Genomic DNA, 124,809 nt, shown 5'->3' on the forward strand with positions numbered 1-124,809 from the left:
ACCCAGTTAAACTAAACCAGCTCCTGCCTGGGTGCAAAGGAAAAGAGTCCCCTCTCCCGGCCATGGGAAACCCAGGCTTTGCTGGGGCTCAAGGTCAACCCTAATGGCCTTGTAGGCTGGACTGATGGTCTTTGTCTTTCTAAGGAGAGCTCATGTCATGGATTCTATCTGGTCCAAGCAGTGAGACACTGAAACAAACACACAAAAGAGATGCCAAACCAGATAACATTCCAAATGAAAAAGTTTGTTTTAATTAAATACAAACAAGGAAAAAAAAAAAGGCACCATGGCCCATTCAAGTATTTTGCATAGATGTACAAATATTGTAAACAATTAATAGGTGGATAAGAGAGAAGAGGATCTGTTTTTCCATTAAGCATCTCCCAAATAAAAAGAAAATTCACATTGCCCTGGATCCCTAACGCATACATACACACAGTGGGTGGTGCGAGGGGATGTTCAGAGGGTGGCTTTGGGGGAGTTGGGCTTGGATTCTGCAGAACTTCTCCTTAGCAGGCTTCCCTAGGGATGGGACCCCTTTCCAGTTGGCATTCCCTTGGCTTGTGTGGGTGCCCTGCAGAGCTGTTATACACATATTTAACACAATTACTGGCTTTGAAACTTGTCCCCAATTTTTAAAATGCAAGTCTTCCATACCCTTTGTCAACTAAGAAGAAATTAGGTCATACCTAAGGGGAGGCTTTATTAAAAAGGATTATTGAAGGATGAGGAGGAGTTACTGCAATCGGGGAGGGGGAAATTGCAATGCAAAGAATACTCAGACTTTGAGATCTGCAAGAAGCTTAGAGTTGGGGCAGGAAAGGGCTTTTCTCTTACAGGTAGAAGTCAACATGGAGGAAAGGAACCTACAGCAAGCAGGTAGTGCCACTTGACTAATGTCCCACAGAGCCAGGGAGCCAGGGGGCTGTCTTCCTGAGGTTTGCATTCAGAGATGGCTCCAAGGCCCCCGAGAAAACCATTCCCAGGTTTCAAAACTGTCAGGAGCCTAGTTTAACTTCTAAAAAGATTTACATCCTTCTCTATCTGAACAAACAGCATGCCGTTGATGGACAGACCAAACTGGAGTGAAGCCTCCCTCCTCCCCACCAGACCCTGGACCTTCACCTACCCTCAGCCCAAGCCAGACACAGGCTGTTTGTAACAGTCCTTCCCCAAAAAGACGGGGACAGAGACTCCCATGAACACTATTCTTTCTAGCCATGTCCACTCCTTCTAATAAAAGAAAAGGCCTTCTCTGCCAGGGCCAGGGGATGCTTGTGGATTTGGAGTCAGTTGGTCCGAGCATCCTCCCTGTGGCCATGGTACCCTCCTCTCCGTATGGCAAAGTTCTCATCTCCTGTGATAATCCTTTGGAATAAAGCCCACCTTCCCTAAATCCAGAGGTGTTTGTACTTGAACCCTCCCAGCAGCGCTCTAGGCAGAGGAGTGACCAAGGCACTCTTCTCCCTGGAAGCCTCTCTGACCTGCTGGAAAATGACTCCCAGCTCCCTGAACGGAACCAGGAGTGAAATGGCAAGTAGAACGGGCTGCCCCAAAGTTTCCATCAAATTAAAAAGATTCCACCATCTTCCAGTTCACAGTATAATTTTATGGGATGGAGATGGTATTAAGAAGAAAACCCAAAAGAAAACAAAAGGAAAGGGAACAAAAACCAGGGCTCTTTCCACTATGGTCCCAGTAGTGGATTTGGGGTTCAGAAGGCTCATGCCATCATCTTGGCCACCACATGGTCACTTCAGAGTGGCCTACCTCCTGATGTGAGGGAGAAGGGCTGCATCAGCCACAGGAGCATCCAGGCGACACTGGGTTGGTTGGTTCATTTGCAAGGGATGCGGGGGTCACCTTTTCTGGGACCCAGTCTGGAGGCACAGGGCATTGGGTGCAGCATGCTTAAATGGAAGGCTGTGTCCTATCTGAATCTGGCAGTAAGAAGGTGAGGAATGGAGATGGGGGAAGTAGGACCCGAGTATCGTAGCCACCCTGAGGGAAGAGAAATGCATTTTCCTGAGATCTTTCTAAACCCACCCCATGTTTGTCCCCAGGTGTGCATTCCACATCCCCTACCTGTCTACAAACCCAAGAACATTAGTTCAGCACCTACTATCTGCAGAGAACTATGAGGAGGCTCTTGGATGGTGAATAGGGAATCAAAGGATCAGCCCCCTCTTTGCACTGAGGTCTTCAAGAGCAAGAAGGTGGGAGGTCCCTGGAAAACCCTCAAAGGAGTGAACATTAGGCCAGCTCCCCTCTGGGGAGCTGCTCAGCACCTTTCTGGGGGTAGGAGACAGTCTCTAAGAGATCACCCCCAGCTATGCTATAAAAATTGTCCGACTAGCAGAGCACCCCACAGACTTCCTCCTGAGCTCCAGACAGAATGAGGTCCTTGGAGTCCAGTCCCTCATCTGCTCAGAGCAGTGACCAGAGGAGAGAACGAAGGAAGTAGACATCAAAAGCCTGGTTGGAGGGAGGAGACGCTGCCCCAGCTCAGACTGTTTCACTGCAGTGATTGACAGCTGCCTTCTCCAAGGATCTCTGATGCTCCTCCTTCACTACTGCCATAGCCATCCCTGGGGGACCTCACCTAGATGTAGGTGAGGGAGTACAGAGGAAGAAGCACGACCTGTTGAGGTCACAAACACAAGGAAAAATGAAGCTAGGCCCCCATGGCTATACCCCAAGTCCACTTGGGTCAACACTCTTGAGATCCAGTGCAGAAAATCCAGTGGCCACCCCATGAGGCAGGACCCTGACTCGTAAGTCACAAGCACCTGATTGCTAGAAAAGTCAGGACTGCTGGGGCTCCACTCACCAAAGCACCACGTGATAGAGTGGGTCTGAGGGGGAGGAGAAGGTAGAAGCGTGGAATGCAGAAGAGAACCTAAGGGCAACCAAGAATTACCAAGAGTCCAGTGGCAACCTTTGGCATCATGGCTCAGAGGAGGCCCAGGTCTGGTGCTCCCCCTGCTGTCTACATTGCCTACAAATAGTACCTGTCTGAGTCAGTGTGACCCGTGTGAATAAAGGGACTCAGGCTTGGGAGATAGGGGGAAGGGGACTTGACTTGTCACATGCAGCCATATAGCCAGGGGCTGTCGTTTTGACCAAGCCCTGGGCTGGTTGGACCCTTTCTCAATTCCTAACAGCTAAAAGAGACGGGTGAGGGCCCAGCCTCTGTTCAGCTTGGGATCTCCAAGGGAGACAGAGCAATGAAAAGCTCTCACACGTACCCTCCATCACAGGCCCTGAATGGATGACTTCTCCAAGCTAAGCTCCGGGCAGAGGGGCTGAGCAGGACTTGCCCCAGCTAGCTCACCAGCTCAGAGGGCCTTGCCCACCTCCATCAGCACCTCTGAACGGGGAGGACAGAGGGCAAAGCTGACATTCGCCCTCCGCTGCGCTCTCCCCTCCCTACCCAGGGTTGTATATTGCACAAAACAACATTTAGAAGCCATTCGATAGTAGTCCTCTGGGCCTCTGAAGAAGCTGAGGAGGCATGAGTCAAGAAGGAGAATTTCCGAGATGTGGTGGTTCCAGGAGGAGGCCAGGAGCTGCTCAGAGGTGTCTAGACATGCTTCTTCCAGATCCCGTGGTCCTGGAAACTGTGGTGTCCAGAGTCCCCAGGAAAGCAAGAACCCTCTAGGTGGGTCTAGATTTTGGAGCTGGTCATCCCAAAAGCTCTCTGTGATCGGTATTCAGGAAACTGGAAGGAACAAAAAGGCAGGGAGAAAGAAATCAGCTTGATGTCCACTGGGGGGATTCATGAGGAGCTGTGCTCTTGCATTTTACAGATGGAAGGGCAGATACATCATCCGTTAAGAAAAAGGCTTCCAGCAGAAATCGTGGACCATCAGCCTGTGCAGAGGTGTGGGGGGGGCTCCCCTGGCAAGCTGGGGAGTCCACTTCCTCACCTCGGCCCTTTCACACTCCCAGGACTGGCAAGCTGAGAACATCAGCCCCAGAGAAGAGGTAAGGAGAAAGGCTAGGATACCCGGCCTACTGCCACAGCTGCTTATTACTGCCCTTTTATAGATGAGCAAAGGGGCACTCCAGAAAGGGACTTGTTCAGGACTACCCAGCAGGTCTAGTGTAGATGCAGGTAGAAGCTACCACAGTTCAGGCACCAAACTGCTACCTTTCACATGAAACCAAAATCCCCATCACTGATTTCAGGGACAGTCAAGCAGTCTCCAAAAAATGCTAAGCTTTTGTTCCTGGTTTTTGCTTTGGAAGTTCCATTCAGACAAAAAGCATGCACTGGTTTGTTTTCTCAGCCACACAGGTGACCTCTGGGACTCTCGTGGACTCACCTTTGAGGCAGGAACTATCAGAGGCTGGGACTGTTGAGGGCCAGCAACAGAGGGCCTAAGTTCTGAGGCACCATTTGGCCTGGGGAGGGTCTTGCGGCCTGGCACAGGGTTTGCAGGGAGCGCCTTCTGGGGTGGCCGAGGCCTGGAGAAATCCTGGAGAGAAAGAAGTCAAGCTTCCAGATGGTGCCTCGTATACAGGAAGCACTCAACACAAATTAGATTAATGAGTACACTAAATTTCTTAAAATCAATATGCATTTCTCTACACTAGTTAAGTTTCTTGAAACAGGAATGTATTTCTTATGTAGATGGGAAAAAAAGTTTAGAGGGGCAAAGAATGAACAGCCCCAAAGTTGGTAGGGTTTAAGAGAAGCCAGTTCCTTCCCTGAGAAGGTCACTCATGGGTAGAAAAATGGGCTAAAGGCAAGCATGCAGAGAGGCCAGGAAGAATGCTGAGGGCCAGCGTGTTCTCTAAGAAACTGTAAGAGAACTGAGAGCAGAAACAAACTCAGACAGCAGGAAAAGTCATGTTCTCCCACTCCCAATGTGATCACCCTTCCCAAACTGCAGTAGCTGCTGGAGGCCAGGAGAGACCTTCTAGGGAAAGTGATGCGGGTGCAGACGTTGCCTGCAGTTGAGGAAATGCAAAATGAGCCACTAGGGGGTTGCTATCTGGGCCTTATCAGAATGTCAGCACCAGGCCTTGCAGAGCAGTGACCTGCCTCAGGCCACATCTGATAGGACCCAGCTCAGCTCTGCCATGGGCCTCAGAGCACTGTTTCCTGGAAGCCAAAGCAGCCCCAGGCTCAGGGTCCCCTTCCTTAAGGGGCGGCATCTCCATCAGTCAGGCTGCACAAGGCAGACACTGGGTGTCATCCCAGGCCAACGCCCATCTGCAGGTGATCCTCAAGTCCTGTTTACTCTTTTTCTCAGTCACTCATCCTCCCCACGCTTCCATTCCTAGCTCAGTGCAAGCTCCCACCATCTTTCTGAGGACAGTGTTTAAACCTGCTGACTAGTATGCTCATTTGCCATCACAGTGACCTTTTTGTTTTCTAAAACTATTTTTTTTAAATTTTTTTTTAGTTGTCAATGGACCTTTATTTAATTAATTTATTCGTATGTGGTGCTGAGAGTTGAACCCTGTGCTCCACACATGCTAGGCGAGCACTCTACCACTGCACCACTACCCCAGCCCCTAAAAAACATTTATTTAACTGAAGTGTGATACATACATCAGGGCCATCTGCCATCAGAGTTTCCCTACTAGTGGGTCCTGGACCAAGAAGGCCCTTTCCTCCCCTGCCTCACAGTCTAGCTACCTCCTTCTCTTCTTTCATACCAGAGCTCAAATCAAATGTCACCTCCCAAGGAGGCCTTTCTTTTTTTGGTACTGGAAATTGAGCCCAACGGCGCTTAACCACTGAGCCACATCCCTAGCCCTTTTTTGTATCTTATTAGAGACAGGGTCTCACTGAGTTACTTAGGGCCTCAAGTTGCTGAGGCTGGCTTTGAACTTGCGATCCTCCTGCCTCAACCTCCAGAGCCACTGGGGTTACAGGTATATGCCACCATGTCTAGCCCAGGGTGGCCCTTCTGAGCACTCTGTACCCCTTCTTCACAGAACTGACCACTGTCACAGCTACATGCATCCCAGAGCCTCTTCCCCAGCCGAATGGTAACTGCTTGCTCATTATGGCTGGTACCAGGCAGAAGCACGTGGGTGGGAAGCACAGAAGAGGTCCTGAATGCTTAGTCCCCACCTCTCCAGAGGGCCCACATCACCCAGCTAGGAGGGTGGACCTCAGGTCTGGCCTGAGACTAGACAGGATAAGTGCCTTAGGGCTGGGAGGTGGGAATCTCACTTAGCTGGGGGACACTTGGGTTTAAGTCCTCCACCCACAGACCCTGTGATCTTGGGCAAGTCCCTCGACCCTGTGAGACTTAGCAACCCAGAGACAAGAGGGTAGAAATAACTCACTTCTTGGAAAGGCTCTGAAGGGGGAGGTGGCTGGCTCCATTTCATCCCTGCAACTTCCCCTCAGAGCAGCTGCCCGCACTGCCTTCCCTTGAGAACCCCCATCTGAACCCCAGGTCCTGGAGGAGCCATGCTTGGGATCTGGATGTTGCGACACCTGTCACTGCCTCCCTCTCCCCTTCGCCCTGTCTCTACAGGGTTGCTTTTTCTCTCTTGCTCCTTTCTCTTTCCACTGCGTGTTGAATTGTGTACACTCCCTCAAAAAAAAAAAAAAAAATTCAAATGTTGAATTCCTAACTCCCAGTACCTCAGAATGTGACCATATTTGGAGCTGAGGTCTTTAAAGAGGTGATTAAATTAAAATGAGGCCGTTAGGGTGGGCTCTCATCCAACCTGGTGTTCTTGTAAGAAGAAATACAGATACAGAGATACCAGGGAGGCAGAGGAAAGGCCACATGTGGACATTGTGAGTGGGCAGCTGCCTGCAGGGCAAGGAGAGAGGCCTCAGGAGAAGACAACCCTGCCAGAACCTTCATCTTAGGCTTCCAGCCTCTGGAACTGGGAGAAAATAAACGTCCACGGTTCTATCCACGCATTCGGTGGTATTTTGTTATGGCAGCCCTAGCAGCTGAATACACTCCCCCTTCTTGTGCCATGAACAAGGCATTGGGGTACACAGACTCTCCAACAAGGGGGTGATAGTGACAGATACAATTTGGAGGGACAATACTATGAAGAGAGTCCAGCTCAGACCTGGGGGTCAGGGGAAGCCACAGGGAGGAGTGGCATATAAGACCACATCAAAAGGGCCAAAGGGAGCTGGCCAGACAGAGGGCAGAAGAGAGGATCAGGCAGAGCAGCATTTGCAGCTATGTAGACAGGAGGCGAGCACCGGGGACCAATAGGAGTTAATTTTGGGTGGAAGGTAGGTAGTGGTTGGTCATAAATGAGAGGCTGTCTAGGGACCATATTTCCCCATGCTCAAACTGTTCTAATCCTCTCTGAGCCCCCTGGATTCACCAGATGGCTGGAAGGGCTGTCAATTCCAAGTCCATCTTCCCAGATCTGACATTGCAAATGCAGGTGGCCTTTTAAGGGTGATGCACCCTACCACCACCACTGACCAGAACTACTGAGAATCCACTTACCTGGGAAATAATGCAATTTGGTGCAGGGGGTATAGGCCGGCTTGGGGGAGGCCTCCTGGTTGATTCTTTTCTCTCTACTTGAAACGCAGTCCCTGGGGAGTTTCTGGTAGCCCTGTTCAGATGTATTGGCAATGGTACAGGTGGGGATCCACCATGCAGATAGTCTGGAGGGGGCCGGGGAGGAGGCTGGGAGGGCTTTCTCAGGGTTTCAGGGGTGTTGGTCACCTGTAGGCACAAGACAAGGATCATCTGAGACAAGGATTTAAAAACTCAGGGGGTGTCCTGTGTGGGCATCTCATGGAGATGACCAGAGCCCAGGGATAGACAGATATGCTGACCTGTTACAACCCCTGGGATCCTAGAAGTCAGATCTTAAAGCCATTGATGGACACCAAAACCAATTGTTATGTCTCTCAAGTCATTAAGATGGCTTTTATTACCAGTCCCTTGGGCCTACAGAGACCCTTGGGAAAATCTAACAGGATCCTGAGGAATAAAAGAGAAATAGCAAAACAACACCTCCAAGCCCTTACCTTTCGCTTTCCCTGGGGTGTCTGCAACTTGAAAGTTGGGTTGGCATGACCAGATCCATTGTTTTGAGACACCCTGAAGGGACAACTGGAAACAAGGAATAGAGGAAGAGAAGAGGGGATGTTGAGCAAGGAGCAGAGGCCGAGTCCCTCTGACCCAAGCACGGCCAACCCACTGCTAAATCTTCCTTAGTGTACTCCGGAGGAAGTGGGACTGGTCCACTCTTAAATTCCGTCTCCCTAGGTAAGGACATTTGGCATGGTCAATGGAGAGCTGCTAAGCAACGAAAGTTGGCCTGACACAAAACAGAGCTTTCTAAGCACCTTATCTTCACCTTCTGTAGATCTTTCCTCCCTACAGAGATACAAGAATTGTCAACCAATTCCCCTCAGGCATGGGTTCAGAAAGACCAGGGATTAAAAATTCCCTTCAGGACAAGTGTAATTTAATAGGGGACTCAGAACTTACATTACGATATCCTAAGGGTGGCATCACATTACAAAAAAATTAGTCTACATTGGGCTGATGTCTAGCCACCTCTGTAATGACTGGGCTTGGGCAAGTCATTTCTTCTCTGTTGCCACAATTTCCTGCTCTTTAAAATGGGGGGCAAATCAATTAGATAAAGGATGGCAAATGATTTTATCTCATATTCCAACTTTAGTTGTTTAGGGGCATTCTGCAGAGGATTTGGAAGTGATGACCAGGCTCAGTAGAGACTATTACAATGAGATCATCTTAGTAAATGTCTGGCATGGTCACAGAGCATGACACAAAGGAGACAGAGACGACGGCACAAATTCTACATTCATCTTCCCTGAATCAGACCCACCACCACCACCCTTCCAACGCATATTGCTTACAGAGAACTTTGTGATCCAGAAGGGAACCCCAAGTCATTGATGGCACCCTGTCCTACCTGAACTGCTGCCTCAGCTTGGAAGGGAGGGCCGAGGGCTTGAGCTGGCCCAGCTTATTGTTCTGTTTGCAGCAATAGTACATCAGCGTGAGGACCGCCAGCACGAAGAGGGCTGAAAACACTCCCGCTATCACAGGACCAACACCTTCCAGAAAGAGAGCTCAAGTGAGAGACTGAGGAGCTGGTTGAGCTCCAGCAAAACAATATATTCCTGATTCTTCTTCAGACTTGCTTTGCATTTAATTTGCATTGCTTATTTTAGCTTATAAATTATGATGAAAATCACATATTATGTACTAATGGGACACCACTAATATTAGCTTAAACAGCTAGTTAACTTGCTTCAAGGGGACCTTATAATATAAATCTGCCACGGGCACTTTGGTTTAATTGAAGATAGTCTGTTTTAAGGCAAGCAGATCAAGCCCTATTATCATGTGTCACTAGTTTCTGGACTGAATCGTGATTTTCCTGGATGCCAGGCAACCAACGCAAAATACTGACAGACTCCTACCCTTCATCCACGATTTCACCAAAACTGACTCAATCTTCTCATGAATTATAAATTTAAATGCACAAAGTACCTTTACACCAATGAAACACTGCTTTTATCAGTTTTATATATTGAAGCTTCTTCCTTGAAAGATTTTATTCTTGAAAACAGTAACTTGCTACTATTAAAGGAAAAGGTTCAGAAACCACAGGGCTAGAGTATCTGAGATTTCCTACTAAAAAAACTATAAGTGTTCCGAGTGTTCGGTTTTCCCACTTTAACCTTTGTTTATGCAAAGAAGTCTAAACTACCAGAATGTACCCCACAGTAATGTTTACTTTTAAGTACCCAAAATAGGACTAGTCAACACCCTGTCCCACCAAAAAAGGATGTGACTATTCAATGACCTATAGTCTCTCTTTATCTCTCGTTCCACTAAAGCAGGATCACCTCCTCAGTAAAAGGACAGACAGAGACTGAGCCCAGTCCCCAAACCAGTTGCTGGTCTCAGATCCCTCCCCGCCACCACCCCTTTTATCTTGGTTCCCTCATCTACAAAATCAGGAGTATGCATCAGTCTCAGTGCAGATACTCTGCAACATGCTACCTGTCCCCATGGTGCCATCCCTCTCACAGCAGGCAGGGGACTCACTCTCGGTGGGCATGGGCCCACTGTCGATGCTGCCTCCTTGGCCCGGAGTGTTGCAGAAGGGTGGTGCCCAGCCCCGGAAGCAGTGGCAGTTCTGATTGTTGTTGCAGACCTGGGGTGAGGGAAAGGTAGGGGTGTTAGCTTCCAGAGAGCCCCAGCCTCCTACAAGGCCTGTCCTCCCAAAACCAGCCCAGAGGAACACGCACCCCATGACCATTGCACTTCTTCCCACAGCCTTCGGTTTCAAAGAAGGAGGTGTTCCTGCACTGTCCTTCGAAGCAGATCTGCAGGGAGGAGGAAGCACAGTTGTCAGCACAGCAGACACTGGTCAGGAATTAGGAGATGGGATGTGGGTTTTGCACTTAGAACATACAGGAACCTGAAAAGGCAGCCCACTTCAGGTTACCACTGTGGGAAATGGAAAGAGCTTAAAAAGCCAAAGATAGAACAGGAATTAACAAAATTTTGCTATGACCTTTGTGATTAGGGAGGAAAACACATATTATATTGTTAAAATCCTAATTTAACAATTATAATGAAATATTTATTCCATATTACTACTATATTGATATATATGGGTTTAAAAAAATTTTTTTGTACTTTTAAGTGGAAAGAATGCCTTTATTTATCTATCAATAGGTGCTAGTTTTAATATTATGTTTAACAATAACAATTCTGACAGTAGCCTTCTCTGTGCTAGGAACTATACCCTGAGCTTCAAAGTTCTTTATGAATTCTTCATCCATCTGAGGTAGTTGACATGATTTCCCCAAGGATTCCCTAACTTAGACCATTTTTAATTCACATGATAACTAATGATATAGACAAAATCAATAATAGCTGGTCCACCTAAGTGTGTTAGAAACATTCTCACTTAATCCCTAGACTACAAGTGACAGTCTATTGCTATTGCTATATAAGTTTTCTTTCTTTCTTTTTTAGCTGGAGTTGGACACAATATTTTGTTTTCATTTATTTATTCGTTTTTATGTGGTGCTAAGGATTGAACCCAGTGCTTCACGCATGCGAGGCAGGTGTTCTACCACTGAGCTACAACCCCAGCCCTTTGTAAGCTTTTAGAAGCCACTGAGAATGAGAAGCTGGGGAGGCCTCTCCTTTCAGAGCTCACCCTTCTCAACCTCTCCTCTCTGCAGCCTGGGTCCTGAGTGGGACTGGGGAGAAGGACTCACGTGATTGTAGCCACACTTGGTCCCGGTCATCACCAGGCCTGGGTCCAGCATGTCACCCTCTTCTTCGGGACCTCTGTAGACATGGGTGCCCCGGCACCGGATCTGCCTTCCATTCATGATGATGGTGGTGTCGATGGGGACTGCGTTGGACTCCAGGGGCCGGGCCTCAGAGCTCTGACACTGGATCTTCCCACACTTGGCATCCCTGAGCCCCAGAGAGAGGGAGGAAAGGAGATGGAATCAGGCTGGGAAAGAGCGAGGGTATGGCAGAGCTTCAGTCTTTCTTGGCCAAGAGAGCAGGCTTGGGTGGGGTGGGGCAAAGACACAGGCGGTGAGGGTGCTTTAAGGGAGCCACCAGGGGAGACCCTGTATAGACCCAGATCAAGGCAAGGGAGCAGGCTCTTTGTCTCTGAGCAGATCTCGGCCAGAGAAGATGCCTTGGAAAGTCCTAACTTCAAGGACAGCTGCCTGACCTAAGCAATCTGTTCCCTTATGTTCTTTAGGTCACCATCCACCTTGTGCTCCAGCCAGAAGCCTGGGGACATTTCTGCCTCCTCCTTCTTCCCTGCTCTTGGATTCAAGCAGATTTCCAGCCCTGCCAATCCTCCCTCCTACATATCCACCCTAGCACACATCACTATCCTTTCTTCCCTGTACTGTAGGAAACTGATTTCCCTGCCTCCAGTCTCACCTCATAGGAGTTTAACCTCTCATTGCTTTCAGGCCAAAGTCTGAACTTTTCATGACCTACTTCCTGCTTAACAGCACGAGCTCATTTCTCATCATCCCCTCTTTTTTGCACCTCTAAATTAAGTATACCTAACTACTGTTAGTTCTTCCAACTGTCAGTTTTTTTTTCCAACCATCTCTCTGCCTAGAACACCCTTCTACACACCAGCACCATCCCTGACCCTGCTGGTTTAGATAATTGCATCATAACTGTGCCTAGGTATAAGTTCTTTGGGAAACCACACCAGGCCACTAAGTCGGGTTGGGTGTCTCTCTCTCCACATTCTCAGAAACACGCTGTATTGCTAATTAAAAGCTTTACACACTCAGCACAGTATCTTGTACATGGTAAACCTTCAATAGATAATGGTTGGATGCATGGATGGGTAGACGGATGGATGGAGAGGTGGATGGATCCAGGTGGTTGGATGGATGAATGGATAGGTGGGTAGGTAGATGAATGGATGAACAGGTGAGTGGATGAACAAATGGATAGGTAGATGGATAAATGGATGGATGGATGGGTACTGGGTAGATGGGTGAATGGATCCAAGTGGTTGGATGAATGGATGGATAGGTGGATGGAGATGGATGGATGGATAGGTACATAGGTAGATGAATGGGTAGATAGGTGAGTGCATGGTCAGTTGGAATGAATGAATGACAATGAGCACTCAAATAAGGGCATAAGTGCATTCAGTACAAATGATCTCAGAAAGCCAATTCCCTCCCCCTATTGTAAAAAAGCTCAAAAGGAAGCCTGATCAGTTTTCCATCAAGCTTTGCCAACCCTCCCTCTGATTCCAAAGGGCTGATTGGTATATTATTGAAAAGCAGGCCAAGAATAGAGACTTTAGCTGACTTGGGTAGAGGCCCAGCTCTAGGACCAGTGCCCTGCTGAGCTGGGAAGGAGAAAGGCAGACAGAGCAGGATTTACTCTGTCATTCTTCTTCTCATGGGGTCTATACTACTCATCACCTCATGTTGCACTTCTTGTGTTCGCCGTTCATGTCCTTCCCACAGTTTCCAAAGGTGTCTCCTGCCACATTCACCTTCTCAAAGCACAGGTCAGGGGCAGGCCGGGCTCCTGGGTGTGCAAGAAACAACTTTTGTCAATACACTAGCCTGCCAGAAGCCTCCAGGGCAAAGCTAGCCTTTGGCAAAATCAAGAGGTTAAGAATGTTTTTTTGGGGGGAGGAAAAACTCAGTCTCTTCCTGTTCTCTTATCAGGCTATTTCATTCCCATTTCTCATCAAGATCAATTCATAGAAAATGTCTGATATCCATTTTTCATGCCCCACTGAGGATTTATATCTCTGGGGGGTTTGCATGCTAGGATTATCTCTAATGAAGAAGAATCGCCATATTTTAGGATTTAAAAAAAATGATAATGCATATAATAAAGTATAAACATATGGCATGGCTTTGGAATTTTTCCTCAGCCATTCAATCTCTATTCCCCTTTATCCTGGAAAGGCAATAATTATTAACAGTTTATTTTCAGAGAGAATTTTATCTCTCTCTTGTGTGTCTCCCAGGTTACAATTCTATGTGTACCTTCTAGAGAAAATCTATCTAATAAAGAACGGAAGTTTATTGTATCCAATGTTCTGTGTCTGGCATTTTTAGTTAATTTTTTTTTTTGTGGGGGATAATTTTATTCACCATGCAGAGCAGCCTTCTTTCTATTTCTTTAGCTGTATAGCTTTCCAGAATTAGTTTAATGGGTTCCTCCTAAAGGACATAGAGGTTATAATGCTGTGACTAACAATAGCACTATAAAAACATCTTTGTAAATTTATCTTCACATAGTAAGCAAGTACAAGTGTAGGTCCTAGGCTGTTTCCCAGCAGTGGAACTGGTGGACCCAATAAGTGCATTTAAAATTTTGATATCTCTGAATTACTTTCCATAGGGATTGTACCTATCTCTTACTTTCACATCCTCCACAACACTATATATGATCACTCTTGTTATATTATTATTTTATCATCAATACTCTTAAACTAAGTTTCAGTCTTTAAAATCTGATACATGAGCAATTCCATCTGGTTATAATTTGTTTTCCTTTAATATGACTGAGGTTAAACAACTTTCCGTAGCTTAGGGGCCATTTTCCTTTGCTCTTCTGTCTCTATCATCTGTTCATTTGTCTTTTGGATTCTTGTCATCTGTTTGTCCCATCTGAGAACTAAAAGCACCTAGGGTCTGGGAAGAATGCTGTCCATTCATCTTCCCTGAACATCCACCCAGAGTCCAGGCCGTGAAAGAGGTGGTATCCAGGGGTGTTCTGAAGCCAAGATGGTAAGCCGCCCGAGGGACTGGAGGGGAGGCTGGCTCTGAAGTTCTGGGGGGATGGAGGCTGTGTTCCCCGGAAAAACCCTTACCAGGACCCCACAGCTGCTGACACTGCTCCTGGTAGGTGAGGCACATGCCATTGTAGCAGTAGGCCTGGCCGCCCTCGCAGGGGGTGCCGTCCATCTGGTAGAAGTTGGTGGGGCAGTGGGGAGACTTGCCCGTGCAGTACTCTGGGAGGTCACACTGCCGCGCCTGCTCACGGCACAGCGTGCCAGGAGCCACGAGCTGAATTTGAATGAGATGGAGGAAAAACAGTCATTTTCTTGCTTGCCCTTAACCCCATTAGCCAAGGGATTGTGAGCATCACTCTTGCAGAACAGAATGTTCCAGCCACCAGGGTTATATCATAGCAGTTTTTACCCCATGAGCCTTCTAATGCAATCAGTGACTCCAGAGTTTTCAAGGTGCTAACTCACTTCCTCTTTGCAGCCGTCTTAAGTAGAAATAGGTCAGAAATAACATTTATGCAACATTTTAGGGCTTACTATGTGATTTAGTAACAACAACAAACTTCATGCAGCTCCCACTCAAGTTGCCCAGTGCCAATATTAGTGCATTTAGTTTTCCTGATAGTCCTATGTAATATAATTATCCCTGTTTTACAGATGATAAAACCTGAGGTTTAAAGGTAAAGTAATTATCCAGAGTCTCACAGTTAGTCATGGCAGAGGATCCAGGCCTACTAACACATTCAAATATACACACACAACATTCATACAGTACCTCTGGATTTATAAAGCATTCCAGCAATAATGCATTCCCAGAACTGAGCCAGGTACTGGGCTAAGTATGTTATATACACTTATGCTACCCATGAGCTATGTGCTTCTATTTACCCCACACTGCAGATCAAATAACCTGATTAGTAATAACACACGTCAGGAAAATAGTAAAACCTGAGCTTCCACTTAAGTAGTTATTTATTAATTTTTTTTGGTTCTGGGAATAAAATTCAGGGGTGCTTAAACACTGAACCACATCCCTAGCCCTTTTTATTTTCTATTTTGAGACAAGGCCTCACTAAGTTGCTTAGGGCCTTGCTAAGCTGTTGAGGCTAGCCTCAAACTTGTGATCTTCCTGACTCAGCCTCCTTACTTGCTGGGATTACAGGCATGCACTCATCATGCCTGGTCCTATTTGAGTCTTAACAGCCGCCCCCCCTCCCCCCCCCGTGATCCATGTTATTAATACTGATAAAGAACCTACACTCAGTTAATAAGTCCCCCAAAGTCACACATCCCAGGCTTGAAGTCAAGGTCTCAGACACCAGGAATGCTTTGTGAGTCTCAGACTGAAATCCTGGCACTAAATGAAATGATCACACTCCATGCTTATTCTTAGGCTTGGGTCCAAGGACTTGACCCAGCACAGCCTCCCTGGGGTACACAAAGTCATACCAGAAGGTCTGCAAATTCCCCCTGAGCGAGGCAAGAAAACTCAGGACTGAGGACAAAGCCCTCCTTTGGTCCTGGGTGACTACACACCAACCACAAGGTCCTCCCAAGAGAGAAAGCAGTCGGGCCCTTCTGCAGGCCATGCTCAGGCCAAGTTACTTGCTGAGAGACAGGGGCCCCAGCTGCAGTGGTGAGCAGGGGCAGTGTGTGGAGGAGAAGCTGCAGGGCGCACATATCTCTACCAACCTGGAACAGGTTGGAAGCAAAGAGGAGCCATTCTGAAGCCAGTTTGCCGGGCCCAAATCCCAGCTCCTAAACGATCCCATCACTCCCCCAGGATGGCAGCTGAAGCCTGGCCACACCTGCCTCTCACACCCTAGCACAGCAGTCACCTGTCAGGTCAGGTCCCCAGGGAACAGGTCCACTTACCTTGCACTGGTGGCAGCAGGAGCCATGAGCACACTCGGCCCCTTCTCTCAGGGTGCAGTTGGAGGCATTGCAGCAGGGGTTGTTACATTCCTGAGGAGGCAATGAGTGGGCGTGAGTCTCTGGACAGTCGGGCAGGCATCAAGAATGAGAGTCCTCCGGGCAGGCGGCAAGAATGAGAGCCCTGCAGGGGAAGGGCTTTTGCCACCTCCCCAGCCCCAGCCCTGCCCCATGTGCCCCTGCAGCCCCTGCTCCCTAGAATTCCTTACCAGAACATCACTCAACAGCTTTATCATCAAGGTCATGAGCACGTATCACAGACCGTACACGTATGCACAATCCCCAGGGGCACCACGGAGACGCACAATATTTTGAGTGTGACAGTTTTCCCAGGCATTTCCCAATACATATGTGTATGTGATTATAGTTATTTTATAAAATCATCGTATTCACACTGCTTTTAATACAACTCCCTCCTTTCTGAAGGGTCTGGCTCATCTCTGAGATGATGGTAGTGGGGGAGATATCATCTTTAACTTCTGAACGTTACATGCTCATATTTAACAACAACAAAAAAATAGCCCACCACAGAGGAAGTTATAAAATCAGATTTTTCCACGTACACAGACCCTCACTTTCACTTCTATCATATACTGTTACTCATGTATTCTTCCCCAATTATTATGCATTAACTGACATATTTTCATCCTTCAAAAAATAGAGATGAAACAACTCAGTTCTGCTTTTTTGCAGAACAACATGCTTCTGTTAAAAACTACAGAGCTGGGCTGCACGCCCCCCGCCCTCACTTTGAAGATGAGAAGTAAAGAAGGAGCATTCTGCCCCTTCTTCCTCTTAGCAGCCCTTCCCAGCCTTGCCGGCACTTCCTACATCCACTTTTAATCATCCCTTCTCCAGGCTAAACAGCATGAGCTTGTTATTTTAAGCAGCCTCCTAAGGCTCATGTTCAAGTTCATAGACCCAGCTGTGCGGCCTCCAGAATAAATTCAGTGCAGCTGGAGGGCCAAGGAGGCCACTGGGGAAGAGAGAGACAACATGCCCCAGGGTTGCGGTTTCTGGTTTGACCAGATGCTCACAAAGGCAACGCCACCCTGATCTTGGACACAAATAGTTCAACCAGAGAGAGGCTGCAGAAGCAGTGCACCTGGAAGGCTTCTGCCCACACCTGACACACAGTGGGGGTCTTTGATGGTCACGTGTAGGAAAGGCCTATGAAGAAGTAATTCTTTACTGCATTCTCTTTGGATCTGGAGCTTTGAAGCCAAGGCAAATTCTTCCCTCCTTCTAGCACCGTCTTACCTCTTCCTCCCCACAGTCGCACTCTTCCCCATCTTCCAGGTACCCATTCCCACACCTCCGGCCTCCATACAGTGTCTTCGTGTCTGGCAGGTTGGAAAGACACATCCCACCGCCTGATTGCAGATACCTGTCCAGCTCCCTCCTATTGCATCCATTGAACACTCGGGGGAAGGGGTGCCTGGTGGACGACAAGGCTGGAATTGGCTGGGGGTCTGCTACCCATGAGGCTGACTCCACCTGGCCGCAGACCCCCTAGTTCCTCACACATACATTTTGCCCACTTAGAACTTTCAGACACACTGACTTCAAAATCTTTCATGGTTAATCATGAAATACTAACCATGTCATAATGTTTAATTTTTCTTACTCTGTATGGAAAACATATTTGAGAATTATTACAGCAGTATCTGCCTTTGTATGAGGGAGTTGCAATAAGCAAAGGGTTATGCACACCTTACAACAAGGCCTCCAGAACAAGATATCACCCAACCCAAAATTTTACTGAGGCTGATATCCGATGGGTATTCTCTGTGATGGAGGAACAGTCAAAAAAGGTCAAGATCATAGGTTAATTTTTTTTTTCACAAGCTAGTAATATGTATGCAGAGCACACTTTGTACTAAACTATCCAACTCACAAACTTGTGCTCTTTATCTTATAAGAGCATGAAAGTTCTTGGGTCCTCTGATTAGGAAAAAGAAATGAAAGTACAGCAGTTCTCCCTCATCCGCAATTTTGTTTTTCACGGTTTCAGTTACCTAAAGCCAACTGTGATCTGAAAATATTAAATGGAAAATTCCAGAAATAAATAATTTATAAGTTTTAAATAAATTTTATTATAGTTACATAATTATATAGTTAATTATTGTTATAATTATACTACTTTATTATTAGTTATTGTTTTTAATCTCTTTCTGTACCTACTTTAGAAATTAAACTTTAGCATAGGGCTAGATATGCAGGAAAACAACACAGGATACATGAGGTTCTCTATGATATGTGATTCCAGGCGTCTGGAATGTCTTAGAATGTGTCCCCTGCAGACAAGGCAAAGCTACTGTGCCACAATTTAGATCTAAAAAGGGAGGGTTACCTGCTTCCAATTCTCTTAGCCAATTAAAGGTGAAATACAGAAGGGTTTCCTTCAGTGATAAGGTATGCTATAATGAACGTTAATAATTGTTAAACTATCAAAATTAGTAAATTGGGTAAAAACAAATTGAAGTAATAATGAATATCAACAGATCAGGTAAAAACAAATTGGAGTAGTAATGAATAGAACTCTCACACATTTGTCTACAGATACTCCTTTGATATTGGAAGAGAAAGGGGTGAATTTCCCCTTGAGCACATGGGCTCTGAGCATGATCTGTGGAGTTGTATCCTCCATTCAATATCATCCATTCCGTGTCACAGCTGAGAAGGGAAGAACAAACACTGGATACCAGAGCTCCCAGAAAGCAGCATTTCATCCTGGAGACACTGAAACACCATTCTCTAAGAAGCACAGCAGACTAATGGTTTATGGCGAGGAACACAGGGTCCACCATGATGCCTTCCATTGAGACACTTTGGTCCTGGAAGAACCCAACCAGATAACTCCATATCCAGACAACTTGAAGAGAAGTCCTCTTTCAAAGGTTCTGGTTTAGAAAATCCCTCCCAACTTCAAGGAGATATAGCTGCTTTGTCTTTTTTCCTTGTGGAAAACAACCTGCAAATTCCCTGAAGAGTCACTGTAGGGTATGTGGATGGTCCCCTTCCTTCTGCTTGTTCTGGAAGCTACATCAGAGCTTTGAAGCAAAGTCTGGGATGTAAATAGCACTAATTGAACTCTTTGGAATGGAAGGACCAATGGCTAAGGCTGTGATCACAGTGGGTCCTCAGACTGGATAAACAACATGTGTGGTCAGGTCAGCTTTGCAGCTGAAGACCCTAAGACAGAAATTAAGTATATCTATGGTTCCACCAACACCGGAATTCCTACTAGGAATCTAGTACTTCTTCTAAACACTTGCCTTCTTGGTCCTCTTCCAATTTCTTTGTGGTAAAAACCACATTCTCTGCTAAGGCCCTACTAGAGGTTTAACAGAGGCACTCTGGGACCAGCTGGGAGGAAAATTTAGGTCACCCTGGATGTGCATGCCTCACCCTCCTCCCCATCCTCATCCTTCCTGTTGACTCACCCAGTGGCGGCTGCCATGATGCACCCACCATCAGCTGCACTGGCTGAACAGCAATCTGCAGAATCGTGGCTCATACCAAAATTGTGGCCCATCTCGTGGGCCATGGTGGCAGCCACACCAATGGCATTTTCAGAGTGGTCCTGTTCAGGGAGAGAGTTTAGGTCAAGGTCAAGGGGACAGCTCCTCCTCACCCTATCTCTATCTTTTCCTTGTCAAAGCCTTGCGACTCCCTATGGATTCCCCAACATCTGAGCAAAAGGCTCTCTATACCTGCTTTCAACAGCAAGTCTAGAGCCTGTTATTATTAGAAAATCAAATGCTTAAAAGTTTCTGTTTCCTGAGTTCTTGAAGGTTGCAGACCATGTCTGACCATTGGTGAATTCCCAGACCAATATTCCCAGTGTTTTCTGAATAAATGAAAGATAAAGATTTCCTCCATTTTTTCCTCTTAACCTATGTACCTCTTCAGGATGCAGGGCAATTGACAGGGAAACCCCACCTTAGACCAATCATAGGGTACACTTGACTCAGTGTCTTCTCCAAGCACCCCATGAGACAGACACATCCCAGACACAGCCCCTGGTGCAGCATGTGCCACTACTTAAAGCTCAAAAGCAAAAGCTACAGAAATAGGAAGAAAACAAGCAGAGCTGTCACAGTGATTGGCACCTATAGCCTCAGCTACTCAGGAGCCTCAGGCAGGAGAATGGCTTGAGCCCAGGAGTTAGAGGCCAGCCTGGGTGACATAATGAGCCCCATCTCAAAACAAACAAAAAAAACGAACAGCAAAACAGAAGCAGCAAAATGATTTATTAAACACATATGTTTGTTGTCTAATTTCATTTAATTTCCATTCTTACCCAAATATTATAAGCCACAAAGTTATCTTTATTTTTACAACTGAGGGCACCTGTTAAGTCATCCAAAGTCACATGGATGCTCTTTGAAACTAATCCCTTTGGACTGCAGATCCTGGATTTTTAACCTTTATGTCAATAAATAAATACAGGATGGGTGGAGGGATGGACAAACAGATGGATAGCAGCCCTCCTGATATCTACTCGCAGGTTAGAAATGAGTAGTCAAAACACTCTCCTAAAGTCAGAGAGAATTTCAACAGAAGTTTCCTAACTGTGATTTTGAGATGGGCTCTTGAATAAAAAAAAAAAAAAAAAAAACTAACTATCTTCCTACTATCCTCCAGCCCCTGATGATGAACTCATGCAATCTCTCAGGCCTCTCCTGCGCTTGAAAATAAAAAATAAACTACAATAAATGAAAATTCACCCCTGAGTACCTCCACCTGTGAGAATTAAATGACTTCATTTTAAACAACTGCCCTTCTTGATGTGAAAGCTTTTCACTTTTGCAACCGTAAATATCAGATTATTTTTTAAAAGATGACTTCCTGTCTTGGGAGAAAGTTTTATTAAATTCTGTGGCACCAACGTATTGACTGAGACTTACCATGTTGACCCCTCCCGATTGGTATACGGAGCACATGGCCATGAGGGGGGCCAGACCAATGGTGGTACCGTGGAAGGACATGCCCCTGTAGGAAGGAAAGAGAGGTGACTCAGGTGGGTGCTGGAAGGGCTGCTCCTATGTGTGCAGGAGTGGGTGACATTCCCAGCTCATTCCCAAGGGGAGGGGCTCTGGTGTCCTGGCCATCTGGGCAACTTTAGGTCACCCCACCTCTCACTTCCTCTCACCTCCAGAGAAACAGATTGAATGAAAGGTCACTTTCCCCACAATGTGCCCATAGTCAATTCCCAGGAAGGAAACAGGCAGGGCCCATAGAGCTCCATCCCATTCCCGCTGCACAGGAAAAGGTCACAGGGAGGAGCGGATGGGAAGGTGGCGCAGGGTCTGATGCTGAAGTGAATCATGCCCGCTTCCACCAGCTGCCAGGGGCCCAGGGCTTGCCCCTGCTCTCTGGCACATGCCTTATGGGGTCGAGGGGTGGGGAGATTGGGTGCCACTTCATTCTCACAGGTTCTGGGGCCAAGGAAACAGCTGTGTCCCATCAGGAACCTGCAAAACACAGCTGGGTGCAAGGATGAGCTGTTTCTGCCTTTGTTTTGCAATTATGATCCTAATCTGCCCACAGCCATCCCGGTTTGCCCCAGTTTAATACCTCCCTCTCTTAGCTGTATATATCCAGGGTCGGCAAGAAGGAATAAAAGAAATACCAGTGTTTTTGTGCATGCCACAAAAATGTAGTCTATTTGAAATCTCTATGGAAATGCATTATGGTACTTATCTCAACGTTTGTCTTCTTATCTAGACCTTGGAATCTCTGAGAATGAGACTATCTGGTTTATTTTGGGACTGCTAGAGCTGAGCACAGAACAAACGTTTGCTGAATTCAAGGCAGACTTATACTCAGAGAGACAATATGCAAAGGAATATGCAAAAGAGATGCAATCTATATGAAGGAAGCCCTACTTGGTATTTTATAAACTTGGACATGGCTCTGAGGAAGTCCAACTGGAGACCTAGATTTAAAGTCTTCCCCAAAATAGTACTGTGCTTCCAAAGCTCAGGCAAAAGTTTTGGTAACCAAAGACTCTTCCTAGATGTATGTTCTGTTGTAAGTCACCTCCCGTAGCCCAGGTCTTTTAGACTATTACTTTCCTTTTCTTTCTTTTTTTTTTTTTTTTTTTTTAAAAAAAAGGTAAACCAAGGTTTAAATGATTATTGATTCAGAGCTACATCTAGGGAACTGAAGAAAAAGGGCTATATGTCCTTTATCATAACTGCTTCACAATACCTTTGGAAGCCAACACTAGTAAATGATCACCCTCGGGAGACAGTCACGTACCTCTACAACCCCAGAAGTGTCTGTCCTTTCTGCAGGACTGATGCATCCCAAAAGAATCCCTACTCAGTGTCTTGCTCCCACCAAAGTACACAGTGTCCGCACTCTCTGTCACTTTGACCATCTCAGGCACTCAGCTCTGAGCCTCTGGGGAACCAAGTGAAGGATGGCCCAGGAAATCCCTCTCCTGCATCTGTGGTGAGAGATGAGCTCATCTCCTAGATCAAAGTGTGTCTCAAGGTAGCCATAACCAACTGTCAGTCACTCCCAACACCCAGTCGGGTTAGCTGCTCAACTGGTTGTACGTGAGGCTAATTTTCTTAGGGAGACAGTAACCACTTCATAGAACCATTATGCCTCTTAGGCTTTTTAATATTTTCTGAGGTGTGCTGGGCACAGAGTACATGTCTGAGAAATGCCTGATGATGTGGACCTGGGAGCCTGCGGGTTCCTTGTCCAACCAACACTCAGCACTGGGGAAAGAAAGGGCAAGCTCTGAGTACACGCACTGTGGGCAGAGCATTGAAGCCAAGGCTGAGGCCACACGCGTGGGAAAAGCTACTTACGTGATCAACTGAGCATTGTCATGCTTCTTCTGGGTGAGCAGCTTGCGCCTCCAACTAAGAAAGGACCAGAGGGTAGAGTACGGATTCTCTGAAACTTCACACAAGTTCCCATGAGTCCACACTTCCAAGCCCACGAGAGCGATTCGAATGTTCAAGGATCGGTAAAACTGAAAAGACGCAGAAAAGATACCGTAAATGCCATGTGGGATTTATCAGCCTCTGTGTGGCCTAAGAGTTCAGAGCACAGATCTCTCTTCGTCTCCAAGGGCAACAGGGACAGGAATTCTCCACACTGTTCAGAAGGGGAAAGGGATTCTGAGAGAGATGCCTAATATTCTGGTGCAGAACTGGTGAGTGTTTGTGTAGAGGAGACATAATGTTGCTTCAAACATGTCCAGGGCTATCATGTGTGAAAAGAATCTGTGTTTCTGGGCTTGGTCTTCCAGAAGGGCTGGGGTCTCTGGGCAAAACAGGCAGGATGACAAATTTCATACTAAAACAGTATGAAAGCTTTCAAACAAAGCTGGTCATGAGTAAGCTCAGAGCTGAGCTCTGCTTACTTCTGTAGGATCCACCCTTGCCCTGGCTTTCTGCACAATTTTCTCTTCCTTTATCTTTTTTATATGTATCTAAAATTTTTTTTCTTGTATATGGACATTTTAACAAAAAAAATTTTTACTGGCTGGGTGCAGCAGCACATGCCTATAATCCCAGTGACTTGGGGCCAAGGCAAAAGACTGTTTCAGCAACTTGGAAAGGCCCTAAGCAACTTAGTGAGACCCTGTCTCTAAATAAAAAATAAAAAGGGCTGGGAATGTGGCTCAGTGCCCCTGGGTTCAATCCACTGTACAAAAAAAAAAAAAAAAAAAAAAAAAAACCCAAAACCCACAACCCCTTCCCCACCTTTACTGAGGTATAATTTACATGCCATAAAACACACCTATTTCAAGAATACAACTCAGTAGTTTTTATTAAGCTCTACCAAGTTACAGAGCTATCATCATACTCCAGTTTTAGAATGTTTTCATCATGCCAGTAAGGTCCCTCATGTCCATTTATAGTCATGCCCCATTCTAATCCCCAGTTCCAGATAACCATTAATCTTCTTTCTGTCTCCACAGATTGGCCTTTTCTGAAACTTTTTTTTTTTTTTTAATAAACAGAATCATACAATACAGGTTTTGTCCCTGGCTTCTTTCACTTAGCATAATGATTTTTGGGATTCATTCATGTTATAGCCTGCATCATTTTGTCCTTCCTTGTTATCATTGAATAATATTCCTATGTGGATATATGAAATTATATATGGATTTTTTTAAATTAAAAGAAGACTGCCTGATTTTTGGAAGTGAATAAGTAAAATTATACACAAATAGATGGGAATAAATTTTTTATCATAAAAAATAAATGAATAATACATAAGAGGACAGACATGCTTACTCTAACAGGTTTCCTTAGAAGCTTGGGTTTGTTTTTTTTTTTTTCAAGGGTTCCACAAACAGATAGTAAGCACAAGACTGCAAAGCTCCCAGGTGATCAGGATTCTGTCCAAACCCAGAGACCCTGAACTTCAACAAATGAGACCTCTCAGCCTCCTTAAGATTAGAGCTGCACCTAACCTCTAAAGCCACAGCCTCTCTCCTGTGCACAGAAGCAGGAGGAAGGTTTTCTTTATAGTGAAGGCACTGGAAGGTGTGGGTTCAAGGGGTTCTTTGATGCAACTGTCTTAGAGGCTACTGAGCTACTGAGAAAGAAAAAAAAGAAAAGCATCATGCACTATTCACAACAGCTAACGATGCAATCAGTCTAGGTGCCTGTGGAAGGATAAAGAAAATGTGTTATATATACACAATGGATTATTATTCAACCATAAAGAAGAATGAAATCATGTCATTTCCAGGAAAATGGACATCACCATGTTAAGTGAAATAAGTCAAACATAAAAAGACAAGTACAGCGCATTTTCTCTCACATGTGAGGGGAAAATGACCTGAAAGTAGAAGAGGGACTGTTAGGTAGGGGACAAGGATCGGGGTGGGGCAACAGGGAAAGGCAAGAGAGGTGGGGGGGGCATGACCAAAGCATGATACATTAGTCAAACCCCATAATCTGTACAATTAATATCTTTGATGATTATGATATTTATTTAGAAAATCATGTATGCAGAGGCCGCATGAGTCACGTGAACCGGTGAGACCATTTTAATCTAAAATTGGCAGATACTGCCCCACCTAAAAATAATAACCCAGGCGCCAATGTTTGCCAAGCATTTTGTGTTCTAAGCCCCAAGGTGCAGATAAACAAGGAAGCCAGGATGAGGGCCCACCTCGTCACCTCAGAGCCCACTCAAGACCCTAGACAGCTAAAGGGCTGGGGTAGATACAGACCTTCTTCTTGCCCCAGAGAATTTGTGGCTCCATAAAGTATCTATGGGAATTCTGATTTTTCTGTTTTATACCACATCACTCACTCCAGAAAATAAAGGGCTTGGACTCTCATTTAACTTTGCTTCACTAGGGAGCTTTGAAAGGAAAGAGACTTGGCCTTCTCACAGGGGAAAATATTTCGACAGGGCTCATGATTCAGCAAACGAGTGCAGTTCATCTCAGCTTTCATTGAACAATCCTTTAGTTCAAGTAGCTGGGTCAGCAAACTTCAGAGAAGTGGGTGTGTCTACACACACACACACACACACACACACACACACACACACACACACGGGGAGTGTCTAACCTCAGCTGCCAGGGAGAGAAGCAAGTGGCTCCGCAGAGTGGACCAGTCAGTAAAGCATGGGTTTCAACTATGATTGGGGGTTTGTGGCTGTTTCTCTTTTACTTTCATTTTTTTTCCCTTTTTTTTTTTTCAATCAGTGCCCCCAATTCCATCACCTAGACCAGCTTCAGTGGTCACAAAGGGGAGACCCAACCAAGTCAAGTCCCCCACCTGCCACGTCCCCAGGACAACAGACGTCACGTGGATGACATCAGGGTTGGCTCCTGTATATTCCCCAGGGAAACAAGCTTTCCTCATTTTCCCAGATGTTGAGTGCTTGGGTTGCAGGATTATTTAAACGGTGCTCCTCAGTGAGCTGGGAGCTGGACAGAGGACTCTGTTGTGTCTGAGTCCTTCCCTCCAGGAAATGCCAGTGCTTGACTTGCACCTGCCTGTGTTTCCAAAGCCTTTGAGGTCATCCCATCTGATGACCTTAGAACACCTCCAAATTTGCTTGTTAGTCCCTTTAAAAAACATATTTTAGATTCTCTTTTTTTATCCTCCAATGTTTAGGTAAGCAATTTTTAAAAAAATTTTAAAAATTCCCCTTCAGACTTGGGATCCATGAGTCCCTAGCAGGCCCAGAATTCAGTTTTATGAGTGTCTAGAAATTGTACATAAAATTGCTATGAGATCCTCAAAGAGATGTGGGACCCCAAACATACCCAAACCTACTTTTTAAATGATATACTGTTAGCCTGTCAAGAGGTTGCTGTCATACCTTTTCTGCAATCTGTACTCCAGCAAGTACCCTCTTTCACATTTACAAAGTATTTCCAAATCCCAGGACAGTGTATTTTAGTGAAATTTAAAAATTTGAGTATTTCTTAAAAGTATGTTGTAAAAGGTCATAAGCTGGGAAAGTTAACCATTTGCAGGCTCCCTAAGAGATAAGAAATCATGTTAGGGCAGTTTTTACAGAGGGAAACTTTGCAGATTGGCCCCAAATAAACCATTCCTCAACTTTTCCGGTGGTGTACCTTTCCCATCCTGACCTACCTAATTCCTCCTAATTCAAAGACTCGTTGGGCTTTATACCTGAAAGGAGCCTTCAGAAACTCTCAGGCATTCTTAAACTGGGCTCCTCCATACCCTCAGGAGCCACTGCAGGGGTGAAGGAAGGGCTGAGGGGGGCAGTGCTCACCCCTGCCTCACTCAGAGTAGCGTGTTTCCATAGGACTTCTATATAGACATGGACATAAAATTTCACTTAAAAAGGATTCCACCCCAAAAATAAATAAATAAATAAAGTCACTGATTTAGGCCAATTCCTCTACCTTATAAATTAAAACAAAGCAAAACAGAAACAAAAATTCCTATAACCTGAAGATGAGCAACTTGCCTACGGTTACACAGTTCAGGGCTTCATTATGACCACCCTGAGCCTTGATGGCACCACTTGGCCCTTTTCAGAAACCGGCTGGGGAGGCCAATGCAGCAGATGGCACTCAGGTGCATGTGATCTCTGGTCCTGAGGCGCCACTGTCGTGTTGGCACCTGTCCCACCAAGTACACACCTGGTCTCACCTTATCAACGTAGTTGGCAGCCTCAATGAGCTTGTGTTTGGTGGCATCCTGGTCTCGTCGATTCTTCTGAAACTACATAAAACAAACAGAACCAGGTGAGACCCCAGAGCTCTTCCTGTGCCCATGACTTGTCTTTGACTTTCTTATTTTCTTCTGTCTTCTATAAGCAGCCATTTCTCATCTAACTCTCTTCTCCACCACAGCAACAGCTCATGATGTACAGGACTTGGGATATATCCATCTTGGTATCTGTACCTACCAGCTAAATGCAGAGCACATAGCAGGCAAGCAGTAATTGTGGATTGAATTGAATTACCTTCTAACCCTTGCAGTAAATCTTATTTTCCTGCCCTTCAAATTACAAAGCTTCTGGCAAACTCCCATTGAGGCTTAGAAGAGGGACTGACCTGATTCTTGCCTTGGTCATCACCCCAATATGAATCCACCGCCACATAGATCTCATGAGGCTCCCCTACATGTGTTCAATCAACACTAGTCAAACCCCTGTTGAACAACAGCTATGGGCAAGATTCTGTTTAGCATTAGGCAGCACACAAAGAAGTGTGAGGTTGCGGTCCTGGAGCTTCAATTAAAATGGTGAAAGGACCAGAAATAGCTAGTATAATAGATCCTGTATTTAAGGATTACACAATTAAAATGGGTTAAGAAAACTTGCTGAGAAAATCTTCACAGAAATTACTGCAATGGAGAGCATTTGAATGACATACAATGGGTGCTGACAACAGGACCATAGATATAAGCAAAGAGACTTCAGACTGCACCATTGAGATCAACCAGCAGTGCCTTCTACAGAGAACTTAGACTGCGTAAGACTAAAACCAGACATTTCTAATCAATTTCCTCTACTTGATTAGAAATGTCTGCCATGGGTACCAGGAAGATAATGTATCAGTATGAATGGACCATTACTGCCTCAAAGGATAGATTTGTCTCAGCTGCAATAATGGAGAAAAGTTTAACAATGTAAAGATAAGATTTTTTCTAAAATTGCAACTTGAATTTGCAAATGATGGGTAACTCTTGTATACTGTCATCGTTACAAAGATTTTGGGTACCTATATGATTTACCACAGGTATGCAACATAAATGTCACTTCAAATATAAACCTTCACATTCTTCCTCTACCCCACCCCACAAGAATATCCAAGCCAAAAGTAAAAAAATAAAAAATAAATAAATGAACAACCAAATAAAACATTGTCGGATATTTGTATGGCCAGGATTGTGTTCTCAGCCCTGATGCATGGAAGAAATCAACCATTTCTTTTCTTCCACTGATTATGGGCTTCCTTGGAACTGTCACTCACCAGAAGGGAATCTCACTATCCTCTTTGCTTACTATAGAGTTAAATCCTGAGACCCTGTGTGACATAGACCTTTCCATGTTAATCCAGAAGTTTCCATCTTGAAGGCTTCCTGATTTCTGAACTGGCCTCGTGGCACAGAAAGTATTGCATCATTTCCATTCATTTAGTAAACATTTATTAGAACATTAGGGTCAGGTTTTGCTGTCTTTCAAATATATTATCCTATCTTCAAACAATAAGGCCCAATAAGGCCACCACAGTTGGAGTGCATCATGTTGTCCAGCACAGGCTGAAGCAAGAGTCAGTAAACTTCCTATAAAGATCCAGATAGTAAATATTTTGGTCTTTTTGGGCCATACTGACTCAGTCACAACTACTCAGCTCTGCCTTGGTGACCCGAAGTAGCCACAGATAATAGGTAACCCAATGGGCGTGGCTCTGTTCAGCAAAACTGTTTACAAAAACATGTGGTGGGTGGCCACAGACTAGATTTGCAATCCCTTTGGCTTAAAAAAAAATTTTTCTTCAACTTTCCATTTTCTAGGGTGACACTGAAAATACTGCATGGTGTATCCATCCTTTCTCAGCTACCCCACATTCTGAGGTATCATGAAAGCTTTTTGCAGCCCTGTGTTTTCAGGTGCTCTGTCCCCTCCTATGACACTACACTCTCGGTTGCTCCCCTGGACTTCTGCCTCACCTAAGGAGTGAACATGCTGAGATCCACCCCGGAGCTCCCACCTGAGCCCAGGGAGCAGGAAGCTGCTGGCTCATTTCCACTAGTGACAACTGTCTCTCAAGGCAGCAGTGCCAGGCCTCCCTGTTCCTACCCACTCTGCACTCAATGCAGAGCCCAGAGAAGGTTGCCCTGTCTCAGCACCCCTGCTTCTGTGGCTGCTGGACATTCCTACACCTCCCTGGGGGTATATCTCGGTGGCAGAGTGCTTGCCGAGCATGCGTGAGGCCCTCAGTTCCATCCCCAGCACCAGTGAATAAATAAATATATTCAAAACCCTTCTCCAAGGTTCCCCTAGGGAGACTGAAAGGCTGCAAAGGAGAAACACCCCCTCCTTCCAACTGGCACAGCTGGGTTTTATATACTTCACTATTGGGCTTCTATCTAACAAAGGATTGGAAAAAAAAAAAAGAAGAAGAAGAAGAAAAGGCTCACGACCTCTTTATTAGATGATCTTAGACACAAGGTTTAAATGGAAATGTGTCCTGGAGTCCAAAGAATTCAGCTCTCTCCCAGCAACCCTCCTGCAGGGCAGGGGATGGAGCATGGCGTGCCTTGGCTGGCTTTGAAACTGGCTTTTGATTTTGTTCCCTATATTGCTCCCCAGCCTCTGCACACACTTGCCTTTAGGAAGAAGCAAAAGTCCTAGAGAAAACACACACACCACACACACACACACACACACACACACACACACACACACACACTCTTTTTGGAAAAAAACACATTAATAAAAAACTAAACTCTTCTCAAAGTGGAATACAATGTTCCTTCGCTGGAATGCCCTTCACCTCCACTCCTCTGCCCAGTTAACTCTTTCTTGTCCTTTAACCCAGGGCCACCTCTTCCTGCCACTCACACTGGGAGGCAACTCTTCAGGCCTGAAGGTCAGCACTCTTCCCACCACCTGACACTGTTCCAGGATCTGCGCTTTGAGATGGTGCCCTGAGTAGAGCCACCTTAGAATAAGGCCTTTTGGGGAGCTGGTAACCCTGTCTGCATGGAGTACAACACAGAGGGGAATTGTAATGAGCCCTGCCTGCAGGGCAGCCCAGGCAAGCACACCTCGTGAGAACAGGCACCTGGTCATGGAGGCCCAGCATGCAGAGGTGGGGCTGGGTTGTGTGGTTGGTCGAGTCTACAGAGGTGAGAACTGGAAGTAGCATCTGGCTAATTTAGGCCAATGGGGCTGAATCCAGTCTGCAGGTGTTGTCTTTAACATTGCCACCTCAGAGAAGCTTCCCCAAGTCATTGAACCATGTGGGATTCTCCTCTCCACTCCACGAACTCGAATCCTCCCTAAGGGATAACCTTGGTGGTTGCACACTTGGGAACTACAAAGCTTTTGTGCTGTTGCTGCAAACTCTATGATGCCAGAGATGGGTGTGACTTCTTGAGAACTGTATCCTGAGCATTTGGCCCATCACAGAAAATCAGGGAATCATTGATGAATGAAGAAAACGAATGAGTGAGTCAGGCAGTTTTCAGCAAATTCCACATGAAAGGAATATAAATTAAAGTCTACCCTGTTGTTGTAGTTTGGATATGAGATGTTCCCCCCAAAGCTCCTGCTAATATAATTGGAAATATTTAGGGAAAAAAACGATCAGCAGCTCAGGAGGCTGAGGCTGGAGGATCATGAGTTCAAAGGCAGCTCAACAACTTAGCAAGGCCCAAAGTAACTTAGCGAGACCCTGACTCTAAACAAAATACTTTTTAAAAGTTCTGGGGATGTGGTTTAGTGGTTAAGTGCCCCTGGGTTCAATCCTTCATATCTACCTCCCGCCAAAAAAAAAAAAAAAAAAAAAAATCACATCATGACAGCTGTAATGGAATTAGCTCATCTTAGGTTGAATGGACTGGGTGGTAACTATAGGCAGATGGGACATGGCTAAAGGAGGTTGGTCACTGGGGGCATGCCCTAGAAAGATACATCTTCCCAGAGACCCCTCCCTGCCACCCCTCTCTCTCTGTTTCCTGACCCCACCATAAGCTGAGCAGCTTTCCTCCACTGGGCTCTTCCTCCATGATGTGCTGCCTCACCTTGGGTCGAGAACAATGATGTTAACCACCTATGGAATGAGACCTTTGAACCGAGCCCCAAATAAACTTCACCTCCTCTAAGTTGTTCTTGTTGGGGATTTTGGTCACAAAGATGCAAAAAACCTGACCAAGATGCCTGCTACTTCTTTAGATAAGTGGGTTTCCAAAACTCTCCTGGGCACAGAAATCACTGAATTATTTAAACACAGACTGTTGGACCCCAACCTGGCAGTTTAGAATTCAGTAGGTTAGATCTGAATTTCTCACAAGTCCCGATGTGCTACAGATGCTGCTAATCTGGGAACCATATTTTGGGAATCATGGCTTTATGTTCTCATTTGATAGCCACATGGTTATAAAAATGGACCCACACATGGGCAAGAAAATGGTATTCAGCTAGATGACAGAGAGTACAGTATTATTACCTCTATACAAAATAAAATTTTTAGAGAATTCATGGGCCCACTAAGAATAAGCATCAGGACCTAAATTAGGACTTCAGACCCAGTCTGAGAAATGTCACTCCAGATAATGGCCCTACTCTTTTCCTTCTGATGAGTGTGTGGAGCTAGGAGAGACTTTTCTTGTTTTCTTTTCTCTTTTTTCCCCAACTATATTAAAAATAGCCAAAAAAAAAGGATGGTTAGATTTAAGGTCAAAAATCATATGATAAATCAGAGAGAGATGAATGTGCCAGCATTTCCCCAAAGCAGCCCGAAGCCTGGAGTGTCAAAGCCATCAAGAGAGTAGATTCTATGCTCAAACCCATGGCCCCCCTTACCTCTGCATAATCAGCCACAAGGTAAAGCTCCACGTACTTCATGGAGTGTATGTCTTCCCTTTTCATCTAAGGAAGAGAGATAAGCAGATCAGAGCTATAGAAACTGTGAACTTGGCCTCATTTCAAAATCTGCTGAGAAAACGAGCTGGTGAGCTGGCGGTGAGCCTTCTTGCTTACGTTGTACTTGGACACTAGAAACAGCTTGGGCTGTGGCCGCCATCAGCCTCACTGCACGACGCTGTCCACCTGCCATTTGGTTATTGCTGGAGGTGGCTCTGGGACATGGAATCCAGGCCTTTATTCTCAAAAACTAATGAGCTGACCTGACTAGCACAGGTAGAAGAGAGGGCGACACACTGTGAGGGAACCTGTGATGACCAAGTTTCCCAATAATCTTTAAACCACAGATAATTTTCAGCCTAAATAACAATTGGTGTACAAGGTGAAGTGGTTATTTCAGAAGGGGAAACACTCCTTTTTTTCCTTATAGTTTCTGCAATCAACATATTAGAGCATTGTAAAACTAATAGTATTTCCCCAAAAAATAGTTATTCTCTTATGAAGGTGTCTCACACTTGACCATGACTTCAAATAAAAGAAGAAATTCTTCCCTTCTTCTCCACCATTCTCTTTCAATTGATAAATACTCTTGGGTTCAAAGTAAGGGTGCTCAGAGGGGACAAGCCTAGCCCCAGGTTGACTGGTGTACAGAGAGTCTTGGAACTCACCCTGCGAGGTTGTTTCTTGGTCTGGCGTGTAAACTGAAGGGCCCAGTCCCTGGTGGTGAGCTTGGAGTGCTCAAACCCACAGTTCCCCGGGGGCAGCTTGAGATGTTCGGATCTGTAAATAAGGTGTTGGCTCTCGTTGTCAGGGAGGGGCTCAATGATGTAGCTGAGGTTACTGCTCACCATGATCAGTCCTCTGTTGATAGAAGAAATAGAATATCTGGTCAAAGATTTTTTTCCAGGATCCTGAACAAGTCCCTTGTACAGGCCCATAGGCATGTGGGCACAGTTGGTTTTGATCATTGGTTCTTCACCTTATTGTGGGGCCATGCACCCCTTTGTGAGGACCCGATGCAGGGTCAGACCTCCTCTCTAGAGAAATGCACTTGTAATCTGAGATGTGGCACACAATTTCAGGGCTCTGAGGCCCCCTAAATTCATCACAGGGCTTCCGGTTAAGAATCTCTGAACTAGTAAAGTCAGAAGGTGTTTAAAACGCTGAGTGCGATGGCACACGCCTATAATCCCAGGGACTTGGGAAGCTGAGGCAATAGCAAGTATTGCAAGTTCGAGGCCAGCTAGGCAACTTAGCAAGACCCTGTCTCACAAAAAAATAAAGGGCTGGGCATGTAGCTCAGTGGTTGAGCACTCCTTGGTTCCATCCCCAGCAGAGAAAAAAAAAAGTTTAAAAACTTGTACCCAGGACAGTTAAAACTGATGAAGGACTATAGGATCAAGATCCCAAAAGGTCTCCCAAACCAAACATGGCCTATGATAATCACAGGTCAGAACTTCATAGACTTCGAAAAGGCAGTGGCTGGAGACAGCCCAATGGAGACCTGGGATCTTTGCTTCTCAGAAAATGTCCTAAATCACCCTGAGCCTCAATTCCTCAACCCTAAAATGAAAATGGTGGTAATTCACTAACTTACGAGGACTCCTAATAAAAATGAAAGGCAGCTGTCCTGGTACTTGGAAGCAAAGCTGGAAATGCAGGACTGGAGACGTTCCTGCTAGTCCCCGAGGCTCCCTGCCAGCATGGCAGCTGTTTGGTGAAGTGACACCCACAACCAGGCATGGGTGGCAATTTTTTTTTCCCTTGATCATAGATTTTAGCCTAGAATTAGAATAAAGATGTGTGCTCATTTATTTTATTCTCCCTCTCACTAAGCTTTGACCATGTTCCAGTTGAAATCTAGACATAATCCTTGTCCTTAAGAAGCCATGGGAGATTGGGTCCAGATTCCCCAAAGATTTCAAAATCACAGTCCCCTGTAGAAAATGGTGTAGAATTTTCATATAACCTATTTAAATCAATTCTAGATTACTTATAAAACCAAAACAATGCCAATAATATGCAAATAGTTGTTATGCTGTATTATTTAGGAAATGATGAAAAGAGAAAAAAGTAGATGTGTTCAATAGAGTTGCAAATGTTTTTTTCAAAAATTCTCATCCCTGATTGATTGAAAATGCGGATGGATGTGAGGACCATCCACCACTCAAGGCCCATAGGAGGAAAGCCACTCACCCCACAAACATTGGCCAGGCTCCTGCCAGGGGCTGAGAATGGAATGGTGAACAAGATGGGCAAAGCCCCTGCCCTCATGAAGCAGAGAATAAACATGGGGACAGTGACTGCAATGGAAATGGAGACGGTAAAGAGGACTCATCAGCCCTCACGCTGATGGACCGAATGCTCAGATGCTACCCATGAGGTCTCTGAGGGCTAATCCAGACTCCGTGAGGAAGAGCTCCCCCTTCTTATCTGCTGCTCTCCCACATCCTCAACGGCGGGATGAGGAGAAACCCAGGCAGCAGGTATCTGCATCCTCCATCCAGTGAGATGAACACCACAGCAAGAGAATGAACCCAAGGCTCTGGGCAGAAGGAAACCCAGAAGGAAGTCCCAAAGGCCTGGCAGTGCTTCAGGTACTTCAAGACCCTTCCTCAGACTCTTGTCCATCCAGATAGCGCCAAACCTAAAGTGTTCCCAGCTCTGAGTCCGTCACTATGATCTGGAAGGATTTCTCTCTCAGGTCATCTTGGCCCCACCCACCCCCACCCCCACCCCATTGGGAGACCTGCCCAGGTTTTGTCCTTTGGGAAGAGTCTGTGACGCTCTCAGGAAAAATAATGCCAGCCCCTGGTCTGCAGTAGCCCTGCCCAGGTCCCATCCCAGATGGCTCATTCCTGTGCCAGCGGCCTGCCCACTTCCCAGCTGCCTCACCCAGGCGGATGCAGCAGTGCCTGCCCAGCCCCTTGGCAGGTCACCTAAGGTGCTCCCACAACAGCTGGGGGTGAAGCGGAGAGAGCAAGGGTCACATCCACTCCCTGATTCAGACAGGAAAGGGCAGAAGCAAGAGTGGCCGAGGGCATCCTGTTCCCAAGCTATCTTCTCACCTCAGCTGACCAGGACATCTCCCACCATCTTGGTTTCCCTCAAAGGCTACAAACACAGAAGGCTGGATCACAAGCCAACTGATGCTCCCGTGTGTGCCAGGGTGTGGCTGCTGGAATTACAGCAGAGAGTGGAAGTTTCCACGTGAGAATGGGTGAGTTCCAGTATAGGGCCACAAGGTACAGTTGACCCAGCATCACATGAACAAGCCTCTGGGCCAATCAGAGAAGAGACCAAGCAATGGAGCATGGTAAATAACCAACGTTGTAGTGGCAATAAGTTATTAAGCCTTTGCTACAGACCAGGCATTTTATTATTCACACCAACTTTTATGATCCTTATGAATGTTACTATGGGGCTAAAGATTAAGGGCCACAGGCTCTGGACCCTATACCCTTAACCTCTATGCTATCTGCCTCCATTGGTGAGTTCCAAACCTGTGTTGGAGATTCCTAGGACCAGAGCTTCTCGAGTGTTATAAGCATATTCTACAGTGTTGCTAACACAGATGCCCAGCCACCCTAGGACTCTGCAGGTTTATGCATCTGGGGACCTGATTCCCTGCACAACCATACTCGGAAACTCTGGCCAGGAGCCCACACTCTGCAGTAGGCACCTATTCTGTCTCAGGGAGTATGCAGATTAGTTTGAGAAACATCAGCTTGGAAGGTCACTGAAGATCCACCTGGCAATAGGATATTGTGATCACTCCCCTCCTTCCCCCACCGCAGCCCCTGGTGATTCACCCTGTGTCTCAGTTACAATCCTCCCAGACAGCCTGGGGGTGGATGGTGGAGTTTCTGAGAATGGGTTCTGGGGCCCTTCGCTGCCATCACCCCCAAGTCCTCTAGCCACCCTCCCCTGAGTACCCACCAGTCATTTATCCTTCTAAGAGCCTGAGTTGATCTAATTTGCTAAATGCTAGCACTGGCAGAGTTAGAGGTCAGCCAGGAGGCAGGGGTGGGGACCCAGGAGGCTGAGGGCCAGGACCTCACATGCTATTCTCCATTCTGTCTGTCCTATTCCTCATCATTAAGAGCTTGATAAATATGAAATTATATAGAGGAAGCTGGGCAGCAGACAGTTTGTGTTTAACCCACAAATGACTGAAAGGCTCAACCAAATACATCCCATCCATCAAGGAACTGAGCCAGAAAATTTGCCCACTTACCATTCCTGGAAATATGCCCATTTTCAACTAAACCCAGAGGGACATGTCTGACATCCCTGCATCTAGACCTATCCTAAGATGCAACCACCCTGCTCCCTTTCTTCCCTGTCTCCCCTCTCCCCCAATCTGCATCCATGTAACAGGGAACTTCAAAGTCAGTACAGAGGGAGAAGAGAAGGTGTACAGATGTTGTGCTCCCTTGGGACAGGGTGACAGGGCACAGACAGAGAGCATTGGCTCTGGACTGAGATATACCTGGTTTCAAATTCTAGGTCTACTGCCCTCAAGCTCTGTGGTCCATTATTTAATAACACTGTCCATCTCCTGAGATCATTATGATAAAGAACTGAAGAAATGGGCAATGTTACCAATAACAAAAGTACCATTTTAAAAAAATAGCTGATAGTCATTGGGCACACTACTGTATGCCAGGCAAGATCAATGGTTTCTTCCGTAGCCTTTTGACACATTCACACTGGTCATCTGCTATGGGTCAGGAAGAGGTCCAACCTCTGGGGTACAGCATAATCAAATCAAAGCCCGAGGAGCTGATGCCAATCACCTAATAGAAATCCACCAGTGACATCAATATTGATGTTCCTACCTGACAGGTGAGAAAATAGGAACTGGAGAACTGTAGTGGCTTGTCAGGTTTTAAAGCAGGAATTGTTTGACTCCAGATTCTAGGGTTGCACATGCTAATGGTGTTGCCCTCTGGGGGCTTAACTCACTCAGTGACTGACACAAAGGGAACATTTATTATCTGTTCTGCAGGAGGAAGTAAGATTTTCAAAGTGGAAAGGACCATGCCACTTCTAGCTGCATAGACCGAAGCCACCTCCTTCCATTCCAGCCCCCACCTCCCTGAGATTCTGCCCCTTCTCTCTGCAGCCCAGAGCTTCCACAATAAAGGAATATTTTTGATGATCTTATCTTCCCTGTTTTGATAGATGAGAAGAAAATCTGGAAAAAAAGGAACTTGCCCAAGGTCAGCCAGTGAGTTACTGCAGAGCTGGGGCAGATCCCAGGTCTCCTAATGCCCAGGCTTATTCCTAGAGGATGGAGTCCACACACTTACTGTCCAAACCCACCTCCAGGACTAAGCCATCTATCTGCAGGACTAAAGGTAGGCAGGATAGAGAGCTTTCACTGTTTTTAGTTTATATGTTCCTGTGCCATTTCAATATTTAACATTAAACCCGTATTACTTATAGAATGACAATTTTCAATAAGTATTGCCTTCAAAAATCAACAGCTCAACAATCAGGCACCCCTCCTGCCGACAGGCCATGAGCTAGAGACACACACACTCATATGCAGTTTCCCAGGATGCACAGGCTCAAAGACACTTCATCCCTGACCTGGCTAGATTTCTTCACAAATACTAATCACTCCTGACATGCAGACCAGGTGTCAGTTGCAAAGCTGTTGTACATGCAAGAAGTTGTGGTAACATCTGGAGGCTCGTCCTTACTTCATCTGAGGCAAGCTTGGAGATGGGGACACTTGGCATTCCTAATAAAATGGTATGTCACATCTTTTTATGTGTGTAGTGTGTAAGTATCCATGGCTCCCACCCAATTCTGAAAGTGGTCAAAGGCTCATGTAAGATTATAAAGCACTATCTTACACGTCCAGGTTCTTTTTTTGCAAGGAATATTTCCATAAAGGACACACAAGAAGCCAATAACAATGCTGGAGGTGGGGACTTAAATCTAGAAATCTGGGGTGAGAAAGAGACTCATCTTCCATTGCACATTTTTTAAAATACTATTTGAATTTATTTTTTTCTATGACCAGGAATTACTTCTTCAGTCATAAAACCACCCACAGAGCTGCTTTGGAGAGAGGAGGGAACCCAGAACTATCTGGATGCTCCACTGAATTCCTCTAGCTTTGTATCATCAGCCTGATGATCCCACTTGGTATAAATCCTGCCCCTTTTTCCCCATCACAGGAGCAGGTTTCCAGGAGAGACAGGATCACAATGGAGATTCTGCACTGCAGTCTGGTTCTATGAGCCTCAGGGAACAACTTCAGTCTGAACATCTTGGGTTTGAGTGCTGCTGCTGTGGCAGCTGCTCCCCCTCCAGGGTCCAGATGGAGCCATCTGGCATGAGTCTCCAGCTCTTAAGTTGGGCTGCCTACAACCTTGGTTCCTTAAGGTGTGCAGTGACAAGGCTGAGAAAAAAACGCTGGCGGGCCCCACCAGACGGAAGCACACTAAGCAGCAACACTTGGGCAGCTCACCCCATTTCCCCCCGTCAGCGCGGCTGCTGGAATGATTTCCAAGAGGCCATGCCAAGTTCCCACTGCTCCAGACGGAGGGGACAGAGGATGAGGCAGAGAGAAGCAGGTCACACCTGCATGCTCCCTTTCCTCTTTCTTGGGAAGGACTTTGTTTACTTGCAGACTGCAGGTGGTGGTGGCTGGGCCTGTAAACACCACTGGGGCCAGTTGGCTTGGCTCAACCAAGTTGCTTGAGTGGGGGATTTGAGGCCACTCTGTTAATCACCTCCCGGCCAAAACCTATTTCCTGCCTGATTCCCTCTGGTGACTCACCACATGGCCTTCCAGAGGAGACATGGCCCAATTCATAAATAGACTTGTGGGGCCTGCAGGGAGAGGGGCCTTCGATTTTTATGGGAATGTGGCTGTCTTAGCATGGTTTCACTGTCATGGGATGATATGTCTGCCATATGCCTATAAAGTTCGGTAGACTTAACTAAGCACTTAAACTTAATCTCCAGCATAGCCATCACTGATGGTCATCTTGCAGATGAGGAAACAGAGGATTTCAAAAATTACAATGGCTGTCTGTCTTCCACTTGTTTAGGACATGGGCATACCACCGACATTCAATATTAATTTGTTGAATGAAAGAAGTTGTCATTGAATGAATCAATTGATATGAGGAGAAGGGTGAGCAGGGCACATTGGCACTGGCCTATGATCCCAGTGGCTTGGGAGGCTGAGATAGGGGAATCACGAGTTCAAAGCCAGCCTCAGCAACTTAGCAAGGACCTAAACAATTCAGTGAGAACTTATCTCTAAATAAAATTAAAAAAAAAAAAAAAAAAAGGCTGGGGATGTGGCTCAGTGGTAAAGTGCCCCTGAGTTCAATCCCTGGTACCAAAAAAAAAAAAAAAGAGGGCCACCTTCTACTGGCTCCAAAGAGCTAGTGGTGGGTATGTATTTCCAATTCTGCCTTCAATAACGTCACATTGGTAGGTTGAAATTGGCTGTGATAAGAAACAACTCTACCAGCATACAGATGGTTGCTACAAATCATAGATTTTTTTCCCCCTTTTTCTTTCTTTTTTAAAAAATACAGCCAGTTTCTAGCATACTGGATACAGGCACCAGTGTAGGCAATCAGAATCCAGGTTTTTGGATCATCACCCCTTTTCAAAAAAATAGAGAAGGGAGAGTAGGAGGAGTCTAAAAAAAGTGATATTTATCACTTCTACGTGGATAGATCCTGCTATATTTAAGGCTGATGGAGACAAATGAATATGTGAAATATAATTCACATGCTGAAGGAACACAGTCTCAACTACAAACTGTAATGTGCGCAAGGATCACCTGGGGTAAAATGCAGACTGTAAACCAGTAGGAGTGGGTAGGACCCGAGATATTGCATTTTGAGCAAGATCCCAGGGAAAGCTGATGCTGCCCATCTACAGACCACACTCAGAGAAGCCAGGTCTTGGAGGAGATTGAGTACTACGTCTGAGGTCTACTAACACATTTAACCCCACATCATGTATATAGTCTCTTGATCCACCTTCTACAAATGAGACCATGGAGACCCAAGGTCACCCAGCTGGTAAGCTCCTACCAGCAGGAAGTCCAGATTGGAGACGGAAGAGTTGCCTTCATACAACACCACCTAGATAGAACTTTTCAGTTGATTCTCTGTCTTGAAAATTACCCTGGCCTCCCCCTTCTCCTCCCATCTTCTCTTTTCCCTAATTGCTTATTTTTCTATTTTACTGCCTATATTTTCACTATTGGTCTACCTCAGAAGAACTAGAAGTGGGAAGGAATGCTCAAACTCAGTTTCAAGTTTATTAACCATGTCACTTATTTCCTGTCTTGTGTTGCTTTGACAGCTAGGACTTGCTGACCCTGGAGGGACTGGCCTTGCTACAGTTAGCCAACTCCCAGAGACAATAAACAACTTGCCAGCTACAAAGACTTTTTCATGCAGGCCGGCCAGCCAAAGCCCATAACCCCCCATCTACTTTCTTGAACTCACACCTTCTGGGTAACTGCCCACCTGCCCCATCACCTCAGGACCAGGCACCAGACAACTAAGGACAGACAGCCCCTGAAACTGTGCAAAAGAGAGAATCCTAAACCTGCTTGCCCTGACCCCCCAGATCCTCCCTGTAGAAACCAGGATAAAGACACCTGCCCTCATTTCTCCTCCTCGCTCCTCTGTCTCTCCACCGCCCCAGCACATCCCCATGTGGCCCTCATGGCATAGTGTGTCCCTTCTTCTTCTGGTCAAATCTCCCAATTTGTTGGCATTATGATTCTTAAGTAAAAATAAAACCTTTATTTTTAAACATCAAGTTCCTTAGTAAGGGTAATCCCAAAGACCAGTTAACATGTGAATGATCTAGATTTCCCTGGCACCTCCCAAACTGGACCCTTCTTAGAATTATCTACACACACTCTCAGTGGGCTCTTTCCCAGGGTCCTTGCTGTGAGTTAGTCCTGCTTGTCATAAAAATCCCACTCCTGGGGAGAATGTCAGGTGCCCTCTGCAGCTTCAGGATCTCTTACCTAAATCCCCTGCAGGAGCTGAGTGTGACGCTGGATTCTTGCACCTTCCTCACCATGCCATGGTAAAAGCAGTGATCCTAGCAAAGAGAAAGAGACTGGTCAGGCAGTAACACTGATAAGGATGGCAATGTTAATGTCTCATGAAGGTGACAGAGGATTGACAGCTTATACTATGTTTACTCTAACCTTACAGCACCTTTACAACATGCAAAGAGCTCTCTAAGCCGCCACCCTTTTCTTTGGTTCTCAGAATAATCCTGAGAGGTGGGGCAGAGCAAATGTCATCATGCCCTCTGAACAGATGGAGAAGCTGAACTCACAGAAGCAGAGATTTCCCAAAGGTCTCCCTGCCAGCTGGAGAACAGAGGTTCTGGAGATCTGGTTCAGAGAGATTTCCACGGTGTGATGTCAGCCACAGAACACTGGCTTCTGAAGGATCCCACTTCCCCCCAACATCACCTTTGTAATCCCTTGCAATGGGTTCAACTATATCCTCCTAAAATTCATGTCCACTTGGAACCTCAGAATAGGACTATATTTGGAAATAAGATCTTTGCTCATGTAATTAAGTTGGCATGAGGTCATACTGGATTAGTGTGGGTCCTAAATCTAACAACTTATGTCCTTATAAGAAGAAGGGGAAAATCAAAGGGAGGTCGGTGGAGGAAAAAGACCAAAGGGGAGGAGGCAGGGAGGGAGGGGAAAATGCTGGGGAGCGATATTGGCTAAATTATATTGTTATATTGTGTGCACGCATGAATATGCAATTTCAAATTCCAACAATATGTACAATTATAATATGCAATAAAAAATGAGGGGGGAAAGATTACAAAAAAAAGAGGAGGAGAGGAGAGGACACAAAGAGACATACACAAAAAGAAGTTATGTGAAGATGGAAAAAGGTACACTCATACACTGCTGGTGGGACTGCAAATTGGTGCAGCCAAGTTGGAAAGCAGTATGGAGAATCCTTGGAAAACCAACCTTTGACCCAGCTATCCCACTCCTCAGTCTGTACCCAAAGGACTTAAAAACAGCATACTACAGGGACACGGCCACATCAATGTTTATAGCAGCACAATTCACAAGAGCTAAACTGTGGAGCTAAACTAGATGCCCCTCAGTGGATGAATGGATAAAGAAAATGTGGCATATATACACAATGGAATGTTACTCAGCAATAAAGGAGAATAACCTCATGGCATTTGCAGGTAAACAGATGGAGTTGGAGAATATAATGCTGAGTGTAGTTAGCCAATCCCAAAAAAACCAAATGTTGAATGTTTTCTCTGATATAAGGAGGCTGATTTGTAATGGGGTTGGGAGGGGGAGTATGGGAGGAACAGATAAATTCTGGATAGGGCAAAGGGGTGGAAGAGGAAGGGACGGGGGAGGGGGATAGAAAAGATGATGGAATGAGATGGACATCATTACCCTAAGTACATGTATGAAGATTCGAATGGTGTGAATATACGTTGTGTACAACCAGATAAATGAAAAAACTGTGCTTTATATGTGTAATTTATATGTGTATTCTGCTATCTTACATAACAAATTAGAATACAAAATAAATTTAAAAAAAAATAGATGGAGGCACACTGGAGTGAGGAAGCTCCTGGGAACACAAAGAAGGAGCCACTAGAAGCTCTAAGAGTCAAAAGAGGAGGACTTTTCCCTAGAGGCTTTGTGGGGAGCATGGTCCTGCCAATACTTCAATTTTAGACTTTGAGCCTCTAGAACTTTGAGAAGATTTCTGTTGTTTTAATCTTCAAGTTCACGGTGCCTTGTTAGAGCTGCCCTAGGAAATGAACACACTCCATGCCCTCCAGAGCTCAGGATGCTCTTGCTCCCCTGGATCCCTCCACACCTAGATCCCTCCACACCTGAATCCCTCCACACCTGGATCCCTCCTGGCTGGGCACTCAGGTCCATGAGGCCTGGTACTCTTCACTACTCATTATGCTTCACAGCCATCTGGTCTCCCCACCCCAGCTGGATTCCTCCATCACTACAAATAGCACGTGCCAGGCCCTGGCTAGGCTTCAGAGATACAATAATAAGCAGACGGAGACATACAGCTCCAGTCTTCAAGGGGTTTGTGGTCTTATTATAGCCACTCATTTATGAAGAAGCTTTAAAAACATAATTACAAATAAGAGCCCGAGGTGCTAGCAGAGTAGCCATGGCATTTGATAAGCAGGGTAGCTATAGTATTTTCGAGGCAATTAAGGCACTGTTGAGAGTGCTAAAGCAGACACCTGGGGACAAAACAAGATGGAGGGACAATAACAGGGGACATGTTCCTCCTATGAGCTTGTTCCCAAGTAGGTCCACAGAGATGAGCTGCCAAGAATAGAAAGAAGGTTCGGAAAACATCTGAAGGAGCTGTAAACCACACAGCTGCAGACATGGGAACGGCTCTTCTTCTAACACCTGAGCCTGAGCAAGGCACATCATAAATGCTCAGGCTTTCACCTACGTGACAGTCCAGGGGACCTGTCTCTAGGACCATGCTGCCTGCTGTTTCCTTGTCCATCCCAGGCAGAGATGTGCTTGTCTCTATTCTCTGCCTCCACCTCCCTCCCAGCACCAGGCACGAGTACAGCCAAACAACAAAATTCAAGCATTTTGGCACAGCCAGGCCAGGGACAATGCAGCCTCCTGCAGGCACCAGCTGTGTAAGCAGTTCCACAGGCTCTCTCTGGCCTTCAGCGTCCGCAGCCTTGCTCACAGAGGACTGCATACAAAGAGCAAGCTTTAGGATTGACAGAGGGATTTCACTATACCTGGCCCAGAGTGGCAGCCATTCCACATCTGTGACCATGCTATCATTAACTCCTCCTTCATTCAAGGCACAATGAGGGATGTGGAAACCCACCAAGGGGCTGAATCCATGGTTCTCTCTGTGCCAATTCTATCCTGTCCAGCTGAGCTGTGCAGCCAGATCAGAGGATGCAGGCCAAGCTGACACTAAGCTCAGGCCAGTTCTTTGGACCACAGGTGCCCTTTCATCTGCTGATAATCCGCCGAGCAGCCATGTGGCTCCTCTGTCTATGAACATCCACACAGTTGGGAGGAGGAACAGGCAGCAGCCCCCTCTTTGCATCAAACTCTCCTGGACTTTTAACAAGTCAGATTCTGATCTTCAGAGGAATGCAAAGGAAATTCACTGAGCTCAGGGGACATCCCATAGCACCTGTGAAAGAAGGTAAGGCAGACACAAAACCCTCCTTCTGGCCAGGAGTCCATCTATCTTCAAATGTCAGCCTGTCGCATAGCATCTCTACCTTCCCCTGGGCTCTGGGACCTGGAGGTGGATCATCAAATGATCCAGTTCTGAACCTGGTCCTTAGAACTCAAGAGTGAGGCCACAGACACCACAGCACAGGAGCATTCACCAGAAGAAAAGGGGCTGAGTTCTCCCAGGGAGAGAGGGGGCCGGGTCTGTAAGGGGTAAGTGGGGTTATAAAAGTTGCAACACTGGAGAGTCAAGGAGTTCAGAAATGTAGGTCAGCCACAAGCTGCAAAATGCTGGTACCCTCACATGGCAAAGAGAACTCAAATCCAGAGGCAGCTCTGTAGAAGCTCTGTACTGCTTCCTATCTTTGGACTGATGCTAACAGTACACAGCCCAGATGCTCCCTAAAGTAGCAAAACAACTGATTCTTACAACAGGCTCTACAATTGACAGAGGGCTTTCACACGCATTGTCACATGTGATCATCACACCTGCCACTTACTGTTAGTAATAGTAAGCGCTGCCGACTCTCCGGCTCTTACTACCTGACGAACAACTTTGGTAGATTTTTTTTCCCCTTTAATTTTGATCAGAGCTTATGAGGAAGATAGTGTTTTATTCCTGTGTTTTAAAAGGAGACAACTAAAGGTTACAGTGGTCTTAAGTCACTCACAAAGTGACAGAGCAAAGTAGAGATTTGAATCCCAGCAGCCTAGCCTTCAACTCCAACCTCTGCTTCTCCCAGCATCATAATGACATAGGACCCGACTTGCCAAAGCTTTGTCACTCTCCAGCGTCTCAAGCAACAAAACAGAGAAGTTCCAGTCTAAGCCTTGCCACTTCTGAGCGTGGGCAAGTTACTCTTCCTCTTCTCCTCTCGACTCTCTCATCTGTAAACTATGGAGCTGCAAGAGATGTTTATAAGTTCCCATAAAAATCAGTGATTCATCTTACCCTTCCAATAGTCCCAAGAGTCAGATATCAGCATATCCAATTTTTGAGATGAAAAAAAACAATAATGGTATGGTCCAAAGGGTTGATTAAGGCCACATAGCTAGTTAAAGCCAAGACTACAACACTGGCTTGGGACCTGAAGCCCTGTAACTCTTTTTGTTGGAACACATTCACACACCCATTCCCCCAGTGACCTGACCTACATCAGGGCCACAGCCTTGATAAGGTTCCCAGAACTCAAGGCCAACAGTGGACACAGAGTGTAGACCTCACCATTTGGGTCAAGAGCCCCTAAGTGGTTTCTTCCATTGCCATTGCTCCTGGATTTCTGTTTCCAGATGAGCTGACTGGCAGCCCCGTGGTTCTGAGTAGGGGCCAGCAGTAGGGCAGCAGAGGATGTAAGAAAATAGTGAGCTGTGCCAGGATTCAGCTAGGATGTGCCTCGGTCAATACGACCTTCAGGAAGGAGGAGGGTTCTGGGGCTGAGGGGGAGTTCTCTTCCACTCCTCTGTTTCTGAAAGGCCTTTACAACATCTCTGCCTAATGCACAAGCTGAGAGCACAAAGAACAAGTCAAGGATCAGCCATGAAGTCATTGCATTATGCAGCTTCTCTGTCTAATGGGGTTACCCCCGGGGGTCTTTCACAGCAGGAAGCATGAGCTCATGGGGAACTTGTGGACTGAGACCCATTCTTGAGCTGTGGGCACAGAAATGGGAGGAACTCAGAGGAGGGTGCTTTTGTGAGGGTGTAATAACTAGGGGCTTTCTATGCCAGGATGTTACTCAGCCCCTAATGCTGCCCCAGAGGCACAGAACTGAGGTCTGGAGAAGGGAAGAGAAATTCTGACCAAGGGGCACTGAAGAGGTGTGGAGTCACAGCTGGACAGCCTCCCGGAAGATAGGGAGACACAGTCCAACATGCCTGCTGTGGACACTGGCCACTCTTTCAACTCTTGGTAGAAGGTCTTGGTGGAAAAGGTGCATTGACTACTTTCATGCCCTGAAATACAACCCAGCCCCTCCTACCAAGACACTACACTCTAGAGCTCTTAGATCTTCCAAAACTTAACTGTTCTGTACCCCTTATCCCATTCATGAGTAATCTCTTAAACTTATCTGAGCTATTCTTGTCTGATAGTAGTTGTAGTCTTGTTAGACATTTACCCTCTAGCAGGGAAATCTCAAAGAATGGGCCATGTGGGAATCTCAGGTTCTGTGAGAAGCTGCTGGAATAGCACTGAGGCAGAAGGATGTCCTTGCCCTTCTCCATACCACATCTCAGATCCACACACCCCAGGAGTCCACTTCACTCTGCCCCAAAGGCAGAAGACCATGGCCTCTCCTTCTCGGCCTTTCCTTACTCCACCCCATCAGTATAGAAGGGCCACTCTATCCCAGGGTTTCTCAACTTGGGCACTGTTGACATTTGAGGATGGACAATTCTCAGTTATGGAGGACTTGTTCTGTGCATTATAGGATGTCTGGCAGCATTACTGGCCCCTGACTACTATGTGCTAGAATGTCTCCCACCCCTCAGTCATGGGAACAATCGAAACTATCTCTGAATATTTCCAAGTGTCTCCTGAAGGGGAAAATAGCTCCTGGTGGAGAACCACTGTTCTGAGCCTACAAATATCATAGGCATCTCTGTGGAAAGAGCTAGCAAACCATGAAATACATATGATTCACTCCATTAAGTGTCCACCATTGGGATGTGATGAAGCAAACCAACGTGATCATCTAAAAGACCATTTTGTCACTGATAAATCTTCGGCTTTGTGCATATATCCTGGCTCAAAAACAACTTGGAGGGAGAACTGTCCAATATAAAGACAGACACAAAATAAGAAAACCTTCATAACATAAAAGCACATCAAAAAGGCAGACTATAGAATGAGATGGACATCATTATCCTAGGTACATGTGTGACTGCACATGAGGTGTGACGCTACATTGTGTACAACCAGAGAAATGAAAAGTTGTGCTACAATTGTGTACAATGAATCAAAATGCATTCTGCTGTCATATATCCCCAATTAGAATAAATAAATAATTTTTTAAAAGGCAGACTATAAAATTTGAATGTACAGTGATTACAACTCTGTAAACCCTAAATATCTACTTAAAAGTGGGTAGCGGACTGATCAAAATGTAATTGGGTGAGATAACAGGAGTATGAGCAAATTATTTTACTTAAATTTTTATTAATATGTGGATAATTGACACAACACCCAACATCTTCATGATGCTTTACACCAATTTTAATTGGTGTGATTATCCTAAAACATTCTATTTGTTTAGCAACTTTAGCCAGCAATGTACAGTGAGCACATGTTTTGCTTCTCCTGTTGGCTCCTTTGATCTTTAGTCAGGGGAAGCAATTCCTTTTGAGAAGGCACCATGTCCATCACACCTCTCCTCAGTCCCTAGGGGTGGTGCCCAGATAGGGCGGCTGCAGGAAAGATATTTGTTGACCTGAATTTACCTCAGGTTTCAGCATGGAGGTTTGAGGGTTTCCATCTGGAGTGTAGTGGGTTTCTGTGTAGGCCGGAGCAAAAAGTTGCCTGCAAAGAAGAAAAACAAACATTTCAACCTATAGTTAATAGACTCCAACCTCCTGGTAACAGCAGTTAGTCATTTTAATGGAAGCAGAAGTGTCACCCCAAGCATCTCCATGCAGAAGACACTGGGCAGCAATAGGAGTTATGGAATAAAAAGAAAATGGGGGAATTTTTCACTAATTTTATATACATTGAGAACTCCAACCAGATAAAGTTGATAGAACTAAAGCAACAATCTTTTCTTTTCTTTCTTTTTCTTTTTTCCTTTTTAGTTCATGAGAAAATACACAGAGGAACATACAGGCAGCATTTTCTAGGTTCTGTGGACACTTTTGTAACCCTTGATTGATTTTCCAACTTCGAATGCACCAATTTTAAGCATCAGCACTTCAACTTTTCTCTCTGAGGTATGCTGTAGTGAGATTATCAATCAAGGGGTCCCACCTGGCTCTGGCCAAGGGCTTGGCCCATGTTTTAGGCAAAGCCCATAGAGTGTTGTTGCAAGGTCTAAACAGACTCTTGTTGCTTCTGCCTGAATTTTTTGAGAAATAGACCTTCAGATTTCCTGAGTCTTGGTAATTCTGTACGTCCCCCATCCAATAATTTTTTTTCTTCCTCTTTCTAAACTGGGACATTGGTTTTTCTTTTGTCACAGACCTCTGAAGCTGAGAATGAGAAATCCTCACCAAAGGCCAGAAGACACTGAACAAGGTTCCTAGAATTTCTCCAGGAGTCAAAAGAAAAGTAAAAGAGTCAAGCGGATGTTTCAATTAGCCCAGCAAAACATTAAAGGCACAATTATTCTATAGAGTCAAGGTTAGGCATTAAAAAAAAAAAAAAAGGATTCTTATGAAAGACACTACTAGAATTGGAGTCTGACCCCCAAACAACAAAAAAGTGATAGAGATCTCTATCCACAGATATGGACAGACGTCCAAAATGAAGTTAGATAGAAACAGTAAATTTCAAAAAAGTTTGAATTTTCATTTTTTTGGTACCAAGGATCGAACTCAGGGGTACTCAACCACTGAGCCACATCTACACCCCTATTTTGTATTTTACTTAGAGACAGAGTCTCACTGAGTTGTTTAGCACCTCACCATTGCTGAGGCTGGCTTTGAACTAGCGATCTTCTTGTCTCAGCCTCCCAAGCCACTGGGATTACAGGCGTGCGCCACCACTCCCAGCCAGAAAAGTTTGAATTTTAGAAGTCATTTTATTGAAAAACTAACAATAGTACACACTTGTGCATGCATTGAAAACAACTGGAAAAACAAATGCCTCTTGTTAATGGTGATTATCTCAGGACTGCAGAAGATGCTCACAGCGTAAGTTACAAGCTTCTGAAATCTATTTTTAAAATCATCTGAACTGAAAACATAATTCAAAACTGCTTTTGAAAAGAAGAAAATGTAGGCTGAGGCCAACCCAGACAGCCAAAAGAATCTGAAGGGCTAACCTGGGTGGGGGAAGAGGTGACATTCCCTAGTAAGAGAAGGTCATCAGTAGAGTCACTAATGCTGCTTCCAGCTCCAAGTTCTCTGACTCCTGACTCAGGTTCCCTCACCCTCCCCACCCCCCAGGGTGCAATTGGAAGGCAAATGCTAACATCCAAACTCCACAAGAAGAAACCCAACAGGGATATGTAAAAGGAGCAAAACACAAAACCCAGCTGGTGCAGAGAAACTCATTCACATGGAAATACTGGGTCAGCAAAGAACATGCCAAAATCTGTCTCCTAGCCCTTCCCTCTTCCTCCTTGACTTCTAAGCAGCCCAGGAGCTAGGGGAAGAATCACTCCTTGGCCTACAGAAAACAAACTCCATGAGGGCAGAGGCCAACTAGTGAATCAGTGCTTCACATAATTTTGTGTAACTTCTTACACACACACACACACACACACACACACACACACACACAAAGAGGATAATACACTAGTTGATAAGGGTGTCTTAAGAATCCAACAACCCAATAATCCATGAAGAGGGCTGACCCAATGCCTGGCACAGAGCCAAGTGTGGTAAAATTTAACGATTATCGTTACTGCTTTCAACAGGGATTATGATGGAACAAGCCAGAAAAGCTGATGAAATTTATCTGTTTCCCTGACTCTCCTCAGCCCTTCACTCCCCACTTGAGGAGGTGATAAAAAGCAGTAAGTTCACAGTGCTGCCCCATTTCCTGGGCTTCCCTCACAAGCTGCATGATGGGTGGCTGGTAAGGGGTTCAGGGTTGAATGGCCCATCCTGGGTGCCAGTGAGGAGATGTCAATTTTCCCACAGGAAAAGCACTCATAGTCCATACATTCTCAGCCTCTTCTGAGTATCAGCAGAGAGAGAAATCATGGATCCAGTGACATTTAGATGTGATCCAAAGTGAGTCTTGGCAATGTCCGCATTCTTGTCAGCTGTCAGACACACGTCCTCAGAAGATATGACTCTTTCTGCAGCTTCTTATTCTGAGGATCTGTTCCCATCCTCATAGGACTCTTGGAGCCACAGCATTGAAAGGGACTTTAGCCATTCTATGGTGAAATCCATTCCACCTTGGCTCCCTGAAGGCAAGCACCTCTGCTCTTTTAAGGTCCCTCCCCCAGGTACCAGCTCTGACCAGGCTGTCCCGAGTTTATTATGAATTTCATAAGTGGAAAAATGAATAAATGAATGAATGACGCTTCCAGCTAGTATAGGAATCTGCAAGGTATCCATTCAGCATTGGAACTTCCAGGGGCAGGAGCTCATTAGACTACCCTCTCCAGTTCTGACCACATGTAGTAGTTATGCGTGTTTGTTTTGTTGTTATTGTTTGTTTGTTTTGGTAGCAGGGATTGAACTCAGGGGCACTCAACCACTGAGCCACATCCCCAGCCCTTTTTTGTATTTTTATTTAGAGACAGGGTCTCACTGAGTTGCATAGGGCCTCGCTAAATTGGTGAGGCTGTCTTTGAACTTGCGATCTTCCTCTCTCAGCTTCCTGAGCTGCTGTGATGACAGCTGTGTGCCACCTCGCCCAGCTAGTGAAGTACCAAATTGAAAACCTCCTCTCTTTAGGCACCCTCTAGCTTTTATCCTGCCTTTTGAACCTACAGAGAACAATCTGCTTTCTCTTCCACCTAACCAACTTTCAAATCAACATTTATTTGAAAGTGCAAATTGTCCAGTCCCACCTCAGACTTAGAGAATCAGACAGAAACTGTGGCTGGGGCCACACCTTCTGTTCTAGCAACTTTCCAGATGATTCTGATGCAGAATCAAGTTTAGAATCACCGCCCCAGACCATAAGTTCTCTAATCAACTTCAGAAATGCCTAAACATGTCTCACTGTCCAAGACTCCCCCTTACCTTCCTGCCTCCGCCACATCCTGGATTGTTCTGAGTTTGGGAAACCCAGAGAGTTCGCAATCGGAACCGTCTGCATGTGTCCCAAGTCCTAGGTCCTGGCTTGTTTCGTTTTTCCATCATGGCACACCCGCCAGGTAGGTCCTCATACCTTCCCTGTTTTTTACTTGAGGACATGGAAGCTCCCCTTACCCACAACATGGTGCCAGAGCCAGATTCCAGCTCATGTCTGTGGGCCCCAATCTTTAAATACTTTCCAACTCTTGTAGGTGGAAGCATAAAACTCAAACATTGCCCAGAACCTATAGACCAAACTGTAATTTGATGGTGATGACAAGTGACCTTGAGGTCATATATGAGATCACACACACACACACACACACACACACACAAAGGAGACCATTAACTCTTGGATGTGAAAGTCTGCTGAGAAGAAAAAGTGAATAAACAAGAACTTCAGGGCTAATTATATTGAAATAACCCTTTCCCCAAATGGGTCTGCAGACTCAGCCAGGTCCTTCCTTCTAGAAGCAAAAGGAAAGGTCAAGGTTTATCCCTCTCTGCATGATTTTACCAAAAGGGGATAGAAAATTGCTTTCAAATGCTCCCCACTGCCCTAGGAAGAGCTGTCCATGTCTCCATGCCCATGTACCCGGGTGGGTCTCTGGTGCTTTGAAGACAAAAGATACTGTTATCCACACAGAGAGGAGACAGCATGGATACTGAGTGGCCCGGCCTGGCCCAGCTGTCCTTTCTCTTGACTACATCTTGTTCTCATCTCCTCCCTGACAAGGGGCTGGCTCAGCACATCGGCAGGAAGCTGTCTTTCACCGCTGGATTACATTAGGATTTTCAGGAAACGAGTCGCGAGTGATGTGTCTCCAGGAAGAGAGGAAGACTGTCCAAGATTTCCCACCCCACCCCCTCCTTTGGCTGCTGGCTTCGATAAAAAAGCCATTCTGCTGTATCCTATTACCTCCAGCCCTATATAGCTGTTCTGTGCTCATAAGCTCAGGGGCAGGCAGAGATCAGCAGAAGATTCTCCATCCTGTCACAGCATCCTCTCAATTAACCACAGGCGGCACTGGACTTTGGGTAAAACCAAGATTGCTAGATACCAGAGTCCTGGGGCAAAGCTACTACCTCGGAATCCCACCTAAGAAAAGAAGCTGTCCCCCCAAATACCAAATAAAACGTTAAGATCACACTCCAGGGAAGAACAGAATTGTCCCTGGGAATCTGACACCTTCCTATTCCAGCAGCCAGGAACCTAAGGCTCAGAGTCTTCAAACCCAGGACTATCTTTTTTTTTTTTAAAGTAGGATTTACTGTCAGACAAATTTCAAAAGCCTCTCTAAGCTAAAACTCCCTCTTGGGAGGGAGGAGCAGAGAGACTAAAATAAATCATCAAAACATCTTCTGGGAGCTCAACCCGCCTTCCTCCCTCATCAAATAAGCAAACCAGGGGAGATAAAACGATAACAATTTCCAAACCACCTTAACAAAGAGCTCTCTCGAATGCACATGCTCTGCGTCAACACACGTTGCTCTGATCATTCCGGGGGGTTGACCCTGACCGCTGCCTCCTCCACCAGGATCTTGGCTCTGTGGAGTTCCAAGTCTTGTACCCTGGTAATGCCTGGGGAGGTAACAGCCTTGCTGCTCCCTCTCATTTGGCCTGAAAGGGCCTCAGCCAATCAGGGTTAGCGACAGCCTAGGCCCACATTCTAAATGCCATTATGGTGACACTCAGCCTAATAACCATCCAGAAAGGCTCTCTCCCAGGCCTACTGAGAATGACTTTCTCTAATTAAGGACCAAGAAATATGCATGCTTCGTTTTTCCAGGTGATTTTTTTTTTTATCAACTCCAAGTTCTCTTTCCCATTCCCAGACTCCTAGTCACCTTCTAAAAACCTAAAACTGATTTATACATACGTACCATTTTTATGTGTCAACTTATTTTTAAAATTCTAAGGAGGATATAGGCACAGCATTGAGGGAAAATGTAGGCTAAGACTGCTTTGCTTTCAGTGTCACTTTCTGACTGTCCTAAGTTCTGAAATGAGGCAAAAGATGATGCTTCCTCTTAGGGCCACACCAAAACATTGTCACATATTAATTCTCAAAGAATCAGGGCCTGGCTAAGGTTCTTGGGGGCTCCAGTGGGAAATCAGAGCTTTCCTTAATTTTTTAAATTTTATTTTATTATTATTATTATTATTTTTTTTTTGCAGTACTAGAGACTGAACTCAGGAGCACTCTACTATTAAGCTGTATCCAGCCCTTTTTATTTATTAATTGGGGGGGGGCAGGCAGGGTCTTGCTGAGTTACTCAGGCTGTCCTCAATCTTGCTATCTTCCTGCCTTATCCAACTTCCTGGGATTGTGATATGTGCTACCATGCCTAGCTTTATACCAGTTTTAGCACCTTGCTGATTACTCCATTAATTCAATAAATAAAATTTTGATAAGTGCTGACTGTGTATTTGTACAAGAATTATTTTCACTTGGGCTACCTAAACACCTTCCATTTCCTAGATTGCAACAATAAACTGGGTAATAATTACTATCTCATAGCAATGAAGGAAGCTCAAGTGAGAAAACGCATTCAAATCCTAGCTCTGACACTTAAAGGTTGTGTGACTTTGAGCAAGACAGTATGCTGTCGGTATCTCGGTTTTCTCGTCTATACAATGGGGAGAATGATAGCATCTCCTTCAACAGGGTTGCTGTAAAGTCTGTGCCTGGCATATAGAGAGGCTATATGACTACTTGTTAAATAAAGTTTTTTAAATGTGAAAAAAAAATTCTTTATGCAGTATAAAGTATTTGCAATCTACAAAAATCAACTGTTACCATTTTCTCCAAGACTAGCTATGAACAGATGTGGCAAAATCTAGATAATTATTGACTCCAGACAACAGGCATTTGTCTATTCCTAAGTCTCTCTCTTTTGGGGGTATGTTTGATTGTAAATTCTGATACTAATGTTTCAAATTAGCAAGGAGATACTGGGCAAGTCATAGGCTACTCAGCTTCCCTGTCCCTTTCTATCAAAAGGCAAAGGTTCGGGACAGACAGGCACTGATAATCCTTTCTGAAAAGCAGAGAGTATTATTTTAATGTGATGGTCTATGCTGGTCCATATTTGAGTCAAAGATAACAAATTCGGTATTATTCTATTTTTATGTTTATTTATCTTGTGGTACTAGGAGCTACATCTGTGCTACATCCCTAGCTTTTCTAATTTTAATTTTTTTTAATTTTAAGACAGAGTCTCATTAAGTTGCCCAGGCTGATCTCAAACTTGTGATTCTCCTGCCTCAGTATCTCAAGTAACTGGGATTACAGGTGGGCATGACTGTACCTAGCCTTATTTTGGATTTTGGAAAGTGAAAGAAAGAAGGAGATGCAAACTGGAGCTATTTCAGAACCAAGACTTCCAGGCCAGCGCTCATTCCACCTCTGACTCCAAAGGAATGGAAACAGAGATGCCAAAGGCATGGCCCCAAATCCAAATAAGGCATGGATAAGTCCGGGGGCCTAGTTGCAGATACTCTTTTTTGAGGGAACAGAAAGGCCACGGAAGGGGCAACCTTAAAAGTTGTTCCTATAGTAAAGAGCCGGGACCTCCTCCTAGTCCAAGGACTCACATGCCCAAGGAGCCTCACTGCCAAAGGATCAGTTTTGTAAGCAACACTACAGAGGCAAGATGGCGCCACCCGCAAATCGGCAAAAAGCCAGAGCTACTCTGTATGTTGTCTTTAGCCTCCTATTAAGGAAGTTTCCAAACAATGCATTAAATCAACACTCCTTTTTCACTGCTTCCAATTATATCTTCTCCCAGTCCTCACAAGACCTGGCACCCTTCCGACCAGCTCCTGGTCCCATGTTTTGCTTCTACAATATACACCAAAGGATGTTTGGATGAGTACTGCTTACTCCTTGGGCCAGCGGGATCTTTATTTAATCCTCTTCTTCTCTTCCTCTTGGATGCTTCTGTGAAGATGAGTAACCTGTCTGTACAAATAGGTCGACTTCTTGGCATCCGGTTGCTTAACTGGCAGGGGCCTGAGTGGCCCTCAAAATGGCTCACCAAGAAGGGTTTGCAATTTTGTTTAAAAGTATCCTAAACCACCCATTATGGGTACTTACCGGAAGTGGGTAAAACCAGTTCAGAGAAATGACAAATTTCCTCAGAAATACAAAAAAAATTGAAAGCAGAAGTATTGCTTGATAGCAGCTTCTCAAGCAACCATTTGGCAAATAACCACTGTGTTCCTTTCATCAGATTAGCTGATAGCACTGATCACCTGGAAGGGAAGTGCCAGGGCACAAGGTGTGAGAAACTGCCATTTGTAAAGATAATCCGTGGTTAAGGCACAAGGGGAAGTGAACGAAAGGACCCTCTTTGATCACTGAACCTTTGAAAATATACTTAAGAAGGAAACAGGTAAACCACATCCTTAAAAAAAAGCAAGCAAGGAAACATTAAAAAGGTAACTGAAGACCCCAAACTAACCTGCCCTAAATGTCGGTGCTTAGTCCCTCTTAGCTTCTGATTAAATATTACAGTAACTTTTATAAATGGTGCCCAATGTTTCCAAACAACTTAAAGCACAAACCACAACCACAGCACAAGTCAAGAACATCAGGACTTGAAAGGTCCTCACAGATCCTAGGGGACATCCACCGTTCTGGTCTGCTCAGCATCCATCCCACCTTGGAGGGACGACAGTGGCCTGGTCTGTAGTTAGAGAAACACTCCCCACTCACTGCACTGCTGACTGAGGCACCTGAAATTAGCCAAGGTTCCTGCCTTTGCCTGGCCATGTGCACGGGACATAACAAGCCTGGACAGTCAGTCAGATCTCATCTCTGAATTTCAAGAAGAATGTCATGTGCATGGAAGTCACCGTCCCCAGTGGTAGAAGGGACTGTTAATTCCTTTATCTCATCCTTTTCAAACCCTCCTTCTTCAGCTTTTCCTTCATTCTATGTGTAGCCCATTTGTTGTCTCTTCCCAAAAGATTTTTTGCCCCCTAGGGGCCCAAGTAGTGTGTAAGTTATGGGGTTTACTGTAACAAAACAATCTTGATATACTACCTGCCCTGCCCACCCTTCCTTTTACAGATAAAAAAATTGGAAAAGATAAAAGCAACTTGCCCAACATCACACAGCTGTATTTTGTTTCTAAACCAATCAGTCTCAATAAACTAGAATAATCTAAATGTTTGTAGTAGGTAATGCAAAAGTTAAGTCATCCATCCAGACAGCCCCAGAAGACAAGAGAGGAAGAATGTTCATGCAGTCTCATCAATAATCACTTATTGGTGGGGGGGGGGATATGTAAAATAGTACAAATTTCAGGGCACGTGGCATTGGGAAGCCCCAGTTCCCCATGGCTGGCTTTCACCATGTGTTTGCTCTTGTGCTTAGCCAAGCTGTGGTACCTTGACTGAACCACAAGCCCTACATCTGCAAGCCCACTCACTGCACAAATATTTATGGGGGCTGATCATGTGACAGATGGGAAGATAACAGGCAAGAGGCAGGCCTGGTTTTCCTGCCCTCCACCTGGCACCTGCATCTCCCATAAGATTAGAGGAGGTCATTCATGAGAGCACTTGCAAACATTCATAGGCCATGCAGAGGGGGCAGACGTCTGATTGATCCCCAAAAGGCAAGTTTCACGGTCCTTCTTTCCTCCTTCCTTCCTACAATAGTTGAAAACTGGTGTGGTGACCATCTGCCAGTCTCCCCTAACAAGCTGCCTACATGGATGGTTATGGAGAAGCGAGTTCGTGCGTGCAAGTGTGCAATGGAGTGCATTGAGGGGAGAGAACAAGGCTGGCCACGGCATCCGGAGCTAAGGATGCTCACTCCACATTGGGGATCTCCTTTTCCCCAGCCATATTTCTATCAGCCCATACTTGAGTGGCCAGCCTGACCTTTGCTTTCTTCTGGAAGTCCCACATCTAGGATGAGTACATCAAGAGATAAAGAGCTTCTGGAATACAAGGAACCCAAAGACATCCCTCCCATGTTAGATCACCCTTTCTCCAGCGCTTGAGTCTCTCTCTGAAGGAATCCTTTTTCATGATCTGCCCTGCCCTTCCCCAGGAGGTGGGGCCTTGGAAAAAGAAACCATGCTTGATATAATACAGTCATTATAGCTCCTTGGCCCATCTGGACCTCTCTCCAGGGAGACTGATGCAAGAGGAGGACATTGGAGCTGCCAAACCCACAATCTCAGTGAGGAAAGGAGGAGGAAGGGGAGCCATGGGTCACATGGGAGCCATGGAAGAGGCTGGAAAAGAGCCATAGTACAGAAGTCATAAAGACCCTGCTTTTTGCAAATGGCTGAGGAGAGCCTGGCCCAGCTCCACCCACTCAATGATATCATTGTTTTCAACAAAAGTGGGTTTGAGAGCCCCAGAGAGGCCCCCGGTGAAGCCCCAGCTGCTCCAAGAGCTGAGTTCCTGGGAGAACAAGTACTTAGAATTTTAGATAAGGAGGAAAGACAGAGATAACAAAGGGAAGGACAGATTTATGCTTCTGCTAGGCCCTTTAGTGTTAATGGAGAGTACAAGACCCTATTTCTCCTGTGGATCTCATCAGTGGACAGTGGATCCCCACCATGATTCTGTAAGGGTGATGACTAGGATTATTACCTTCACCTAGTGAGAAAACTAAAGACCCAACAAAAGAAGTGGCCTGAGGTCTCAACCACAAGCTAAGGACAGGCTTGAGACTGGCACCATTGCCCTGCTACTTGTTCAAGCTGGGGACCTCAGAATAACCCTCTCCCTTTGCTCATATTCCCCCACTTCCCAGTATCTGTGAGTCCATCATATAAATATCTCTGGAATCCATGTTCTTCTCCCCATATCAGCAGCCTCATCCCCAAACTAGTCCTCTTAAAATGCATTTGGATGCTGTCACTATCTGGCCGCGATGTTTTCCCCATGGTGTTGGGGACCGAACCCATGACTTTACTCATGCTAGGCAACTCTCTGGCTATTAAAACACCTATCATCACTTCCCATTGCCCTTGAGAGAAAACTTTTTAGAGGGGGTGGGGTGGGTACTGAGGATTAAAGCCAGGGGTGCTTAAACAGCGAACCACATCTCCAGCCTTTCTTTCTATTTTTTATTTTGAGACAGGATCTCACTAAGTTGCACAAGTCCTTGCTAAGTTGCTGAGGCCAGCCTCAAACCTGGAATCTTCCTGTCTCAGCCTCCTGAGCTGCTGGGATTACAGGGATGCACCATCACACTCAGCTGCAAGAAAACTCTTTAAGGAGCCTATAAGGACCTTCAAGGACTCACTCTAGCAGCCTCCACAACCTCTCATTTCCTTCCTCTTGTTCGGTTCTAACCTTGGAGAAGCCGATTTGCCTTCACATGTCACTCTGGCCTTAGGGCCTGTGTTCAAGCTGCCCGTGCTTCTTGGCATGCACCTACCCCCCAATGGAACGAGCCAACTCCGCCACACCCTCTATGACCACCACAAGCTTTCAGTTCTTTCTTCCTCCTAGAAGCCATCCCTGACTCCAATCCAGAGCCAGTTCCTTTTCTCCATACTCCTCCATCTTGGAGTGCCCCACGTTGTTCGGTAATTGTGCAACCATCTCCACCACTAATCTCTAAGCCCCATGATGACAGAGATTGTGTATGTCCCCTCCTTGCTTCTCCCAGAAACACCCACAGCTACCCCCGTGCCTGCTACATGGTCAGCTCTCACGACATCTGTCAAATGAAGGAAGTAAAAACAGAAGTGAAGCATTCTCAGTGAGCAGCCCAGAGCTCAAGTTCAAACATTAGAGATTCTCATCAAAATTGCCAGAGTTTCTATGACCCACAGCCACCCCCAGCTGAGTGAGAGCAAGACCTGCCTCTAACTTGCCCAGAAGTCTATTCATTGAGCATTTGAGGGTCAGCCAAAGGTCTGTGTATGTCACTGAGTTCTAAATAGAGATAAAACTAACTTTCTACAAGTCAAAGTATCTCCCGGATGAGATGTACATGTGGTTTCATTTTCAGGACAGAACCAGTCCAGAAACCCCAGTACTGGTCTCACCTCTCAGAGTCGGGCACTATTGTCCAAGCAGAAACGTTAGTGGGTAGGAAACATCCTGATTTCCAGGGAGTTAAGGTAAAGAGTTCAGTTACATCCTTGGAGCTTGGAGAAATGGGAGGTAGAAGGTGGTCACTTTCAGTACATCTTCCAATTCAAAATGTCCACCCATCCATCCATGCAATCACTGTCCATCCTCCCCACCACCCTGCTTCTCATGAGATTCCCCATCTAGCCAAGTTGTGAAGAGGCCCCCATTTTTATTGTATTTTATTTTTATTTATTTATTTATTTATTTATTTATTTATTATTTTTAGGTAATGGGATTGAACTCAGGGTGCTCTACCACTGATCTACATCCCAGTTCTTTTTCATTTTTATTTTGAGACAGGATCTCCCTAAGTTGCCTAAGGCCCTGCTAAGTGGCTGAGGCTAGCCTCAAACTTTTGATCTTGCTGCCTCAGCCTCCCAAGTCTCTGGGATTATAAGCATGTACCACCAGACTCCAAAGAAAAAGCCATCTTAACCCTGTGCTCAGCCCCTGAAGTCACGAGCTCCCTCTGCCAGGTACACCTCCAACATCGGCTCAGCCCAAATTTCTCTTTAGTGGGTATAGAAAGATACCCACTATCAAAGTATAGAAAAAGTATAGAAAACTATCAAAGTATAGAAAAGACAACCTAGGGCGGGGTTGTGGCTCAGAGGCAGAGTGCTCACCTAGCATGCACGAGGCACTGAGTTTGATCCTCAGCACCACATGAAAATGAAGTAAAGATATTGCAACTGCCTATAAAAGAAAGGAAAATACAGCCTAGATTTAAAATAGTCTTAGAGCGTCTTTCCTAGAAGTAGTCCACTTACTTTGTGGACCACATGGTTTTAACTAAGGCAAGAGAGAACCCAACTCAAAGTCCAAAATGGAAGAACAAAAAATTGAGCTCCCCACCACTCAAATCCTCTGGTAGCCCAGCTGTAGAAGGAAAAGCAACTCTTTCCCTACCTTGACATATCACCTTCTGAATTCAGATGATTTGGCTAGTTAGGAATACTGAATTCCTAAGACATTACGAGCACCAGAGCTTTGAGTTTCTCTTGATCCACACCAAATATTTATATATTATTTTCTCAGTCTGAATTCCTTTCTCATTCTCCCTCTCATCTCTTCTTTCTCCCTCTTTAAAGCCGCCCCCACCCTGAAGAACAGAACTAGCTCCAAATGACCCTCTTTGAGGAAGCTTGCTCAAATTTTGTCACAAATTTTCTCTTCCCTGTTGCCTCTGCAGCATTTGACTTTCAGTTCTACTGTGTAAATCTGTTATCTGCCTCGGACCATGCTTTTTGTACATTGTTTCCTCTGCTACAGGGACAAAGGTAGCTGTGTTTTCATCCTTACCTCCTACAGCACCAAGCACAGGACTCTATACAGAGGTGCTCAAAGGATAGCCCTGAAATCAACCTGGTAGCACAGAGAAAAGTTGGCTCAGGCTTAAAATTAACAAAACGTGGTACATCCACATACTGGAATACTAAAGAGCAACAAAAAGAAATACTGCAGCTGGGTGTGGTGGTGCACACCTATAATCCCAGTGGCTCAGGAGGCTGAAGCAGGAAGATCTCGAGTTCAAAGCCAGACTCAGCAACATAATGACATCCTAAAGCAAGTCAGTGAGACAGAATCTAAATAAAATATAAAAAAAGGCTGGGGATGTGGCTTACTGGTTAACCACCACTGGGTTTAATTCCTGGCACCGAAAAGAGAAAAGACAAGAGAAGACTGCAACATATTACAACATGAAGACCCAAGCAGTGGTGCACATCTGTAATCTAAGTGACTAGATAGTTGAGGCAGGAGGATCCTAAGTTCCAGGCCAGCCTCAGCAATATAGGGAGACACTATCTCAAAATAAATAAATAAATAAATAAATAAATAAATAAATAAATAAAGAGGGATGGGGATGTATCTCAGTAGTAAGGCACACCTGGGTTCGATTCCCAATACTAAAAAAGAAAAAGAAAAAATTCCTGCAATATGTAAAAACCTCAAAAACATTATCCTTAGTAAAAGATCCATATTGAATAACCCTATTTATAAGAAATATCCAGAATATGCAGAATTAGAGATAGCAGATTAGTGCCTCAGTAGGACTGGTATGGAGGAGGGGGCTGGAGAATGGGGAATGACTGTATTAATTTGCTAGGGCTGCCTTAACAAAGTGCCACAGACTATATGACCTAAAAAACAGAAGTTAATTATCACATGGTTTTGGAGGCTTAGTCCAACATCAAGGTGTGAGCAGCCCATGCTCCCTCTGCAGGTGTAAGGGAAGGATCTATTCCAGGCTTCTCTCCTAGATTCTGAGTTCCTTGGCTAATGGCAGTGAAATTCAATTCTTCACGGGGTGTTCTCCCCATATGCACATTGAGTGTGAATTTCCTCTTCCTGTAAGGATTCTGGTCATCTTGGATCAGGGTCCCACCACACTACAGCATGACTTCACCTTAGCTAAATACATCCACAACTTAGTCCCCAAATAAGGCTTCTCTGAAGTATTGGGGGTTAAGACACCAACATATGAATTTTGGGGACACAATTCTAACCATGGTACTGCTGTTTCTTTGGAAAGTGAAGAAAATATTCTAAAATTAGTTTATGGTGACATTAGTGCAACTCTACAAATATACTAAAAAACATTGAATTGTATACTTTAAATAAGTGAAGTATATGATGTGTAAGTTGTTTCTCATTTAAACTGTTTGGGGAAAAAAAAGGCAGGAGGGTTTCGATTTAAAGAGTCTGCCCAAAATCCTCAGTGAGAAAAGTGAAGCAGGAGGCATCACAATACCAAGCCTTAAATTATACTATAGAGCGATAGTAACAAAAATGGCATGGTATCGGCAACCAAAACAGACATGAAAACAATGGTACAGAATAGAAGAAGACAGAGACAAACCCACATAAATACAGTTATCCCATACTAGAAATAGGTTCCAGAAACATTCATTGGAGAAAAAATGGTCTCTTCAACAAATGGTGCTGAAAAAAACTGGAAATCCATATGTAACACAATGAAATTAAACCCCTCTCTCTCATCCTGCACAAACTCAGCTCAAAGTGGATCAAGGACTTAGGCACTAGAACAGAGACCATGTACCTACTAGAAGAAAAAGTAGGCCTAAACCTTCACCATGTCAGCTTGAGAACTGAATTCCTCAACAAGACTCCTAAAGCACGAGAAATAAAATCAAGAATCATGCTTTGATGTACATATACATAGTGAAGTGTTATGGTTTAGATGTGGTGTCCTCCAAAAGCTCACATGTGAGACAATGCAAGAAGGTTCAAAGGAGAAAGGATTGGGTTGTGAGGTCTTAACCCCATCAGTGATTTAATCCCCTGACAGGGATTAACTGAGTGATAACTGATATGGTAGGGTGTGGCTGGAGGAGGTGGGAATTGGGAGCGTGGCTTTGTGGTATATATTTGTAGCTGGAGAATGGAGTCTATCTGATTCCAAGATGATGATGTAAGCTGCTTCCTTCCGCCACACTCTTCTGCCATGATGTTCTGCCTCACCTTGAACCTTGAGGAATGGAGCCTGCCTTCTATGGACTAAGACTTCTGAAATCATGAGCCCCTAAATAAACCTTTTCTCCTTAAAAAAGAGAATCAGTAAATGGGATGATATACAACTAGAAAGTTTCTTCATAGCAAAGAAAACAATCCAGAAAGTGAAGAGAGAGCCTATAGAATCTTTGCCACCTGCACCTCAGATAGAGCATAAATCTCTAGGATATATAAGGAACTCAAAACACACCAAAAAAACAAATAACCCAATCAATAAATGGGCTAAGGAACTGAACAGACACTTCACAGAAGAAATACAATTGGTCAACAAATATATGAAAAAATGTTCGATATCCTAGCAATTAGAGGATTGCATATTAAAACTACACTGAGATTTCATCTCACTTTGGTCAGAATGCCGATAACCAAGAATACAAGTAAACAGTAAATGTTAGTGAGGATATGGGGAGAAAGGTTCACTCATACATTGCGGATGGGCCTGCAAATTGATACAACCACTCATGAAAGCAGTATGAAGATTCCTTAGAAAACCTGGAATGGAACCACTATTTGACCTAGTTATCCCACTCCTGGGCATATAGCCAAAGGATTTAAAATCAGCATACTATAGTGTTGCAACCACATCAATGTTTATACTTAAGCTATGGAATCAACCTAGGTGTCCTTCAACAGATAAATAGATAAAGAAACTCTGGTACATATACACAATGTAATTATAGAATCTGCCAATAAATGGATGAAACTGAGACTATCATACTAAATTAAATAAGCCATCCCAAAAAACCAAAGGTTGAATATTCTCTCTGATATGCAGATGCCGACTCACAATAGCCAGGGTGAGGGAGGAGAGGAGGTTCGCTGGATTGGACAGGAGGGAAGCGGGGGAAGGGAGAGGGATGGGAATGGGAAAGACAGTAGAATGAATCAGACATAACTTTTCTATGTTCCTATATGAATATACAATCAGTATAACTCCACATCATGTACATCTAGGCCGGCCTGTACAACCACAAAAATGGGAAGTTATACTTCATGTATGCATAATACATTAAAATATATTTTACTGGCATGAATAACTGAAAAGAACAATTTTTTTTTAAAAAAAGTATGCCCAAGCTCAACAATTAAACTATTGGTGGGAGTATATGAAAACATGATCTTTCAACAAGAATGGTGGAATATGAACATGTAGAGACACCAAAGACAATTTTCCTTTATCTAGTAAAACACTAGTAAATCCTCCTTGACCTAGTGATTTATTCTATAAGGTAACCCTCTAAAAGTAACATCCAAAGAGTAAAAGTGCATTCAGCCCAGCACTGTTTGTAAAGTTTTTTTTTTTTAAAAAAAGGAAAATCCTGAATATCCATTGATAAGGAGTGATTAAATTTATCACAGCATCTTGGTTACTGCTAAACTGGATGATGCATATACAGGGATTCACTGTTATTCTCTCTACTCTGTGTTTAATAATTTGATAATTTTTTATAATTATCAAAACTTTGATAATTTTTTGTTATAAGAATTTTTAAATGTTAATCATGGCATACACATGCAATGTAATACCATACAGCCATTTAAAATGATGTGATAAACTGGGCATGGTAGTACCCACCTATAATTTCAGCTACTCAGGAGGCTGAGGCAGAAGGATTGCAAGATCTAGGCCAGCCTGGACAACTTAGTGAGACCTTGTTGCAAAATGTTTAAAAAAAAATAAATGAGCCTGCATGTAGCTCAGTAGCAGAGCAATTTCCTAGCATGCAGGTCTTGGGTTCTATCTCAAAGAAAAAAAAAATTATGATAAATATACATTGAAATATATCCATAATATACTCTCACACTCAGTCACATAAATGTAAAATGTTACAGCCTTTAGGGAGATACCTGTGAGGTGAGAGGTGCCTTCCTCATAATTTAAAAACATTTTTAACCTATGTGCCAGATGATCTTGCAACTCTACTTTGAAATGCCAATCCTAGAGAAATATTGGAAATGTGTTGAAAGACGCTACACAAGCCTATTATTGCTGCATTATCTGTAATAATAAGAAGCCTGAAACCTAACTGTCCATAGAAAAATCAATAAATTTTGATCCATCCATTCACAGCAAACCTACGTCACCATTAAAGAGAATAAAATGGGACTACCAATGTGCCAACATGCAAAGACATCGAAGACAAATAATAAAAAGGTAAAGTATAAAATAGCATATAAAGTATGATCTCGTGTATTTCAAAACTGTAACTTTCTTTAGAATTCTAGAGTTTTATTCTGAAAAATATCAAAAATTCCAAAAAGTTCTTAGATCAATCTTTTAAAGTGGTTTAGTAATATCCATGCTATATTTCTAAGTGAAAAAAAATATTGGTTTAAAAACTGAGTATGACTCCAGTTGGTTAAATATAGATAGGGTTAAAAAAAAAAAATCTAGGTAAAACCTGAAGTTCAAGGCCAATGCCCAGTCACTGGATGCTAGCTATTGTTATCCTAAGGTAAACAGCTGATGATGAAGGGATTCTCAAACTCAAGAACCGCTGGCCTCTTCCAACTCCCCAGCTTCCCTTCGCTCTGACCAGGGTCCATCTGAGGCCAACAGGGCAGTTGACAGCTTCCTCCCATTCATTTTACCCTGGGCTCCCGCTGAAGGGCAGCCAAAGAAATGAGCTAGAGACAAAAGAAATCCATGCACATCCTTCCTGCCTGCACAGGCAGCCCAGGCTGCTGGTCCCTGGAAGGAGATAGAGGCGGAACTGGAGAACAAATCCCAACCTCCTTATCAGACAGTTCAGGGCCTTGCCCAGGGAGGGGCCAGGTGCTGACTCTGCCAAGCGCTCAAAAGAGGTACAGTTTGGCCGACTGGAGAACACTGCTAAGCTGCCTTCTTGAGATACAGGTAGGTCAAACTGGGCCTTGCTGGAGAGCAGAAGTGAGTTTCCTCCCGGGGGCAATGGGTTCTAAAGTCACTCTTCTTAATTACATCTGGAAATCAACTCAGGGGAATTCCCTCTTACATCATCCTGAAATGTTTTTCAGACCCTGCAAAATACAAATAATGGTGGCTATAGACTGTGCTCTCATGGTGCACCAGGCACAGTGTAAGTCCTTTAAAAGCATTACATCACTGAAGTCACAGAACATCCTGTGAGGTGGCCACTGATATCCCTAGCATGGGGGTGAAGAAACTAGGCTCCCGAAAAGTTACTTAACTTTCACACCTCCAGAGACTGCAAAGAGCCAGGTTCGGATCCACACGTGGATTATGCCACTACTTTACACAAACTTTCAAACTCTAACCAGGGCAGGTGAAAAGAAAGGAAAGTGAGATGGTTGAGCAAGGAGAAGTAATGCTGATTCTAACCAAGACAGGGCTCAAAGCACACTGAGCCAGGGTGGGACATCTGCGAATAACATCATTATCTGGTTAAGGCCCTTGTACTTTAGAGTCAACCAGACCTGGCTTCACCTCCTGGCTCTGCCCTTTATACCCAGGTGACCTTGAGCAAGTCACAATGCTCTACACTTCGGGGAGGCCCATCTGCCAAATAGTGGTACCTATGCCTCACTGGGTGGTTGTCATGATTAGAGGAACCGCATAAAGATTGCATGAAAGTGCCTGTCACACAGGCATGGCTACATCTTGACTATTGCCACCATTGTCATCATTACTGGTATCTGACTATCAATTCTAGTTACTCTCAACCAGAAGTTCCCTATGGGGACTGGGCATCAAGGAACATGACCCGAACTGAGGAAATGTGGATGAGCAATAACCACACAGATTGTTTCTCAATCTGTTTTTCTCTTGTTACTTGCACACCTGAAGAAAGAAGCAAGGGTCACATGTAATTCCTTGCATCACCAAGAGACTTCAGAAAACATTTGTCCTTGACTCAGTATTAATAAAAGTTGGCATATCCTAAAATACCACGTGCTAGTGCCGTATACTAAACTAAGCACATCATAATATATTATCTCTTAACCACAAACCCTGTGTGTTTTGTTTCCTAGTGTGTTTTGTTTCCTAGGTTTGCTGTGTAGTAAAGTACCAGGAAGTTAGTGAATTAAAACAATAGAAAGATGTTTTTTTTTTTTCACAGCTTTGAAGGCAGAAGAATAAAATCAGTATCCCTGGGCAAAAAATCAAGGTGTCAGCAGGGCTGTGCTCCCTCTGGGAGAATCTGTTCCTGCCTCTTCTTGCATCTGGTGGCTGTCAGCATTCCTTGGCTTGTGGCTGCACCACTCCATTCTCTGTCACCATCATCTCTCCTGTCAGTGACCAACTCTCCCTCTGCTTCCCTCATAAACACATTTGTGATTGCATTTAGGGCCCACCCAGATATCTAGGACAATCTTCCTGTGTCAAGATCTTTGACTTAGCCATTTCCATGCCATCCCTTTCTTTCCTTGTCAAGAGCATTCCTGCAAACACGGTGAACGCTCCTAAAATATAGCACAATTTCTGTAAGAAGCGAGGCTAGCACCAATCCCACCAAGTGACACATTCCAAGAAAGGTAAAGATTCTCTGCATGTCCAGGGAAAGTGGCATTCTGATAGGAAGCAAAGTGGCTATGGGGGGCAAACTAAGCTGATGCTCTAAACAATGCTAAAACTCCATAGAAGACGGTGTTGGGGCTCCAGTGTGTCCAACCCATTCTCAGAGAGAATGCTGGTTACCAAGAGATGCAGGCTTCTGAACCAGCAAGAGACAATAAGAGAAAGCGCCACATGATCCAGTTCCAAGTCTCCTCATAAAGTTGTTTTACTATGAAGACAATAAAATCTTGAGGCTACATTAAAAAAAAAAATCTAATCACACTTACAAAAAACTCTTTTTTTTTTTTTTTTTAAGGCAATGCCATCACATGTTCCAAGGATTAGAATGTGGATACTTTGCTGGGAGGAAGTGCATTTCTTAACCTACACCATCCTGTCATGAAGGTACTAATGGCAGTTTCCATGCAGAGACAGAATGTATTAAGAGGCAGGCAGACCTTGTTTGACTCCTGGCTTTGTCTGATTTAATTAAACTCCTCATGCTTAAGTTTCCTTATTTATAAAGTGTAGATAATAATAATAATTCCTCTTTCAAAGGGTGCCATGAGAATTAAATAGGACATTGTGTCCAGAGGCTTTGCACAGGGGCCAGCTCTCAGTAAATGCTTACCAAAGAGCAAGTATATTATTATGAATCAGATAAAGAAGTAAAACATAGAAGGCAAGTGACTTGCTAAAGACCACCTAGCCAGGAGGCATCAGAGCCTAAAATTAAATATGGGTCTCCCGTGCCTAACTTGTAGCCTATTCCACTCCACAGTCAGTCTCTTCCTGAGGCAGAGACTTTTTCTATTTTACCACTTCTGCAGTGTCCTTTAAACAGAGAGTGTAGAAAGAGCTCTTAAAACCCATCTGGGACAAAAGCCCCATCTGACAGATCAGAAAGTGAGGCTAAGGAGGGCCTGACTGGCATGTGGACCGATTCCAAAATTGTCTGCCTCTGAGCTCAGTGCTGTGTTCCACTGAACCAGGATGCCCCAATCTCAAGTCAGTTCCCCTAAACACAGCTAGGCACCAAAGTTTGCAAAGCACTTGTTTCCATGTGTATAAATATTCATGTAACAAACCATGTCATATATATATTCATTAGAGTAGAGTACTGCCTTCACAACCTCCAGCTGGGTCTAAAAACCAAGAAGTAGAATTAAATATGCACCATAATTGAATTTCTGCTTCCCCTGCCCCAACCACATCAACAGTCTCCGTGTGTGCTTCTGCCTTGTGTTTTTGTACAGCTGTGTCTATGAGTATCCATGTCTGTGTTTTCAATGCACATTAGTTTGGGGCTAATGTGCTCATGGCCTTCAGAGTCAACACACCTGTGTTATTTCCATCTGGGATGCTTCCTGACACTTGCTGGGGCAACAGTATAGCAGCACCTCTTCAGACCACCACTACCCCTACTGAGACTTGAGTTTCAACAATGGGCCCTAAGAAGGTATATTGTGTTTCCCATGACTTAAAAATAATGCTGTCTTAGTTCATTCAGGCTGCTACTACAGAATGCTATAAACCAGGTGGCTTATAAGCCATGGTTATTTTTCTCACAGTTCCAGGGCCTGAGAAGTCCAAGGTCAAGGCCTTGGCCAATTTGATGTCTGATCAGAGCTCACTTTGTGTTTCACACATGGTACTTCTAGCTGTCTTTTCCTATGGTAAAAGGGTGAGCCATCTCCCTGGGGTCTCTTTTTCAAGGACTCTAAATCCTATAAGGACACTTGGGCCTCCTACATGAACTACTCACTTTGTAAAGGCACCACATCCTAATAGTATCACACTGGGGGTTAAGATTTCAACAGATGGATTTTCAAGCAATGTGATCACTTAGTCTATTGCAACTAGAAACCCTGTGGATGCAGAGATGTGCTTGAGAACTTGGCTTGGACAGTTACCTCAGACTGTCTAACAATCCATTTGTTCTGAAACTCTGGGGGCTTCGTACAAGATGGGAATTATAAATGAAACCAATCTCAATCTCCAAAGCCACAGGTGGAAACTTCACCTCCAAGAGGACCACTAGGTCTCTCTAGGGCAAAGTACCTAGCATTGCACTTAGAATTTAAATTCACTCATGCATTCACTGCCTTTAAAGCGGCAAGGTTAATTCCACTCCTGATACTCCCCTCAGCAAAAAAAAAAAAAAAAAAAAGTTAGAAGGAAATTTTAGACTTCCACAGGCAACTCCCATCAAATTCTGGTGTCCCCACCCATCCATCCAAGTGTTTCCTCGGCACTGGTCGCCTTGGCTCATACAATCTTGGCTGGAGGGAAAGGGGAGCCCAGCTGTGAGTAGAGTTTGGAAAAACATTTTGAATACTTTGGATCTGCCAAATACTTGGTTAATTTCTTAAGCCATGTGTGTTTGAAGTGGAATGTAATCCATACATCTGTGAGTCATTTAAGTGCAAGTCGGTGAAGCATTGGGACTCCATCTAAGCCCTTCTAAGCTTCTCTTTGATTCAGAAAACTGAATTTTGCCAACAACAAATGAAGCTCCTGAGAAGAAAGGGGTGAAATAGAGCTGCCCTTTATCCTAGATGTTAGTCTCCTGACCCAAGAGGAAGCTGGGAACCTAAGCAGGAGCACCATGCCTGGGTGGTGTTCAGGGTTCTGCTCCATGTCAGCCCCATATTTCTACAGAACCCCTTGGAAGAAAAGTGCAGGGATAAGAAGTGGTAACTAATCCATCCTGTCTATTATTGAGAAACTTTCCATCTGCTTATCCTCCCCTTCTCGCTTTCTCTAGCATTTATACAATCCAAATAGAGTTGAGGCAAAAAGAAGAAAACAGAGAACTAGATCGCCCAGGTAACAGTGAAGGACTGTCAATTTTCCAGGCTGTAGCTTGATTTCCAGCATAAGAAAAGCAATCTCCTTTCCCATTGTGTCTCTGAGATATGAAGAAAGATTAAATCAGAAGTCACGGTGGGTATCAAAACCCATAAACCTCTGACTGCTCAAATTCTACCTTGACAATGACTGTTCCCTGCGGGGTTCAGCAAAGAAAAAAAAAAAAACACAAAGGAAAACAAATATCCATTCATATCAGCTGGACTTTTGTAAACAGGACCTCTCTTTAGCTAACTGGACTGGATGAGACCAAAGGACGCCTCTTCCTTCCTTAAGCCAACACCGAAGTATCCTCTTTGGACCCAAAGGCAGGCAGTACACCGAAGAGAAGAGGGTCCTAGAGTGTGCTTAAGAGACTAACAGAGATACATGGCCACAGGTCCTCTGGCAAAGTCCCCACCCTTTGAACTGTCATTAGCCTTCAAAAGTGACCTTGTCATAGAGAGCTCCTGCCATGCACAGTGTACCCAGCGAGCATCCTGGAAGCGGGGTAACAGTTCAGCATGCCCTCCCCTTGGGAAAAAGCCAAGAAACGAGTGGAGAAGGCCAGGGCCCATGCCTCCCCGGAGATGTCCGTCTCCCAGGATGCCAACGCTAAGGAAGGAAGACTCCATGCGTTTCAGCAAACAAGACTTTGTCTGATAGGGTCCCTGGGCTGATAGAGCAGTCTTCAGAACATGGGAAATGGCACGGAGAAAAAAATATTATGGATTTCTGCCTCAAAACTGTGGGCTGTGGAAATAGCAGCCTATCATTTCTGCCCTGTAATTTCCCTCCTGGCCCAAAGAGTCCTGAGCTAGTAGTTCATCCCCAACCTCAAAGTCCTGTGGCTTTCGGGTGCGATTTCCCTTCAACCCACTGCCCGCTATCACCAGGGAGGTCACCACAACTAGAACAAACTTCCTGAGGCAGAGACTTTTTCTATTTTTGCACTTCCACAGTGTCCTTTAAATAGGTAGTGTAGAAAGAGCTCTTAAAACCCAGCTGGGACAAAAGCCCCATCTGACAGATCAGAAAGTGAGGCTAAGGAGGGCCTGAGTGGCATGTGGACCAAATTGTCTGCCTCTGAGCTCAGTGCTGTGTCCACTGAACCAGGATGCCCCAATCTCAAGTCAGTTCCCCTAAACACAGCTAGGCACCAAGGTTTGCAAAGCACATGTTTCCATGTGTATAAATATTCATGCAATAAACCATGTCATATATATTCATTAGAGTAGAGTACTGCCTTCACAACCTCCAGCTGGGTCTAAAAAACCAAGTAGTAGAATTCAACATGCACCATAATTGAATTTCTGCTTCCCCTGCCCCACCCACATCCACAGTCTCCATGTGTGCTTCTGCCTTGTGTTTTTGTGTAACTGTGTCTACGAGTATCCATGTCTGTGTTTTCAATGCATTCCAGGGTAGCCCACTAGTTAACAGTGAGTTCTTATGGGTGGGAAATTTTCTTCCTTTTATTCATGTAGCATGGCTACATGGTTTACATGAGTATGCATGAATTTTGCAATTTAGAAATAAGGAGTGAGAAATCACAGCTGCCATTTTCCATGAATTTTGCAATTTAGAAATAAGGAGTGAGAAATAACAGCTGCCATGTACTTATAAGCGAGGCACACGACGTGGGGCCCTTCATCTGCATCACCTAATTTCATCCTCCCCATGGCTCTAGGACTGGACTATGCTTATACTCCAGGAGTGGGAACTGAGGCTTTGAAAGAGGACACGCAGTTGTGACATGGCAGAGCCAGGATCTGAATGGAGCACTGTCCACCATGAAGCCACACACACATTTTCCCTAAGAGTTCCTTCCTTCTCGCCTGCACTCAGTAGACAAGGAGTGCCTCTCTCTCAGGAATGTCAGCCACTTGTCCCCAGTTGCTTCAAAGCAGAAAACAGGCTGCAGCTGCCTGGCCATGGGAGCTCTGCAGGTCTGCTCTGCCTGCCGCGTCCCCCTCTCCTGGCCCATCCTGCTCCTCCATCCTCACCATTCTTGGCAATGATCTCTCCACGTGTGAATTCCATTAAAGGCTCTCTCACTGCTATTTTGGGCCATGCATTAGCACATAGGCTTTGATTTGATGGGAGAAAGCCAGACACCTCGGGATGATGAAAAAGACACTTGTCCTCTCCCTTACCCCAGAGACCCAGAAACCCCTGCCCATTGCTCTTGAGATGCCTGAAAATCCAGTATATGGAGAAATACTATATGGATCCTGGGGGGGAGGGGGATAGAAAGCTTCATAATCTACAGGGCCTCTCCCTGAATCGTCCCTCCCACTGTCCACATGCCTTGGACCCAGGGGTCCTCCAGGTCTCTGTTCAAATATCAGTTCAACAAGGACTTCCCTGACCACCAATCATAAGCAATACCCGCCCCTATTCACAGCACCTGTCCTTATAGACTCTCCAGGGAGCCTGTCCAGTCACCAGCTTGCTCACTGTCTTCCCCAGTTAGGGTGTAAGCACCTTAAAGACAGAACGGTTGTATCCACAGCTTTACCCAGAGAGCCTGTGCTGGGACCTGAAACTTACAGAGGCAGAGTAATGAAAAGAATGAATGAACGGGTGGAGGAGGGTGCAAACCAGAGCCTGACAAATCACTCACAGGGCCTCGTTGCCCCCCAGATGTCACCGTCTTAGAGAAACTTTAACATGCCAGCTTGAAAAATTAGAAAAGCCTCTCCCCCGTTCCAAAGCTGTTTTGAATCCAGACTCACACGCTCCATGAATGAGAGGGCTTTGGGAAATAAACACACGAGGAAGTCGTGTGGTGCTGTTGGAGTTCCGCTCACTAACACATGTTCAAAAACAAAAATCCCCATTTGGATGAAAATAGCAGGAAGCCGTCCCCCAGGGACACCTGGTGAGGTCATGCTGCTTGGCTCTGCTGCTTCCATTTTTGTCAACTCTCCTGCTTCTGCCAAATTAAGGAGGCCGGGAACCAACCCCATCCAGCCCCAGGCGCTCAATGAGACACAGCTGGGCAGCAGGCAAGAGAACCTCACCTGCAGCCTCCTGGAACCTCACTGTGGGCAACATAAATCACGGCATCGGTAGGTGGACTACTCTCCTCCTGCCCTCTAGGCCCTTCCTGAGGCCACCTCATCCCATCCTCACAATCACCCTGTGAGACTGGCTTTACTACCCTCGTTTTGTAGATCAGGACACAGAAGTTCCAAAGAATTTGCCAGGCGTGCATTGCACGCCTGTAATCCCGGAGACTCTGGAGGCTGAGGCAGGAGAACTGCAAATTGAAAGCCAGCCCCAACAATTTATCTCTAAGTCCTAAGCAATTTAGAGAGACCCTACCTTAAAATGAAAAATAAAAAGGCTGGAGATGTGGCTCAAAAAAAAAAAAAAAAAAAAAGAGAGAGAGAGAAAAGAAAGAAAGGAATCTGAAGGCTGTATCAGTTTGCCCCAGGTCACATTCTGTGAATCTAGAAGGAAGCCAAGAATACAAATAGGCTACCCAAGTCTTATCTCTCTTGTTTTCTTGCTGTGTGACCTTACACAAGTGCCTATCCCTGAGTCTGAGTCACAGTTTCAATTGCTGCATATAGACTACTGTTTTCAATGTTTTCTAAGGTGTCTTCCTGTTCTAACTTCCTATTATCTTGCAAAAAAATTCAAAACGGGAGGGAAGAACAAGGTCTCAAGTCCTGAGGTCTCTGCTTGGTTGATCCAACTCTTAAGTCTTTGCCCATAACACCAACACCAGAGGAAGCCTAAAGGCTGTACGGGGGGCAGAACAGGCCATATTAAACTCAGGTGACATTTAGACCCAGAACCAAAGGACTGAAGGACTAAAGCAGGCCCCTGAGAGCTCTTCAGAACAATCCCTGTAAGGGTCTTTTTCCTATAGGACCCCGGGAGACAACCGAAGAGAAGCCCTGGGCAGGGAGGTCCTGCGCCCTCTGGGGATGCAGCCAGCCAGATAGGTTCCAGGAAAATGGGAGAAAAGAAACATTCCACTAAGCCAGTAAAAGCCTAGTTACACTCTGGAGGAGAGTCGCAAAAGTAATGGCAATGCCCAGCCCTCTGTCTTCCCAAAGACCACCACATCCCAGGGCAGAGGAGAGATGTGAAGGAAGCCTCCTTATCACCCCAACTGCTAAGCTGTACTCGCACCACACTTGGGACACCACTCATCCTCCTCTGCAAGTGTCCAGAGAGGCCAAATTTGGAATAAATCATATTGTCCCTTTGCACCCAAGCCAAGCACCATTCCCATCCTCTGGGACATGCAAGGCCCTTCTCCATCCCTTTCTTGGCAGTGATGTATTTGATTACTCATCAGCTTCCAGTGGGGGTTGGAGGCTGCCAAGAGGAGACGGGCAGCTCTCCAAGGCATGCATCCTTATCTTCAATGTCCACGTGGTGGGTGAAAGTGGGACTGTTGGTGAGGAGAGTACAGAGGCCTTCAGAACCCCTCAGGCAAGTAAGGAGAGCCGCTCAGTGGCCAGGCAGACCGTGACTAGCCAAGGAAGTTCTGGGTTATGTCTACTCACCCCTCAATGATAAAATCAGGACACAACTACGCCTGGCGGCAAAGCAATGTGGAAACGGTTCTGAGCCAGGCACTACCCAAGGTGGATGAGGTTAGGGACCTGGAGGAGCTAGGGCCTAGTGAGGCCAGGAGACTGCAGACAGTGCCCTTATTGGCCAAATTTCAGATGTAAATGACCCAGGATAGATGGACCAGAGGCGCCCAGCGGCGGCATACTCTGCCTGGCCTCTCTCTGCTGATTGCCTTCGCTTCCTGCCAAGTGCTAGGCCTGAGCTAGTAAGGCAGCTGCCTCCTACTCATGTCCTCCATTAACCTCACATATACACCAACCAGGGCCTGCAAAGAGCTCCAAGAGGCACCGGAAATATAGCCTAAGAAAGTTCAGGCAAGATGTTAGGAGTCCAGTGATTTCATCTTTCACAGCAAGTCAAGAGACTATGCAAAAGCCCTGTCTTGGCAAGATGCTTCCCTACAGGGACAAGGATTGATAGCTTGGTGTCACTCCACTAAATGCTTCCTTCCCTGTGACACCTGTGTCCTTATTGACAGAGAAGTTAATTGTTTCATTTCAGACAAAGAAGGAGTCCACTTACTCATTCTTCTCCAGGTCCAGGATCAGTTCTCGCCCCTCGGCCATTACCCTGAGCTCAGCTTTGAGTGGATGCTAAAAGGAACAACAACAACAACAAAATGTTAGTTCCTAAAAGCAGGGACCCTGGCTCCCAGGGACAGCACAGGGTCAGCACAGTGCTCACACAGGGATCCACAGGAAGCGAGCAGGAAAAGGTCAATTGCATCTCCAGCCCAAACACGAACTGACTTCAGTCCCAGAATGACCCAAATCCTTCCCCCATCCGCTTTCTCCTGAGAAGCAAAGGAAAGAATCTACAAGCCAAGACGCTGTGGAGGTGCATGCGTGTGGCCTGGCCAAAGGAAACACAGGAAAGCAAAAGATCCTCAACAGTAAATTTCCTGGGGAGTCAGCCTTGGAGTCAAGTCCTGGCTCTGACACCTGCACCTGTGCAAAACTGGATGTGTCACCAACCCTCCCTACAACAGATCATTTGAGATTCACAAAGGGCCCATGCACACGAAAATCTGCTCAAAATCATGGGTGAATCATACCCCCCACTCACGCTCTAAAATATATGCCATACCTGACATGAAGTCAAAGTGACAAAGATTATCTTAAAACACAAATCCTAATGCAGTAAAATAGGCATTTTGTACCCTAGGACAGGGAATTCAAATTGACACCTACCCTCTGGAAAATAATTTGACTATATGGACCAAGAGTTTTAAAAATGGTTAAACCATTTGATTCAGTAATATAAGACCATCTGAAGAAGACAAACGGAAGCACTGGCAAAGGTTTGTCCACAAAGATGCTTAGTATGTACAATAATAAATAATGAAATATAACCGAAATGTCCCAAAGTAGAATGTTCAAATAAACAATGACTCATTCATAGGATAGAACACTAGAAAGTCATTGAAAACAGGGATTTTTAAGTAATTTTTAAATTACTAAGAAAGTTTACACAATAATCATTAGGCAAAAGGCTTCAAATTTAACACTGTATATTTTATTCAAATACATTTTTGTAAGATGGGTATGTAAAGTGTGCATGCCTGTAATCCCAGCAACTTAGAAGGCTGAGGCAGGAGGATCACAAGCTAGAGGCCAGCCCCAGGCACTTTGGTGAGAACCTTAGCAACCTATCAAGAGCCTGTCTCAAAATAAAAAGGCTGGGGATGTGGCTCAGTGGCAAAGCACCCCTGGGTTCAACTGCCAATACCAAAAATAAATAAATATGTTTTATAAAAAAGGAGGGGTCATGAAAATAGAAGGAAGGCCAGTGGATTAGAGGAAGGGGACCAAGAGAAAGGATGAGGGAGGGAAAAGGGAGGTAGTGGCAAATGAAATTGGCCAAGTTTTGTGCATGTTCAAATATGTCACAATGTGTCCTACTTTTATATATAATTACAATGCCCCAATTAAAAATTAGTTAAAAACAAAATAAGCAAAAAAATACTTAGGGATATATATATACTTTTATAAAGAGAAAAGGTAGAGAGAAATAACCTAAAGATGACCATAGTTACTCTAAGCAGTGGGATCATGAGTTAACTTTATTTTCTTTTGTACTTCTTTCCATATATTTATAATTGCTTATATCATTTAAGAATAGAAAATTTCAAATAAATTTGAAAGTTAAATCATAATAAACCTACATCATAATAAACCTTGAAGTGCTTCAACATTTCAAGTCAAGGCTACTGAACTTTCCTTGAAGAAATAATCTTTTAAAAAGTTTTAAAAAACATTCATGTGTTTATAATAGTAAATATTCTTTGGGATTTATTTATTTATTTATACAGGGGTGCTTTACCACTGAGCTCCATCCCCAGCTCTTTTACATTTTTATTTTGAGACAGGGTCTCACTAAGTTGCTGAGGCTGGCCTACAATTTGTGATTCCCCCTGCCTCAACCTCCTGAGTTGCTGAGAGTGACACCAGGTGTCACATGTTAGAGTTTTCTAACTTGGAACCAAGGAACTGATAAATTCTTAAAGTCCCTTCAATCCACAAACGTCCTTATGGAGCTTCTACCCCTTTTAACGGTGACTCTAACTTAGTTCTGGCATCTCTGAGAAAGTGGGTCACCTGTTCTGTTACCTCTGGTTAGACACCTGCAGTTTTCTAGCACATTCTTTCTTCCTTGTAGCAAAGCCTACTCCCCCCATTAGGGTCCAGCATCCCTGATGAACTCTGAATGTTCCAATACCGACTCTTGGGCAACCTACCTGTTGCCTAATTAATCCTATTACCTCATTTTGAGAAGGGACATTGCAAACCCTGGGGCAGGAAGCTGGGGGATATGTTTGCCCAATCACTTTCACTAAAAGATTCACCTCTCCATTTCTTCCACCTTGATTCAGCTTTGCCAGCACCTATTCTGGTACCAAGGTCCTTTGCCACTTTTACTCCAGGGAACTCCAGAGCAAGTGCCCTGCCCAATCACACTGAGCACCAGGGACGCAGCCCCACGTGAGCATTTGAGAAAGAGCACACAGCGACAGAGCTGTGGCAATTATCCGAGAGGTAGACAACCACGTGAGGCCCACGTAAAAAAAAGTCTGTTGGCACACTCACAGCACTATCGCCTCTCCCCCAAAGAGACGCGAGCTGCCCCATGAGTACTAAAACTTATTTTTATATGGGGAATCCAAAAACAATTCTCTCTGCTCTGGAAGGTGCCTAGACACTGATACTTAAAATAAGATGTTCCTTGTTTCCAGGGGACATTTGAAACAAAAACAATGAAACTACATTTTGAGGATCTATGAAGCTTCCCTGTCCAGCCCTCCTGACCAGCTCTGTGCTGGGGAGGGGAAGCATCGGCTCTCCCAGGAACCCTAGGGAACTGACCATCTGTCAAAATTGCCCAAGGGAAGGGTCAAAAGTCCTTTGTGTTTAGGGTTAGACTAAATAGATCTTCAGCTCTATAAGTTATTGGAAACCTGACCTATATGTTTATATGCACCTTAAAATCCTGCAGAGCATTTAGTGTCTCAGAGTCTAACTGATGTTTAGCAAATGAATGAAATACATAATAGAATAAGAGACCTGAATGAAATCCAGCTTTGATTTCCTCTCTCTCTCCCTCCCTCTCTCTCTCTCTCTCTCTCTCCCTCTCTCCCTCCATCCCTCCTTCTCTCTGACATTCATTCAACAAATATTTATGGAGCTGGGCACTGTGCTCACTGTTCCCTCAGAACACAATAGCCCACGTTCTGGGCAGACAATGGTTGGGAACAAAGACAGGATTTGGTCCTCTGCTTTGTTCCTCAGCCCTTCCTGAGGATGCCTGGCATCTCACATCTGGAAGGAACAAAGAAGCCTCTATAAAAAGTATCAGATCCATTCCTCAGGCAATAATGGTGGGTTGAAATATCCAAGATCTGAATTCTTAAAAATAATCTGCTCTAGGATGGCCATTCATTAATTTGTCTAGATTTGTTCCTGAAATTATTTTCAGCCTTTCCTACTTTTTGACAAAATGATTTGCTGCTTTTAGGCCAAAATGTCCTTGCTTTTATCTGCCCTAAGTTTTTTATTGTGAGTTCCCCCTAATAAACCCAAGTGGAGCATTTGGGGACATGTGTGTACCACTCTCACTATAACTTAGAGAATTCTAGGCATTTCTCTTCTCCACTCAGTTTCCAGACTCAAAAGCCACAATGTCTGAAGTCTTTCCTGATGCATCTCTCTCCTGCTATCATCTTGCTTCTAAGTGCTGATAAATCACACACCGTTTGAACCCAGGGCTCCTAGAAGCCAGTCCCTGTCTCCAGTTTTCTTCCTGCTTATTCCCTCTAAGATGCATTTTATAAATGAGGAAGCTCAAGTTCTTTAGAAGATCACATAGCAGGCTACTGCCACATAACAAGAACATCTTCCTTTCTGCTCTTCATGACTCACTTTCAGCAGTGAACCCCAGAACCAGAAACAATGTCCTAGACACACAGGTCCCAATATTTTCAGTTTTATTCCCAATCACCTTGATAAAGCATCCACATTTTGCTGGTGTTCTGGCCCAAGGAGACTGTAGGATTTTAACATACATTTCTCGGGCCTAGGTCCAGCCCTGCTTCTTATTAAAAATAGTTTAGATCCAGGATAGTAGCAAAAACCTGTAATCTCAGCTACTCAGGAGGCTGAACCAGGAGGATCACAGATTTGAGGCTGACCTGGGCAATTTACCAAGGCCCTTTCTCAAAATCACTTTTTTTTTTAAAGGGCTGCAAATATAGCTCAGTGATAGAGCACTAGTCTAGCATGTGTGAGACGCTGGTTCAATCACCAGCACCCACACACAAAAAAAGGAAGATTAGGAGTTTAGATTAGCCCTTTTCTATCCAAGCCCATAATCCTGTTAACAAAACAAAGCACCTATTATGCAAAGCAAAAATTAAAATGACAATATTTAATATAGTCCAATCAAAAGTGATTTCCATGACACTATTACATTTGCACTTTTTTTGTGTCAGCATTAGTGTGAATTTTCATTTTTCTCAACTAATAGCATTTGGAATTTTCTAGAAGTTTGTCATACAATGAAGGAAAGTCCCATTGAAGATATCCAAAACCAACCCAGAGAGGATCAAGTGAGAAAAGCAGTACCAGTGGTAATGACTGGGCCTCCAAGAGCGCTTAGTAAGTGGCCCCAAGCCTCACAGAGTTGTCAACTCCTGCCCCTGAAGATCAGAGCTTTAGACTCTTACCTTTTCTTTTATGGGACTTTCTGAAGTCTTCCACTGAGGTATTATGAGTTCATGCTGTAGCTGGGGGCTGCCTTCCTCACTTCCTCCTGCCAATACAAGATGCAGAACCATGGGAAGTCGACCCTCCGACCCTCCGTACCTTAGCCAAGCCATACATGTACTTTCTGTGACAACTACTGCCACCTGGAGAGAACTCTGCAGGGGGTCTTCAGAAGACCAGCTGGTTGCAGGTTCTTGATACTCCTCCGGGGCTGTGGACTCTTCCAGGTGTGGACTCTTCCAGGTGTTGGTTATAAAGTGGTGAACAGGACAAACAAGGTCTTTGTACTCACCAAATCTACCTTACAGAGGTGAGAGACAGAAAAGGAACAAACACTGTGGTGCTAAGTGCCCTGAAGAAAATAAAATAAGGACATGGCACCTGGTGCATATTTGAGACTGAGGGGGAAGTGTCCCCAGGAGAGCAATCCCCCCAGCTAGTGCAATGCCTGGGCAGAAATGGACTTGGCCTAAGGAATGAGAAGGTAGAGGTAGCTAGAGAGTGAAAGGAAGTCAGTAAGAGAGGGGTCAGCAAGACAGCTGCGGGTCTGATAAATGTAAAGCCATGGAAAGTGCCTGGATCTTATTATAAATAGACGTCGAAGGCAATGGATGTTTTAAACACAGTGCAATCTGATCTGTATTAGGTTTTAAAAGATCACTCTGTCTGCTGAGTGGGAGAATGGGAGTGGGGGGATGGAGAAGCATGGAGGGGCTGGGAGTAGAATCAGGAAGGAGGCTGGAGACTAGCAGGAGCCCTGGTGAGGGATGACAGTGGCTCAGACTTGAATGACATCAGTGGAGAGGAATGAAGTGGTGGGATTCTGGGTATAAGCTAGAGGTTAAACTCAAGGGTATTGTTCCCACTGAGCTTTGGTTTTCTCGTTGAGGATAATGATACCCACCTGCCCATCTCACAATGTTTGTGGGGGAAAGTCAATGTGAAATTCCTTTCCCACTGGAGAGAAATCACATGTAACTTGAGCTTCCTAATGGCAAGTTTGCATATGTATTTTACTTCCTACTCAACAAATCATTCTCACGCCAACTCTGAGAAGTAGACAGCAGTATTTCTAGACTGCAAGAAGGGGAATTGAAATTACAGGGTAGAGATATTCAAGGGGGAGAGCAGATATTAAACACAGGTTCCAGATTATCTTAATGAAATGAGAATTTCCTAAGACCTAAGCAAATTAGTCTCAAGATGAAGCTAAACCCAAAGGGCTTCTGGGGATGGGGATAAAGTCTCCAAAACTATTCATTCTAAACCAACCCTATCAATTACATAGAATGTAATGAGTGATATAAAAGATGGCTGTAGTTCCATTAGAGTTGTAGGATGGATTATGATTGATTATTATCTTTCCTTTCAGATTACTGAGATGATATACTTGCAATCAAAATATATCATAATGGTGAAATGAGATGAATATCATTACCCTAGGTACATGTATGAAGACACGAATGGTATGACTCTACATTGTGTACAATCAGAGAAATGAAAAAATTGTGCTCCATTTGTGTATTATGAACTGAAATGCATTCTGCTGTCATGTATAAGAAATTAGAATAAAAAAATTTTTAAAATCGTAAAAAATAATTTATTCAAAATAGCATTAGCTTTCTAACACAAGTAAAAAATCAGAAGCCATACATTACCAAATATTTTTTGAGTTCTTGACTATGTGCTGGGTACTATGCTAGGTGCTTAATACTCATGGGGGGGGGGGGAAGACAGGCACAATCCCTATCCTAAGTCTAGATTATTTAAACAAAAAGGAATTATATGATATTTAATGGAATATTTAAAAGCACTAAATGATATTTATCACATCTTTTTTCTAACAATCAAAAAGTTGGTACAAACTTGGAAACAAGGCAAGGAGAAAGCAGAACTCTCTCTAGTGTCAGATTGGAGCCCTCCCATGGATTACTGACTTATCTAAAAGAATGTACCTTTGACTTTTTATTCACTATTGACTAAAAGCCTATACTCTATAAAGATACATATGAACTACAGTTTTCTCTTGGGAAGATACAAATGATTTTGCCATAGTAGAGAGATGACCAAGAATTACGTTTATTTTATGCTTGGGGCATCCACCACTTCTGTATCTGTCTTAGCCACAAGATTTCAACACTCTTACTCCAATACCTTTATGACCCTGTTACTGTAATTCTCCTTTCCACCAACTCTACCCTCCTATTCACTACCTTATTAAATGAAATGAGTACATCTGTGCCACATTTATATGAGTCTAGTTTCTAACTTTTTGAAAATTATATTTCTGCAATCTCTTGATGGAATTTGTAGTCATAAAAAGTACGTTTTTTTTTTTTTTCAGCATGATGGAGCTTGCCTGTAATCCCAGCAAATGTAGAAGCTGAGGCAGGAAGATGGCAAGTTTGAGGCCAGCCTCGGCAAGTTCGAAAGACCCTCAGCATCTTAGTGAGACCCTGTGTCAAAATTTAAATAAAAATGAAAAGGTGTAGAAATGTAGTTCTGTGGTAAAGCATGGGTTTAATCCCCAGTACCAAAAAAGTAAAGAAAAAAACAGTTGTAGTTTTGGAGAACGTAATGATTTGGGAAATGCTTGTAATGTGAAGTGAAAACTGCAAGACACAAAACTTTATGGTATGATTCCAATGTTATCAATATATATTTTTAGGCACACAAGAAGACCATAGGGGAAAACAAAAATATTAATAGCAATTGTGAATTGGGGATTGCATGTCATTTCATTTCTTTTCCACTTTTTATTACTTCCCAGGTTATTGTACAGCTAAGGTCTGTGAGGACTCAGACTCAGAGCACTGGCTTTCCTCTCCTTTCTGCCTGCTTTTCTCTTGCAAGAAGCACAGACTCATGCCTCCTACTGGACTTCAAAATCAGAGACGAATAGAACCTAGTTCCCTCTTTCTCAAGAAGACCTTAACCAGGGAGAAATTATGGAATTTCTCATTTCTTGGACTTACCATGAAACCCCAGGGCCATGATTTCCCTTTTGGCACAAGAGCTTTAAAAGGCGGTTCCATCCGCCCGCCCGTGGACGCTCGGGAGGACCTTGGGATCTCGCACTGCAAGCTCCGCAGGGTCCCGGCCAGCACAGCCTCCTCGCTCTACCTCGGCTGAGAATGCAGCCTGTCCAGGCCCCACCCGGCCCGCTCTCTCTTGATTTAAAAACGCTGACAGTTGGTCCTGCAAGCGTCGGTCTGGAGTCTGCCCAGCCAGTCTGCGGCGGCGGCAGAGTGAGGGCTAAGGTTTCTGGGGTCATAAAGAGAACACGGTCACCGCCCCCGGGGGAGCGCCTCTGAGATCGACCCAGAGAAAGAGTGATGTCTGGGAAACTAGTTGTGAGAACAGTAGAGTTCACCGAACCTCAAAGCTTTACGCATTGAGTCCAACCCCTTTACTTTACAGAAGGGGAAACTGAGGCCGGGTGAGATCGGATAGGATGGAAAGAGAGCCCTGGTTTCCAGCCAGCACAACCTCAATCTGTGGCGGAGCTTTGAGCAAGTCCTTCCCTCTTGTGGGCCTCAGTTTCTCATCTGTGTAAGGGGTACGCTGGACTTGACCTTTATTCAGTAGGGTGGTGGGGTGGTTCAATGGTTATCGCCAGTTCCAGGGTCTGCACATCACAACAGGCGAGACACCCAGCGAGACACCTTACCAGCAAGTCCCGGGGGCATTTTATTTTCTCCCACCCGCGTGCGCCTGGCACAGTGCATGGTGCCAGGGGGCTGCTCTCCAGGCCGCATGGGCAGACGGTTGGGATGCTGGAGCACGGCCAGGGCACTGGACACTAGAGACAGGCGGAGCGAGGATGAGGGACCATAAGAAAAGAGGAGAGATCAGGAGAGCAGCGGAAAGAGAAGCCAAAAGCAGAAAAACAGAGGAAGGAGAAAGAGAGGGGAAGGCAAGCCAGCGAGAGGACCGGCTGTTTTCTGCTAGCGCCAGGTCTCCCCGATCTCCACTACCTCCCGGGGGGCACCAAGTGGAAACAAAGCCTGGAATCCTAGGCTTGGGGCGGCCGAGGCGCAGGCCCCGGGGAGTTGCAAGGAGGGAGCAGAAATCGCGGTCCCGACGCTCCGGGGACCGGGGAGACTCCCAGGTCCCTGCGCCACGCAGCCCACCCTCCTCCATCACCCCCAACGCCCCGCCACTTACTTCTCGTCCATCCCAGCTCCCGAGCCGCCCGCGGCCGGAGCAGCTGCAGAGCCAGAGCCAGCAAGCAGAGCCGGGCGGCGCCCGCGCCCCCGGGCATGGTGACGGCGGCCCCTCGCTCTCCGTGCTCACACGCCCTCTGCCATGCCTGCCCCCCGCCCAGCGGCAGTGGCTGCGCGTCTGGAACCGACCGCTCGCCTAAAAGCCTCCGCTCCCGGCTCCCAGCCCTCGGCGGAGACGCTCCGCCCCCAGCCCCGCGGGGCTCGGCCAGGGGGATGGAAGAGGGGAGGCGCGGCCAGGAGGGGGCTTTGGGACTGGGCAGGGGAGGAGCCGACGAAACCCCTAGGGAGCCAGGCTTACTCAGGTGAAAGGGACTTCCGCTAGGGTCACCCGAGCCCACGGAGGAGATGGATTCACGGTGGATGCTGCCTGGGGAGAGTGTGGGGGGGGGGTGGCTTGGGTTTGTTAAGAGTAAAACTAGACCCTTCGTTGCATCGCGGTCGGTTGACTCAGTCCTGCACTGTGCTAGTTGCTGTGGGTGACAGAGGCAGCGCTGTGCGCCGACCCCCCACACCAGGCCGCCAGTCTTGAAGGCAGGCTCCTAAAGAGTTAACCCAACCACTAGGCACGGAGAACTAAGTGCTATATGGAGTTGTTTTCTTAGCAGGACACAAATCAAGGAGCCAGCCATTTCTTCTGGCTGGGGGGAGGGGGTTAAAGATCAGGAATCCCAAGGGGAAGACATCTGAGCTCCAGAGGAGGAGAAATGGAACACTAGGCGGAAGCACCAGACTGGACGAACTGCTGGGGCCAGAAAGCCCCAGGACCTTGGAGGGGCAGGGGGCAGAATTCCCCATGGTGAGGGTAAAGGGTTTGGGATGAAATAGAAGATGAGAACCAAAATAGCGACCATCACTTACTGACTACTTATCTCTAGAATGAGAAAATCATAGCTAGAAGTATCAGACCCTACCCTCTGCACCTTATGTGTACTAATTTAACATAATAAAGGCCTGTTATTTTTTCTTTCCATATGTTTATTGTAATTGTACACAATGATGGGATTTGTTGTTACATATTCATACATGCACACAATATAACAATATAGTTTGGCCAGCATCACTCCCCAGCACTTCCCCCCTCCCTCTCCTCCTCCCATTCCCTCCTTGCCTCTACTGACCTGCCTTTGATTTTTCATTAGATTCCCTACCCAGCCCCCACTTCTTTTCCCTTTTTCTCTTTAGCTTCCACTTATGAGAGAAAACATGTGACCCTTAACCTTCTGAGTTTGGTTTATTTTCCTTAACATAATGGTCTCAAGTTCCATCCATTTTCCTGCATATGACATAATTTGACTTTTCTTTTTTTTTCTTTATGGTTGAATAAGACTCCATTGTGTGTATATAACACATTTTCTTTATCCATTCATCTGCTAATGCTTTCATAGTGAGGTTATTGTGAATTGTGCTGCTACAAACATGGGTATGCATGCATCACTGTGGTATAGTGACTTTAATTCTTTAGGATGAATACCAAGGAGGGGTATAGCTGTTCAAATGGTGGTTCCATGTAAAGGTTTGTTATTGGCCTTTATATGTACTAGGGATATTGCATACTTTCTCTCTTAATTAATTCACTAATCCTATAGAGTAGGATTAATGAATTAATTAAGAGTATTATCCCTGTTTAGAAATGAGAAAATCAAACCTGAGAGGCTAACTAAGTCAGGGTCTGGATTCAAACCCAGATCTTTACAACTTCAGGATCCAAAGTAACCCACCTTATTTTGCCATGGAGAAACTGATAACCAGAGAAAAGTGATTTGTCTAAGATCCTTTAGCAAAGCTCAATTCTAAAAATGAGGCCCCAGACATCCTATGAATCTGTTCCTTCCACTGAGCCTCATTGATCAAGCCCAGATTTATACAGTTGAACAAAATGTTATGTGTTAGGAAGACCAAAGAACTCCTGATAGGTGTGTCAAAGCCTGCCTATGGTTCCCCAGGAGGAAAATAAAACATGTCGTTCTGGTCACTGGTGTGGATAAGACTGTATAAGTCTCATCCAGCTGTCATAATAAAATACCACAGACAGTGGCTTAAACAGCAGAAATTATTATCTCACAGTTCTGGAGGCTTGAAGTCTCAAGTTCCAAGTGTAGTCAGAGCTGGTTTCTGGTGAGGCTTCTCTTCCTGCCTTGTAGATGGCTGACTTCTCACTGTGTCCTCACATGGACTCTCTATATGTGCAGAGAAAGCACAGTTTGGTGTCTCTTCCTCTTCTTTTAAGGACACCAGTGCTAGCCTAGCAGGACCTCACTCTTCTGAACTTATGTAACCTTATAGACCTTATCTCCAAATAAAGTCACATTTAGGGGTTAGGGTCTTGCTAAGTTGCCTCGGCTGGCCTCAAATTTGCAAAACACCTGCCTAGTACACCACCACTCCTGGCAAAAGTCCACTGTTTCTTAAAGTTCTTCAATCTCTTTGGCTGGATGGTCTGCCCTCAGGTCCACTGGCACAACAGTGTCATCCACACAGTCCTAAGCAGTGGACTCCCTCCCATAGCACTTTGCCACAGCCCTGCCCCTGAAGTACTGGACCCAAAGAAGAGAGGGTCCAACTTATAGAACAGCCTTGCTCTTTGGGCCCATGGAGGGAGTGGCAGCACAGTTGATCTCTGAAATGCCTTAAGGGTCATTCTTCCTTTTTCTTTTTTGGGGGTGTGGGGGTACTGGGGATTAAACCCAGGACACTTCACCTCTGAGCTATATCTCCAACCCGTTTTTATTTTTTATTTTGGTATAGGATATCACTAAGTTGCTGAGGCTGGCCTTGAACTTGCAATCCTCCTACCTCAGCCTTTCTGAGTCACTGGGATTATTGGCAGGTGCCATTCTTGAAGGATAAAGCAAGATCAAAGCCTAAAAGATCTCTTGCTCTGTCCTGTAGAATTCCAGAATTCCGAGAGCTTTCCTTTATTTCATCCTGATTCTGTTCCCTTTGATCCAAACTGGTAGTGTCTTTGCTTGTACAATCCTATCCCAACGCCTGACTTCTGCTAAAAATGGAGTTAATCTTACAGAACAATTTTTCAGCCACAATCTTGATGTTCACTCCACAATGTGCTTTCTCATCTTTTACAATATGAATGGGCTGAAATTTTCAAGTTCTGGTTCTTCTGGGCTTGGCAATTCCTTCACTGTATATCCCCTCTCCCACATTTTGCACAAGCATCCAGGAGAAACCAGGCTACACCTTCAACTCTTTGTTTAGGAATCTCTGCAACTAAATACGTGTCTAAATTTGTCACTCACAATTTCTACTTTGCACAAAACACTAGAACACAATTCAGTCAAGTCCTTTGCCACTTTATAACAAGGGTCACCTTTCCTCTATTTTTTTTTTAATTTTAGTTGTTGATAGACCTTTATTTTATTTATTTATATGCAGTGATGAGAATCGAACCCAGTGCCTCACACATGACAGGCAAGTAGGCTACCTCGAGCCCTAGCCCCAGCCCACCTTTCCTCTATTCTAATAACATGTCTCGTTGCCACCTGAGATGTCACTAGAATCACCTTTAAGATGTACATTTCTATTACATTATGTTCATGGTGATAGATGTGTTTCCCAAGACTATAGAAGCTTTCTCTATAACTCTTCTTCCTGAACCCTTGCCAGAATCATCTTTAACATCCACTTTTCTACCAACAGTCCTTCGAGGTAATCCAGGCTTTTTCTAGCATGGTCCTCCAAGTTCATCCAGCCTCTACCCATTACCCAGTTCCAAAGCCAATTCTGTATTGTTACGGAAGCACCATTTGTATTAGTATTAGTCTGCTAAGGCTAACAGAACACCACAGTCCAAATGGCCTACACAACAGAAACTTACCTTCTCTCAGTTTTGAAGACTAAAAGTCCAAGATCAAGATGCCATCAGGGTTGGTTTCTGGTGAGGTCTCTCTGCCTTATAGATGGTCACGTTGCAGGTCCTCAAACTTCTTCTTCTCTCCACATGCAGAAAGAGAGCAAGCAAGTTCTGATGTTTCTTATAAGAACAGCAGTTCACCAGAGCAGTGTCCCAGGCTTGTAATTCCAGTGACAGGAAGCTGAGGTAGGAGGATTGCTAATTCAAGGCCAGCCTCCCCAACTCGTCAAGACTCTCAGCAACTTACTGGGACCTTGTTTCAAAATTTAAAACTATATTTTTAAAGGGACTAGGAATGCATCTCAATGGTAAAACACCCCCTTGGGTGTGATTCCCCAGTGGAAGGAAGGAAGGAAGGAAGGAAGGAAGGAAGGAAGGAAGGAAGGAAGGAAGGAAGGAAGGAAGGAAGGAAGGAAGGAAAGAAAAAACAGTAACAATAACTTCTGTTCTATCAGAGCAGGACCTCACCCTTATGACTTTTTTAACCTTTATTGACTATTTATAGACTATCTCCAAATGCAATCATATTGGGTTTAGAGTTTCGGCATAGGAATTTGGACTGCATGCAAGGCCACAGTCCTAGACCTCTGAGACTAGTTTTGGTGCTCTCTCCAACCAGCTCTGTGACCTTGAGTAAGTCACTTTTCCTTTGTGGGTCTGGGCTTTTAATGAATGACCTGGGAATGGGAATATTTCCTTTCGATCTGTTTCACCCAGGAGCTGTGAGGTGCTGTTACAATAATCATAGCGACCATCTGTGTGAAGTAAAACATGCTCAAGTGCCATGCTTAACTGATGCTGTGAGCAATTCCCCCAGACGTCCAAACTTCATACATGAAACTTATTTCCTTTAGCTGGCAGTCAGATGATCTTTGAATCAGCATGTGCCCCTAACACTTGAGGTAGCTCAAGCTCAAGGTAGCGGGAGAAAAAGCCCAGTGATCAACACACTATGGAGAAGTCACTCAGCCCCCCTGCTCCACTCTTAAACTCGGGAACAAGTACATACATGGCTCTTGACTCCTGGAAGTCTTTCCATTTATTTGTAAAGAATGTATGTACTTTTTTAAAGAATACTACATCTCTACATAACCTTTAAAATATTTCTGACATTTAACCTAGTAATTGCATTTCTGGGAAACCATCCTAAAAAAATAATCTGCAATGCACACACAGATTTATGGACTAGAATGTTCATCGTGGGTTATTTATAATAGTGAAAATATTGGAAGCAACCTAAATATGCAACTGTGAAGGAACAGTTCATAAATTATATAATATCCATATGATGGATTATTGTGCAGCCACTTAAAATGATGAGAGTTTAGGCTCTGATGTTAAGTGGGAAGAAAGCAGGATCCAAAATTACATTGAAGTATGATCTCAGCTATGTAAATAAAGGACATTTTTTTTAAAAAAGACTAGAAAGAAATATGCCAAAATGTTAGAGGGGGTAACCTCTGCATGGTGAGACTATGGAGGAATTTTTTGTTTTGTTTTATTTGGATTTTTTTAATCTCTAATTTTCTACCATAAGTAAGTGATTGTTTTAGTAAGTGGTGTAGGTAAATGATAAACATATTTTTAAAAAAACACAAAAAGAGAAGTCTTAGCTGAATTAAGCAGAGCATTTTGCATAATTGACCTCTTTATATATACTGAATTTCTCTGATGTTGAGGAAACTGAGCCAGGGTTATATCATGTAATGTTAAAATTCAGAATTTGAGGTGGCTGAATCACTGCCTCTCTCTAGCTATAGTGTTCTATTATGGTTAAGAGATAGTCGTCCTGCCAGGGGTCACATTCCTTTTCTGTCTTTTATTAGCTCTGTGACCATGGGCAAAGGAATCAACTTGTCTGTGACTCTGTTGCCTTATCTATACAGGATGATGGTAACGACAGTTCCTAGCTCCTTCAGGCTCTGTGTTTAGAACAGTGGTCTTCCACAGTAACTGTCAGTAAATGCCAGTTAATCTTCCCCTCCTTCTCCTGCCAGTTGCTGCAGAGGGGTGGGTGTTATTCACGGCGCCCGGTTCATGCACTCAGTTATGTAATGCGTGACAAGTCTAATTATGTACAGTAGAGTACTGCATGGAGACATTTCTGTCAACGGCAGCCTGCATACAGGAGAAGGTCCCATGAGGTTAGCAGGGAGCTGGGAAAGTTGTGACATCATAGCCATAGAAAAGCTAGAGCAGGACACGCCGCTCATGAGTTCATGGTGATACTGATGTAAACACACCTACTGCGCAGCCAGCTGTATAAAAGTATAGCACACACAATAATGTCCAGGACACAGTTCTTGATAATAAACAATTATGTCACTGGGTTATGTATTTATCACTCTATATTTTTATCATTATTTTTAGATCACTCTATTAAAAAAAAGTTTTCTGCAAAATAGTGTGCACTGTTAATCCAGCCACAGCCTCAAACATCTGTTTACATCTCTCCATTGCTTCAAGAGGCCGTGTCGTCACTGTCCTGTACCATCTAGGTTATGTAAGTACACTCTATGATGTTCACACAATGACAAAATCACCTAATGCCACCCTTCTTAGAACATGTCCCCATCATTAAGTGACTTAAGGCCATACTTCTTTGTGTGTGTGTGTGTGTGTGTGTGTGTGTGTGTGTGTGTGAGAGAGAGAGAGAGAGAGAGAGAGAGAGAGAGAGAGAGAGAGTGTTTTTTCTGCTGGAAATTGCTGGAAATGAAACTCAGGGCCTTGGACACACTAAGCATGTGCTCTTCCACTGAGCTACATTCTCCAACCATGTACTCAGTCTTCAATTATTATCAGATATTGATCATGGCATACTGTCCCTGTCTTTTGCTTACTCCCTTCTACTAGAATGTGAATCCATTACAACAAGAAATGGGACTTTGTTCTTCTCTCATCCCCTGCCTACCCTACATTTACAAAGTGCAACAAAATTTTAATAAGATAAATTATATAATTAATAACAGTCAACTCATTCTGACTCAGCACCAACTTCCAAGCCACCACAAGATAACAGTCTTCATTGGCCCCTGTTATGGAAATAACGTTGCCCTGTGATAACTGACTTTGTGATTCATTTTTCCAGGAACAAGCTTGGGTTTTTTTTTAAGTCCTATTTATTTAGATATAACTTATGCACATGAACAGTCTCCAATTTTTAGTTTACAGTTCTATGAGTTTTAACAAACAACATACATTTGAAGAACCACTTTCACAATCAAGACCACCCCCAAAGTTTTCCACCTCCTTCTTGCATTACACCACTCTGCCTAGGCTCTAGCCATCACTGTTCCATTTCATATCTCTTGGTGTGGCCCTTTTCAAGATGTCCTGTAAATGGAACCATGCAGGATATAGACATTTTCATCTCTCCTTTTTCATAGAGAGCATGAATTTAAGAGTCTCATTCACATCCTGATGTGCACAGATGCTTCCTTCCTTTAGATGGCTCAGTGGTGTTTCATTGTATGGAAGTTCCATAGTCAGTTCATCCACTCTCCAGATGAAGGCCACCTGGGTGTGTCTGGTTTTGTAATCATGAATATTGTAAATATTCAAATATTAAATGAACACAAGTTTTCATTTCTCTGGGGTAAATAGGAGTGTAACTGCTGAATATCATAGTTAAGCATATATTGAACTTTATAAGAATTGCAAAAAATTAGTTTCCAAAATGGCTGTGCAATTTGGCATTCCCATCAGCAATGTGTGAGAGCTCCTGTCACTCTGCATCCTTGAAGGACTTGGTATTCCCATTCTCTTGATTTGAGCCATAGGAATAGATGCATAATCACCCAAGAACTCTCTTGCTTTACAAATATTCTGTGAGAAACAACAATAAGTGTTGGCGAGGATGTGGGGAAAAGGGCACACTTGTACACTGCTGGTGGGACTGCAAAATGGTGAGGCCAATTTGGAAAGCAGTATGGAGATTCCTGGGAAAGCTGGGAATGGATCCACCATTTGACCCAGCTATTGCCCTTCTTGGACTATTCCCTGAGGACCTTAAAAGAGCGCACTATACGGATACGGCCACATCAATGATTATAGCAGCACAATTCACAATAGCTAGACTGTGGAACCAACCTAGATGCCCTTCAATAGATGAGTGGATAAAAAAATTGTGGCAGCTATACACAATGGAGTATTATGCAGCACTAAGAAATGACAAAATCATAGAATTTGCAGGGAAATGGATGGCATTAGAGCAGATTATGCTAAGTGAAGCTAGCCAAGCCCTAAAAAACAAATGTCAAATGTCTTCTTTGATATAAAGAGAGCCACTAAGAATAGAACAGGAAGGAAGAGCATGAGGAAAAGACTAACAGTAAACTAAGATGAATGGGGGGAGAGAAAGGGAGAGAGAAGGGAAAACATATGGAAATGGTAGGAGACCTTCAGTGATACACAAAATTATAAGAGGTTATGAGGGGCAAGGGGGAGGAGGAAAAAAAGGGGAGAGAATTGAACAACAGCAGAGGAGGTAGAGAGGGAAGATGGGAGGAGAGGGGAGGGGAGGGGGGGTAGTAGGGGATAGGAAAGGTAGCAGAATACAACAGTCACTAATATGCCATTATGTAAAAATGTGAGTATGTAACAGAAGTGAGTCTGCATTGTGTATTTGGGGAGTTCAAAACCCAATTGAGTCAAATGTACGAAAGATGATATATCATGAGCTCTGTAATGTTTTGAACAATCAATAAAAAAAATGGAAAAAAAACCAAATATTCTGTGAGGGAGCCATGTTAGAATAGTATGGATCCAATAGAATCCATTTTGATGGAAGGAATTAAAACAAAAATAGGGCCTTTTAGCCTGCCTCTTGAACAAATGGTGCTGGGAAAACTGGAAATCCATATGCAACAAAATGAAACTGAACCCCTATCTCTCACTATGCACAAAACTCAAAGTGAATTAAGGACCTAGGAATTAAACCAGAGAGATACTGTGTCTATTAGAAGAAAAAGTTGGCCCAAATCTCCATCATGTTGGATTAGACCCGACTTCCTTAATAAAATTCCTATAGGACAAGAATTAAAACCAAGAATCAATAAATGGGATGGATTTAAACTAAAAAGCTTCTTCTCAGCAAAAGAAACAATAAATGAGGTGAACAGAGAGCCAACAAAACGGGAGCAAATCTTTACCACAAGCACATCAGATAGAGCACTAATCTCTAGGGTATATAAAGAACTTAAAAATCTTAATACCAAAAAAAAACAAATAACCCAATCAATAAGTGGGCCAAGGAACTGAACAGACACTTCTTAGAAGAGGAGATACAATCAATCAACAAATATATGAAAAAATATTCAACATCCCTAGCATTTAGAGAAATACAAGTCAAAACTACTCTAGGATTTTATCTCACTCCAGTCAGAATGCCAGCTATCAAGAATACAAACAACAACAACTGTTGGCCAGGATGTGGGGGAAAAGGCACACTGGTACATTGCTGGTAGGATTGCAAACTGGTGCAGCCAATATGGAAAGCAGTATGAAGAATCTTTGGAAAACTTGGAATGGAGCCACCATTTGATCCAGCTATCCCACTCCTCAGCCTATACTATTTATTTTATTTTTTAAATTTTAATTTGTTATGTATGACAGCAAGATGCATTACAATTCATATTATACATATAGAGCACAATTTTTCATATCTCTGGTTGTACACAAAGTAGAGTCACATCATTCATATCTTCGTACATGTACTTAGGTTAGTAATGTTCTTCTCATTCCACCATTTTTAAGGACTTAAAAACAGCATACTACAGGGACACAGCACATTAATGTTTATAGCAGCACAATTCACGATAGTTAAACTGTGGAACCAACCTAGATGCCTTTCAGTAGGTGAATGGATAAAGAAAATATGGTATATATACACAATGGGACATTACTCAGCAATAAAAGAGAATAAAATCATGGCATTTGCAGGTAAATGGATGGAGTTGGAAAATATAATGCTTAGTGAAGTTAGCCAGTCCCAAAAACCCAAATGCTGAGTGTTTTCTATGATATAAGGAGGCTGATTCATAATGGGGTTGAAGGTGGGAGGCATGAGAAGATTAGATGAACTGTAGATAGGGCAAAGAGAGGAAGGGGAAGGATGGAGGCATGCGGGTGGGAAAGATGGTGGAATGAGATGGACATCACTCTTCTACATACATGTATGAAGACATGAATGGCGTGATCTACTTTGTGTACAACCAGAGATATGAAAAATTGTGCTTTATATGTATAATATGAATTGTAATGCATCTTGCTGTTATAGATAACAAATTAAAATTTTAAAGATAAATAAATAGGGCCTTTTACTCAAGTTTCTTGCTTATGTTAAAGACTTTAGTCTTCTGTTTCTTTGTTTTTTCAATAATCCACAGGAGAAGCAAATCTCCTCAGCTCCTTGAAAGCCATAAAGCTCTTCCATAAAGTTCATTAATTCAAGATGTATTTATTGAGCATCTATTATGTACTTGGCATCTGCTTGAATCTACACAGAAGTCCAAGACAACTCCACTATAATGATCATGGTGGGATAAAAGAAGGAAGCGGGTAGCAATTGACAAGTAAATTAAATGACCAATTTCAGAGGATGCTCAGGTTTCCTGATGTGTACCTGGGGTCTTTTGATTTTTTTCAACATGGGGCACAGTTCCCAAAGTGCCACATAATAACAATCATTACTATTGACTAGTGAGCAGCTTGACTGGTGCAAAGCAGAGCACCTATATCATCTAATTTAATGCCCATAACAATCCTATGAGGAGATATTAGGTCAAATATCATGGATGTGTGATTTAGTAGGTCAGTACCATGGTTTGGATGTGAATTATCCTCAAATGCTCACTTGTTGGAGGCTTAATCCTAGGGGTGCATCCTTAGGTCAAGTGGGGGCATAACCTCAGAAGGGATTGAGGGGCCCTAGTCCCATTCTCTGATTTCCCATCTGGGGATATGATCTCTTGTTCCTATATGCACTCCCACCACTGTATGCCATGTACCAGGCCATCGGAGCCAAAATGATGCACATGACCCTCTGGAACTGTGAAATACAAGGATCTCTTTTCTTTATAAAGTTATCTAGTCACAGGAATGTCATTTTAGTCACGAAAAAAAGTGATCTAATATAGTTACAAACAAACATTGGCAATGCCATATGGTTCAACTAGTAGTGTAGTTACTATGGATCATACAGAGTTTATGATGTGCTAGTCCATTTATTCTTCTGTTTTCTCTATGGGAAAACCTTCTGTAGTAGACACTATTGCTATTTCTACTCCAGGGTTGAGGCAACTGAGGCCAGAGGTGGCAGCTGAAGAGTAACTAGAGAGTGTTTATGTAGCTACTAGGTTGGAGACAAGCCTAGATTGAAACCAAAATGTTAATAACACCAAAGCCACTGTCAACACCCACAGTGCTACTCTGTTATTACCACAGAGTCACAGATGAGCTTGAAGAGGTGCAGGTGTTTGTTTGTGGCTGTAAGTTCTAGCATGCCCCAGGTTTGCAGGTGCTTCAAATTTCTGCTCAAATTAACGTTTTTCTTTCTTTCTCTCTTTCTTTCTTTTCTTTTCTTTCTCTTTTTCTGTTTTAATTTGAGAGTCTCACTAAGTTGCTAAGATTGGCTTTGAACTTGCGATCATCTTGCCTCAGCCTCCCTCCCTTTTTTTTCTTTTTCTTTGTTTTCCTATGACTCTAGAAATTTGAATTCAGCCTGTCCTCAGATGAGCTTGAACTCCAGCATTGGCCCCCTTCCATGGCAGAATAGCCAAACAAATAGATAATACTTATTTGTTCCCATGTGACCCTCCCCTCAAATGTTTTAAACTCATAAAGTTTACTTTCAGAGCAGTTTCAGGGTCACATCAAAATCAAGCAAAAGTACCTAAACCCCCACCCCCACCTTTGCACCTGTACACCCACTATCTATATCCTATAATACAGAGCTGCATTTGCTATGTGGATGAACCTGCATTAATACACCAAGTGTGTGGACGATTTCTAAAGCCTCAAACTCTGAATAATAAGTTATCAACATAGTTTAGCATTTGCTCATTTTTCTACCCTCTTTTGTTATATATATGTAGGGAAGTCACAGGGATTATAAATTCAATTTGAGTAAAGTTTAAAACCATATATTTCCTGCTAAAGAGCCTTTAACTCATTCCTCTCATGGCCAGGATGCAAAGAGAGAGGCCAAGAGCAGGTTCCACAATCCCTTTCATGGGCGTGTCCTGAATGACCTAACTTCCCACCTCTTAAAAGTTCCACAACCATGCCTTTAATACATGGGCCATTAGAGGATATTTGAGGCCCAAACTATAACAATAGAGTACAGTGTGATATTTCAGTACATGTGACAATTAACAGTGGTCAGACCAGAGCAATTGGAATATCTATCACCCTAGATATATATAATTTCTTTGTGTTGGGAACATACAAAACTCTCTGAACTAGCTCTTTTGAAATATTTAACTAATGGTTGTCAGCCATAGTAGAATAACTACTGCACTATAGAGCATTAGAAGTTATTCTTCCTGACCAACTATATCTCTGTACCCATCAATCATCCTCTCTCCTTCTGCCCTTCCCCACCTCCTTCCCAGGCTCTGGTAACCATTATTCTATTTTCTACTTCTTTGACATACATTTTAGCTTCACATGTGAGAACATACATTATCTATCTTTCTATGCCTGACTTATTTCACTTAACAAAACATCATCCAGTTCCATCCATGTTACTGCAAACCTCTAGGGAAAGGATTGCCAATTTTGTTTCTCTTAAAAAAAAGAATCTACTTTTTTTTTTTTTTTTACTAGCCCTTTCTGTTTGTTTTTTGTCTCTGTGTTGTTTATTTTGGCTCTGTCCTTTCCTATTTCTTTCCTTCTACTCATCTTGGGTTTGATTTGTTCTTGATTTTCTAGTTCTTAAGTTGTTCTTTTAAGTCACTTAAAATCTTTCTGCTTTTTTCATGTAGGCACTTACTGCTTACCTCTATAAACTTCTATTACTTTGGCTGTAACCCGTGACTTTTTAAATGCTGTGTTTTCATTTATTTCAGGAAATTTTTAAATTGCCCTTTTGATTTTTTCCACTGACCCACTGATCATTCAAAAGCATGTTGTTTAATTTTTCATGTATTTCTACAATTTCTAGTTTGTTTTCTTGATTTGTAGTTTAATTCCATTTTGGACAAAGAAGACACATACTATGACTCCATTTTTTTTTAATTGGGGACTTATTTTGTCCCTTAACATGTGGTTGATCCTGGATGAGGGTTCACATGCTGATTAGAAGAGTGTACATTCTAAATCTGTAGAATAAAATATTCTATAAGTTCTGCTAGGTCCATTTGATCCATAGCACAGTTTAATTCCAATGTTTCCTTGTTGAATTTTTGCTCTGAATGATCTGCTTATTGATAAAAGTAGGGAAATTAAGTCCTTAACTACTGTTATATTAGAGTCTATCTTTCCCTTTAGATTCAATAATGTTGAAGGGAGCACTGGGTATATAGATACACCCAGTGTATATAATGTATATGTGCCAGTCATATAAACTGTTATTCCCTCTTGAATTGATCCCTTTATCATTTTATAGTGACTTCGTCTCTTTTACAATTTTTTGTTTGAAGTCGATTTTCATTTCTTTGGTATGGGGTATCTTTTTCCATTCCTTCACTTTCTGTCTGTACGTCTTCGTGGATAAAAATTGTTTCTTGTAAGCAGTGTTTTGTTGGTTTTTGGTTTCTTGTTGTTGCAGTTGTCTTTTTTAAAAAACATTCAGTCAATCTATATTTTTAATTGAAAAGTTTAATCCATTTATACTCAAATTATTATTGACAAGACATCCTCATCCTGTCAATGTTTTTCTGGTTGTTGTGTATAACCTTAGTTCATTTCCTCCTGTATTGTTGTTCATCTTCATGGTTTTGTGGTTTTCTATACCAATAGGGTTTGATTCGCCTCTCTTTCTCTTCTGTGTATCTGCTCTGCTATTGGGTTTTATGCTTTTGTGGGGTTTTGTGATGGTAGTTACCATCCTTTTGCTTCTAGCATAGGACTTTCTTAAACATGTGTTGGAAGGCCAATCTGGCACCTCTGGATGTGGTACACCCTGGCCACTATTTACTTGTTTTTATCTTGAAAAGTCTTTATTTCCCTTTCCTTTCCAAAGGATAGCTTTGCTTGATATAGTACTCTTGCTTGGAAATATTTTTCTTTCTGGACTTTGAATATATCGCCCTATTCTCTCCTTGCCTGTAAGGTTTCTGCTGAGATGTCTTCTGCTACTAAATGGGAATTCCCTTATAAGTGATTTGATACTTCTCTCTTACCGTTTTTAAAATACTTTGTCTTGAATTCTTGAGAGTTTGCCTATAACATGCCTCATAGGGAGATCTTTTGAGGTTCCTGAACCTGAGTATCCCTATCTTTTCAAAATTTAGAAAGATTTTAGCAATTAATACATTATTTTTTTAAATGACTTTTCCCTTCTCTTCTCTTTCTGGAATACCCATAATGTGAAAATTTGCTTGTTTAAGGATGTCCCATAATTCTCAATGGCTTTCTTTGGTCTTAAAAACATTAAAAGAAACAAAAACAAACAAATAAACAAACAAACAAACAAAACCTGACTAGGTTATTTCAAGACCTATCTTCAAGCTCAAAATTCTTTTTTTTTCCTCCCTAATAATTCTGTTGTTGACACTCTCAACTATATATTTCATTTTTATTTATTGACTTCTTTAGCTCCAAGATTTCTTACTGTTCTTTTTCTCTCTCCCCTAGTGGTGGGGATCAAACCTAGGGCCTTATGTGCTAGTAAAGGGCTGTACCACCCAGCACCCAGCCTTCAAAAAGAATCTTTCTCCCTTTGATGAACTTCTGATTCATATCTTCAATTCTTCCTAATTTTATTGAATGTCTATCTGTATGCTTTGTATGTTAAGTTTTCTTAAATTCATTCTTTTGAATTCTTTTTCAGGCAATTCATCAATTTCCTTTCGTTTGGGTCTGTTGCTACAGAGCTATGGTGTTACTTCAGAGGCGCCGTGTTACCTTGTGTCATGCTGCTGGTATTCCTACATAGGTGCATCTGTAGGTCAGTTGCAGCTACCAATTTGCAAGTGTGGCTTCTGTAGTAAAAGGTGTTCTGGGGATGATGGGTCCTGGGGTGGAGATTGGATATGCTGTGTGTCTTTTGTGTGGTGTGTCAGTGTAGCTCTTCAGCTGTAATCAATGTTGGTGATACCTGCAAGCATCCAGGTGGTCTAGACCACAGGAGTTTTTGAATTTTCCTACCAACTGAGATGCCTCTCCCTTGGGCAAGGCACAAGGGCTGGAACCTCTGGATGTAGTGCCCCTTGCGTGGGCCAGACATGTGAAGGTGAGGCCATACTGTGGGGCCACTTAGATGTGTTATGATGTGTTTTATGGCTCTGAATGTGCTCTATCTTGCTGAATGTTCCATGTGAACTAGAGGAGAATGTGTGCATAGCACAATATATGGGTGTGCTTACAAGCTTGCATATTTAGATACACTGTTGCTATTATTATTTTATTTATTTTATTTTTTAAAATTATTTTTTAGTTGTAGATGACACAATGCCTTTTTTTATTTTTTATGTGGTGCTGAGGATCAAACCCAGTGTCCTCCACATGCAAGGTGAGCACTCTACCACTGAGCTACAACCTCAGCCCCTATTTTATTTTTATTTTATTTATTTACTTAGTACCAATGGATTGAATCCAGGGTCGCTTCCTGAGTCACATCCTCAGCTCTTTTTTTTTTTTTTTTTTAATTTAGAGAAAAGGTCTCATTTAGTTGCCTAGGGCCTCACTAAATTGCTGAGCCTTGCTTTGAACTCATGATCCTCCTGCCTCAGCCTCCTAAGCCACTGGGATTACAGGCATGAACCACTGGTCTGGCCATTATTATTATTTTGAACAAACTGTTACCTAGACCAATTAAGAATAAGAAAATAAGTTTTATTTTACTTTTTCTGACTCATTCTCTGATGCTCCTCATTATGTAGGTCAAAATTTCTGACCTCTATCATTTTTCTTTTGTACAAAATCTTTTTTCTTTCTTTTTTTTTTTTTTTTAACGTTTCCTGCAAGGTAGGTCTACTGGCAACAAGTTTACTCGATTTTTGTCTGCCTGAGAAAGCTTTTATTTCCTCAACTCTCTTGAAGCAAAATTTTACAGAGCACAGAATTTTGGATGGGTGAACTTTTAACACTTTAAATATTATATTCCCATCTTTAACTCTGTATGGCTTCTGGAAAGAAGTGGCTCTAATTCTTTGCTTTTCCTTTGGTAAGGTGATATTTTTTCCCTCTGGATTCTTTCAAAATTTTTTCTTCATGTTTGATTTTTCACAAATTTGCATACTATAAGCCTAGGCATTTTGTGTGTGTGTGTGTGTGTGTGTGTGTGAGAGTTTTTGTTTTGTTGTTCTGTGGGGTTTTGGTTTTTTTCTGCATTTATTCTGCTTGGTGTTGTCTAAGCTTCCTGGACCTGTGGTTTATGTCTGATATGAATTTAGGGCAATTATCCATCATTATTGCTTGTGGGAGACCAATCTTACACGTGACTGGGTCACACTCCCCGGCTGGGTGCTGAGGCGCTCAGTCACAGAAATGTGGTCAGTGTCTCCTGCATGAGTGTGTCTTGCTATAGCCCCATGGGTGAAGCTATGCTCACCTGTTCCTTTGTAATATAACCCCTTGCCCTGTTTAGGATAGAATGTTCCATGGAAATGCCCTGTGTGTGTCCCCTTCTCTTACTGTGCCCTTGGGTGTGGCCTACCCAGGTGTCAGTCAACCTGCTGACAGTGGACATCATGAAGATATTCAGCCCCCTGAAACCTGACCCCTTGCCTCATTTGAATAGCTTCTCCTCAATGAAAGGGGTCAGCATGTGCTCTCACGCTCTCTCTTTCTGCGGACCCTTAAGGTCAGAGACCCTTAAGGTCACAGCGATCCCCAAGAAAAAGGTATTTGTGTCTCTTGTGTGGTTATTTTGTGCAGCCCAGTCAGCCCAATTTAACTGGAGTGACCCCTGAGCCTTTTAGTCACGAGAACAGAAACCCGACAATTGCTTCAAATATTTCTTCTGTTCTTCTCTTCTCCTTCTGGTATTCTTATTTCATGTATTTATACATTTTATAGTTGTCCCATAGTTTGGGGGTATTCTGTTCTGTTGCTTAGTTTTCTTTTGGGGGGAGGTTTTCCCCCCAACTCTTTTTTTTTTTCTTCAGGCTTGGAAGTTTCTATTGCTATACTCTCAAGCTCAGTGATTCTTCCTCATCTGGGTTCAGTTTACTAAAGGTCTTTTTTTTTTTTTTTTTTTTTTTTTTTTTAAGACAGGGTCTTGCTAAGTTGCTGAGGGCCTCGTTAAGTTGCTGAGTTACAGGTGTGCACCACTGTACCTGATGATATTTTTCACTTCTGTTAGGTTTCTCACACCTAGCATTTCTTTTTGATTCTTTCTCTGAATTTCCATCTCTCTGCTTACATTTTTATCTGTTTTTGCATATTGCCTACTTTTTCCGTTAAACTCCCCAGCCTAGTAATTGTTGTCATGACTTGGGTCTAGAAATGTGTTCTGAAAAGCTTATGTTTTGGAAGCACCATCCCCGATGTAGAAAGGTTCAGAGTTAGGGCTTTTAGGCAATAGTGAGAGCTGTAACCACATCAGTGAATTAATCCATTTGATGGGTTAATAATTCGAATGGATGGTAACTGTAGGCAAGTTAGGAGTATATCTTATCCTTGGCTTCTTTCTCTCTCTCTCTCTCTCTCTCTCTCTCTCTCTCTCTCTCTCTCACTCACTACTTGCTAGCTTCCATGCTGAGTGGCCTTCCTTCACCACACACTTCTGGAATAATCTTCTACCTCACATCAGGCCAAGAGCCATGGGGTCAGCCAATCATGGAGTGAACCCATGAACCATAAGCTGCAAATATTTTTTCCTCTAAATTGTTCTTTTGGTCACAGCAATTAAATAACTAACACAATCAAATATTTGTGTAATTCCTGGAATGAAAAATTCAACATCCCTTCCATATCTAGTTTTGGTACTTATTTATTCTCTTTAACCTCTGTTTTTTGTCTTTTCTTATGCCTGGTATTTTTGGTTGAAATTTGGAAAAGATCTTATATTCAAGGTAAAAAACTGAAGTAACAAGAAGTGACGTAGTAGTAAGGTGTTGGGGAGAGAAACATTCTAGGGTCCTATGGGTAGGCCTCGGTATTTTGGACAGCCCGTGTCCTTGGGCTGTGAATTTATCTATTTTCAGTTGTAGATGAACACAATACCTTTATTTTATTCATGTATTTTTATGCGGTGCTGAGGATGGAACCCAGTACCCCACAGGTGCTAGGCAAGCGCTCTATACTGAGAGACAACCCCAGTCCCAGGCTGTGAATTTTAACAGTGCTTCTCATTCCCCCTCACACTTCTCTCCCCACACCCACCACGGTGGGACAAGATGGCTGGAGGGGCTGGCCTTGTGTTTTTCCCTCTGCCATGTGGAAGGCTGAAGGGAAGTGGAGTTAGTACTTCCCTTCCCTCAGGTAGGTTAGGATCTAATAACACCCTAGCAGCTTAGGCCCTGGTGAAAATAGCTTCTCCTGAGGACAGGCCTTAACAGGAGCAGAATGATTTGGCCTATTTCAAAACAGTTCCTTTTCATTTCTTCCAAGGAGGCTTTGCTCTGACATTCACTGTGAGGTTTGAGCAGGGCCACTGGAGGTAAAACTCAGAGGTGTGGGGACTTGCCACCATAAACTGGGTCCCCAGTGTTTTTAACGCTCAGAGCTGTCCACCCTGAGCCTCTGGCAGTCCCCCAATTACAGTTCAGGTTTTCAAACTCCAGCGCCGGCTCCCAGGAGGCTGCTGCTCTGGTGAGTTGTGATTCTGTGTATCAGATCTGTCTCTCTAGTTTGGGGGAAAGGGATTTGACATGCAACCCTCCTTCTCTCAGGACCCTAGGAAGAGTTGTTGATTTTTCAGTTTGTTAAGCTTTTTATTTGTCATTGGGATGGAGTGGTGACCCCTAAGCTCCTTACAGGCCCGACTAGAAGACGGAAGTCAAATATTTTTGATAGAGATAATGATGTAAAACGTATCATAGAAGCCAGCTTCCTGCAGCTGTTTCCGTTCAGTAGCTACTGGTTTCCCTCCCCCAGCTATATTTTTTTTCCTGTCCTGATAAATAAAGCCTTTGGGGATTCAAAGATTACACCAATCTTTTCTTCTTCTTTCTTTATTATTTGTTTAGATTTTGGCCAGGACTGGGGATTTTACCAGGGGTGCTCTACTTCTGAGCTGTATCCACTACCTTTCTATTTTTTATTTTGAGACAGACAAGGTCTTGCTAAATTGCTCAGACTGGCCTTGAGCTGTCTATGTTCTTTTCAAGTTGAAAAACTTTATCTTCGTTGTCTGAAGTTCTATCTTCTAAGTGTTCTACTCTGCTGGTAATACTCTCATTTGAGTTTTTAATTTGGTTTATTGTTTCCTTCATTTCCAGGATTTCTGTTTTTTATATCCTCTATCTCCCTGTAGAGTTGATCTTTTGCTTCTTGGATTTGTTTATGTAATTCATTGTCAAAGTGATCTTTCATTGTCTGAATTTGCTGTATAATGTCTTCCTTGAGACTCCAGATCATCTGAAGCATGTATATCCTGAACTCTTTGTCTGACATTCCATCAGCTGCAGATATTACCTCATTTAATGTTGAATTGACCTGTATTGTTTGTGGTCCTTTCTTTCCCTGTCTTTTCGTACTGCTTATGATTCTTTCTAGCTTTGTGAAACTGTTGTGTTAATGTTTCTCCCCTTATATATTTGTATTGTTCTTGTATAGCTCCCAAATCCCTCTTTTGCAGAGAAAGACAATGTTAACAGTTCCCAATATCGACAGTACATCATCTAAGCACAAGTTTTCATTATTAATACATTTATAGTTAGATTCTAAGTCAGATTGGCCTGGAATCTGCAATTCTTCTGCCTGGGCTTCCAAGTCATCTCAGGCATGCCTCAATACACTCAGCTACACCAACCGTTTCCTGCAACACTTCTTGCATTTTTTTTATTTGATCCCATTTGAAAAGACCTGAACTAAGTGACCATGATCCCATTCAGAGAAGATGAAATTGGCATTCTAGAGGATAAGGATCTTTCCCAAAGTCCCTCAGCCAGGACACAATCCCTAAGAATAAGGGGAAAGAGGGTAGAAAGCACCTGTGAGTGTTCCACTCCATGGCATTGAAGTGGAGGCACAGATCTCAGAGCAGCAGCATTTTGCATTTACAGCCACACCTAAGGGACTTCTGAGTCTATGAATTTTTCACTCATCTATATGCAAAGTCCTATAATCTGCCCTGAAATAAAGGTGCCTAGTTAAGAGTCTCTGTCCTCTAGATCCTCAATAGAATCTCTAAAGAGCAGCAGCATCAGCAGCATCTGGGAGGGCATTATAAATGCAAAGTCTCAGGCCCCCAGTCCCAACCTCTTGAATCAGAAGCTGCCTTCTAACAAGATCTAAAAAGCCAGGGTGATTTGTGGGCAAATTAAAATTTGAAAGTCACTGTTAAAAGATAGTCAATAAGACTTGACTTTTACATATGACAAGAGGAAACATTTTCTTCCATCCTGCAATGAGTGGAAGCTCAGGATTGAGGAAGCTCTGAAAAAGGAGATTGAGTTTGAGCAAGGATTGCAGAAGTCCTCATGAAGGAGGTGGTTTTGGTTGAGTCTTGAAGGAGGAGAGTTTATAAAGAGCAAAGGTACAGAAATGGGTAGGGCTCAGTGTTGGGAAAAGGCAAATAAATACCTCACAAGATCAGACAAAGGTAGTGAAATGCAGTGAGGGAGGTGAAGCCGAGAAGAATAGATCAAGGATACTTTCTGTACACTTACTAAGACAGGTGGAATTTTATAGGTCAGAAGTCTTGAGTTAATAATCTATTAGCCAAACGGACCAACATAATACTTTAAAAATAATTTGAATTATAGTCATATCAAAAATAATTTTCAAAATACTATAATTATCATAAAATACCCAGTGAGCATTTGCCAAATTATATTTAATTAATTAATAAGAGAGCCAGCAAGATGACCAATGTAGTTCAAAAGAGGATAGGAAAAATTGGAAAAAGGGAACTCTAAGATTATGTGAAATCCAAAACTGATTAATGGCTTACAGGCAGCAAAACCACATCCTTCACATTTATCTACCAGACAAAAATCGTTTGTAGCTCTATCAGATAGAAAAACATCACTGGCATTTTACTGGTTTTCTGCAAGTTAACATCCAGTTTCACAGAGGTATAAAATTCCAGGATCTAATTAATAAAAAAAAATACCAATCATAAGCCACGAAATCCCACATTCCCCTGGAGTTCCACAGTGCTCTGAGCAGGAAAGAGAGTAGCTGTCAAACTCAGTCTTCATGTGGAAACCTGGAGGGCTTTTCACAACTCAGTGGTGATCTTCAACCCTGGAGCTTCTGATGCAGCAGGTCCAGGGCAGATGCTGATGATTTACTCTCAGGTGATGTTGATACTGTTGATGGGGAGCACACTTGGATAACCACATCCTCCTGGAGGTCACTTGAAAGAACTACGGTCATCCTTTTGCCATATTTCCAAGTTTGGTGTCATTTTTCTTAACAACTGTCAACATTCAAAAACTACACACACACACACACACACACACACACACACACACACACACACACACACTTTTTTTTTTCTTCTTCTTTTTAAATCTAGATACTGGCTTTTTTTGAAACCTCAGGTCTGGCAATAGTAAACCTGACTTCTTCCACAGGGACAATTGGCTAGCGCTCAGTATAAGCTGCTCCTTTTAGGTGGAACATTTTGCCAGACACCCTGATTCTTACCACACCTCATTCATTTCTTTTGTAGGCATTTGATTTTGCTAGCCCCTGCAAAAGATGATAGGGACTTAATGCAGAATGTGGAGGAGGAGCATGAACACAGCTGGGTAATGCCTGCCCCTGGGTCCAATACCATACTTTGATCACCTGGTGTGGCTCTCCAGAAGTGCAAACTACTCAGTTAAACAGGGCCCCATGCTCAGTAGAGCCCCACATTTAGTTTAATCCTTGCTCTTGCTATCTTGAAAATCTTGATAAGTTTTGCATAATGGGCCCTGGGTTTTGATTTTGTATTAGGATCCACAAATCATGAACCTGATGTTGAAGCCACACCAAAGTTCCAAATCCGAGTTTGAAGGTGACCTTCTCATCACCAGATTGCTAAGGAGGGGGAAAAGGGTAATTCCAGGATCAGAAATCTAAGGAGCACTAGAAAAAATTATCTTGTTCTGCAGACAAGATAATTATTTCATTTTATAGCTAGGGCTATGAAGGTCCAGAAAGAGGAAATTGACTTCCTCAAGGTCACGGACAAACCCTGAAAAGGAAGCCAAATTAAAAGTCTAATGTGATGAGTCTGCAAAGCACTGAATACTGAGGCTGCCAGTGAGCTTATATGTCTGAACCCCCTCTGCATACCAATGTGAAATTTCCTGTCTGTTATTAGATCAGTCAACCTTGGTTGGGCTGGTTGAACTAGAATGAAGCAAAAAAGATAGGAAAAGTGAAGGTATGATTTTTAAACAGATCAAAGAATCCATCCAAACAGCTACTTTAGCGGTAAGGACTAGGAAGAAGGAAAATGTTATATATGAACTCTACCGCACTCTGTGTTGCAAAGACAGACTTCCACTTAAGCCCCAAAGAAACTGTAAAGGGCAAAGGCAGACAGGAAAACCCATCAATATATTCCTTCCCAATTAAACATGGCAAGCAAGGTTCAAGGGGACACACTGGACCCCCTTAGCTGAAAGATTGCTCAATTGCTTGTAGGTCTCAGTTGCCTGGTTTTAGGCACACACTCAGTAAGAGAACCCAGACCCCACTGCTGGTGGACTGGGGGGTTTAGGGGAACAGTTAAGCAAATGAGTCAGCCCCAAATGACTTCACACCTGTTCACACATGTTCTTGTGGTTTGGGTGGGGTGGGTTGTCCTCTCCCACCCATCCACCCTCTTAGAGATCATAACGGAACCTAGGCTCAAAAGGGCTTGATTCACACAAGGAACTAAAATAAGGTTGTATATCCCCACTGTGCTTGGCTCAGTGATGAGTATGAGACTCCAGACTGGACCAGTGAGCATCCTCCCCAAGATTCTTGACAGCACTATCAGAAAAAGTTATTTCCTTTCCCTTTGATATAGTAAGCAATCTGAGTTTGGGGCTGGAAATGGTCTCCTTGCCACCATGTCAGAAAAGAACCTGTTTGAAATTAAGTCAAACAAGAGATAGAAAAATGAGGGCTGGGAATGTGGCTCAAGAGGTAGCGCGCTCCACTGGCATGCATGCAGCCCGGGTTCGATCCTCAGCACTACATGCAAACAAAGATGTTGTGTCCATCGAGAACTAAAAAATATATAAATATTTTAAAAAATTCTCTCTAAAAGAGATAGAAAAATGATATTGGAATCCGGACATCCAGTCAAGCCTGAAGTCGACATACCCTCAAACTTCTTAGTCATGTAAACAAAGTTTATTGTTTTTGTTTTTGCACTGGGTTTTTGTTTGCTTGCTTGTTTTATGGCATTGCTGGGGATTGAACCAAGGACACTCTACTGCTGACCCCCAGGCCTTTTATTTATTTATTTCTCCAAGACAGCATCTTACTCAGTTGCCCAGGTGGGCCTTGAAACTTGTGAGCCTCCTGCCTCAGCCTCGAGAGTCTCTGAGACTACAGATGAGCACCACTGTGTCCTGCTCACCACAATTTTCTGTTTTGCTGAAGCCAGTCTGAGTTAAGGATCTGGCACTTCTAGCTGAAAATGTATCACTAATATAATGATTGGCCTTCTTCATCCTAGGCACCAAGCTAGGATGGAGTTGGGGTTACAAGTGTGAAGAGACAGTGTGTCATTCCTATCTTCATGATTCTTTGAGTCCCATGGGAAAGATGACAATAAGCAAGAAAACACATAAATAAGTGTTTGAATGTAATGTAATGACTATGCATCAGGTTGTAAGCAAGAGTTGCTAATTGAGAATAAGAGGATCATCTTGGACAGCGTAATAAGGAGGTTCTCTGCTGAGTTCCTTTCAAGCTGAGGGTCAGTGGTAGGAAGAGCAGGAGGAAGAGAATTTTAGGCAAGTGATTATTCTAGGCTTGAAAGGGCTTGATTCACACAAGGAACTGAAATAAGACCTTCATTTATTCATCCACTCAAACTGCTATGACAGCGACTCAGTGTGGGTACCAGGAGACAGAAATAAAAGCTATCCCTAATAAGATGGCAAAGTATAGCTGTAAATACTAATTTGGTCAAGGGTGGGGCAGTGATTCCACAAAGATATACCATATTTCACCACATAATCATCACAGATTTCATGCCATTTTTTTTTGCTAAAAAAAAAAAAAAAGAGTAAGACCATAATGTGAAACTTCTTTCTTTTTCTCCTTCTTTTGGTACTAGGGATTGAATCCAAGGGTACCTTACCACTGAGCTTATCCCCAGCCTTTTTTATTTTTTGACTTTGCGACAAGGACTCACTAAGGGGCTTCATTAAATTACTGAAGCTGGCTTCAAACTTGCAATCCTCCTGCTTCATCCTTCCTAATCGCTGGGATTACAGGAGTGCACCACCACACACAGCATGTGAAGCTTTGTAATTTTTTAAAATTTTGTTTTATCTTTTCCACAGTTTTATTGGTGCACCATAGTTGTACATAATGGTGAGATTCCTTGTTACGTATTCATACATGGGTACAATATAACAGTATAATTTAGTCAATATCACTCCCCACTCTTTAGCCTTTATAAAATAAATTGTTCCAACATTACTTATAAATCATTTATTACTAAGCTGTCTTTGGTGCAAGATTAGGGTGCACAGAATACTTGTGAATATACATTTAAATTGAATAGTCCAAATGGACATATGTTGTTTCTTTGTGACCATTTAACCAACAGTTTTTCCATCTGGAAAAAGAAAATGAACAGGTTAGTTGAACATTTAAACTTGAGAAAATTTATCACAGTGTTGCCAGTGTTGCCAGTGTTCTTAAAAAGTTGAATCTTTGGTGTCCGAAGATTCTGTGCCCCTATTATTGGCTTCCTTCTGATGTGCTATCCTTGGTGCTACTCATCAATGTTTATGGCTAGTACTGCAGCCATGCAAGGCAACTTTTGGAAATATACCACGTGTGTGTGCTGAGAACTAGAAGCTCGAGACTCACAGTGCCTGAGAAGACAAATGTGCAGCCATGTGCAATTGGTGAGTACACTGCTGCTCTGCTGACCAATTATTCAGTGGTGTGAGGAGCAGACTTGTATCATGTGACATTTATGCAGTGAAAGGTTATATACGAATTTTTGGAATGAAAAACAGGGTGCAGTGATTAAGAGGTGGCTGCAATTATGCCGGAAAATATGGTAACTACAGGATGTTCATTTCAGCATCATTTTCTTTTCAACTCCACATTGAAGTAGTGGAGCATGTACATTTCATCCTAGAGAGCGCCACTATTTTCACAAGCTAAACAAACACATTATTGGTACCTGGATGAGATGCCCCCCACCCCCCGCCATCCTCCTTCTGGTCCCAGACCATCCTCCAATCAAGGGTAACTATTGGCCTGTAACAGTGTTGATTAATTTTGGCTCCTTTTACTTTGTATATACGAAATCACATAGTGTATGACTTCAGGCATTTGGGAGGGGGTGGGGAGGTCCTGGCTTCTTTTACCTAATTTGGTGTTTATAAGATTCCACTTTATTGTTTATGTAGTTACAGATTGCTTATTCTGTATAGTATTCTATCATTAGAATGTACCATAACTTATTTTTCTGTTCCACTATTTTTAAACATTTGGGTAGTTTCCAGATAGAGAATATTATAAACAGGGCAGTTGTGAACATTCTTCTGGTGAATATATATTTGTATTTGGGGGTTGTGGGCCTAGGGGTGACATTGTTGGGACATGGAATGTTGAAGTATAGTATGGTCACCTTTAGAAGATACTGCTAAACAATTTACCAGAATGATTCTACCGATTTACACCTCCACTGAATTTATAGGAGAGTTCTGGTTTCTTCACATGCTTAGTAACACTTGGTATCTTCCATTTTCTAAAATTTTAGTTCACCTGGTGGGTGGATGTTGGTATCAAATTATAGTTTCAGTTTTCACTCTCTGTGTGATTAACGTGGCTGCAAACCTTGCCATCTGTGTGTGGTCATTCTTTTCTGAAGGGTATATTCCATCTTGTTCTCGTTTTTGTACGGGATAGTTTTTTCTTAAACTATCCAGTATAGGATGGTAGCAGGAGTTCTTCAAACATCCCAGCTACAAGCTTTTGGTTAGATATAAATGCAGGTATTCTCTTCCATTTTGTAAAGTATGTTTTACTCTCTTTTGATGAGAGAGAGAGAGAGAGAGAGAGAAATGTATTACTTTTATTTTGAGTCCTATTTAAGAAAGTGCTTCTTACTCAGGATCAAAAAAATGTTCTCTTACATTTTTCTCAAAAAGCTTTACTGCTTTTGCTTTACATCTGTATTTGCAATCTGTCTTAAATTATTTTTTGTTTATGGTATGAGGTGCTGGTTAAGAAAATCTTTTCCATACGGTCATGGTTCCCAAACTATGCACCAGGTCAGCCCCTTGGGTGCCACAGTGAATTTACGAGGATGCCATGGACATTTTACCTTTCTTGAGGGAAATGCAGTGTCATCTGTGGGTATCACATAAACCATTAGCTTGAAAAAGTGCATGATTTCAACATTGGAGCATAAATAAGTCCCCTTGGGTGACAGTGCATTGCCATGAGTACTCCATGGAGATGGGCCCTGTGGCCCTTCCAACAGCCAGCAAAATTCTGATATCCTCAGGTGGGTGGCCAGCGAGAACTGAATCCTGCCAATAACCAGGTGGGTTTGAAAACAGATGCTTCCCCATTTAAGCCTCAGAGGAGACTACATACTGGGCCAGCACCTTGCAGCTCTGTGATATCCCAAAGCAGAGGGCTGGTTGAGCCACCCCCAACTCTAGCCTATTGGAAACTTTACCATAGGGAGTGTCAGGTCTAGTGGTGAGTATACAGTGATATTTTTACATAGTAATCGATTACTGATGAGTTTGCCATATAGAAATCTCATTGGCTTAACATCATTTAGTGGAGAACAATCTTTGCAAAGTCACAATATTTTTTTAATCATAGTGAAAAGTAGAAACCACCTAAATATAGGGTTTTGACAAATGAATCTTGACACATTGCATCCATGTGATGTAATAATAGGTGGCCAATAAAAATCATGTGGGAAAATTTTCGTATTAGATTATTAAGTGAAAAAAAAGAGATATAAAATCATATATTCAATTACATTCTAACAGTGTAAATATGAATATTGGGTGTATCCGCATTGTCCAAGAGTTAAAAATGCTTTGGGGAGAGGGAAGAGTTTATGTCTAACAATATTTTTGATGTATTTTAGGTTTTTCTACAAGATATTGTCAACAAATTTCCTTCAAAGAGAACATGCTACTTTTGCATGCATACAAATTTACACACACACATATATTTTTTTAAATCGAGAAATAATCTATGCCTTGAAGGAATTTATAGTGTGACAGGAGACAAGCAGTATGAATGAAGGAATTATAAAGTTGGAGTTTATGTGTTGAGGTCCATTGAAAAACCCAACCAAATCATCTTAACATGAAACAGGTTCTGGCTCATAATGGCCCTCCTTGAACCAATTATAACAGATAGAATGGGAAGTTCTAGGGCATGATCCCAGGACCCCCTGGGAGTCCTACTGTTGTGGCCAGGGTGCTCTGAGGGGTTGGGAGGCAAGGGAGCTCTTCCTAAAGGGAGACCGGAAGGAGAAGGGAGATGAGGCTGGTGATAAAGGGAAGAGATATCAAGAAATAGTGTGTTGTGCCTGGAGTAGTAGCTCAAAGGCACAGAGGAAGTGGCCCTTAACATGAATGTTAAAGGTGAGGAAATGTTTCCAGGCAGTTGGGGGTAAGAGGGGATCTGAAGAGGAGGAAGGGGGTGGTATGCTCATATGTTGTATGGAAGGAGCTAGAGACACAGGCGGCAAGCAGATCCAAGGGTCTCATGTCAGCTAAAGGTGTTAAGCCTTCATTCTGAGGACAGTGAGGAGTCCCCAAAGGAATGACAAAAGTGTGTGTGATTACCCGCCCCCTGCCCTTGTCTCTCAAACTATGGTGCCTGATCAGTACCATGACAAGGAATAATATAATCATCATAATCTTTCTGTCTCCTGCTCCAGATTTCATTACTCCAGTGGCTGAGAGGAGGATGGATTTGAAGGTCTTTGACCAAAGCCTCTGTAAACTAGTGTATTTTAATTTTTTTGATAGACAGATTGTTTTATTGAATCACATAAGGTACAGATAAATATTTTACACAAACATATTCTTAAGGGAGATGAGAATCTGAGATTTGCAATTCTTTTTTTTCAGTATGTTTTTGATCATGATTTTCAGTAATAAATAGGTATTGTATTATAATTCATCTGAATTTTACCAAACTGTTTCAAACACACACACACACACACACACACACCACTTCCCTAGACTACCAACCTCACCATGGCGGTAACCATGACTGTATGACTTGGTTATCACTGTGGCTTCTATGCCTGGCACAATGCTTGTCTCATAATGGACCATAATGTTACTATTAATATTAAGTGTGTATATACTGAATGAACAGATGCAGGTATCAATAAGTGATTCAAGATTCTTTTAAGCTACAGAGAGTTTGTACAGATGCAAACATTATCTATTCGTGTCTAAATCTGACCCTTGTTTATGTTCCTGTATCATGGAGGAGATTGCCAGGGCTGGCAGTGGGGAGAGATGCCATGGGCAGAGGAGAAGTAGAGTCTCGGGATCTGAGACCAACAGTGGGTGGTGCCCCAGGCACAGCATTTGAATGATTCATGCTCCTTCCTGGGTACCGGACTCTGTTCCCTAAACCCACATCCTCTGTCGTAGACTGGGACTAATTTCAGGGCTATACGGGAACCATGATTCACAGCCTAGAAACAGGGGGGTTTTCTTTAATAACCCAGAGAATTTCATCCTAAAAAAAGTGAAACAATTGCATGAGATAGTCTTTTTCTCAGAATAGATTAAAACCAAGAACAGTAAAAGGCACGGAACATGGAAGAAATCTAAGCTGCACATATATTGAAAATGCATTTGGCTCTGAGAGGGTCTCCAAGGACCACTTAAGACTCTCATTTCCTTCCCACCTCTTGAAGCTTATTGATCAGTGTCAATTGCAAAGCCCTTCCTATGTGTTCTCTGTAACCAGAGTTCTCTAAGTAAAAAAGCCAAGCCAAGGAAACCACTTAAGAAGGGTCAGTTTACCTAAAGATTAGCAATACCAACCAAGACTGAGGAGTGACTTTCTCCCAATGACAATGTTCATGCAAGGCTTAAGGGTTCAAATTTCATCTGAAGAAGAGCCTGTCAGAATAATGATTTTCTTTTATTTCCTATTATTTGATACTGGGATTGAACCCAGAGGCACTCCTACCACTGAGCTACATTCTCAGCCCTTTTTCATTTTTTTAAATTGTAAGACAAGTTCTCATTATGTTGCTGAGACTGGCCTCAAACTTGCAATCTTCCTGTCTCAGCCTCCTGAGTCACTGGGATTATAGGACTGGAGCACTGTACCTGATGATTTTCTTTTTCAAAGAGCCAGAAACTTTTCTGCTGGATGAAGACATCATTAAAGATCTTTAGTTCAGAAATTGGAACAAGACAGGGATGCCTCTTTCACCACTTCTATTCAACAGAGTTCTTGAAACTCTAGTCAGAGCAATCAGACACAGGAAAGAAATTAAAGGGATACAATAGGAAAAGGTGAACTCAAATTATCACTATTTGCAGGCGATATGGTTCTACACCTAGAAGACCCAAAACATTTCACCAGAAATCCCCTAGAACTAATAAATGAATTCAGCAAAATAGCTGGATAGAAAACCAATACCCCATAAATCAAAGGCATTTCTGTACATCAGTAACAAATCCTCTGAAAGAAAAACTAGGAAAACCACCTTATTTACAATAGTCTAAAAAAAAAATACTTGGGAATAAACTTAACAAAAGACGTGAAAGTCCTCTACAAGGTAAACTACAGCACGTTAAAAAAAGAAACTAAAGAAGACCTTAGAAGATGGAAAGATCTACCTTGTTCTTGGATAGGCAGAATTTATATTGTCAAAATGACCATACTACCAAAAGCACTATACAGATTCAATACAATTCCAATCAAAATTCCAATGACATTCCTCATAGAAATAGAAAAAAGCAATCATGAAAGTCATCTGGAAAAATAAGAGACCCAGGGGCTGGGGTTGTAGCTCAGCGGTAGAGTGCTCACCTGGTATGTGTGGGGCCTGGGTTTTATCCTTAGTACCATGAATAAATAAATAAATAAATAAATAAATAAATAAATGAGAGAGAGAGAGAGAGAGAGAGAGAGAGACCCAGAATAGCCATTCCTTAGCAAGAAGAGTGAAGCTGGTGGCATTACTATTGCAGACCTTAAACTATATTGCAGACTATAGTAACAAAAACAGCAGACACTAACCCACATAACTACCGTTATCTTATATTAGAAAAGGTGCCAAAAATGTACGTTGGTGAAAAGATAGTCTCTTCAACAAATGGTGCTGGGAAAACAGACTATCCACATGTAACAAAATGAAATTAAATCTTTATCTCTCACCATACACAAAACTCAATTCAAAGTGGACCAAGGCCCTAGGAATTAAACCAGAGACCTTGCATGTAATGGAAAAAAAAAGTAGGCCCAAATCTCCATCATGTCAGATTAGTCCTCGACTTCCTTAATAAGACTCCTATAGCACAAGAATTAAAACCAAGAATCAATAAATAGCTTCTTCTCAGCAAAAGAAAAAAATCACTGATATGAATAGAGAGTCTACATTTGGGGAGCAAATAATGAGCACTAGCACATCAGATAGAGCACTAATCTCTAGGATATATAAAGAACTCAAAAATCTTAATACCAAAAAAACACAAATAATCCAATCAATAAATGGGCCAAGGAACTGAACAGACACTTCTCAGAAGAGAATATACAATCAATCAACAAACATATGAAAAATGTTCAACATCTCTAGTACTTAGAGAATGCAAATAAAAACTACTCTAAGATTTCATCTCACTTCAGTCAGAATGGCAGCTATTAAGAATATAAACAACAATAAGTGTTGGTGAGGATGTGGGGAAAAAGGCACACTCAAACATTGCTGGTGGAACTGTAGACTGATGCAGCCAATCTGCAAAGCAGTATGGAGATTCCTTGGAAAACTTGGAATGGAACCACCATTTGACCCACCTATCCCACTCCTTGGTTTATACCCAAAGGACTTAAAAACATCATACCATAGGGACACAGCTATAAATGTTTATAGGAGCACAACTCATAATAGCTAAATTGTGGAACCAACCTAGATGCCCTTCAGTAGATGAATGGATAGGGAAACTTTGGTATATATACACAATGGAACACACTCAGCATTAAAAGAGAATAATGGATGGAGTTGGAGAATATAATGCTAAGTGAAGCAAGCCAATCTCAAAAAACCAAAAGCCGAATGTTTTCTTTGATAAGAGGATGGTGACTCATAATGGCGATGTTGCGGGGAGCAAGGGAGGAATGGAGGAACTTTAGATAGGACAAAGGGGAGAAAGAGGAAGGGAGGGGGCAAAGTGTAGGAATGATGGTGGAAGGAGTTAGACATCATTACCCCAAGTACATGTATGAAGACACGAATGGGGTGAAAATACTTTGTGTACAGTGACTTGAAAAATTATGCTCTACATGTGTAATATGAAATGAATTACATTCTGCCATCATGTATAACAAATTAGAAAATAAATAATTTTTTTTTTAAAAATGACCTTTAATTCAGGATGTACTATCAGTTTAATAATTGTAGGTCTTGTGGGGAAATATCCAATACTAGTCACATTGAGCTATTTTTACCAACTGACAGAGTGAAGACCATGTTCTAAAGAGGTTTTAGTGTTCAAGAGCAAAAGACATTGGGACCAGGCCGACTTGGATTGAATTTCAGTCTCTGCCCTGTGCCTTTTGAGTAAATCATTTGGTCAAATTACAGCACACACCTCCCTGGACCTCAGATTCCTCAGCTATGAAATTTTATAAGTGCTCTGAGGATTACATAAGAATATAGAAAAGAGTTTGGCACTGAACTTGGCACATCACAAGTGGTCCATGGTTAGCAGTAGTGGTAGTGGGAGTGGTGATGACTGACTTTTTTTTTTGTACTGGGGATTGAACCCAAAGCTGCTCTTACCACTGAGCCTTTTTATTTTTGAGATGGAGTCTCACTAAGCTTCCTAGGCTGACCTTGAACTTGCAATCCTCCTTTCTCAGCCTCTCAAGTAGCGGGGACTACTAATATTGATCATTATTTTGTTCCAATGCAATATGAAGAAATATAAGATCAGGTTGAATCTTTAGAATCTAGTTGTCCACAGTGTCAAGCAGCATTTGAGGATAATTTGCCCACTACTGTCTTCTTAGCAAGAAAAGGTCTCTCGTGCCATATTCACCTTTCCAAATGCATCTAGATTTCACTTCAAAAACTATTAAGCTATGAATAGCACTCTATTCCTAAGCAAGCTCTTCTGCCAACCTGGCTGTATCCCTACCCTTCCTTTCCGAGATAACCCCTGAAGCTTTCAACAAACACTACTTTTTACTTGAGTTTGTTTCAGTGAGTTTTTGCTTTTTTGCAGCCAAGAGAGCTTTGATTCAGAAACCACTGGTGAATGTGGTTTTGACATATTGTGTTGAGGGTGTGAGAAACCCAGGAAGGATAGAAGCCAGCCAGGCCGAGGGTGATGGTACGGGCTGATCACTGAAACTTGGTCAAGGCCAATGAGATCTCTGTGGAGGTAAAACAGAAGAGAGAAAAGACAGAAAATAGGACAAATGTGAACAAGAATTAAGACAAATTCTTAGCCCACTAATTGAAATCATACTACCATGTTGTACTCCAAGTGCAACACCCAGCAGTATCTGATTACCAGGAAAGAACACAAAGAGTAAAATGCAACCTCTGCCCTTCTGCAAAGTACAGATTCATCTACGTCTACTGAGTACTGATTAAGTGCAAGAATGGCCATCTTCAAATTCCTTCTTTCCATGATCTTATAGCCTGAGTTGGAAGAATATGACAAGATCATACCAAATAATGTAGTTGGAACATGCCTCAGGAGTGGAAAAGAGCTTTGTAAATATAATTGATGTTGGTATTCAGACCAGGAATAGCAGTCCCTGGTTATGGAGGACCAACCATGTCAAATATAGTAGCAAGACTTTGACACAAATTTCTTCTTTAAAGGAAAAAAAAAAGCACCCTAGATTAGGCACTGTTGTCCCATTTAATAGATAATGAAATGGAGCCTCAGAGAGTCTAAGTCCTCAAGATTATGAAGCTAGTGAGTAGCAGAACCAGAAGTAAACTCACACACAGCAGTGAGCTGATATTTGACATAAATGTCAAGTTCAGTTCAGTGAGACGAGAAAGACCTTCCAATAACTAATACTGAAACGACTCGACATTTATGTTTTAAAAAGGAAATGACCTTTATCTCATATCATACACAGAAATCACCTTGAAATAAACAGTAGAGACAAAGTAAAAGCCAAGGCCTCAAAGCTTCTAGAAGAAATCATAGGAGAAAATATTCTCAATCTTGAGGCAGGCAAAGATTTCATGGATAGGATACAAAATCATAAACTTTTAAGAGAGAAAAATTGATGTTAGACTTCATCAAAATAAAAATGATTTCTGTACTTGGAAAGACACATTAAGAAACTGAAAAGGCAAGTCATAGACATAAATAAAAGGTTTGCAATGTAAACAACAGATAAAGTACTTGTCCCAAGAATATATAAAGAACTCTTATTAGAGTTCAATGAAAAGAAGCCAACTTATAAAAATCAATAGACAGAAGGTTTGGACACTTCACAAAAAAATGATATGTGAACGGCTACCGAGAACATGAAAAGATGGTCAACATGGTTAGCTAACAAGGAAATGCAAAGGAAAGCCCCGGAGATCCCACTTTACACCACTTAGAATAAGTGAGAAACAATTTGGAAAATAATTTGGCAGTTTATTATCACTTATCCTGTGACCCAGCAATTCAACACATAGGTATTTACCCAAGAGAAATGAACACTTATGCCTACCAAAAGATTGATGCATGAATGTGCATACCAACCATATTCGTAGTCATAAAAGCACTGGCAGCAACTCAAACGGCTAGAGAGATTGTGGTACATCCATACCACAGTGCAATACTCAGCAGTAAGAAAGAGCTATTAATATTTGCGACGTTGATGACTCCTTGCATCTGTCATGCTGAATGAAGGAAAGTAGAAAGGAAACACTTCATACCATATAATTCAATTTACATGAACTTCCAGAAAAGGCAAAACTAAGTTGTGATGACCAAATAGGTCAGTAGTAGCCTGGGGCTGTGTTGGGGGATGGGAGTGCCTGGTGGGGACAGGCAGGAGAGGATCTTTTGAGGTAATGGAAAAATTCTAAACCTTAATTATGGAGTAGTTATATGTCGCACACGTTTATCAAAATTTATCAGGTTCTAAGTACGTTTAAAATGGGTGCATATTAAGGTGCTGTCCCACTCCCCACCCCGCTGTGGTAGTGTAATCCCAGCACCTTGGGAGGCTGAGGCAGGAGGATCACAAGTACTAAGCCAGTCTCAACAATTTAGTGAGAACCTATCTCAAAATAAAAAGTCAAAAGAGCTGTGGATGTAGCTCAGTGGTAGAATGTCCCTGGGTTCAGTCCCTAGTACCAAAGAAGAAGGAGGAGGAGGGGAGAGAGAAGGAAGAGAAGGAAGGAGGGAGGGAGGGAGAGAGAAAAGAGTGCATATGAGAAATATAAATTATATATGGAAAATTCTTTTCAAAATATTCTTGAAACGTGGTGAATCATTTCACAGGCAGCATTACAGAGAGAGGCCTTGCTTGGGTAGACATGCTGCAGAAGAAACGTGGACATCAGAAAGGCCAGGGTACCTTCTGGGAACAAATTAATTCATAAAGTCAGTCTCAGCAATCTCATCTCCAATTCCCTGATGGAAATGCAGTGCTGGCCTGGTGTGGCCAGAGCCAGGGGATGCCATGAAAAGAGGACCCCAGAACCCAGGACAGATCCTGACTTGGGTTCTGAGTTCTCCATCAAAAACCAAGTGGCCTTTCCCCACCTGCATCACACCCCCACCTCTGTCCCTTAGAAGTCCAATCTGACCACACAGAGTCCACAAAGAGCCGTCAACTCCTCGCCCCTGCACCTCCTCCCTCAGGCAAGCTGCAGGAAACATGAGATGGAATAAATCCTACCAGTCATGGCATTCAGACATTCTCATAAGTACTGTTCTTTTAAAAAGCTGGAAAGTTGGGCTGAGGACTTCAGGGCTATTATTAGCACCAAACACTATAAAAAGGAAATGCCACTGATAATCTTAGATGGCTGTATTTTTATACAGGGTAATTCAAGCTTCCTTCTTAGAGTTCCCAGTCATAAGAAATCCTTAATAAAAATACTACTTCAGGTCATACCCTCAAATCCAGCTTAACATTGCTGAGATTCTTTGGGACTATTCAAGTCAGGACTGACTGGGAGAACTCAGATTGCAATTTTAGCCCCATATGGCTGCCATTTTCTGAGCAGCTTTGTCTGTTCTAACACAGGAAAATCATTAATGCATGAACCTATGTACAAATATTTATTTGCACTGATTTTGGGAGGGAGAGGCAGCTACCAGGGATTGAACTCACGGGCACTCATCCACTGAGCCAACATCCCTAGCCCTATTTTGTATTTTAGTTAGAGACAGGGTCTCATTGAGTTGCTTAGCACCTCAACATTGCTGAGAGTGGCTTTGGACTTACAACCCTCATGCCTTGGCCTCCTGAGTTGCTGGGATCACAGGCATGAGCCACCTTGCCCAATTTATGATTGTGTGTTCAATCATACCTCCCAACTTGGTAACCGCAGAAAAGCACTTTTGCCTTTGAGACTCATATTGTTGGCTACTTAAACCATACAAACAGGAGAAAAAGAGAACAACAGAAATGATGGTACCCTGTGTGGGGGAAGCTGCTAAAAGCATGCATTTTCATTTTTCATACACTGCTACTGCCATGCTGTGAACTTTACTCAGGAGAAAGTTGTGTCAAAAGCCTTTTTTATTTGTGTGTGTGGGCGTCTGCGCACTTCGATTGAACTCACCGACTTGCGTGTACTGAGCAGGAGTTTCTGCCACTGAGCTACACACCCTCTGCCTCTCAAAAGCCTTTTAAAAATGTGTTTGCCTTTTGACCCAGATTCCCTCCAGAAGTGTTCTTAAGAAAATAATTAAGCTTGATATCAAAGAACCTGGATATTATTAAGAGCCTGGATATTAAGAGTAGAAAAACATTTGGTAACAGTCTAAATGTCTAATAATAGAAGTTAAACACATATTTAGACAGTACAACTGATAAACATTTATACAAAGCAGGTCACAAAAGCAATACATACCATTAAGGGTTCACTTCAAGGGTATGACCCTAAGTATTGTTTTTATTAAGGATTTATTATAACCAGAAACGCCAAGAAAGAAACTGTTCCCATATAAAAATAGATTATGTACATACAAACATATAGAAAAGGTCTATACACTTTGGCTTAACAATGGTTTTATGTATGAGTGGAATTGGTTGCTTGATTTTGTGTGTGTGTGTGTGTGTGTGTGTGTGTGTGTGTGTGTGGCACATGCGTAGTTAGGTTTGCGTTTTATCCCCCAGTATTGGATTTTTTAAAGATTTTTTTTAGTTGTAGATGGACACAATACCTTTTTTTTATTTGTATGTGGTGCTGAGGATCAAAACCCAGTGCTTTCCACATGAGAGACGAGTGCTCTACCATTGAGCTACAATCCCAGCCCCCAGTACGGGATTTTGAACCCAGAGCTTTGTGCATGCTCTGCAGGAGTTCTGCCACTTAACTACATCTAAGTCCTTTTTATTTTTTATTTTGAGACAGTATCTGGCTAAGTTCCTGAGGTTGGCCTTGAACTTGTGATCCTCTTGCCTCAGTCTCTCTAGTAAGCTGGGATTACAGGCATGCACCGCTTCACCTGACTGTTATGTGCAGAGTTTTTTTTAGAAGACTTTTTTGTTTGTTTCATTTATTTCTATTTCTGTAGAGAACTGTGATTTTTATAAAAGGAAAACAAAAAATTTAAAAAACAGTTTTATCAATCTAGAAAACAGAAAGAAAAAAAAATACAGCACAATGGGTGACCAAGCAGTAATTTGGTTTTTTTACTTGATATTTCAGGGAATTTCTTTATTTATCTTCCTACAAATACACTGTTTCACTGTATGACCTTAGCCAAGTTCTTCTCAAATCAGACCCTCGGTTTACCATCTGTAAAATGTATGAATTGATCTAGGTCATTGATGGAAAATTACTTTTACCTTGATTGTAACTCCATATCATTCCAGGGACTATCTGGACAACCTCTGTGATGAAAAGAAATGTCTAATAGAAGGTGGGAGCTGTGATTGACTAGTAATGTCTGGCATGGACCTAAGAATGAAGAATGACACAGAAAGCCACAAAGTTCTTGTAGGTAGAGTAGATAACTGAAAGGTTTCGTATAGCTCTGTGAGTGTGCGGCATCTTTAAGTCAAAGCATTAATCTGAATTTGGTAAGACATAGGGGTTGGGAATGCCTAACTCCCAAGTATTCATTTTTGGTGCAGGTACAATGGATTACTAATTTTCCATCTTATATTACAGAACCCAAGACATGCTGGGCTTGGAGGAGGCACAAGACTGCAATCTTAGTGACTCGGGAGGCTGAGGCAAGAGAATCACAATTTTGAGACCAGCATAGTCAACTTGGTGAGACCCTATCACAAAAAAAAAAAAAACTTTTTGAAGGGCTGGAAATGTAACTCAGTGGTAAATTACTCCTAGTTCAATCCCTAGTACTGGAGAAAAAAAGAAAGAAGGAAAAAACCCCACAGAACATAATTTGAATACATAACTTGAGATTTATTAGCAGAGGAAATGGCCATGGTATGTGTCTCAATTATATTTTCAGCCATCACCTCTCATCCCAAGAACAAGAAATAAATCTGCAGCTGTTGTTTCAACTTCTTCAACCTGAAACAATGTGAAAGCCACAGCTGTTAGAGTCATAAAAGCTGATCTTGGCTTTGTCCTTGGTCCATGTCTCATGTTTCATGGAATTCTCTAAAAGCTACACTTCTGAGGGTTGATAAGGTGACTTATAATTATTACCCTCCCAGAGAGCAGAAGTGCTAAGTGCACACCCCTAGGGGACTTTCCAGCATGAAGTCAGCGCACTTCTGTGTTGACTCAGTGGGACCAAAGCTCACAGAGGGCTGATGATGTTTCTAAAATCATAAGATAAGTTTAACCAACACCCAACTTTGCCAACTGGCAAACAAGCATGGATTCTTTGGCAAAACCCAGCATCTGGTCTCAGCAGCTCGACTATTTGGAGGAAGGGGTAGCCTGAAGGGCTTTACTGCAGCATCTCAAGTTCACCACACTAATCTATCATAGCTTCCATGGAGAACAGCAGGCTATATTCAGGGATCTGGGCAACAGCTGTGCCTTCCAAATCAAGACAGTGTTCAGAGAGACAATCCAAATGTGGGCTGTGTTTCAGCAGGATTCACTCAAACAGTTCTTTGTGCTTTAAAAAGACGGGGCATTAACCTCACACGTGGCTAAAGCATGATGGATGACTTAGGGGTCTCAATTTACATTTGGCTGGTAGCCAGAACAGAGTCATCAAATGCCTGGGTATCTGATGAGCAGTGTCTGACTTGTTCAGACTTGTTTCTGATGGAGGTGATGGATATGAGGACTTTTGCTCTATCCAGGTTTGATAAGCTGAACAAGGCTGGACTGTTACAAAGGCTGATTCCAGGGTTCCTGGATGTGGGTGGAGAGGGCACAGAATTCAGTGTCCTGAGTCAGTAGCTGCTGTTATCATCTTCGTTTATAGCCAACATCTTTGTCTACTTCAGGGTCTATTTTGACCTCTGCCCATTTCTTGCAAGTTAAGGTCCTGCCCAAAACTAGGGCATCAAGAACATCACACCCAGCTCCTGAGAGTCACTTGCTTGGTCCTGTTGCCTTCTCAGTAAGATGCTTTGCAAGGATGGCTTGCTTCTGGACTCACTGGTGCTTCACAGGCCAACGGGAGTCAGAAGTTGACCTGCTATACCAAAGCTTGTTATGGCTAGAACCTTTAAGAAAGAGTGCTCAACACTCCCAGGATGAAGCTAAGTGGGGTTTTGCCCAAACCTATCCTTCTCTTTCAAACCAGAGCGGAGAAGGGGATGCTTCAACTTCTAAGAGAAGTTGGAGAGCTAAGCTTTGAGAAATACTAGAATGATTCAGAAGTCTTAATTCTGACAAAAGTGGAGACTCCGGCCAGGCTGTCTGCTTAAGTAGACAAAGAAGATATCATGGGAGGAACTAAGTGAAATATCTGTGATATCACAAACAGTTATGAACACAGAATCCAGACCTTATAAACCTAACAAATGATCCAAGGGAATGATGCCAGAGCTCCTTTGGCCTGGTAGACCAGCTCCATAGGGAGACCATGGGGGATTCTCTCCTTTGCAGGGGAAAGGGGTAAAGGGAGAGTCCCAGAAACTTATCACAGCAGTTGCTGGCAATCACAGCTACTGGAAAGTTTCACAATCCTCACAGGCTTGCAATCCACTTGGATAAATAACCTGGAATCTTCATAGTAGCCTTGCTTTGGGAAAGTATCTCACACTGTCTCCCACCAAACACTCAGAGTGCTGAAGTCATGAGCTACATTCTGAACTAAGCTACTATCTGAGTTTGGACTGCGTAAGGGGTCAGAAGCCCCTGCATATTACCATCGCTGGGACTCCCCAAACGTTCCGCTGCACTAACTTGAGGAGTAGCAGCTTGGCCCAATAGAATGACTGTAACCTAAGCCAGCAAGGGGCTCTGCACTGTGGTGGAGTGGTGCAACATGGATAGTAATGGAGGACACTGCCATAGAGAACCAGGAGATCAGAGGGCTCCACCATAGAACAAAATCACAGTCAAAGAAGCCACTGCAAAACTTCACTGCAGTGCCCAGTGGGAAATAAAGCCAACATTGTATAA

General features: G+C 43.4%; 1 protein-coding gene across 2 annotated transcripts; it reads right to left on the reverse strand.

Annotated features, from left to right (window-relative positions):
- Positions 1–223: 223 nt before the first annotated feature.
- Positions 224–84,768, reverse strand: Adam19 (ADAM metallopeptidase domain 19). 2 transcript variants are annotated; one of them, XM_078051656.1, is made up of 23 exons: positions 84,486–84,768; positions 80,279–80,364; positions 75,583–75,653; positions 47,993–48,071; positions 41,315–41,391; positions 32,952–33,144; positions 32,224–32,289; positions 27,336–27,407; positions 23,037–23,203; positions 21,117–21,201; positions 19,650–19,789; positions 17,464–17,641; positions 16,147–16,236; positions 14,353–14,548; positions 12,944–13,052; positions 11,237–11,441; positions 10,253–10,330; positions 10,005–10,158; positions 8,905–9,049; positions 7,988–8,072; positions 7,455–7,679; positions 4,329–4,481; positions 224–3,721 (listed from the first exon to the last, which is right to left on the reverse strand). In XM_078051656.1, the coding sequence occupies exons 1-23, from the start codon at positions 84,580–84,582 to the stop codon at positions 3,668–3,670; spliced, it is 2,805 nt and encodes a 934-aa protein (XP_077907782.1). In that variant the 5' UTR covers positions 84,583–84,768; the 3' UTR covers positions 224–3,667. The 2 variants fall into 2 exon arrangements, with proteins under 2 accessions (XP_077907782.1, XP_077907788.1); XM_078051662.1 differs by having other exon boundaries at positions 10,050–10,158; positions 84,486–84,765.
- Between the last annotated feature and the right edge of the window lie 40,041 nt (positions 84,769–124,809).

Source organism: Ictidomys tridecemlineatus, chromosome 1, assembly GCF_052094955.1.
Source record: "Ictidomys tridecemlineatus isolate mIctTri1 chromosome 1, mIctTri1.hap1, whole genome shotgun sequence".
In the NCBI taxonomy this organism is placed as follows: Eukaryota; Metazoa; Chordata; class Mammalia; order Rodentia; family Sciuridae; genus Ictidomys; species Ictidomys tridecemlineatus.

Coding starts and splice junctions, on each gene's coding strand:
- Adam19 (XM_078051656.1), bottom strand. CDS start 84,582: ATGCCCGGGGGCGCGGGCGCCGCCCGGCTCTGCTTGCTGGCTCTGGCT. Junction 23,204..27,335: donor CTGCCAACTACGTTGATAAG/GTGAGACCAGGT, acceptor GCGTCTTTTCAG/TTTTACCGATCCTTGAACAT. Junction 14,549..16,146: donor CCTGCTGCCACCAGTGCAAG/GTAAGTGGACCT, acceptor ATTCAAATTCAG/CTCGTGGCTCCTGGCACGCT.